At 40.9% G+C, this 144,179-nt stretch overlaps 2 protein-coding genes and 2 pseudogenes across 2 annotated transcripts; all 4 read left to right on the top strand.

Moving 5' to 3' along the window:
• Positions 1–39,302: 39,302 nt before the first annotated feature.
• LOC142452416 (small ribosomal subunit protein RACK1-like) lies at positions 39,303–55,195 on the top strand (annotated as a pseudogene).
• A 193-nt stretch (positions 55,196–55,388) lies between these two features.
• Positions 55,389–59,099, top strand: LOC142452415 (THO complex subunit 7 homolog pseudogene; annotated as a pseudogene).
• Positions 59,100–77,630: 18,531 nt separating this feature from the next.
• On the top strand, positions 77,631–99,644 carry SPACA1 (sperm acrosome associated 1). Its single transcript, XM_075553753.1, has 7 exons — positions 77,631–77,889; positions 84,304–84,360; positions 89,634–89,735; positions 90,540–90,646; positions 91,745–91,880; positions 98,797–98,917; positions 99,488–99,644. Exons 1-7 carry the CDS (start codon positions 77,631–77,633, stop codon positions 99,642–99,644), a joined length of 939 nt encoding a protein of 312 aa, XP_075409868.1.
• Positions 99,645–111,866: 12,222 nt separating this feature from the next.
• LOC142452833 (glyceraldehyde-3-phosphate dehydrogenase-like) lies at positions 111,867–112,930 on the top strand. Its single transcript, XM_075554026.1, has one exon. It carries the CDS (start codon positions 111,932–111,934, stop codon positions 112,928–112,930), a length of 999 nt encoding a protein of 332 aa, XP_075410141.1. The 5' UTR covers positions 111,867–111,931.
• The last annotated feature ends 31,249 nt before the right edge of the window (positions 112,931–144,179 follow it).

The raw sequence follows: 144,179 nt of genomic DNA, 5'->3' as shown, positions 1-144,179 counted from the left end.
GATTGATTGCCCAGTTCAGAAGACGTTCTGATGAAAACCTCATGCATAGCCTGAAAACATTGTTAGATAATGAAGGCCCAATGAATGGAAGCAGTACATTTTTGGAGATACTGCCAGAGGATGGGTCCCTGGATTAGGAAGGCACTCAAAATGTAACTGAGGCAGAGCTGCTTTCTCAGAGTGGAGTTGACCATGGTAACATGAGTCAGATACAGTCTGTGGAGTGGAGCTTGTGGCCTCTTCATTTGTTGATGGAGCACTACTTAAGGTTAGGAGAAACAGCTGCAAAAATCTGCTAGTGATCAGTAGTTAGAATATGTAGAGTATGAATCTTGGAAAATTGGAAGTAGTCAAAAATAAAATAGAACACATAAAGATCGATATTAATTAATATGCTGAAATGGACTGGTATTGGCAATTTTGAAGCACATAATCATATGATTTACTATACTGGGAATAACATACTCCAAAGGAATAGTGTGACATTCACTGTCAAAAGGGATATTTCAAAATAAAGCTTGAAATGCAGTGTTGTCTGTGACAGGATTATATCTATCACCCTTCAAGTAAATCCAATCAATATAATTATTATTAAAATTTACACAGCAACCACAAAAGCTAGTGATGAATAAATTGAAGAGTTCTACTAATGACTTTAGTCAGAAATTAATCAAACCTGTGATCAAGATGCATTGATAATGATTTGAGATTGGAATGCAAAAGTTGAAAACAAAGACGAAATAACAGTAGCTGAAGAAACAAAGTTGAAGTTCACATGATAGAATTTTGTGAGACCAAAGATTTGTTCAAAGCAAATACCCTTTTTCCCAGGATCATAAAATGTGACTAAACACATGGATTTTCTACAAGGAATCCACAAAAATCAATCAAATTGACTACATTCATGGAAATAGACCATAGAGAAACTTAATATCAGCAGCTAAAACCAGACTAGAGGTTTACTGTGGAACAGACTATTCATTGCTCATATGTAAGTTCAGGTTAAAGCTGAAGAATATGAAAATAAGTCCATGAGAGCCAAAAATACAACCTTAAGTGTAGCCCAGGTGAAGTCTGAGAACATATCAAGAGCAGATTTAACACATTGAACACTAATGACAGAAGATCTGAAGAGCTATGAGAGGATGTCAAGAACACCATTCATGAAGAAAGCAAAAGGTTACTAAGAAGAAGGAAAAAGATCAACGTGAATGGCAGAAGAGATTCTGAAATTGGCTCTAAATTGTAGAGTAGCTAATGCAAATGAAAGAAATGATGTAGTCAAAGAACTGAAGAGAAAATTCTAACGGCTAGTTCAAGAAGACAAATCAAATATAATACAGCAGTTCTCAACCTGTGGGTCGTGACCCATTTGGGGGTCGAAGGGCCCTTTCACAAGGGTCGACTGATTCATAACAGTAGAAAAATTACAGTTATAAAGTATCAACAAGAATAATTTTATGGTTGGAGGTCACCACAACAGGAGGGACTATATTAAAGGGTTGCGGCATTTGGAATGTTGAGAACCACTGTTATAATGAAATGTGCAGAGATCAGGAATTATAAAACCGAAAAGTAAGAACAAGTTTAGTATATCTGAAACTGAAAGAACTCAGGAACAAATTCGAGCCTCAAGTTGCCATATTGAAAGATTTTTAGGCAAAGTATTGAATGATTCAGGACTCATGAAAAGAAGATGGAAAGAATATACAGACACTGTAGGATAAAGAACTAGTCAACATTCTACCACTTCAAGAGATAGAGCATGCGCAACAACCAAGGGTACTGGGAGAGGAAGTTCAAACTGAAGGGATAGCACTTAGCAAAAACAAGGCTGTAGGAATTTTTAGAATTACAATTGCAGTGTTTCAATATACTGACGAAGCACTGGAAGCATTTATTTGTTTATGCTAGGAACTTTGGAAGACAGTTACCTGACCAACTGACTGGAATGCTCACATTATTTAACAATATCATTGATACTGCATGTAAGCAAACTTTTTCTAAAGAACATCTAACAATGGTTGCAGTAGTACATTGGCAGGGAGCTTCCAGAGGTTCAGGCTGAATTCAAAAGAGGACAGGGAACAAGTGACCCCCCACCATAAAATTATTCTGTTGGATCAAAGCAGAGCACACCAGATGGTGTTTACTTGTGTGTTTTGGGGTTTTTTTAATGCCAAGATAGTCAACTATTTGTATCCTAAAAAACTATGGATCACCTTGAGAAGCATGGGAATTCAAGAACACTTCCTTGTGCTCATTTGGAACTTGCACATGGGTCAAGTGCAAATTGTGTGAACAGAACAAGAGGGCATCAGGAAAGATGTGTCAGGGTTGTATCCTTTCTCTATACTACCTTAATCTGTATAGTAAGCAAATAATCAGAGAAACTGGATTATATGAAGAAGAGTGTGGCATCCAGAATGGAGGAAGATTTATTAACAACCTGTGATATACAGATGACATAACCTTGCTTGATGAAAGTGGGGTGGACTTGAGACACTTGCTGATGAAGATCAAAGATTGCAGCCTTTAATATGGATTACAACTCAGTGGAAAGAAGACCAAAATCCTCATACTGTACCAATAGGTAACATCATGATAAATGCAGAAAAAGTTGAAGATGGCAAGGAATTTTTCTTGCTTGGATCTACAACCAATGCTCATGAAAGCAACAGCCAAGATATCAAATGATACCTTGCATTAGGTAAATCTGCTGCACAAGACCTCTTTAGAGTATTGAAAAGCAAGGCTGTTACTTTGAGAACTAAGTTTCACCTGACCCAAAGCATAGTATTTCAATTGCCTTGTATGTGTGAAAGATGAACATTGAATAAGGAAGATACAAGAAGAATGAAATAATTTGAATTGTGAATGAAATAATTTGAATTTGAATTGAGAAGAATATTGAAAGTATCATGAACTGCTAAAAGGCCAACGATATTGGAAGAAGTAAGGACAGAGTGCTCCTTCAAGGCAAGGACGGCAAGTCTTTTATCTTATATACTTTGGACTTGTTGTCAGGAGAGACCTGTCTCTGGAGAAAGATATCATGTTGATTAAGTAGAGGGGCAGCAAAAAAGTAGAAGGCTCTTAAGGAAATGGATGGAAATCATTGGCAACAATGGACTCAAGCTTAGGAACAATTGTGAGAATGGTGCAGGACTGGGAAGTGTTTTGTTCTGTTGTGCATCTGGTCATTATGACATCTAACAGCAATAGTGCTAGAGAGAGCTAAGACAACAGCCTTACAGAACAGAATACAATGGCCTTACAGGGTTTGTGATGCCCTAAATCTTTACAGAAGGAGACCGCCATATTTCTCATTGAGTAGTTGGTAGATTTGAACCACTGAACTTCTGGTTAGTTGCTGGGTGCTTTAACCACTGCACTAGTGGTCCTTTCTGCCCACTATAGCTACTCCTTATTAATACAATTTCAACAAATATATGAGTCTCACTTTTTTTTTATTTACAAAATGGACTTAACAATTAACCACCCTACAGTTATGTTTTAAAGCTTCATGTTAATCCAGGTAGACTAGAGAAACAAATCCAGGGAGACTCACATATATTTAGGAAAGAACTTTATATCAAAGAGTAATTGTATATTGAGAAAACATCCCAGCTCAGTTCAGATCAAGTTCATAAGTCTGATATTAACCCATATGGCTGATACCAGCCTATAGATTCCTCTACGACCCACGCAAAACACACAATGATGCCAAATGCAGGTAGATCATAGGCTAGTGGGTGGAAAGTCTTGTGGACCCAGTGGCGGTGGAGGCATCTCAGCACTGGCGTGAGTCTCCAGTTGGCTCCTCCAGCTCCAGGTGATAAATTGAAGACTTCTGGCTTATGTAACTTTGAAGGATGACAAGCCAGGGAACAGGTAAACTATAGACTAGTGAATGCAAAGTTGAATCCAAGTTTGGCATTCTGCTGATGGCTCCTGGGATCGGCAGGCAATGTGGCAAGTGGTTAATGAATCAGATGCAGGATCCAGATCCAGCAGAAGTGAAACTTTCACCGGGTGGCTGCTTAAAAAAGGGGGGCCATGCCCCTGAGGAGTCTTTCTTCCAGTTTGATCAAGGCTGTGGCTTAATTAAAGAGATTCCATTCCACCACAGTTGGGAAGACACTAAAAAGCAAGGTAGTTAACTAAGATTTATTGAGTATTTACTTTTGTATTAGACCCTTATATATATTATTTTATTTAAGCTCATGGCAATTACATAATCTTTTGTCAACTTGAATGAAGGGGTGGAGTCTAGCCTGCCAATCAGATCATAGCCAATGAGGCTTTGGAATAGGAATGACCTTCTCCTGAGGATTCTGGGAACTCTTGTCTTCCTCCCTGGAGATAGGACACACACTCTCTCTGCTAGACTTTGAAAGCCAGATGGAGCCAGAACCCTGGAGCTGGAGGAGCCAACTGGAGACTCACGCCAGTGCTGAGATGCCTCCACAGCCACTGGGTACATCAGCATCAGAAAACTGATGGTGCCAGCTATTAAAAGATATAGCATCTGGTGTCTTAAAGGCTTGAAGTTAAACAAGTGGCCATCTAGCAGGGAAAACAAAGCGTATATGGAAGAAGCACACCAGCCTGTGTGATCATGAGGTGTTGACGGGATCAGGTATCAGATGATCAAAACCAAACAATTATATTGATGTGAAGCAGAAGGGTCATAGTGGAGACCCAAAGCCCATCTGTTGACATTTGGACATTCCCTCACAGAAGGGGCACACAGAGGGATGGTTCATCCAGGGTGTCTTTAGCACTGACGGGACACACACTATTCCTCTAGTCTTTTAATACTTTCTCCCCCCACTATCATGGTCCCAGTTCTACCTCACAAACCCTGATAGACCAGCTTATGTACATTGGTACATATAAGATCTTTAGACACAAGGAATCCAGGAGAGATAAATCCCTTAGAAACAGTAATGGGAGTAACGATTCCCTGACTGTATGGGAAGATGGGGAAATGAATAGCAAATGATGGATGCATAACCCCCCTCAAATGTAGTGAATTACAGAAATGTGGGTGAAGGAACACATCAAGCAGTATAAGATATTAAATAAACATAATATATTAAGTGTTCATGAAGTTGGAGGAGGAAGGGACTAAAGAGGAGCTGATATCAAAGGGCTCAAGTAGAAAGAAAATGTTTTGAAAATGACGATGGCAACATCTGTCCATGTTTGCTTGATGTAATTGATTTCTAAATTGTTATAATATCTGCGAGAGCCCCCAATACAATGATTAAAAATAAGAAAAGATTTAGGACCATTGTTGGCAGGCACGTGTTAGACTGTCCTGCCTGAAGCCTTCAAGGAAGAATGGGAGTTCCAAGTTCCCTACTGTTACCACCCCCGCTACACCTCCTCCTCACCTCCCGACTTCCCTAATTTTAGAAAAGCACAAAGACTCCAAGACTAATTCTTATTTTTGGTCAAATATATACATTATAGCACAAACTTCTACCACTTCATCAAAACTTTGTAAGACATGAGAACTGTATATAAAACGTTTTAAACTCAAAGGGGGAGGTGCGGGTGGGGAGAAATACCACAATATATGTGTGTATTCAGGGACATAATCATCAGAAAATTATTTTCTTTATCCTAATGGAAGATTAAATAGTCAATTGTGTCAGTTGTTGGGATTTTTAGACAAGTCTCTCTCACACACATCCTTATTCATATATTTAACATGTTATGGATGCTAAGTTTAACATTATCAAGAATGACCAGTCCCTGAAGATCGTGCTTGGTAGAGTAGAGTCAGCCACAAAGGAATCTTTATCTGAAAACTGGGCTGACACAATGATTGCAACAATGAAATCAAATGTAACAGTTGTGAGTATATGGTGCATGACCTGGCAGTGTTTCCTTATGATTATACATAGGGAGGCTATGAGCCAAAGCAAACTGGACAGCACCAAACAATAGCAACATCTGTTATAAAATTTTATTAAAATAGTGTGTGAATGCCATTATTACCTTTTAACTGTCAATCTTTGATTTCTCTCAAACACACACACACAGACTCACACTTTTCACATTCACACAAATCATACATATACACACAAAAATTGTACTTGAACGCAGTCTCTTCAGGAGGACGAATTTGTAATTCAGGGAATGAATAGCTACAGCCTCTCTCAGAGTGCATCCACCTTCATATGGCAACAGGAACTAGTGCTTCGGTATGACCTGGGAGTCTGGGAGCACTACAGTGTATTAGACAAAGCTTTTACAATAACCCTCATTTGCAAAGATGTTTCTGTCAGCCTAATAGTGAAATGTCCTCTGAACCACGAAAATGGGAGTAGCTGTGAGCTTGTCAATCTGGTCTTTCAAATGTGGCATTTCACAATTTTGTTATCTATTGCAGAGCCTGAGAGAGGCTCGAGTAGGACGAATATCTTTCAACTCCTATTAAGATCAAACTCAGCAGTCTGCACCTTGTCAACCATTATATCCACGAAGAGCAATAGATCACCTTTGAAACCATGGAGAATAAGGAAGATGGTGGTTAGATAAAGGTTACTGTGCAGCAGCTGAATATTTAATAGAATCTGCTGGGTAGATAGGCAATTTGAAATAATGTACCATTATAATATGTTCAACTTTTTTTTCTCCCGGAAATGTAGATTAACATTGAGAATATAGGTGTACATTTGTAATTACTACACTCGAAATTGATGTGCATATGAAAAGAAAATGAATGACAGGTGCGTGTGTGTGTGTGTTTCTTTTTCCCAATGAAGAGACCTTTCTTGGCCCATCCCTAAATATCAAACAGAAGAAACAAGGTTACTATTTGCTCAAACTGACTGCTATCCTTTTTCCAAGAAGAGTGACACATTAATTCAAACTATTAGAGACATTACAAGTGTTAGAGACAAAACTCTATTCAGCATTCCCAGTCTAGGTATCATTTCAATCAAAGAATATTTTTGAAAGGTAGATTGGTTAAAGTATGAATTTAAAAATCTAAACATATAAGTGGGATAGAAATCTAGTCGTATTGGTGGGACTTAAAATGGTTACTTCAAGAGTTAAAAGGGGAAAAATACATATTTAAAGTACTCCACAAGGACAAAATTCTTAAAGCTATTAAGTGAAGTGTTATTTATATGCACAGAAGAATATTATATAACCTTAAAGAGAAATGAAGTCCCAATACATGGTTTAGCATTATAATTAGTGAAGCAGTCAGTCAGTCACAAGAGACAAATACTATATGACATTTCTTTAATGAAATATACAGAATAAGGAAATACATAAAGCTGACAGTGTATTAGTAATGAACATGCACGATGTCCTTCTCCAGGGGCATGTCCACAGGACATGAGATGAAGTCTTGTCACCCTTGCCTCTAAGAAGCATTCTGGCTGTGCCTCTTTCAAGAAAGATTCGTTTGGTATTTTGGCAGTCCATGGTACTTTCAGTCTTCTTCACCATTGATTTTTCTTTGGCCTTCCTTGTTCAATGTCCAACTTGCATATGTACACGAGGCAATGGAAAATACCAAGGCTTAGGTCAAGCATACCTAAGTATTCAAAGTAACATCCTTGCTTTTCAAAACTTTAAAAGAGGTCTTGCGCAGTAGATTTACCTAATGCCATATGTCATTTGATCTTGACTGCTGATTCCATGAGCATTGGTTGTAGATCCAAGAAAGACATAATCCTTGGCACCTTCCATCTTTTCTCTGGTAAACATGGTTTTACCCATTGGTTCTGGGGTGAGGATTCAGGTTTTCTTTACATTAATCCATACCGAATGCTGTAATCCTTGCTCTTCATTAGCAAATGCTTCACGTCCTCACATTCACCAAGCAAGGTGATATCACCTGCACATTGCAGGTTATTAATAAGCCTTCCTCCAATCCTGATGCTGCATATACTACAGCTTATCTGATTGTTTGCTCAGCGTACAGACTGACTAAGTATGGTGAGAGGATGTACTCCTGATGCACCCTTTCCTGATTCTAAACCATGAAATATTCCCTATTCTCTTTGCACATCTGCCTCCTGATCCCTGTTCAGCTTCCATGTGAGCACAACAACGTGTTTTGGAGTTCACATTGCTCTCAAGACTAGTCATAGTTTGTTGTGATCAATACAGCTAACTACATTTTCATAGTTAATGAAACGCAAGTATTTCTGATATTCTCTTCTTTCAGCCAAGATTCATCTGATGTCAGCCAACAATATCCCTCATTCCATGTCCTCTTCAGAATCAGGCCAAAGGGAAGACTGCATGGTCTAAAACCAGGAAAGTCATGGGTCAGGGTAGAATCCTTTCATCATATTTATTCAATTTGTATGCTGAACAAATAACCTGAGAAAATGGATTAAATTAAAACAACAACAGCAACAACAACAACAAACCCCTGCAATCAGGATAGAAGGAATGCTTATTAACAACCTGCAATGTACAGATGATACAATTTGTTTGCAGAAAGTGAAGAAAACTGGAATTGCTTGCTGATGAAGATTAAGGACTACAGCCTTTGCTGTGGATAGCAATTCAATGTTAAGAAAACAAAAAAGCTCACAACTGGACCAAACACCATGATACATGGAGAAAAGATTACTATTGCCAAGTGTTTCATCTTTGGGGGACGTACAGTTAGTGCTTAAAGAAGCATCAGTCAAGAGCTAAAGGGAGGTTTTGCAAATCTGCTGCACGGGACCCTTTAAAATGTTGAAGAACGTGGATGTCACTTGAGAATTAAGGTGTGCCTGACCCAAGCCATGCTATTCTCATTCGCCTCATCTACATGTGAAAATTGGATATTGAATTGGGAAGCTCAAAGAATAATCAATCAATTTGAATTATGGTGCTGGTGAAGAATATTGGACGTGCCATGGACTGGCTGAACAAATAGATCTGTCTTCAAAGAAGTATAGCCAATATGTTCCTTATAAGTTCCTTATAAGCACTTGCCTCACATCCTGTAGCCATGTTACCAGGAGAGACCATTCCCTGGAAAAGGCACCATGATTGGTAAAGTGGAAAGCCACCTACAGAGAAAGAGGTCTCAGATTAAAATGGGTTGGCACAGTAGCTTCAACGGGCATCTGAAACATAACCACGATTGTGAGGATGGTGCCATGTTTTGCTGTGTTGTACACAGGTTGCTATGAATCAGAATCAACTTGCCAACACCTAACAAGTGTGAGAGCCTTGCCTTCATTTTTCACAAATGCAGAAATAATTTGAAAGGCAGTTCATTTGGTTACCAAATCAGCAACATGATTTATTTTAATTTTCTCCACCTGGGTATGCCTTTCTTCTGATGCCCCAGAGATTAATCGTTGCACTTTAGGTTGTTGCTCGCAAACCATTAAGTCCCCCGATGCTACATTAATAGCTGGGGCTTAGAACCATTTTTGGCCAATTGATTTAAATGACCCACAAAACCATGACCCTAGGTCTTTGAACCAAGGAAAGAAGCCACACGAGACATTTGTTTATATATAAACAGCATCCATAACTATTGTTCACGTGTACCAGCAGCCAGCACACTCCAAACATCTCAGATCGCATGCTATTAATTATCAATGCAAACACAGCAATGCCTATCTGGAAAAGCCCCGGATTCGGCCTTTGGAGACTAACAGGAAATCTAATGCTATTCTACTTGTGAAATCTTAGTTCAAACTTCAGATTCTTCGCTAGTTATGGTCCTTTAAACTTTGTGAAACATCTCATTTGAAAGTGACGATATCTACACCTATTTTCAGATGTGATTCTTTCCTTAAAGAACTCTAGGATTCATTCATAACAACCATTCACAATCGGGATTCTTGTCTTCTGAGCCCAATTCATTTTGTCAGCTAGAGAACTGGTCTCTTATTTTAAACGTACTAGTCTCTCTATCTGTGAAAGTATTTGAAAGTGGTCATTAGACTAAAATCCAAACACAAATAATTGAAAGACGTATTCCATGGAGACATCTTTTTTTTTGTTTGTTTGTTTATGGAGACATCTTTAAGCTGGAAGTTTTCGGTCTGTAATTTATTGCATAGGAAACCTAAGGTATGAAAGATCAAGAGACCCACAGAATCCCCAGTGATTTTCCAAACTATCTTTGGTGAGATAATACCAGACAGACAAAAATGAGCATGTCACGGGGCCAAACTGATTGTTCACGTAGTAAGTAACCGAGGGCGATCCTGACAAGTGTTTGGAGCTAGTGTTCCCCCCTTTCCCAAAAGATAGTGAACCAAACCTGCAAGTATAAGAAGCAAATCCCAGTAACAAAGCACAGCCTACAACAAAACATCAAGAGCTCCAGTGCAAAAAGAGTCAACTCAACTTCGAGGCTTTCTATAAGCCTTGAAAGAGCTGCTCAGAAGTCTTGGAGGTGAAGGTCCCAAACACCTTAGCTGATACCAAGGCTTGGGTCCTCAACATCTCAGGATCATTGGAGCTAATATACATTTGAGTTCCAACTCTAATACCAGGTATGTCAAAGAACACGGTTTCCAAACTCCGTTGGGAGTGAAAGAAAAGGCATTTAAGGAGGAAGAATAACATTTGCAACTGAGCAGCACACAGCTCGCTTACCAAGCGCTCCAAAGTGAGGTTCTTTCATACATGCGAATCAGCTTCGCCATGACCATCAATATTTCTAAAGTCACTCTTTATTGCACCCATTTCCCACTGATCAGCTCATCTCTTTTCTTTGTGGGATCAGCCTGACCTGTTGTTTTATGATTAACTTTCCTATCAGATGATTCCTGGGCACGAGATGCTTCCAAGGACAAGCCTGCTCCTCTTCTGCAAGCTCCCTTTGATTTCTCAGCGGGGAGGATCAGAGCTGGACAGAAGGTCTGTCCAAAACGCGTCTGGATTTTAGAGTCCACTAGTGTTGTAAATAATGTTCCCTTTTGTTCCTTAAGGCAAATTACTAGAGAGTGAAATTTCTGGAACAATAGGTTATGCAAATTGTAATGCTTTTGAAACATGCTGTCATATTGCCCTCTAGGAAGATTGTGCTAATTTGCACTCTTACCAGCAGCGTGTGACAGTGACTATTTTCCTCAATTTGTCACCATGGGATATTGCCATTTTAAAACATCATTGCCAATTTGTACTTTTTCCTACTTGATGATGATGATTGATGAGTGACAGAGAGGTAATAATGACTGCACTCATTGCCTTGAGGATCTGGGCCCCACCTTCCCATAGTGAGCTCTCTGTTCTGTTCAAACAACTGCCTCTTGACCAATGTACAGGTTCCTCATGAATACAATGGTGTATTCTTCACTATATTTCTCATAATTTGTTATGATTCACAGTCAGATGTCTTTGTTAGTCAATAAAACACAGGGAAACATCTTTTTGGTCTGCTAAGAGCCATGTGACATCAGCATTACTAGCCCTCATTCCACTTCTGAATTTCTGTCTGCATTTTTAAAACCAGGAATTTCTATGTCTTCCCCTAAACCACGGGCTTAGAGGAAATGTTTCTTGGACAGTTGTGCTCGCCACTGTAGCAGTGAAACCTGCGTTGTGCTTTGATTAAACTGCACTGCAAAACAAAAGCAGGCTTTGATGAGTAACAAATAAATTGGCCGGGATGGTGTTTTCCTTCCTATCTGTTCTCATCCATTAAAAAAATTTTTTTTAAGTAGCTTTAATTTGCTTCTAAATGGGGAGTGGGCAAAGCAAAACCCAAAAGATGTTTATGACAGTTTATCAGAAAACAGTTGTTATAGATGAAGTAGTAAATTTTAGTCTTAGCAGATTAAGGATAGGTTTAATTGTACACTTTTGACAACTTAACTTGAGCCTGTAGCAAGGGAAACATTCAAAAGAAACCGCAGTGAGTCAGCAAAGACTTTGAAAAGATTGTGTATATTTTCTAAAGCACATTTTAAAAAATCGTGTACAAGGGGAAAGTGTAGAACATGTACCCACAAGAGCTAAATTTAAAAAATGTGCATAGCAGTGAACACAAGCATAGCATATGGATGCAGCTGACGGAAGAGTTATTGGCCTCCATTCAAGACACCACTCACAGCAGATGCACCATCGTAAATTTGAGCTGCACAAGCCAAGTCCTCACCGGTCAGACTCCATCAGTTGTGTGTGAACCCAGTAGGGTTGTTGCCTCCTGGGTGTCTGATTGGAAAGAATAGGGGTTTGTATATGACAAAGCTGAAGTGCATATACCCCAGACAGCAGTTTCATTTGTTCTTTACCTCTCCCAAGATACTGGTAAGTAAAGTCCTTGAAAAACAACAACAACAAAGTCCTTGAAATGGGATTCCCGTCTCAGCTCTTCCTTCGAATAGATTTTGCTAGTGTTTTGTTATCTGAGTTCAAGAGTGCAGGAAGGATGGATAGCAGGCCTATGGCACTGATCTTCTCAAATTGCCTAGGATTAAATTGTACTTCTCAAGCAGATGAAAAGACCCCCAACACATAATCAGGGTAGGTGGCACAAATGGTTGACAGACTAGACTGCTAACTGAAAGGCTGGAGGTTCAAGTCCCCCCCCCCCCCTCTACACACACTCCAATCCGAGGTCCTTTAGAAGTAAGACCTGGCGATCTATCTCCAAACAAAAGACCAAGTGACCATTGAAAATCGAGTGGATTTTCTATTCTAGAGTTCTCTTTTGGAGCCACCTCGAGTCAGAGTTGTTCGAATGGCAGCTAGCTCGGAGCTGCTGGGTAGTGTAAGTGACCCAGACACTCACTGCTAACAGACAGGTTGGAGGCTGGAGTCCACCCAGAAGTGTCATGGGAAATGTCCTAGTCATTTACTTAAAAAATTTTTTTTTGAAATCCAGGGGGGAGGACAGTTGTACTCAGAGACCCATTGAGGCGTCATGAGTTGCAGTTGGCTTGATGGCAACTGGTTTTCAATCCTTAGTACTTTTTCTTTCATGGCTGCAAAACAAGCAAATAAGCAACAAGAGCGAGAATGGCTTTCATCAGTGGATAAGATTTGGAAGCATTCATTTAGAAACTTAGCACAGTGGCTGAACTACTTTTGCACAATCAAATCAAACCCATTGCCATTGTGTGTATTACAACCCATAGAGCCCTTGTAGAAGGTTTATGAGACTATTGAGCTGTATGGGAGCAGACAGTCTCATCTTTCCCCCACAGAACTATCTGCGACAGGGGCTGAACCACTGACGTAGTGATTAGCAATGCAACGTTTCTCCCACAGCACGACCGAGGATCGCAGAAGCTCCACATGGACCTACGAGGAGAATGGTTCACTAGAGTTCCTTCCTTGTAGAGCAGTGGTTCTCAACCTGTGGGTCGTGACCCCTTTGGGGGGTCAAATGAGCCTTTCACAGGGGTCCCCCAATTCATAACAGCAGCAACATTACAGTGATGAAGTAGCAATGAAAATAATTTTATGGTTGGGGAGCCATAAAATGAGGAAGGTTGAGAACCACTGTTATAGCGTGATTCTAATAATGGAAATCTTTCTTACCCTCCCTTTTAGAATTAAAAGGTGTGGTCTTGGGCAGGGTCAGCAGCTGGTTAAAATGTACTGCACAGCAAATCAAATAGATGGCCATCTTGGGCTCTTCACTGAGCCAGGGATCAGATGTTGAAAAGGTGGAGACTGCCTTGCAAAATCCTTTTGACAATAATTTGATAACTTTGGCAGAATCAAATCTGCTAATTTGATTCTTCGATTTCTAGGTGATGGAACTGTACCAGATGCCTCACCAAATATTAGAATCCATGTTTAACTGTTCCTCACCACATCCTGTTCACTCCTCTTTGGGAACCTCAAATTAAATTAGATGCAGCTGCTGAGTGAAGTATTTCTTTCATGTTCTTATTTTGTGAAAAAGCAGTAGCAAGAAATCATCATTGATTTCCCAACTTTTAGGAAGTCTTCCTTTGGTTTTGACAGTTTCGGGTAGGAGAGGGAGTGGTTTGATCAGGGTACAGTTTGTCGAGGCCATCTGTCTAAGAGGGGTCCGGAAACTTCCTGGACACTTAGTCACCGCCCTCACCCCTCCTGTAGAATGCCCTACACGGGTCAGAGGTGGGGCTTCTGGCATCTGTCATTTTTATTTCAAAAATTTCATGCAAGTATGTGACTTGATATAATTCTGACCATTTGAATGCATATTTTAATATATTGGATGCATTTTCCTGAATTGAACATTAATTCTATTTTGTTTCACTTAATTTCCACCGCTTGAGGAAAAGAGCCATCATTTGATGGTTACTAAGCATCAAAAGAGAAAACACTTAGAACACACAAAAAATGGAAGCTTTATTCCTAGTCTGTATCCCAGCTTCTGACATATTTTTAAATGCCAGCAAGTAGTTTCAGAGTAACAGCTGTTACAACGATCCTTGTTCCACACTCACAAAGGAGGGAAGAATTCCATCGAGAGTCCTATGTGCATACCTGCTCAGTGGCTCTCTGGCTGAGCGATTTCCCATGGCTAATCAGAGACGTGCAATTCTCCGTCCTCTTTTCTTTTGTCCTGATGTGGCAAGCTGCAAAAAAGTGCTGTTGTTCCGCTTCCGCAGTGTCATGGTGGGGAAGGAGGCGTGCTCCCTGTTGGTCTCCGAAGAATAGTCTACTTCAGAGTGACTCCTTGAGTCACCTTCCCTTCAGATACCAAGTGCTCTGGAGAGCAAACCTGGGAGGGGAAGCCTTGAAAGTGTCCTTATTTGGGGAGGGGAGGGAGCCTCTTAAGATCCCTGCAACCATTAATATTTTATCAACTACCTGAGGAAGAAGAAATGTCTGGGTTGGCTGGTTCTAGCAAAAAGGTTCCTTTTCCCTAGAGATCAGTCTCCGTGGAGCTGCCATTTCCTGCTGCCTCTGAAAGACAAGCCCGAGTGCCAGATTGTCGCTCATTTTAACTCCATGGAAATGAGGCATGGGAATCTGACCAGGAGGAAACCTTTGTATCCAGCAAAGGAACCCAGGGCAATCAGGGGAGAGTGCTGCTGGTCCTAGGAGGGCTGCTGGCTGCTAGGTTTTCCAAGATGTGTTCAGCTGGCAGAGAGGGGACTCTCCAGGAACACAAGTGCCAACACACTTAAGATTCATTTATTCAAGCTTTTGTTATGCTAGAATCGAAGCACTTTGTTTAAAAAGGTTACCCTGGAGATAAAGGCTGCTAGTTTTCACCACCAAGGAGCAGCGTTATCAGAAGAATTGACCCCAAGCCCCCAGAGGAGTGTTCATAACTTTTGTGGGACAGGTTTGGGGGAACTCAACTATCCCAATTGTTCTGTTCGCTCTGAGACACTCACACCCTTGTAGAGGTCTAAGCATTGCCATTTTCCTATGTATTAGTTTCTTAGGACCAATAACAAAATACTAAACTGTAAATGTCTTTAAAGAAGAGTTAGTTATTCTTACAGGCCTGGAGGCCCATAGTTCCCACGCAAGGGCTGAGTACAGCCATCCTCACTCCGAGTCTCCACAAGGAGCATCTCTTTTGTTTCTCCTTGCTTCTGCAGGGGTTCCTTGGCTTGCAGATCCACCATAACTCCATCATCACATCGCCATCCTCCTCCAGTCGCTCTCTCTGGGGCTCTTCTCTCATAAAACACCACTCGGGTTGCATGAGGGTCTACCCTACTCCAGTGCGTCTGCTTGCTCATTTCGCTGGTAATAGTTCCAAAACTCTATTTCAAAGCAAGATCATGCTCATTGGCATCAGGGACTAGGACTTCACAAATTGGGGGTTGCGGGGCACTTGGGTACAGCTCAATCCACGCATCTGGTATTGAATTGTCTTGTACAGGGCTCAGAGGGAAGAGGAATGAGCGTCAAAGCAAACGACTCTCTCCTTCCAGTGAATTCTTAAATTGCTTGTGTTAAGTAAAACCATTTTAAAAGCTCATTTGAAGAAATAAGAGCAACATTTTTTTCATTTGTGACGTACCATTTCAAGTCCATTATAAAAGCATTATTTGCATCTCAGTCTTGCAGATAGATTTAAAAGCCCCTTAGGCTCCCCCCCCCCAAGCATTTTTGTTGTCTTCTTCCATTTACTAATATATGTAAAATATTATAATATATGTAATTTACTAATAAATGTAATATATGTAACTGTGTGCGCCTGACAATTCTGTGCACCTAGGCCTGAGAGTGTATAATGTGGCTCTAATTTTGTGGGTTAGATGTTAAATTTCCCCAACTCTTCTTGCTCACGGTCCAATTTCTATTAAGCACCAATTTAATTTCTTTCAGGTGTCAGGCCTTTGGCTTCATGCTAATTTGTCAGGCTGCTGGCGCTGTATTGATTAAGTAGTTATATTCTTAAGGCCTTCTCGACTAATAACAAGCTTGTATTTATGAGTTAGCTGGACAGTATACGAATACCCAGCATGCTGTCTAAGGTTCCGTTTCGCACGTCATCTTGTAAACTCGCTCACTCTGCTATTTTTACACATGGTTTCTCACAGCAGTCCTGTGCGATCTGTTAAGGCGGTTGTCCGGAAGCTGTCGAGGTTTGAGAAAGTGCATAAGACGGGTCCTGAGGCAGCAGCGGGCCAAGATTAGAATGCGCCGTTCCTGGGCTCAGGCAGTCATGCCCTGTCACCCATCTGACGTGGCGGCTCCCTTCCTTTAATTATATTAAGTTTTGATACCACTGCAGAGTAGCAGATTGAGATAAAATAACACAGTCTAAATGGAAATGGGGTCCACGTCTGCGGTCAGGGGCCCGCATTCAGCAGTGGTTCCGAGAGCAGCACCGTTATCTATGGAAAGTAGCGCCGATGGCAGTTCATGGTAAACACTGAAGGAGCGCTCACAGCTGGCAACGGAAACCAGGATGGGGGACAGCACCTGCGCATCGGTGCTCCGCTCAAGTCACGTCCAGAGCGCACGCCACACTCACGTGCCCGAATTACACTTCTGCTCACAAGGAATGAGCCCCCGAAAGGCCCTCTCCACAATCAGACTACTTTGATGGGAGATTCTTTAGTTCGATTTCTTTGTTTTCACACAGGTGAGCCAGGTCTGGAGAAATGAAGAGATGAAATGAAGCAGTGCTTGAGGGCCCTTTGACACGGTATCTGGCTCAGGGCGGCCCCTCGGTGGTGCGAACAGTTAGTTAACATGCTCAGTGGTAACAGGAAGGTTTGAGGTTTGACTCTGCCCAGACGCACCTGGAAAGAAAGAGCCGGTGACCTACTTCTGCAGAATCAGCCTCTGGGAACTTGATGGAGCAGGGTCGCCAGAAGTCAGGGAGGACTCCGCCAGTTGCAGCAGGTTTGGGTTTTTTGGGTGGGGTGGGGGTTGCCAGTGTAAGAATCCATACTGCTTTGGCACTCTGCCTGCTCTACCTCTGGGTCTGACCTATCCCCTGGAGGCCACTTGAGGGGGGCGGGTGCACTGAGCAATTTCTATGAATATTGGCCTTCTCCATCACCAGGTGTGAGCGTTTATTCATTATGTTGACTAATGTTTTCCTATTTGAGAGCCTCTGTGTAACGTGTATAGAATATGGGGCACATATTCTAGGGTTTCTGACACGTTACTCATTCACATACAGCCATTACCACCTGCCATATCTGTTTTCTATAAATTAAATAGACTTTTTAATATAAATAAATACATGAAGAGCAAAAAATTCACAGAACCAGAAAAAATAGAAAACTAGCATTATTTGTTGTAATCAATTAAAAGAAATTTTAATTCTAAAAATTTAAAGGCTAACCTTTGCCCTCAGTATATTTTAGAGATCATCAGCAAGGTGCATTTTGTGCCTTGAGAAAGACTGATGTAAGTCACTAGTTATCAATATATTTTTAGGAGAAAGAGGAGCCTCAGAAATCTTATATAGGCTTAAAAAGTATTAAATACCCCATGTTTGAAGAGCTCTTGAATGTGCTTCAAATAATTTTATAAAAGTATTTATTGGTCATTTGGAAAACATTGTTTTACCAAGTTAGGTATATCTTCTACATGGTGGGTGGCATATTTCCTTATTTAATATTAAAATACACATTTGTTAATATCATCACCATTCTCATTGGAAAATGCTTAAATACTGGAATGCTGTTAAGCTCATGGTGGCAGATACAAGCGTTTCAAAATTCCACTTTTTGCCTAGTGACTCAAATTTTATCTTTTTTGCCAAATACTATCAGTTGTTTCCTTCAATTGATGTGCCTGCTTAGCTCATTTTCCAGGTGACACCATGTAACGCCCAACTCTGAGCAATTCAAGTTCATTTCTAACTCCAACTTGGCTAAATCAGTTTGTCAGTAATTTGGGTCTTATCAGTAAAACTGGTGCTCCTTACGGAAAAAAGAAAAAAGAAAGAAAGCAACTAAGTATGTTTGTGGTTCCATAGCAAATGTTTTTCCTTTAGATTAGCATCATTTTTCACATGCAAGAAAAGTCATTTGTGTGTGTATCTCCTTTCAACACAGAAAATAGAAAAAGCTGGTACATATCAAGGTTAGAATTTAATACATTCATGACTGACTTCTTCAACAAGGACATTCTAAAGTGAAAGTAGCAATACCTTTTACTACAAGTCAAGTGCAAGGAGGTGAAGGACACAATGACAAACAGTAAACTCTGGAGACACCAGCAATTTCATTCACGTGGCATTCAACCAGTGCTGCAAAAGTCAAAACTGAAACAAAGAAAGCATTATGGTTGAGATAGTTAAGACACAGTTAAGACATAGTTAAGACACAGTCGACCTGGCCGATAAACACATGTGGGATTAATTGAAGGGTAGAGAGATAAATGGCTTGTGAGCCTCACCTTTCTAGTTGGAGACCACTGCCAGTGCTGAGATGCTTACACATTCACTGATTTGCCTTTCCCCCTGCAGTGGCATCATTGTGTCTGTTTTGTGAAATGGTGGAGGACTTTGTGGATTGGTGTTGGACATATGAGCTAATGTTGGACTTGTGGGCTTGGGCAGCACTGAGTTGCGATGTTTCTTGATGTGCACTTACTCTTTATATAAAACTCTCTCTTATACATATGAGTTTCTGTGGATTTGTTTCTCTAATGTACCTAGACTAACACAATGGTTAAAATAGTTTTAATCTCACAAATGCCACACTTATCTGAGCCAACCTCTAATTTTTAAAATTAGGAGAAAGAGTAAAGGAGCTCATATTTATTAAGTAAATTGTAAAACATTGCTATTCATCACCATGAAAACATCTAAGTACACATTTTCACTCTCACGTTATGGAATAGCAGGTAGAAGCTCAGAAAGTTTGGGTAATGTGTCCCCAAAAGAGCCAAAATTTATACCCAGATGTGATAGCAAACTCATTAGTCCAATGAGTAAATGAACTGGTCTTGGATCTTGGGTCCCAGTGCTTTGTCTATGGCATTAGATGGGCTTGTGCTTGCTTATCTTGGTGTCTCTAAAGCTCTTTGTAACCCTGAAGTGACTAGGTTCAGTGCAGGAGTCTCAGGGTGGCACAGAGAGTTAACTGTTCGCCTACTAACCACTAAGTTGGCATTCAGAGGTACCACAGGACACAGGCTTTGAAACCTCTAGAAGCAGTTCTTCTCTGAACACAGTCCTCATGAGTTCTCACTCTCTTTGTCTAATTAGCGACAACCAACAACAAGGTTTAGGACGTACCCTACATTGCTAATAGCCTTAATATTGCAACTAGAAAAACCCTATTCTCAAGTAGAATTGCATCCGCAGATTAGATATATGTTGGAAGGGAAAAAATAAACCCATAATAGATTATAATAAACAGGATGTCTAAACTAGAATAAGTAATTTCAATTAGTAGTATACATTGAAATATTGCTCAAATCAATAATTTCACCTTTCTTTTTCTCTGTTCTTTTTTTTTATGAGAGAGAGTTTTATTTTTTTTTATTTTTTATATATATATTTATTTAGTTATTTATTTATTTTTTTAACATTTTATTGGGGGTGATACAATTCTTTTCACAGTTCATACATATACATACATCAATTGTATAAAGCACATCTGTACAGTCTTTGCCCTAATCATTTTTTTTCTCTTTTCTTCTTTTACATTTTATTAGGGACTCAAACAACTCTTACCACAATCCATACATATACATACATCAATTGTATAAAGCACATACATACATTCCCTGCCCCAATCATTCTCAAGGCATTTGCTCTCCACTTAAGCCCCTTGCATCGGGTCCTCTTTTTTTTTTTTTCCCCCTCCCTCCCCTTCCCCCCCTCCCTCCCCTTCCCCCCCTCCCTCATATGCCCTTGGTAATTTATACCTCGTTATTTTGTCATATCTTGCCCTACCCGGGGTCTCCCTTCCCCCCTTCTCTGCTGTCCCTCTCCCAGGGAAGAGGTCACATGTGGATCTTTGTAATCAGTTCCCCCTTTCCAACCCACTCACCCTCCACTCTCCCAGCATCGTCCCTCACACCCTTGGTCCTGAAGGTATCATCCACCCTGGATTCCCTGTACCTCCAACCCTCATATGTACCAGTGTACAGCCTCTGTCCTATCCAGCCCTGCAAGGTAGAATTCGGATCATGGTAGTTGCGGGGAGGAAGCATCCAGGATCTGGGGGAAAGCTGTGTTCTTCATCGATACTACCTCACACCCTAATTAACCCATCTCCTCTCCTAAGCCCCTCTATGAGGGGATCTCCATAGGAGGTTGGGGAAATAGATCTTTGTGTCTATATTTATAAGTCAAGTATTAAGGTGGCGGAAGGACCTTGGGCCTCTACTCAAACACTCCCTCTATGCATGAATACCTTCTTTTATTAAATTGGAACTCTATGATGCTCACTCTCCCGACACAACAGCTGGAGCCAAAATGGGTGAACAAGTAAATGTGGTGAAGAAAGCTGATGGTGCCCGGCTATCAAAAGAGATAGTGACTGGGGTCTTAAAGGCTTGAAGATAAACAAGCAGCCATCTAGCTCAGAAGCAACAAAGTCCACATGGAAGAACACACCAGCCTGTGTGATCGAGTGGTCCCAAAGGGATCAGTTACCAGGCATCAAAGAACAAAAAATCATATCATTGACTGCACACCTCCATGATAGGATCGCTGAAGACAAATGGGTGCATAAGCAAATGTGGTGAAGAAAGCTGATGGTGCCCGGCTATCAAAAGAGATAGTGTCTGGGGTCTTAAAGGCTTGAAGGTGAACAAGCGGCCATCTAGCTCAGAAGCAAATAAGCCCACATGGAAGAAGCACACCGGCCAGTGCGATCACGAGGTGCCCAAGGGACCAGATATAAGGCATCATGCAAAAAAAAAAAAAAGATATAAGTGTGTGTATGTATGTGTATATATGTGTATATGTATATATGTATGTGTATATATGTATATTATATTAAATGAAGGGGGAAGTGCAGAGTGGAGACCCAAGACCCAAGTGTCTTTTTCTCTGTTCTATACAGCTTGCCAGACACAGACAGAATTTTACAACCGAGGACTGTAAAACCATCCTCTCCCTACTTCTTCTAGTAAACATGTTTGGAGGAGATCACACTAGCAACATAAAGAAAGAAAAAATGAAATGACACCCCCTCTTTAAATCCTCTACCTGACTGTGCAATGTGCTATTGGTTGGCACTGGCTCAGCAACCTGCTGTCCAGGGGAGAATGACTTTTTCCTCCAGCTGGCGTCTCTGTTGACCCCTTAGGATGTGTGGCTGAAATTTAAGTATCAAATAGTGCTTCACACCTAGACTTCATCCTGACTCTCCCTCAAGTCCAACAATAATAAAGTAATTCAAGCCCTGCCATAATAATTCTGAATCAAAATAAAACCATAGCTCCTTTCCTCCCAGTAAGAAAATTATACAAGAGATACCAAGATCCTTGTGATCTTTTGGTGCAATGCTTACATCTAAAGGATGGAGACTTAGCCCCTTGGCCAAGAGCAACTTTAAAGGCTTTCTATGTGTAGTTTTTATTTGCATTTGAATATATATGTAAATGTATATACACACACAGGGTTACAAAAAGTTACAGAGGAAATTGGTTTTCTATTAAACAATTTATACACATTTCGTTTCATGGCATTGATAGCAATTCCCTGAAGGTAACAGCACTCTTTCTGGTCTCTTTCTGAGTTTCCCATATCTACTTCTTCATCTTTTCTGCCTCTTCCTGACTTTGAATTTTTGTTTTTGGGTGAATTCTATTCTTTTGCTCCCTTAAAATTGATGGTTTTGAGCAGTGTGTTACTCATGGGTGTTATTGTTTACAGGCCTGTCCATTGTTTGGCTGAAGTGTGAGCCCTAGGGAAGGGGGCTTGGGTAGGTTCAGTTCTAGGTTTGAATGTGTCTAAGGAATTTACACCAGTCAATCAAATCAGTAAGTCTAGTCTTTTTTATAAATCTGGATTTACTCTACCTTCTTCTGTCATTCTGTCTAAATCCTTCTATTGTGCTCTCTTTTAGAAAGGGCGCTCCTGGTAGCTGGGAACCATTAGAATTTAGATAGCCAAAGATTTTAAGCTTCGTTGGCAAATTTCTAATCCTTTCAATGTGCCTGCTTTGGTTAGAGAATTATTTTTTATGCTCTTAGAAACAATTTAACAACTGCTTTTTAAAAAAGTTAGAAAGCTACTAAATGCAAGCATAGCATTGGACTTCAGGCATTTTAGGATAAACAAGACATGGCTTTTTGCTCTCAAAAATTTTTTGTTACCTTCTTTTATTTCTTTGAACTCAAAATCCCATTGCATTGCCTCACATCGTGTTTGGTAAAGTGGAGGGGAAGCAGAAAAAGAGGACAGCCTGTAAGGGGTGGGTCGACACGGTGGCTGCGACAATGGACTGACGCATGGAAGCAATTGTGAGACTGGCGGGTCAGAACTTCCTCAGCAGCATCTGACAATGGCAAACATCTATACATTTCAGGTAAGGTCTTATTTAGTATCAACAGGCTGTTGTCCGCTTCCTCAGTCATAATGCAGCTCTAGCCAGGCATGAATCTTCTTTGCTTGGCTCACCACCAGAGTGTCAGAGCTAGGTTCATGCTTGGCATATTATAAACATCCATGAAGAATGAATAGTCCACTGTAATAAATCCACTGCTAACACAGTGCATGAATACGTGTGAGTAGTTAGGGGACATGTTTTTTTCCTCCCGTAGGACACTCCCTTAGTGACAGAGTTCAGAAGGAAGGATGCTTGTACCCCGCATACTTGCAGTTTCCTAGAAGAGATTTGGGGACATTTGGTAAAGCTCATCTGAAGCTCAGTGTTCTAATGGTGGGAGTGGTTCCACAAATTCTCAGAGGAGGAAAATGTTTTCCCAAGAATCACTTTGCAAACATTTTTCATGTGGATAAGTCATAACTCAGTTTCCAAAACCACCGGCGGCCCTCTTACCTGGATTACAGAGTGGAATTTGAAAAACGTGTGAAACAATGCTTGGTGAAAACCGCTGTCCGGAGTATATCATTTTATAATTTTCTATGGTCAGCATCTACTTCCACCTTACCTGTGGCTTCTGTGGCCACAATCCTGCCTTCTAAGGCATCTTCCCTGATTCGCTGAGGAAGATTATTTGGCACTGAAGTAAGAAAAACATCTTGTGCTGAGTGATGCCATGATGTATTCCTGGACCTATATTTTATAATCTTGACTTTATTTGCAGAATGCGCATGCTTACACAAGTGTGACTCACACTGGTGTGACTATAGGTGTGTGTAGCTTTGATCCACTGCAGAATGAAACAATAGTTGCAGTAGATCTTGCCTGTCTTCGACTGATCTAGATGCTAAGAAAACTCTGCATCTGTGCTGCCTTTGACTCCTAAGAATGTGTGGTGAAGGTTCATTAACTATGTCCTTGTCTTAAACTATTAATGTGTCAGATTTGGTGTAGTTAAGAGGTACTCTTAGAAAGTGTTGTTTTCAGGTCTCTGCATATAAATTGCTTGCTTGCATAGCATGTCATTTGAAAAATTTCCCAAGTTTCTGAGTTGACAGATGGTACCACTCTGCTATATAAGCAGCAACGTCCTCTGGAGACTATTGATTTTGCTTGTGAAATATAAATCCCTAAACAGTGACTGATGGGCTGGTGAAAATGCTTCGTTAATAATTCAATTATTTCATTAAATGATTTTATCCTAAGAAAATTTGAAGCAGGGAGAGACCTGAGGCGGGCTACATTTACATTTCATATAAAAACAGGACCTTAGTCCACTTTAGTCATGCTTATCGACTGGTTAGCATCTGATGATGAATTCCAAGAAATTGGGAAAATTACATCAGATTCTTCAATGTGTTCCATAAAAGCCATTTTAAGCTCAGTTTGCCCAAATTCAAGGCCATGTCTTGGTTCATTTGCTTATCAAGAGGAATGGATGTTGGTTTATTCTGCCTGCTATTTAGCTTTCTTTTTCCTTAGCAGACTCTTATCAACAGCAAGGGAAAATGGACTGTTGGTAGGGAATGAGCCAAGATGGTACCAACACAGAACTTTATCACAGCTGAGAATGACATCTTAGCCAAAGCCTGCTTAATCGAATGTACTAGAAGCAACTGCCATAAAAAAACTCTTAGAAACAAATAAATAAACCAAAACAAAATCACAGAAACTCCTGGAATCACACTAGCATTAGCCGGGTGGTGTGTCTTCTGTCATTGGTGTTTATTGTGCATGCAAGGCATAGTCCTATAGAATCGAATTGATTTATTTAAATCTTGATTAGCTCAGAAACAATTAAGCCATCAGGAAATCCATATATCACAATTTTACAAATGCATTGCAAAGCTAATGTCTTGTATATTAATTTTTATGTTAATTAGGATCCCCTGGACTATCAAAGAGATGTTAAAGTGATACAATTAAGAATCATAGATGAAACACGTTGTCCTGTTTATTTTTTGTCAGGGCTGTGAAAATACAATTTTCATATACTAATAAACCCTATGAAGAGGTAGCTATTGATTCAATAACAAACAAAGAGTGACGTTTACTAGCTATATAGAAGAATAGTAAATAATTTATAATGTTTGACAATGGCATACATGGTTGCATTTGGTTTTGCAGATTATTTTTGTCAGCTATACAAAATAAATGAAAATCAAATCAAAACTTACTTGATAAATCTCCACAGTGCTGTGCTAAGCATTTGGAATAAAACAAAAAGTTGATTCAGCTCCCCAGGAAAAGTTTATTTTGCAGTTTAGCTGAGTGAGGCAAGGCAAAAGTAAATTGAAAATAAAATGATTCTACCTATCACCCCAAAGAGGAAGACTGTCGCGAAGACACGCTGGCACAGTGGCTGCAACGGGAGCTCAGGCAGGAAGGGGGCTGCCGAGTGGTCTAGGCAGGCGTGCACTCTGTCGTGCACAGGATCGCGGCAAGTCAGAGACGGCTCGAGAGCCCTGACAACACCTACCAATATATTAGAAATGTTTTAAGGCATTTCATGATCAATTCTTTATAATTTTTATCATTGTGACCCAGAGGGGAAGAACTTGAACTTCAAGTACAGGTTAAGAAAACACTGCCAGCAATCACTTCTGACTCATATCGACCCAATATAGGGTTTCTAAGGCTGTACATCTCTGTGGGAACAGAAAGCCTCATCTTTGTCCTATGGAACTGCAGGCGGGTTTAAACTCCTGACCTTGCAGATTGCAACCCAACTCTTTTTTTTTAAATTTTAACAATTTATTAGGGGCTCATACAGTTCTTATCACAGTTCATACATATACATACATCAATTGTATAAAGCACATCTGTACAGTCTTTGCCCTAATCATTTTTTTCTCCTCTTTTCTTTTTTTACATTTTATTAGGGACTCATACAACTCTTATTACCATCCATACATATACATACATCAATTGTATAAAGCACATCCATACATTCCCTGCCCCAATCATTCTCAAGGCATTTGCTCTCCACTTAAGCCCCTTGCATCAGGTCCTCTTTTTTTTTCCCCTCCCTCCTCTTTCCCCCCTCCCTCATGTGCCCTTGGTAATTTATACCTTGTTATTTTGTCATATCTTGCCCTATCCGGAGTCTCCCTTCCCCCCTTCTCTGCTGTCCCTCTCCCAGGGAAGAGGTCACATGCGGATCCTTGCAATTAGTTCCCCCCCCCTCCAACCCACTCACCCTCCACCCTCCCAGCATCGTCCCTCATACCCTTGGTCCTGAAGGTATCATCCACCCTGGATTCCCTGTACCTCCAGCCCTCATATGTACCAGTGTACAGCCTCTGTCCTATCCAGGGCAACCCAACTCTTATCTGACAGCACCACCAAGGCTCCTTTGAAGTATAATTAGGACACGGGTAAACAGGAGGTGGACATGATGACTCAGGTGGATACCATGGTTGGAACCAGAATCGTAGTGGAGTGTTGAGATGAGGAAACGTGTGTGACAGAGGAAGATTTATATAATGGGCAGGAGATTGTGCGGATTCTGAAGGTTGAGGACTTTACAGTTACCTTTGCTACAGTGAGTGACAGACCTAAGTGGTCTTAGGAAGATGGATCAGGTTTAGAAGTGTTGGTCACATAGACCTGCGGCAGGCAGTGGGACTCTAGGTAATGTGGTAGTTACATCATTTCATGTCAGCTTGATAAATAAGTGTAGCGGTGGAGTCTAGCCTGTCAGTCAGGCCACAGCCTGATAATGCCTCCTTGTGGGTGTGGCCTTCTTGGTGGATTCTGGGAAATTCCTCTTTCTCCCCTTCTGGATTCACTTTCCTGTTGACAAGCCATGCGGAGACTTGCAAAGACCTGTGAGAATCCCCCTATCTGTTTCCACCTTCCTATTGACCACGTGCAGCCCTGCCAGAGCCCTGGAGATGCTTCCACCATCACTGGAGCCACAAGACTTTATGCCTGCCAGCTTGTGATCTTTCTGCATTTTGCATAATTGCAAGTGCTGTGTGAGACTGAAGAGGGATTTATGGACTGGTACCAGACTTATTGACTTGGACTGGACTGGGACATTTTCTTAATCTACAATTGCTCTTTGACACAAAGCTCATTCTTCTACATATATGAGTGTCTCGGGATTTGTTTCTGTCATCAACCAGGCCTAACACAAGTAGCAAGATGGCATGGGAGGATGGGTTGAAGAGACAAGATACGAGCACACATTCCTAAATCCAATCCCAGGAAAGGATCATGCCATGCTTTTGGTTGATGGTTTTCCCTGCACATCTAGCCCACGATGTATAATGCAATACAGTAATCTTTTATAGGACTACTGACTTATGAGACTACTCAAAGACTGGTGCTCCCCTTTACCACACTGCATTTGGCCTCGTGAAACCAGAATATCTCATTAATAAAACAAGTTAGAGAAATTTATGGAGATTGTGGCTGAGGTCAACCTATGGTGAAGTGATAAATTTTGTGATTGATATCCAGGCCGGGTCAAAAGCAATCATTATTGAATTACCTGGTGATAACAACTGGAGGCAAACAAAAGACTCAGTCTCAGCACAATGCAAGTGCAAATTACCAGCTTCTTGGAGATCTGATAAAATAAAATGGAGGTTTTAATTAAACTGTGGCCAAATTAATGGAAAGTTACTGTATTACGTGATCATTGTTAACTTGGAAAGTATTTAGTTTAGTGCAGCACACTGATGATCTCTTGTTCCTTTTCTGAAAATGTGCAAGTTGGGTTAGTCTTTTAGTTTCAGTCCTAGTTAAGAGAACATTTTTGCAGAAAGTATTAAACATTAATATAAAGAAGCACAATCATGGAAACTTGATTTTTTTTCTCTTTCCTAAACTATATTTCCACTTTCAGGCTAAGTTTTGCGGTGGCACATCTATTTCTATTTTCACAAGCTATTTATAAAATGTGGTAATAATAGCAACTACTAATGCTAACAATAGTAGTGATGGCTGTCATTTTCCTCTGTCTCCTCAGGATCATTTTGTGCTGGGTGTTTGCAACTGAGTCATAACTGTCTGTGGTAAAGGATTGTTCCTAGATTTTATTTATCTTGTTGAGCAAATAGAGACACTTTTTAATTCAATTGGCTTCTTGGCGGATTTGTCTCTCAGTGTGATTAATCAATGGAGTCTTAAGTTTTCACTGAAGTCAATAGAAACATTGAACATGGTTGCGGTTGTTTAGAAGGGGACACAATGGGGTAACTGACTTGAAAATCATTTTTTCTTGTTTTGTCCCATGGCGGTCTTTCCCCCAGCAGGCTCTCTGGTAACCGACTCTCTTGGTAGAGAAGCCTATAAGTAACAAGGGTCGGTAGCAATTTCTCTTCAGTCGACACTTCCCATTAATGTTGTTATTTTTCATCAGCAACTGATGTATACCCAAAGGGGATCTAAATGTAGGTACGTGATTGGTGATTTGTTTCACTTGCCATCTAATACTTCCACCTCCCTGTCCCCCAAGCCGCCCCATCCCCCACATTTTGTAAGCAATCTCTAATAGAAATTTAATAGAAATCTAAAGCTGGAAGGATTTGCGGGGTCTACGCCATTCCGCACCAGCTTTCCTCCTCCCGTCCACAATTAAGTCATACTACTGCGCTGCTTCGAGGTGTCCAGGCAAGAAGATTCTCCAACAGCCTCTAGGAAATCCATTTCGATGTTAATGTCCCTTATGGGCAAGAGAAACGGAATGAGGTTCATCTATAACCTGCTTCCTCCTCTTTTGTGTCGAAGCCCTGAATGACCCGGTATCTTTCCTTAGCAGGGATGAAGGCTTTCTGTCAACATGCTGTGACGGAGTGTGCACGTGGTGACCTTCGACGACTTTGTGCAAGGTCAGGAGAGAATGAAAGGGTGGCGAAGGGGCAGAGGCACAGGGGGGGTGTCACAACCCCCGTGCCAGCCCAGGATGAAGGCACCGAGAAAGGCTTCCTCTCCTTCCCTGGCACAAGGCCCCTCCTTCCAGGGAAGGATCAGCAGACACGTGGGAAGTGGGAGTAATACTGTTCTTTCGCTGGTAGCGAGGGACTATATTACTCACTTTGAAAGCTTAGCAGAAGGAGAAACTATTGAAGGAAAGTTGTAGAATCTCCCCCCTGGGCCCAAGAGTTGCCATTTGCAGGACTCTGGTTGTGTTAACAAGGGAAAATGGACCTCATTCTTGTACCTCCTCTAGAGCACTTTGTCTGACATGAGCCATGCTACCAAGCAGAGTGCAGTTAGTGTGAAATACTTGTGTGTGCAATGTTATGTGATTGGTGCCCTCCCCCACATTGGCAGCTGAAAAAAGTGCTCAGCGCATTTAAAGGGACTTCGTAAGAAGCTGTGACACAAAAGCAAGGGTTCGCTCACATGGCAACTGCACAGGTAAAGAGAACACCTCTTCACTGTTAAGGATCCGTGTTTATCACTGCCTCCCTTTGGAACAAAGGGACTGCTAATAATCTAGAGGTAACCTCAAATTATCCACAGAGGGGGATGGTTTGAACAACCATTCTGTGGCCAGAGCCCAATATGGATTAGAAACATATTTATTTGCCAGAAAATACCTCCATCACGACATGAAATTACACGTTTTAAGTATTAAGTGTCTGAATTCTGTGATGTGTGCTGTCCGACATTAGTCTTGTTGCCTGTGAGTCAGGCCTGTGAGGGGAGCACCGTGTGTGAGGAGTCCTTGGTCCCCATCTGGGTTGAAAGTCAGAGCAAGCCAGTCTTTCCAACCCCCCAGTGCCTGGCCTTACACGTGAGTAGGCACTGGCTAAGCAATGCTTGAATATATGAACAAACATGAAAATGGACTTCTTTCCTGTGGGTTTAGCCAGAACCATTAGTTAAGGCTTTTTAAAATGAGTTTTCTTCTGATGTCTTCTGGGGGGTGGGGGGGAAGAGAGGGGAGAGGTGTAAGTTTCAAAACTATTTCTGATGAAAACCATAGTAACTTATGAATTGAGGAGAAAGACAAGGAGTAAGGTGTCCTGGGAAATGGTAAAAACCAGAACCACACGGGTGGGGTGGGGGCGGGGGTGGGGGCGGGGAGGGGATGTTACTTGGCGTCGAAACAGTAGAATCTGTCTCCTACTAAGACCGATTTTGTGTAAAATGCAGGAGGGTGAAGATAGGGCCTACAGAGTCAGACCAAGGGTAACTTCCTGCCATGACGCCGATTCTGACCCGATCAACCCTGCAGACAGAGCACCAGTGCCCGCGTGGGCTTGCTGTGTAGCTCGTTGTGGTGGGGAGCCCTCCCCTCTCTCCCTTGCAGGGTTGGACCCACTGGCTGGTGGGGAGCTGCTCAGTGGGGCTCCATCAGGCTCCTGTGGGGGGGGAACCGCCCATACAAACGATCTTTCTTTACACCTACTCCATAGCCCAACCTTTTTCTGGTCAGCTTAGACTTCTGGCAATTTTTTAAAACTCTAAACCAAGAAGCCTTTTATTTTGGTTCAAGTCACACACCACTGGAAGCAATTGTCTTCTTACCAACTGCGAACCATCTGTTCTTTCTAAACAATGGCACTTCGGTGCTCTCTCCCCACCTCCTGCTTCTTTCCGGTTTCTCCTATATGTTTATTCATATGCATTCTCTTCTCTGTAAATAGGAGACAGTAAGTGCCTGAGGAATTTTCTCTTCGGATAAACTTTTTCAGGCATTGGAAATTTAAATAGTTTTGCTCCTATTCAGAGTTTTAGTCATCTGTATGTAAAATAATATGTTTATCTGTAACATTGGCCAAAGGACATATCTTCTGGATCCAAAACACCTCTATGTTGCTTAGAAAAACCATGACACGCCTTTGAATCGCCGACTATTTAATGTCTCTTGTTCATAAAAATCATGCAGAAAATTAAAATAATTTTCAAAGAAAATGACAGGTAACAGATAAAGAAATTGCAGCTATTTTGATGTAAACTGACTCCTATTCTGACCTGAGAGTGTAGCTGTGATGGCCTGAAAGCACTTTAATCTAAAACCACTCACGCAGAGCAGCAAGCACGTGCTACTGGTGTTGACGCTGAGTCTGTGGCTCTAAACCCATGTTCGCATTTCACTTTGCATGTATTTGTCAGATGGTTTAGGGAAGAGTCCGGCAGAATTGTAAGTTGTGGGTGCTAATACAAAAACGTTGTTAAGTGCTGACTCGTAGCAACCCTGTTTACCACAGAATGAAACACTGCGGGGTCCTCCGTCCTCACAATAGTTGTTATGCTCGATCCCATAGATGCAGCCACTGTATGGAACCATAGTGTCGAGTCTCTGTTTCACTGCCCCTCCACTTTACCAAGTATGATGCTGTTCCCCAGGAACTGAATTCCTCTTCTTCAAAGGGACTGGCCTTGCCTGAGAACATGTCCAAAGTACCCGAGATGAATCTCCCCAAACTTGCCTCCAAGGAACGATCTAGCTGTACTTCTTGCAAGGCAGATTTATTAGTTCTTTTGGCTGTACGAGGTACTCTCAATATTCTTTCTCAGCACCATAATTGGAATGCACTGATTTGCCTTTGGATTTTCTTATTCAATGTCTAATGTTCACACACAGAAGAGGCGACGGGAAATTCTATGGCTAGGTCAGGCTCACGTTAGTCCTCAAAATAGCATCCTTGCTTGTAAGCATTTTGAAGTGTCTTTGTGCAGCAGATTTACTCAATGCCATGCATCTTTTGATCTCCTGACTATTAATGCCATGGACATGCATTGTGGATACAAGCAGGACAAAATTCCTGACGACGTCAATCTTTTCTCCAGTGACGTTACCTATTGGTCCAGGGGTGGGGATGTTGGTCTTGCTGACACTGAGCTGTAGTCCATACTGCAGGCTGCAATCTTTGATCTTCATCAGCAAGTCCTTCAAGTCCTCCTCACTTGAAACAAGCAAGGTTATGTCATCTGCATATCACAGGTGGTTGAGGAGCCTGCCGATGCCCCTGTATTCCTCATATAATACAGCTTCTCTGATGATTTGCTCAGCATTCAGATTGAAAATGTGTGGTGAAGGCTTGCATTCCTGATACACAACGTTCCTGATTTAAATTTTAGTATTCCCTTGCTCTGTTCAGATAACTGTCTCTTGATCCAGGGCCTGGTTCCACATGAATACAATGAAGTGTTCTGGAATCCCCATCTTCAAGCCTACCCATAGTTTGTTATGGTATGCATGGTTGAATAACTCGGCACAGTCAATAAGACACAAGTAGACATCGCTCTGGTATTCTCTGTTTTCTGCCAAGATCCATTTGACATCAGCAATGATATGCCTTGTCTTCATCCTCTTCTGAATCTGTCCTGACTCTCGGGCATGACCTTCAGCAAAACTTTACTTGCATGTGATATGAATGATGTCATTCTGTAACTTGAGCATTCTGTTTGATCACCTTTCTTTCAGAGAGTATAAATATAGATCATTTCTAGTCAATTGGCCACATAACTATCTTCTAAATTTCCTGGCATACTCCATGGCTAGGTATAAATCTCTGAATTTGGATGACCTCGTGCAAGGAAGATGGACAGAAAACCCTTCAAATCAGCTGCAGCTCCATTAACATTGGCTGAATTTGAACCTGATATTACTAAGGTGAGCAGTGAGATAATAATCAGGATAATTCATCCTTGCTTCAGTTATTCGGATTCTTTGCATAAAGAGAAAGACTCGAGGATTCAATTCTTTGCAAAATCAATTTGGCTCTACAAGTTCTAAGCTAACTTATAATTGAATGGACAATCATTTTTTCATAAATAATTACTTTCAGAGGAAGTAGGGTTAAGATATTGCTCATGTCAATTTGTCCAAAGGTTTCTCCTTCTTCTTCTTTTGATGACATTATTACAAGATGTAGGATCTAATGCAAAATGCCAACCCTACATCCAAACAAACCTATTATTATCCAAAATTTACTGGGTTTATTAGGATGTTATGAATTTAGTTAAAAGGATTTCCATCACCTCTCATTGTATTTGTAGTGACTAACACATAAAACTGCTGTTAAAACCACCTATTACTCAATTTGCCCTTCCGTTTCTCCATAATTGAGTTTACCAGAAGGAGCAGTATATTAACTTTAGCCCTTTTTTTAATTCAGTAAAACGCTTTCCTATTGCTAGCCGAGGCCATTCATACCCTTTTGCATTATGCATATTCATGCTTATACTGTTAATCATTATAATAATTGAACTTTAATTAGGCATCTCTATCCCAGATTCTTTTAAGTCTTTATGTTCCTAATAATTCTTGGAGTCATCTAAGGCCCTATTTAATCTTTTAATTGAAAAGTTTAAATTATATAAATGTACCATTCATTTATTAATGACACAAAGTTGAATTATAAAATATCTACATATTATAACATCCATCATCCATAACATTTTATCAATCTTGCCTGTCTTCAAATAAGTTCCCCTTTGACCTAATTTGTTTACTTCATCAGGTTGAGGTATCAAAATGCATCAAAATTAAATCATTTTGGTGGAAATCAGTAAAATACTATAGCATTTCTGTCAGGTGTTATTTTGAAGTGGCATATTTTATATGTAGGCGCTGTCAAGTCAGTTCTGACTCAACAGAAGGAAACAGCCCATCCTGCACCATCTTCACAGTTGCTTTCTTTAAGCCCATAGTTGCAGTCAATCCATCTTGTCAAGAGTCTTCCTCTTTGTCACTGCCCTTTTATTTTACCAAGCATGATATCCTTTTCCAGAGACTGATCTCTCCTGAAAACATGTTTAAAATATATGAGACAACGTCTCCTTGTCACTAAGGAGCATTCTGGCTGTACTTCTTCCAATACAGATCTGTGTATTCTTCTGCCAATTCATGATATTTTCTATGTTCCTCACCAGCGCCTTAAGTCAAATGCATCAATTCTTCTTCAGTCTCCCTTATTTCATGTCCAACTTTCACATGCATATGAGGTGAGTGAAAACGCCCTTGCTTGGGCCTTCGTAGAAAATAAGTGAGGCAACTGAGAAAGTGTTCATCAAGTAACTTTAAAAAACAAAAAAAGATGTTGACAGGAAAAAGGAAACCAAAAGGATGAAGGGATGCATTCCAGCGCTGGCCACGGTGTGAGCCGTGACCACTTTAGGCTGTTAGGAGAGAGAGCCATAATTGGTACTGGAAGAGAGTAGCTGTAACTATGAGAAAGAATTGGTCAAGAGTCGGTTTGGCATCCTTGGGGAGACAGAGCCAGTTCAAAGTGAACTTGTAAAGGGAATGCGATGGGGGCTAAAGAGCTCGAGCTTATTTTCTTCTTGCCCTTCCAAGACAAAACTCAGCAAATGGCTGTACAGGAGACCCAAGAGTCTTCTGCCAGCATCCAAGAATCGTTATCAGACCCCCTTGCTAGTGTTCAGGTAGGGTAGGATCTCAGGCCCTTCATAGTTCATCCTGGTTTTTGATGAGAGTATAAGATGTTGGCAGAGATATGGCTTTCTGGGAAAGGAAGGATAAAGACCATGTGTTCCAAGTTCAGAAATATGAAAGGACTTTGGAAGTGCCCATATCCAAACTGGTATAGTGGTTACAAGTGGGGCTGCGACCTGCATGGTCTGCGATTTGGAACCAGCAGCAGCTCCACAGGAGAAAGGCTGGACTTTCAACTCCTATAAACCGTCCATCTTGGAAAGCCACCAGGGTTGCTATGAGGCAGCATTGACTTGATGGCAGTGAGTGGGATGAGTAAAGGTGCCCATGGCCCTAACTGCTGAGAGACACTGAGAGGTTAAGTGAACAGAGGTCAGAATAAAAACATCCTGTGGAGTGGTGCATTGTTGGTTGATCACTCTCTTCCAGGTAAGAAGCAATGTTACAATGACAGCAAGCCCCAGAGCCCCAGCAAAGGCTAATTTACAGATGGTTTGGCAACACTGAAATCCAATGGTGCCCACCAATCTGTTCGGCTCTGTAGAAACAACATGATGTGGTTGGTCCTCTCAGTGAGTAAAACGTTAACCCTTCTCATAGCTGTGGCCAATAATCCTTTTGATGGACATACTAATTTTCTTTTTAACAAAACAAACTTTTTCATGTGAGTTAGATGAAGTTTTATGGAGCAGACGATCAGGTTTACAATAATTTATATACAGTTTGTTTCAATCCGTCCTTTGAGGTTCTCACAGTGTGCCATCCTTTAACCCACATCCTCTGTGTTTCCTGCTTCCATCCCTCCTTCTTTTTACTTTATTTTTTAAATCATTTTATTGGGGGCTCATACAACTAAACACAATCCATATATACAACCATTGTGTCAAGTACATTTGTACATTTATTGCCATCATCATTCTCAAAACATTTTCTTTCAACTTAAGTCCTTGGCATCAGCTCCTCATTTTTCCCTCCCTCCCTGCACCTCCCCTCACGAACCCTTGAGAATTTATAAATTATTCTTATTTGTCAGGTCTTACACTGTCCATTATCTCCCTTCATCCACTTTTCTGTTGTCCACCCCCCAAGGAGGAGGTTATATGTAGATTCTTGTAATCGGTTCCCCCTTTCCACCCCACCCTCCCTCCACCCTCCCAGTATCGCCACTCTCATCGCGACTCTCATCGTGACTCTCACTACTGATCCTGAGGGATTATCTGTCCTGGATTTCCTGTGTTTCAGTTCCTATCTGTACCAATGTACATCCTCCGGTCCAGCCAGATTTGTAAGGTAGAATTAGGATCATGATAGTGCAGGGAGGAAGCATTAAAGAACTAGAGGAAAGTTGTATCCTTCATTGTTGCTACACTGCACCCTGACTGGCTAGTCTTCTCCCTGTGACCCTTCTGTAAGGGGCTGTCCAGTTGCCTACTGATGGGCTTTGGGTTCCCACTCCCCACTCCCCCTCATTCACAATGATATGATTTTTGTTCTTTGATGCCTGACACCTGATCCCATTGACACCTCATGATCACACAGACTGGTGTGCTTCTTCGATGTGGGCTTTGTTGCTTCTCAGATAGATGGCTTCTTGTTTACCTTCAAGCCTTTAAGACCCCAGACGCTATATCTTTTGATAGCTAGGCACCATCAATTTCTTCACTTGATAATCTTTTTAATGACTCTTTGGGTGTTGCCAATGGTTTTTTTTTATTTGCCATTTGGAAAACTACAGACTGATAGATTAAAGAAATCCCCTCTTAGACCCATAAACAGTGACGACGAAACAGTCTGGCTCACTCATGTAGGTGACTATGATAAGGATTCATTCCTTAATGAAATATGCTAGAATCAAACTGCTGATTAAGTCTGCACAACCCAGACTGTCCCCATATCTGCTGGATCCAGCATCAAGTCAGATGTGGAAGCGTCTGCCATCATAGCCTAGGCACACAGGACCCAATAGTGCGTGCCAGATGTCTTACTCCTCCTATAAATGACCCATTTCTCTTGTGGGAAATGTCACATGACACAGACATAGCTATTGCTCATTTCTGACTCATGGATCACATTGGATATTTGATCCACTTCTGAAAGCTAAAAGGGATACCTCACCATTGTTGACATTCCCTTCCAATTCCAGTGTTACTGTTCTAGGCTAATCAGCTGAGTCCAATCACACCATCATGGTCCTGGAAATGAATATGTGTAATGTATTTGGCCTTTTGGACCATTCTTAGTCTGACAATGGTATGTTTTTCATGACAAAAGCCACTCAATGATGGATCAATAGTCAAGTCAATCCACACTAATCTAACACCCAAAGCATCTGGTATTATTAAACAGCCTCCTCAAAAATTAACTCAATACGATTTTTTAATATACCTGTTACTTCTTCTTGGTCTATACCCCTTTATACAGCAATTGATCTCTGAATGTAACTATTCTACAAAACGGATCATCTCTTGCCTACTTCCTGGGTAATGGTCATAATAAAAGAGATGAGAAGCCCTATTTTTGAAAAACATTTTATTAGGGGTTCATACAACTCTTATCACAATCCATACTTACATCAATTGTGTAAAGCACATTTGTACATTAATTGCCCTCATCATTCTCAAAGCATTTGCTCTCCACCTAAGCCCCTGGCATTCGCTCCTAATTTTTATACTTCCCTCCCCTTGATAATTTATACATTATTATTGTGTCATATCTCATACTTTCTGGTGTCTCCATTCACCTTCTTTTCTGTTGTCCATCCCCCAGAGAGGAGGTTATATGTAGACTCTTGTAATCGGTTCCCCCTTTCCAACCCACCCTCCCTCCACCCTCCCAATAACGCCACTCACACCCCTGGTCCTGAAGGGATCATCCATCCTGGATTCCCTGTGTTTCCAGTTCCCATATGTACCAGTGTAAATCCTCTGGTCTAGTCAGATTTGTAAGGTAGCATTGTGATCATGATAGTGGGGGGCGGGGGCAGGAAGCATTTAGGAACTAGAGGAAAGTTGTATGTTTCATTGTTGCTACATCACACCCCGACTGGCTCTTCTCCTCCCTGAGACCTTTCTGTAAGGGGATGTCCAATTGCCTACAGATGGGTTTGGGTCTCCACTCCACACTTCCCCCCATTCACAATGATATGATTTTTGTTCTGATGATGTCTGATACCTGATTCCTTAGGGACCTCATGATTGCACTGGCTGGTGTGCTTCTTCCATGTGGGCTTTGTTGCTTCTGAGCTAGATTTCTGCTTGTTTACCTCCAAGCCTTTAAGACCCCACACACTGTATCTTTTGATAGCCGGACACCATCAGCTTTCTTCACCAGATTTGCTTATGCACCTGCTTTGTCTTCTGCGATTGTGTCGCGAAGGTGAGCATCATAGAATGCCAGCTTAATAGAAGAAAGTGCTCCTGCATTGAGGGAGGACTTTAGTGGAGGCTCAATGTCCACTTGCTACCTTAATACTAAACCTATAAATATATGCACGTACATCTATTTCCCCATCCTCATACATAAATATATTTGCATATGTACATGCCTTTATTCAGACCTCTCTATATGCCCTTTGCCTCCTAGCTCTTTCCTCTATTTCCTTTGACTTTCCTCTTGTCCCACTATCATGTTCAGTCTTCATTTGGGTTTCAGTAATTCCTCTTGGTTACATTACCCTTGATCACACCCTTCCAGGCCTCCTACACTCTCCTCACCACCGATTTGGATCAGTTTTTGTTCCCTTGTCCTTGGGTTTATTAACACCACTTCCTTTCCCCCCACCTGCCTCTCTCCTATGCCCCCACCCCACCCCCAGAACTGTAGGTCACGTTGTTTTCTCCCCTAGAGCATTCATCCAACTTGTCTTATTTAGACAGACCTGCGGAGATAATAACATGCCCAAAACCAAGACAGAGCAAAACCAAGCAACAGTATGCAACAAAACAACAACAATCCAATGACAAAAAAATCAAAACAAAACACAACAACAAGAAAAAAAAAGCATATAGTTAGCTCAAGGACTATTTGTTGGCTTTTAGGAGTGTTTTCCAGTCCAGTCTGTTGGGGCACCACACCCTGGCCGCAAAGTATCCCTTCGGCATTCCCTGGAGACCTCGCCGCTCTGTTCCCTTGCTGCTCTGTTGCATCCCCTTAGTGCTTTGCCTCAATGTGGCAGGATCAGATCGGGAGCAATTTCCACACTCTGCCTCCAGTGTTGTCCCCTGTAGGACTATGGGTCAGTGAGGGACGTCGTGTCTCTTAGTGGGGTCGGCCAATGTGGTCCTCTCTGTGGACTGGCTGCTCTGAGTGGGAACATTGTCCCCAAGGCCTGGTGGGCCAGGATGTGCTCCACTCTCCAATCCCCTTCATCTGCTCCCGTGTGCTCTGATCAGAAATGTCCCTCTCCTGGAGCTGAAGATTCAGTGCCATCCTCTGAGATAAATTCTTCTGGAGGGAAGGGCAGGTGAACAAGTAGTTGGTATTGGGGCCAGCCGCCCCAGACCTCTCCACTGGTTCCCTACTCCACACTGGCATGTTGCATTCACATCTTGGAGCACTGGGTGGAAGTCTGGTCCCTTTTTTCCTGTGGAGATATAAAAAATACCTTCCCTTTGGGTGGGTTAGTGCCCTGTGCCCCCGCTACCCATTTCTTTTTTTCCCCTTTTCCCCACCTCCCTTTTAGTTGGCTACCATATGTATCCCTGGATTTGTTCTGGTCCCTGCCATACTACCTGGTCCTTACTCCAGGAATGCTTGTATACAGTAGCTTTTGTCCTATGCCCCTTTTGCATTTTTTTTAAAGCTTACCTCAGTGGACTCATGTTGTGCTTGTCCTTTTGTGCTTGGCTTACTTCACTTAGCACGAGAAGCCCTATTTTAAAACCTTGGGTGCTGCTCTAGTTATTCCTGGGTATAATGTTTCTTTCTTTCCCCTTATAGTAATAACTCCAGGATAGCCTGGTTAGTGTATCCTCATGGGTGGCTGACTCACCAAAATGTGGTTAGGAAATTCAAACTTCATTCTGGTTCAGCCACCTGGATTCCCTTATTGGATCGACATGGCCGTAGATCACAAAGATACTGGCCAGTTGGCTGAGTATGTAGCTTGACGAGTCTCCCTACATGCCTTAGAGTAGAAAACATAATGAATATCTGCGTTTTACAAAAGTGGTCACTTTTCTCTTGCATGTGACATCTGCTTGGTAAAAGACCTGGCTATGAATGAGTAGGGGGTGATTGGGGAGAAAACATGGAACTATTGAAATGGGGCACAATGGTTTTGTGAAAATGGAGGGAGGGCAAAAACCCATTCACTTGGTGAGTAAACACTTTAAACCCTTGGAGGGGTGGACAAGGGGTTACTAATAATTTTTGTATTTCAGAATCACCCTTGAAGTATTCTCCATGAAGGAAAACACTGGTGTATTTCTGTCAACTGTTGCAGGCAGCCCCCTTAAAACTGGCTCCAACCACCATTCCTCTCGACCTTATTGATAAGTCTCTTAGAAACAGCAGGGTATGAAACCAGGTCTTTGTATCTTAGACCATATCTTAGGCTATTGGACTCACTTCTCATAGCTATTACCTTAAAATCAGAATGAAAATGAATGATTTGAATCAGGAGGACAATTTGGAGGCAGTTAACCTATGCTCCTGACTGATTTATGAAGTCAGGCATGACCATCTCTCTCCTGAAAACTCAGAGACTTAGACCTTAGAGTCATAAAAGATCTTCCAGCACTTAAGAAAACACTACCTGAGTACTGGAAGGCATTAAAATCAGCCACAGCTCACTGGTTAGTAATATTAAGAATGATAAACTGAATTTAAGACAGGTCCCTTTCTCCCTTTCCTGTGGAGATATAAACAATACCCTTCTCTTGGGTGGGTGAGTGCCCTGTTACCCCTGCTACCAATGTCTTTTCTTCTTATTATTATTATTCTAATTCTTCCAATTTTAATTCTTCTTTCTTTCTCTCTCTTTCTTTCTTTCTTTCTTTCTTTCTTTCTTTCTTTCTTTCTTTCTTTCTTTTTTTCTTTCTTTCTTTCTCCCTTTTTGTTGGCTGCCATATGTATCCCAGGACTGGGTCTGACCTCTGCCATGGTACCTGGACCTCACCCCAGGAACATATGTATACAGTAGCTTTTCCCCTAAGCCCCATTTGCTTTTTAAGCTTACCTCAGTGGACTCATGTTGTACTTGGCCTTTGGGGCTTGGCTTACTTTGCTTAGCATAATTTCCTCCACTTCTTCCCATGTGGTGGAAAGAAGTGCTTCATGCATCCATCACTGGTTTTTAGGGATATGTTTGTATGTCCCACAGTTTTTGAATACATTAGTTAATGGATAGAAATTTGGGTTTCTTTTCCAACTCCTTGCAATTGTGAACTGTGCCCTGATGAACATTGGAGCACAGATGCCTGGACGTGGTTTGTTTCTTGCCTCTTCTGGGTATATGCCCAGTAGGGGGATTGCTGGATTGTATGGTAGCTCAATTTCCACCTGTTTTAGAGATAATCAAATTGATTTCCATAATGGCTGTGCATACCTACAGGTCCACCCACAGTGGGCAAGAGTTACTATCTTACCACAGCCCCTCCAACGCTTGTTGCTTTCTGATTTTTTGAATTGGGCTATCTTTGAGGGTGTTAGGTAGTATATCAAAGTTGTTTTAATTTGCATTTCTCTCATGGCTAATGATCAGGAACATTTTCTCATATGTTTATTGGCGATTCCGATTTCTGCCCTTGTGAAACTTCTGTTCAGGCCCACCTGAGGTGTTGCCCACCTCTTCAGTCGACAATTCATATTTTTTATTTTTGTAAACTAGCAGAGTACTGTAGATTTTAGTAATAAGACCTTTGTCTGATGTGTCACTGCTAAGGATGCTTTCCCAGTCTGTGGACTCTCTTATTATTCTCTCGAACAACAGAAAAGTGGGTGAAAGGAGCTAATGGTTGGTGTAAGACAAGAAAAAAAATTATACATTATCAAGGGTTCATGAGGGCAGCATGGTGGGGTGGTGGCGACAGGGAATGGGCTGATGCAAAGGGTTAAGTAGAAAAAAAATGTTTTGAAAATGATGATGGCAACACATGTCCAAATGTGCTTGACACAATGGATGAATGTATGGGTTGTGATAAGACCTGTAGGAGCTTCCAATAAAATGATTTAAAAATAAAAACAAAACAAAAATCAAAAAAACAAGAATGTGTTGACTTAGTTTAGACTTTCCCCCTATAGGCTACTGCAGAATCTGTGTAATTGCTAAAATAAGCTGGTATGCCTAGATTAATACCTCAGGATAATAGGCTATAGAAATGTAAGGAGAACGTGATCTGGTTTTCTACGGCAGACAGTGATTGTTTAGAGGACTTTTTCAACTGGCTAGACCCAGGCTGCAGGAGGTGGGCACGGGCGTAAAGCTAGTTTAAAATGTAAGCCTCAAGCTCGTGCATGTACTTTGGAAGGTGGTGCTTTCATCTCCCTAACTCTTCCCTGAAGAATCCTGTGCATCTTGGTTTACACCTAATCAAAGTGGCCATTTCAGCATCTTGATGAACTCAAATCACGGTCCTTTTCACTGCTCTTAGGGTTTGGGGAACAAAGGGAAGTCTGAAGGGACAAGATCCTAGGTATAGGGTGTGGGGTAAGGTTTTCTGCACATATTCTCATAGGATAGCCCTTACTACCCTCAAAGAATGAATAGATACATTGTATGATGGAAAAAATTGCTTGGCATAATTTTTGTTGCTGTTATTAATTTTTAAATACTTTTATTGGGGGCTATTACATCTCTTATCACACAATTCTTGGCATCATTTTGTTGATCTTTTTTCGCCAATGCAGTTTTTAATTTTCTTAAAACTTCTTCCTAATAAATCCAATGATAGTCCAGTGTCCTTCAAGAAAATATATCAAAATTACCCACTTGGAATTCTAAAAATCAATCATTATGAATTTCTGAGTGGATTTGTCTGTTTTGAATTGAACTAGACTGATGGCTTCCCTTTGGGAGCCAGTATTTTGAGGGAATATATTATTTGAAGGCACCATAGCCAGACTAAAACAGGTGCAGCATTGAGAGAACTTGTCTGCAGTCTTTCACTGATCACAGATACATATTGAAACACATTTTGTTTGGAATAAACCCATGCATGTGTGAACTAGAACTCTAATAGCAGTACATTGTCCTTACCCTCATGTGTCTCTATTATCACACACAAAAACACATATGTAGATGCGTGTATAGACAGGTAGGTAGGTAGATAAGTGGATACATATTTCAAGAAAATGGATCACATAGTTTTAGAAGATGGAAAATTCCAAATCCATGGATCAGGCTTCATACTGGAGCTTTCTCCTGCAACTCATGTGATGGCAAGGTTCAACTATTGAACCTAAAGGCAATAGTTCAAAGAGTAGATTGCTGTCTCACGGAGAGAACTGATTAATCCTCAAATCAGAATGTCAGATGTCAAGCTGCTAGCTTGGGAACTACAGGGCAGAAGATGATTAATTGAATTAGGGTAGAGAGAGGTATAGATAGAAAACCCATCTATGTTGGATGTAGGCCACATTACCAAGAAAACTCCAATTTCTACTGATTGGCTGCCCCCATCAGTTCACAAAATGAAGGATAATTACATAATATCTGGAAAACTACTGAGAATCATGGCCTAGTCAAGTTGACATAGAACCTTAACCATAACAATGAGACAAATCAAATAGTAAAAGATCCCAGAATCTATTGATTAGATTAGAGTGGTTTGTGGAGTAGTCTACTCATGGGAAAATCAATCAGAAGCCAAAATAATGTAGAATTAACATCTAAATATACAATTATTGTTGCAAGGTGATTTTTCATGGTCCTCTCAAATACCCACATGTCCCTTGCATGCAAAAGCACTACCCATTCTTTGCTGTTGCTCCTGGCCACCCCCTAGAATTCAGAACGGCCCCATAGGATTTTCAGGTCTGTAAGTTTTATGCAAGTAGACAGCTACATCTTTCCCTGCAGAGTGACAGGCAGGTTTGCATGGAAGGCCTTTCAGTTGGCAATTGAACATTTAAACACTGCCCCTTGCTTTTTGCACTTTTATCGACTGTTTTGTAAACAGCCTCGGTAGATAAAGATAGTGTCCACCTCTGAAACAGTGGGTAGGTTTTGCTCTCTGCCCAGCATAAAAGATCCAGGTTGCTTACACGTGGGGTTTCTCAGCTATGAAATATTCCACTGTGTGTATATGCGCTATCTACCTGAGTTTCACTGTTCACCCCTGAGACTCATGCAGCAAGATTTAAACATGAAGCCATACAGCGTGCTTGCTGTGCTGTGAGTAATGGCAGGTCGTGAATGACCTGAAATTGAATAGTGCTACTACAGGATTCAGTTTCACTTTGATGTAGGCTATGCCTTAAACTTCCATTCTAATCTCTTTTATGTATCTTCTCAGGCACTTGACTTTAAATGCTTTTAATAATCTGCTGTTCCATGGCTCTGACTTTCCATGGCCTCCCACACATCTGTTTGGATTGATATTCTGCTGTTCGTCATGCAAGCACGATTTTACTTTGGAAATGATTTTCTTTTGATGGATGCTCTAGTTGTTCAGGCGAGCATGGTGTTGTGTTCTTAATGTTCTCTTTAGCTGGCTTTGGCCGACCAGCAGCCATCCCTCAGGGTCTTAGTCATTCACTCACACTAGCTCCACACTTCTTCATAATTAAGCGCCAAAAAATCTGTATTCCTTGGATTAATTTGTATCTGGGGTTGGCAAACTTTAGTTGGTTGGCCAAATCCAGCCATAGCTTGTTTTTGCATGGCCTGAGAGTTAGTGTGTGTGTGTGTGTGTGTGTGTGCATACACATTTTAAACTCTTGTAAGAAACAAGAGCAAAGAAGTAAGATGAATATGCAATAAAGAGTATATACAGCTGCCAAGTAAAAAACATTTTCTATTTGATTCTTTAGAGAAAGGATACGGACCTCTGACTTATGCTAATAAAATTAAGATTCTGGTTCCTAGTATATCATATAAAACAATATGCTGTATGTCTTTCCAATTTAGAGACTCTTTGTTGAGACTTGCTTTACTTTAAATATAAGGCTACGTGGAATACAGGGAATGTATTTTAGGGAGATTCCAAGGACTGTATCAAGAGATAGATGATGCTCCCCAAAAGCAGCTGAAACAGACTCAGCGAGATAGTGTTTTTGATTGAGCGAGACCTACCAGTCAAACAATGGTTGCAACCATGAGCCCTAAATTGAAAATCACAAGAACCAATGCTCCACGGTGTATGAAACTTGAACTGTTTCTCATTTGATGGACTTTGTAAAAAGCTCCAGGGTGAGTAGCACCAAGGATTTATTTGTGTGATGACAGGCAATAATTTGCCCAAGAAAACTCAGGAGAGGTTAGCTAGTATTAAATAACCCTTTCACCCATTCATACCATTCATTATTCATACTGCTCATTATACAGCAGAAAGGGACACACTTTGCTTGCAAGCGTTATGCATTGTGACATTTGCAGTCAACGTGAACACAGCATTAGCTATTTATATCGTGAAAATATCTGACCATATTCAACCTCTAAACTACCACTTCAGCTAGCCTTTCTCCCTACTCCTCTTCCTTCAGGACTCCTCACCTTATGCTACGTCTTCCTGCTGCACTTTGCTCGGCTAGGCCTCCCTTAGAACAGCCTTCCCTCGACTCTATGTATTAAAATCTTATTATCCAAGCCTCCTGTCAAATATGCTGCCTTTGCCAGGAAACCCTCCTAGAACCCCTCAACTGCAATTTTTTCCCTCTGGCTCTTGAGTTTAATGGTCCTGGGCCAATTCTTAGGTCAGTTTCTTGGCCAAGAGAGTCTGTGGGTGGGGGAAATGATTAATGTGATAAGCTACCAACCAGAAGGTCTAAGTACATTTGGAGTTCCCCAAAGAAAAAGTCCCGGTGATCTCTTTCCAAAACTCAGCTAGTGAAGTCTGCCGAGTGCAGTGCTACTCTGAGGTACATTTTCTAGGTCCTAGGCATCCCCCACAGTCAGACAGTCGAAATTCAATCCACACCTTCAAATATATCATAACAGCAGGCTTTTTAAAATTTCTCACTGATTACTCTTTTCTAATCCAAGGTCTGAGGTTAGTAACTTCCTCATGGTTTGCTGGGAGGTCGTGGTTCCTGGCCCCTTACCCTGCAGGAGCCAGTGCTTCAAAGCCTCGACTTTCTTGGCCAAGGCCGGAATAAGTTCCATTCTCATTGTGAAGACCAGGCTCAGCCTGCTGTTTCCAAGGTGACAACCTCCAGAGCCATCCTTGGACCTCCATCTCATTCAATGCCTATGGGTGATGGCTGTGCCACACCACCCTACACACTGCCCTGGCTTTAATGCCTGTCTTTGTTCTCACCTCCAGCATTTTTACCTTTGTCTTTGTTGATGTATTGAATTGCACTGTGGTGTTGTCCCAGTTTATGCGACATTTCTATGTTTGGGAGTTGGCATCTTGTTAATGTCAGCTCATTCTGCCATATTGCCACCTGCCAAAGATTCTGTACGGGAGTTGCCATAATCATTCACTTAATTTACAAAGCTCTTGGCCCTGCTTCTGCTACAATAGGATTACTCCTGTAGCCCTCTAGGCATCAAGGGATCTTATACAAAATTGCTTCTGAATTTTTCCAAATGAAGAAATAGGAATTGGGGCAAAAAGGTCGCATGTCAGAGATGATTGGGAGAAAAGAAAAGGAAAGGGAGGGGGACTGAACAAGGGAAATTTCAAACTAATGAAAATGGGTCAATTTTCGGTCACGTGGGTAGAGGGCACAGTTCCACTGCAAACAACCAGGAATTCTCTGAGTGACACAGCCGCCCTATGCCAAAAACTGTCAATTAAATTACAATCTATCATGTTGAGACCAGAATCTCATATAACTCTTCATATAACTAAGGTGATCATTTTCACCATAAATAGTTGGCTTATTTTGTAAAGAGGTATGCACTTTAAAGGGAGAATCTTATTTTACAGGTCAATAGTCAAACTTCATGCAATTTCAATCAAGGTGACAATGAGGAGCTAACATAAGACCAACGGACAGAAGCCAGGGATACTGGGGTGTTATTTTACATTTCGATATGAATCTTTAGAAAACTAAGGCAGTGTGACCAGTTACTTGGGAAAGTCCACCTTTCAAATATCAAGCTAAATCTATATCTATATATCTATATACACACACATTTAAAATATGAAACCAGTATCTTATGCAAAGGTATAAGAACTCAGAAAGGACCCATGAATTCTTTCTTATAGTATGCACGATGGGGGAATACTGAGCTAAATCCTTTTGACAGGCAGAGCATGTTTACTGCCAGTTCTCCAGGTGAACAGATACTGAGTACTGCACATGCCAGCAAGGAATAAAAAGCAAAGCAAAACCGCGGAAAAGACCAAAGGCTGAAGGATACTCCTATTTTCGTCTGCTTTGTGGAGGCAGAGGGTCGCTCCGACAGTATAGCCTTTTTCATTTGTTTGTGAACACATGGGACCAGGAGGCTCAGGCAGGTGAAATGACTTGCTCAGGGTCACCCGGACCAGGAGGCTCAGGGCAGGTGAAATGACTTGCTCAGGGTCACCCGGACCAGGAGGCTCAGGGCAGGTGAAATGACTTGCTCAGGGTCACCCAGACCAGGAGGCTCAGGCAGGTGAAATGACTTGCTCAGGGTCACCCGGACCAGAAGGCTCAGGGCAGGTGAAATGACTTGCTCAGGGTCACCTGGCTGCGAGCAGGTCTGCCTTGGACCCAGACATCTTCCTACCCGGCTTGTCAAACGCACATTCATTATTGAGATAATTTGAGGAGTTTTGTGTAGTAGCACTTGGAGATAATGGGCTCTTTTAGAATAAATGTCTACATCTTGGCATAATAAGCTCTGCCTGTGTATTTGTAGCTTTGTTATCGAGGGAAGCAGACAAATAATTGGCACATATATTTTTCCTTCTAGCTCTCAAATCCAAGCTTCAAAATGTGGATGAACACTTTAAAATGTAAAGAATTGCAACTCATGTCTCATTGTTGTGCGTGTTTACGTGTGTGCTGCCGAGATACATTGTTCATGTGGGCAGGCTGGGAATGGAGATGGGAAACTGTAGATGACTTAGACAGTGATGAGACACATTTATTTTTAACATTTGATATAAATTTTGAAATGCAATATGGCAAAAATCAGCATGGGCATTTGTTTTAAAGAGCAGCTGGCTCCCAGCCCCTGGTGCATCCAGCATCGCTTTTGTTTTTCCAATTTGGCAAAAACCTAGGCTCTGCCTCGGACATGCTTTCTGTTGTTTAGCACCGAGTAGGGGTCTTCTGGTTGAGAAACATTTGTTGGTTGGTTAACTGATTCTTCGCATCACGGAACTGTCCAGGAGGAAGAAGTTGCTCAAATCTCCATTTCACAGTTGAGCAAACACCACCTCCACCATGGTGGTGGGGGCTGGGGAGGGGTGTTGTGCAGAATATCTGACATACTTTTTGCAGTTCTAATATTGATCTAGAAGTGTTCTTAAAACATTATTATGGCAACAATCCCTATTCAGTGGGGAGAAAGCAATGCATTCTCCATGCAAAGGAGGAAGTGAGAGAAGAGTACTTTAGCCGCTGCCTTTTTTACCCTCTGACCACCCAGTATCGTATTTTTGCTGAGAACAGTGTCTGGAAAACAAGATTTGTTGAGTTACTCACCAACTACGGAAGATATCATCAATTCAAACACTATGTCATAGGAAAACAGCATCTCACTGACTTAAGATTTTCCACAAAAATGAATATTTTCATCATACTTGAAGTCGATCAGGTTATCATTTGAGAACACCATAACAAAAAGATATTTTCAGCCAGTAGCTGTACATTACTGCTTGGAATTCATCACAAAGACATGGTTGTAGGGGTGGACGAATTTGTTCGTGTGGCATTTGCTGAACAAATATTTACCGAGCATGGCCAGTGAGAAAGGAGAATACTAGCTGTCAGTTCCATCAGCAACAGTTACTGGAGTTTATTGATACGCTTTGAACATTTGTGAGAGTTTCCTTTTATCACTGAGCAATTCAAGCATCTGCTACATATAATATAAACAACACTTCGTTTCTTCTTTTTTAAAACACAAAGTCCAAGGGCATTAGGTAACTTTAAAAAGCCACTGCCATGGAGTCGATGCTGACTCTGAGTGAGCCCTTGTGGGTTTCTGAGACTCACTCTTTACAGGAGTAGAAAGCCCAGTCTTTCTCCTGCGGAGCTGCTTGCAGTTTCGAACTGCTGACCATTAGGATCGCTGCCCAACCCGTAACCACTACCTACTATTTATTATCTTTGTATCAATAACAATAAACCTAAGGAAATTAGTCTGTCACTGTAGACTAAATTGTACTATAAATGACATAATGTCCAGCACGTTACCTGGATTGACTAGATAAGTAAATTGTGCAAATACGATATGATTTGTTACTTTTAGTGCATTAGCATTCACCTGGCAATTTGTTAAAAAAAATGAAATGCACCCCAGTCTAGATCCAAACAAAGTCTGCCTTTTAATAAGATCCCCCGGGTGATTAACATGCAATTAAAGTTTGAGAATCATTGCTGAAAGAGATTTTAACTAGCAAAGTGAGTGGAGCACTGAGATCATCATTGAAGGGAAAAATCCCTGTTTCAATTATCTGTATGTTTTTTTAAAGTTACTATTTGAAGGATGGAAGAGGCGATTGTCAGATGCCACATTTCCTGATCAAACACACCGATTTCCAGATTTTCTTGTCAGTGTTGGCCCGGCGGGGAGTAAGACTGTTCAAGGAAAATAAATCAAGCTTCTTATCTCCCTGATGAATTGGGAGAATGTTAGTATTGCTCATCATTTAAGCATAATTTATTCCACAAACAGTGGCAACTTATTTAATTTTTAAATCATTTTATTGGGGGCTCTTATCACAATCCATACATTCGTCTATTGCATCAAGCACATTTGTTCATTTGTTGCCATCGTTTTCAAGACATTTTCTTTCTATTTGAGCCCTCGGTATCAGTTCCTCATTCCCACCCACTTCCTTCACCCTCCCTCACTCAAGAACCCTTGATAATTTATTAATTTATTTCATGTCTTACACTGACCGATGTCTCCCTTCATCCCCTTTCCTGTTGTCCGTGCCCCTGGGAAGGGGTTATATGTAGATCATTGTGATTGGTTCCCCCTTTCTCTTCCCACCTTCCCCCTACCTTCCTGGTATCACTTCTCTCATTATTGGTCCCGAGGGGTTTATCTGTCCTGGATTCCCTGTGTTTCCAATTCTTATCTATACCCATGTACATGCTCTGATCTAGGCAGATTTGTAAGTTACAATTTGGGGTCATGATAGTTGTATGGGGGGAAGCACTAAAGAACCATAGGAAAGTTGTATGTTTCATTAGCTTGTCTCTTCCTTGTGACCCTTCTGTGAGGGGATGTCCAATTGTCTACAAATGAGCTTTGGGTCTCCACTCCACACATACCCCTCATTCACAATGATATGATTTTTTGTTCTGGGTATTTGAGGCCTAATACCTGATCCCATCAACACCTCATGATCACACAGGGTGGTGTCCTTCTTCCATGTGGGCTTTGTTGCTTCTGAGCTAGATGGCTGCTTGTTTATCTTTAAGCCTTTAAGATCCCAGATGCTATATCTTTTGATAGCCAGGCACCATCAGCTTTCTTCACCACATTTACTTATGCACAAACTTTGTCTTCAGTGATCATATCGGGAAGGTGAGCATCATGGAATGCCAGGTTATTAGAACAAAGTGTTCTTGCATTGGGGGAGTACTTGAGTAGAGGTCCAATGTCTGTATGCTACCTTAATACTTAACATATAAATATATGTACATAGATCTATGTCCCTATTATTATATATAAATATATTTACCTATGTACATGCCTATATTTAGACCTGTATAAATTCCCTTTACCTCCTAGATTTTTCCTCTGTTTCCTTTAACTTTCCTCTTGTCCCACTATCATGTTCAGACTTCATTTGGGTTTCAGTAATTCCTTTTAGTTACATTGCCCTTGATCAAAGCCCTAGCAGGCATCCTATACCCAACTAGCCATCAACTTTAGATCACTTGTTGTTCCTTTGTCCCTGGGTTAAACAGTGGCAATTTATTATTATTTATTTATTTAAATCATTTTATTAGGGGCTCATACAACTCTTATCACAATCCATACATACATCAATTGTGTAAAGCACATTTGTACAATCATTGCCCTCATCATTCTCAAAACATTTGCTCTCGACCTAAGCCCCTGGCATCAGCTCCTCATTTTACCCCTCCCTCATATTCCTCCCTCCTTTATGAGCCCTTGATAATTTATAAATTATTATTTTGTCATGTCTTGAACTGTCCTTCACCCATTTTTCTGTTGTCCATCCCCCAGGGAGGAGGTCAGTGAGGAATGTCATGACCAGCCATGTGGTCTTCTCTCTGGATTGGCTGCTCTGAGTGGGGATATCTTCCTCAAGGGTTGGTGGGCTAAGATGTGCTCCGTTCTCTTTTCCTCCCCCTTCATTCGCTTCCTTGTGCTCTGATCAGGCATGTCGTTCTCCCAGAGCTGCAGATTCAGTGCTGTGCTCTGAAATGAATTCTTCTTGGGGGAAAACAGTGACAATTTAAGTATGAACAAAAACCCCACCTACATCTCATGATGTGGCTTTGACAATTTCATTGCCCTGTACATCTCTTTATGTTTACAAATGATATTCATGTAGTGTTATTTTTATACTTACTCATTTATTCCAGGAGGCATTTATTACAGGGTAAACAATGAAGCAGTCAAAGCTGCACTGAAGACATTGACAAAAATCAAAATCACAACCAAACTCACTGCCATCAAGTTGAGTTGCGTCTGACTCAGAGAACAGGGCTGAACTGTCCTTTTGGGTTTCCAAGGTTTAAACTTTTCACAGGACTAGAAAGCCTCGTCTTTCTCCCCTGGAGTGGCTGGTGGTTTTGAGCTACTGACCTTGTAGTGCCCAATGCATAACTCACTATATCATCAGGGGTCCCTGGCAAAAGTCAAGGCTCCATGACTGTTGGAATAGCAATTGAGGTGTTACAACAAACAAATGCAACACTGGAACCACTCACTGGCCAATTGACTGAAAGAGATCTTTATTTGTGCCCATGCCAAGGAAAGGTTATTAATAGGATATGGAAATTATTGAGCAATAAAATGAACATCATATGCAAGCAAAATCTTGCCAAAAATAAGTGTTTTTAAAGTTGCAGCACTACATTGAGAGGGAACTGCCAAAAATCCAAGCCATATTCAGAAGAGGGCATGGGATGTGGTTATCATTGCTGGTGTCACATGTGCTATGACTAAAAGGAGTGAATAACAGTAAGATGTGTACTTGTGTTTTATCGGCTACGCAAAAAATATCAATTGGGTGCATCACAACAAACTATAGATAACTTTGTGATGAAGAAGCATTCCAGAACAAATAATTGTGCATAGACCAAGAAGCAGTTGTACAAACAGAACAAGCTGATGTTGCATGGTTTAAAATCAGGAAAGGTATGTGTCGGGTTGAATCCTTTCACCATGCTTATTCAATTTGCATGCTGAACAGATAATCTGGGAAGCTGTAATATACCAAGAAGAATGTGGCATCATGGTTGAAGGAAGGCTCTTGATCAGCCTTCAATATTTGTAAGTGGCACATTTTTTGCTTCCTGAGAGTGAAGAGGACTTGAGACACTTAACGACAAAGATAAAAGACTGCAGCCTTCAGTATGGATTAAAATTCAATGTAAACGAAGCCCAAATCCTCATAACTAAACCAATAAACACCATCATGATAACAAAAGATTTAAATTACTAAAGGTTTCATTTTATTTGATCCACAACCAATACTATGGAAGCATCAATGAAGAAATCAAATAACATAATGCATTGGGCAAATCTGCTGCACAGGGCCTCTTGAAAGTGTTAAAGAGCAAATATGTCATTTTGAGGACTAAGATGAGCCTAACCCAAGCTGTGGTATTTTCAATCAGCTTCTATACATGTGAAATCTGGACAGTAAATAAGAAAGACTGAAGATTATAGAGGCATTTGAATAATGATATTTGCTTAGAATATTGAAAGTGTAAGAGACAGCCAGAACAAACACATGTCTTAGAAGTGTGGCCAGACATTTCTTATCAGTGAGGATGGCAAGATTCACTTACTTTGGTTCTGTTATTAGGAGGGGCCAGTCCCTGAAAAAGGTTCACCACGAGTCAGCAGTGCCTCTATTGGAGTCAGTTTGGTTTTCTTCATATGTCCATGCACATTGTTTACCCATTCGTGTTTGGTCAAGCCCCTGAACAAGAGAAAGACTTTCAACAAGAAGGTTTGGCACCGTGACCGCAACAATGGGCTCAAACAGCCACAAATAGGAGGCTGATGCGGGTCAGGCAGTGCTTGTTCCTGGTGCGCAGAGTCCCTATGAGTTGGGTCCATCTCGGCAGCTCTGACAGTAACAAAGAATAAGCATGCGCAGAGCTGTGGAGGAGGTTACATGAAAAGAATGGGATGTTTCAAGATGTTATATTCATTCATTTTTTTATAATGCCAGATTGGGCTAATTGCAATCATAATTATTAAGAACAATCCCAACGATAATTAGACTTCCAAATCATAATTTGAATTAGCTGTATCACATTCCATTGAATGGATGTGCAGAGATTATTTAATCATTCTCTTATTATATGGATATTCAGATCTCTTTCATGGTTTGCTCTTTTAAATAATGCAGCCATAAACTTTGTCTAATAGTTTAACCTATTAAATTATAGCACAAATTATAAATAATGGAGTTAGTGGATGCAAGAATATATTCTTTATGGGATTTTGAAAATTTATGAATAAATTGTTTTGGGAAAGAGCTATAACAATTTATGTTGAAATCAGCATTGTTAGAGTATTCTAGTTTCACTGTATCTTTCTGGCAATAAACATAATTACTTGCTAATTAATCAGTATACAACTCTTAATTTTTTACACAATGAAAAATAAAACTATAATTAAAACTTCCTTTTCTTACAGCAGAATTTCCCAACAGGTGTCCTGCCGCTCAAACCGGAAATGGGTTCGAGGCATGTTCTGAAAAACTCTGCGTGAGGTCAGAGACGGCTGGAGCCTGCCTCCCTGATGGTCACTCGTGGCACACACAGGTAGAGAAAAATTAGGTCAGAACAGCATTATGCTCACTGTCTTTCTTTCCCTTCTTCAAATATCTGTCTTGCTTAACATATTTTAACAGCTTTATTGAGATATAAATTACATATCATAAATTCACACCTTAAAACGTACAATTCAATTTTTAGAATATTGATAGCTGCATTTACCTCTTATCGCCATCGGTTATAGAACACTGTATCACCTCAGAAAGCAACCCTGGGTTCTTCTGCTATCACTCCCACATTCCTCCGTTCCTCTTCCTTTCCATCTTCAACCCAGCTCTAAGCGACCATGACTTTAATTCACTCCCATTAGATGAGCCTGTTCTGGACATTTAGTACAAATGCAATCAGTCGATTGTGATCTTCTGTGACTGGCTTCTTTCACGTTGTATGTTTTCAAAGTTAATCCAGGTTGTGGCATGCATCAGGATTTAATTTCTTTTGGTTACACATCGGGTTGCTGTCTGCATGGTTGGCAGTTCAAAACCAGCAGCAGTTCAGGGAGAAAGACTGGGCTTTCTAGTCCTGTAAACAGTTACAGTTTGGGAAACCCACAGCGGTGCGCTATGAGTCAGTTGGTTTTTTTTTATATGGCTATAACACATTGTTTATCCATTTATGCTGATGAGCATTTGGGTTGTTTCTACTTTTCACTATTAGGAATAAAGTTTTCCTTTGGCTATAGATTTTCATTTCTCTCCTAGGCAGATAGAAATTGCTGGGTCATATGGCAACCCCATCTTTACCCTTTTGAAGAACAGTCAGATAATTTTACAAAGTGCACCATTCTATAAACCCACCAGCAGCACTGGCAGGTTCTGATTTCTCCACATCCTCACCAGTCATTGCTATCATCTGACATCTTGAGTCTAGCCACTGACATCAGCAGAAGTGGAATTTCAGCTGTGCTGCTGGGTGCTTCTGAGCTGTCCAATGCCATCCTCATCACTGTAGCCACCCCCCAAAACCTGCTGCTGCAAACACTGAGCAAATGACCCTTCAAGGTAACCTCACCACCCGGGGGGACCACAATAACTGGGTAACCAAGATCATAACCACTCTGAAGTTCCTGGACATAATACTGTCCACTCATGATACAAGACCATCGTCATGTGGAAGCACACCAGGGATGACCCCAACTATGGCATTGGCCAACATCTCTTTGTGGTCACTCTCACTTTGTTAGTGATGCAGTCATTTCCTCTGATGGCCGGTTTTCCCTCTCAGGCTCCTGGGATGGAATACCGTGCCTCTGAGATCTCACAATGGGCACCATGCGTGCCAATCTGTAGGCCACACCAAGGATGTACTGAGCGTGTCCTCCTCTGACACTGGCAGATTGCCGTTGGCTCTGGGAAGACATCCTTCAAGCTGCAATGCTCTGGTTGTCGGTACACTGTCCAGGATGACAGCCACTCAGGAATGCCTGGAGTTCAGTTTTCCCAACAGCAGCAATCCCGTGATTGGTTCCTGGGACTCGGACAATTTGGTGCGTTTGGTGAGGAACTTGGCAAACTGGAAGCTGAAAACCAGCCACACAGGCCAACTGAACATTGTGACCGTCTTTCCAGATGGATCCCTCTGTGCTTTTGCAGACAAGGATGGCCAAGCCATGCTGTGCAACCTCAACAAAGGTAAGCATCTTTATACATTTACACAGGGGGTATCATCTCTATACATTTTATAGCGGGGATATCACCAACATGCTGTGCTTCCGTTCTGTGCCACACCACCACTGGTTCTGTGCCACGCCACCACTGGTTCTGTGCCATGCCAACACTGGCTCTGTGCCATGCCAACACTGGTTCTGTGCCATGCCAACACTGGTTCTGTGCCATGCCTCCACTGGTTCTGTGCCATGCCACCACTGTTTCGGTGCCATGCCACCATTGGTTCTGTGCCATGCCACCACTGGTTCTGGGCCATGCCACCAATGCTGCAGCATCAAGATCTGGGATCTGGAAGGCAAGATCATCATAGATGAGCTGAAACAAGAATTTACCAAGCCTGATCTGCTGATGGCCATACTGCTGGCAACAGAGACAACCTGGTGTGAGTGTGGCTGGTGACCATTGGCATTCGACAGAAACTTATGGCACAGAAAACAACTGGTGTTCTGGAAATTTAAAAAGAAATGGTATTTCATTGTAATTCTGATTAGCATTTCCTTGATGACTAATGATGCCAAACATCTTTTAATATGCTCACTCCATTTGTGTATATTCACAGGAGAAAGGTCTATTTTGATCCTTCGCCCGTTTTAAAATTGGGTGATTTATCATGTTATGAGCACTAATAGTAAAAGTTTTTGTTTTGTTGTGTTTTTATATATTCTGTATATAAGTACCTATCAGACACATGATTTATAAATATTTTCTCTCATTCTGTGCATCTTCTTTCACTGACTTAATTATGTATTTTGAAGTGAAAACATTTTAAATATTTATAAAGCCAGATTCACCTCTTTTTTTGGGTTCCATTTGTGTTATTGGTGTCATATCTAAAAATCCATTGCCAAACCTAAGGTACTGAATATTTACCCGTTTTCTTTCAAGATTTTAACCATTTTAGATCTTTCTTTTCAATCTGAATGTCTTTTATATAATTTTTCCTGGCTAATTACCCTTGTCAGAACTTTCAGTACAATGTTGGATAAGAAATGGTAAGAGTGAACTTCCCTTCCTTGTTTCTGATCTTGAGAGGACATCATCCAGTCTGATTGAGGATGTTCCCTTCTGAATGTGCTGAATGTTTCTGATCACGAAAGGGAATTGGTTTAGTCAAGTCACTTAAAAACATGTATTGAAACAATTAGATGGCTTTTTTTATGATATCGATGTGCTCTTTTGCATGAATTGATTTTCACACCCTGCGCCCCAGCTTTGGTGCCCTTATTCTCCTGGGCAATGGAGTGGTGAGCTTGCTGCCTTCATCCCAGGCCGGTCTGTTCGCCTGGCTCACCAGAACATCAACGCCACCCACAGAACTAAGATGAATTTGTGCTATGAGCTCCAGGTGGCCACCTATTTCCACCCCATGACCGCCTTACTAATCTCTGATCTGGTCCTGCAATCAGTGCCTCCTTTTGGGGAAGGAAACAGATATTTAAAGGCACACAATTTCATTGGCCCCTGCCCAGGAGACAGATGTTGTTAGGTGTCATTGAGTTGCCTATCCACCCCATAGTGACTATGTTAGTCTGGGTTGACTAGAGAAACAAATTCATGGACACACATATGTGTATAAGAAAGAGCTTTATATACAAGAGCAATTGAACATTGAGAAAGTATTCCAACCCCGTCCAGACCAAGTCCATAAGTCCAATATTAGTCCATATGTCCAATTCCAATCTATAAAGTCCTCTTCAGATTCATGAAACACATGCAGTGATGCTGAATGTAGAAGATCACAGGCCAGTGGGTAGAAAGTCTTTGGATCCAGTGTCATTGGAAACATCTCAGCGCTGGCAGGGGCCTTTGCATTGGGATGGGTCCATGTATCTTCTCCTCAGCGATGTCTCACAGGAAGTCAGCCTTGTCAGTAGAGAGTCTCCAAGGGAATGAACCGAGAGAGATAGTGTCTCTTGCCTCCAAGAAGGAATACCAGATTTCCCAGAATTCTCAGGAGTAGGCCATGTGCACACAGAAGTCTCATTGGCTGTATCCAGATTGACCACCTAGACTCCACCCCTACACTCTTAATCCTTAAATTGACACCAGGTTAGGTGACCACCACAGCAACCCATGTGCAACGAAACTAAATATTGCCCATCATCCTCATGCTCCTCATGCTGGAGCTCCATATTGCAGCTACGTTGGCAATCAATGCAGCTCATTGAGTGCCTTCCTCTTTTTCACGGCCCCTCTCCTTTACCGAGCATGATGTCCTTCTCAAGGGACTTGTCTCTCCTGCAACAAGTCAAAGTACGTAAGACTACGTCTCACCATCCTTGCCTCCAAGGAGAATTTTGACTGTACTTCTTCCGAGTAGAGCTGTTGGTTCTGCTGTCAGTCGATGGTGTTTTCGAAATTCTTCCCCAGCACCACAGTTCAAACGCATCACTTCTTCCTCAGTCTTCCTCATTCAGTGTGCGACATCCACATGCATATGAGGCAGTTGAAAATAATATGGCTTGGGCCAGGCTCATGTTAGTCCTCAAAGTAACATCATTTCTTTTCAATACTCTAAAGCAGTCTTGTGTGTCAGGTTTACCCAATGCCAGGCGTCTTTGATCTCTTGACTGCGGCTTCCATGAATATTGCTTGTACAGCCAAACACGACAAAATCAATTCAATCTGTTCTCCTATGATCATAATGTTACATGCGTGTCCAATTGTGAAGATTTCGGGGTCTTACACATTCAGTTGTAATCTATAATGAAGTCTAGACCCATGATCTTCATCAGCAAGTGCTACCCGTCCTCCTCACTTTCAGCAAGCGAGGTTGTGTCGTGTGCCTTTTGCAGGTTGTTAATAAACCTTCCTCAAATGCTGATGCCACATTCTTTTTTCCATAAACCAGCTTCTCCAATTATTTGCTCAGCATACGGATCGAGCAAGTACGGCGAGAGGTCATGACTCTGACACACACTTTTCCTGATTTAGAACAGCTTTAGGTGCACCCCTGCCACCGCCACACAGCCTGTAGAGTCCATGACTGATTCTGTAGTGAGCATTGATTAGAATGAGGAAGAAACCCCAAATGACCAATAGTCTCATCACAGAAATAACTAATGCTGACCCCTACCCCCCTGCCCCCCCCCCAAAGAAAGCATGTCACAAAACTGAGAAAGAAAAGCACAAAACAAAAAGTGAAAACATTGGTTTCTCATCTTTCACTGGGAATCCTCCTCCCCAGGGGCAATCCCTACATACTGTGTGTGCTTGTGTGTGCTCCCAGCCTTCCAGATAAACTTTCAAATGCCCATTAGCAGTTACGGAGACCATCTTTGGGGCCAGACTCCCTGTTAGATGAGGAAGTCATCAGGAAGCGTCTCCTCACAGAGGAGATGGCGCTGGAGATGATGGAAGAATTAATCTGCTAGGGATAAGCTTCATTAAATGCTGCGACTCTGGAGGAGGATGTAGCCAGTACCAACATATGCTGAGCACACTGCCACAATGTGAATTTTCAATGGGCAAAACCTAGCTGATGTATGATATGAATCTCAGAGAAACGGAATATTATTTTTAAAATTTACAAAGAAATAGAATGTAGTGTCACTGGAACCCACGAAAAATTTTCTGAGCAAAGAGCAAATTCTTCAATTAAAATGGAAAAAATAAAAAAATTGCCAAGAGGATGATGCTTTAGCAAAAGTCACCCAGTATCACCCAAAATGGCATGAAACAGTAAAGGAAATAGAGGCTCCGGGAGAAAAATTAGAGCATCTTTCACATGTTAAAGAAAGAGTTGAAGAGAAACTGGGCTTGAAGTGGGAGCAGTTTCACATTCTTCTTAGTACCATCCATGAACACCAGCAAATACTGGCAAATTATGAAAAACTCTCAGAAGGAGAACTTCGAGAAACAACCATGGAAACAGATGTAAGCCATAGACAAGCTAATCTCACACCATCCCAAGAATATTGAACTAGCTACAAGATCTTGTGTTTAGAAATATTTGTGTTCTTTGAGGTACCTAAAATTTCTTTAGTGGAATACTGTGCTTTTAAAATTGGTGTACATTGTATTTGTATTTCTACACACAGCAGAAAATGACTTTTGCACAGACTTGCTTTTATCCAAATTCGTTTTCAGTCCAATAATGTTTAATAAAGTATTTTCAAGCAGGAAAAAAAAGCATGTTTAAAGTCCTTTTGTAAAAAACCTTTATTCTGTTCCCATAATTGTCCCTTGATCCATGTACAAGTTCTACATAAGCACAGTTAAGCATTCTGGAATGTCCATTCTTCTGAAGGATATCCATTGTTTGTTATGGTCCACAGATTCAAATGCCTTGGCATAGTCAATAAAAGGTAAGTAAACATCTTTCTGGTATTCTCTGCTTTCATCCCGGATTCATTTAACATCAGCAATAATATGCCTTGTTCTAAGGACTCTTCTGAGTCTAACCTGAACTTCTGGAAGCTCCTTGTCAATGTTCTGCTATAAATTTTGTTGGATCATCTTCAGCAAAATTTTACTTGCATGAGTGATATTTCAGCATTCTTTGGAATGAGGACAAATGTGGATCTCTTCCACATAGCTAGCCAAATAGCTGTCTTCCAAATTGTCTGTAATAGATAAGTAAATGCTTCCAGGACTTCACAAGCTGGTTGGAACAGTAAAATTAGTCTTCCTTCAATTCCTGGAACCTTGTTTGGGGGTAATGCTTTCAAATGGAAATTGGCCTTCTTCCTTCTGTACCATTGATTCTTGCTCATATTCCACTTCCTGAAATGGTTGACAATAAATTAGATCTTTTAGAGACAGTTACTGTGCATTTTTTTCCATCTTCTTTTGATGCTTTATCCATCATTCAGTATTTTTCCTATTGAATATTTCAAAATTGTTGGCCACCATCCTCCACAACTGAATGTGCCCTGGGGGGTGGTTGTGTAATTGAAGGGTAAATGAAAGACACATCAGACACGGCATGCAAGGGCTCACCTCTTCTATGGAGACTGGAACCAGAGAAAGAGAGTGTAATGTATTCTCTTAACAGGCTTATATAATCTTGGGCTAGCAAGCCACGTATTACACATATGTAACAATAAGGGATTGTATTGCAGTTGCATACATGCAACAGGAAGGGGACAAGCTAGAGGTATACACATGACTGGAAAGTACAACCTAGACTGGGAAGCGTGCATGTGGACACATTCTCTACTCTCATATTTAAAGAATCTGGGAGGCAGACTCTGGGGGAGAAAGGCCTTTACTCTCATTAGTTGGAGATGCAGCCCAGTCACAGTCTCTTAAGTAAAAGCTGTTCTGCATGGTATCGCCCCCTCCCCCTACTGTAATAATGCCAATCTTAAGGTGCCACTTGCAAGCACATGGTTGCTACTATATATGCTTGAAAGGTATCTGTGTGACAGCTACCTGCCTTAGGGTACTCTGACATTGAGAGTAATTAGACCCTTAGTATCTCTCCTACCCTAAGAAGGGCCCACACCCTTCTTTTAAAAAAAAAATCATTTTATTGGGGGCTCATACAACTCTTATCACAATCCATACATCCATTGTGTCAAGCATATTTGTACATTTGTTCCCATCATAATTTTCAAAATATTTTCTTTCTACTTGAGCCCTTGGTGTCAGCTCCTCATTTTGCCTTCTACCTCCTCCACCCTTCCTCCCTTCCACACCCTTGATAATTTATAAATTATTTTTCATGTCTTACCCTGACTGATTTCCCCTTCAGCCACTTTTCTGTTGTCTGTCCTCCTGGGAGGAAGTTATATGTGGATCATTGTGATTGATTCCCCTTTCTCCTCCCACCTTCCCCTTCCCCTCCTGGTATGGCTAATCTCAATATTGGTCCTGAGGGGTCTATCTGTCCTGGATTCCCTGTATTTCTAGCTCTTATCTGTCCTTGTGTACATGATCTGGTCTAGACAGATTTTTAAGGTAGAATTGGAGTCATGATAGTGGGGGTGGGAGAGGATTAAAGAACTAGAGGGAAAGTTGTATGTTTCATCAGTGCTATACTGCACTCTGACTGGCTCCTCTCCCCACTGCGACCCTTCTGTGAGGGGATGCCTACAGATGAGCTTTGGGTCTCCACTCTGCACTCATCCTCATTTACAATGATATGATTCTTTTGTTCTTTGATGCCTGATACCTGGTCCCTTTGATACCTCGTGGTCACATAGGCTGGTGTTCTTCCATGTTTTGTTTCTGTTGAGTTAGATGGCTGCTTGTTTAACTGCAAGTCTTTAAGACTCCAGATGCTATATCTTTTGATAACTGGGCACCATCAGCTTTCTTCACCACATTTGCTTATGCACACATTTGTCTTCAGTGATCATGTCGGGAAGGTGTGCATCATGGAATTCCAATTTAATGGAACAAAGCATTCTTGCATTGAGGAAGTACTTGAGTGGAGGTTCAATGTCCATCTGCTATCTTAATACTAAATCTATAAATATTTGCACGTGGATCTATTTCCCCACCATCCTATATAAATATATTTACATATGTACATGCATGTTTTTAGACCTGTATAAATACCCTTTGCCTCCTAGTTCTTTCCTCTATTTCCTTTTACTTTCCTTTCATCCCACTATCATGCTCAGCCTTCATTTGGGTTTCAGTAATTTCTCTCAGTTACATTGCCCTTGATCAATCTCTACCAGCCTCTCACACACTCCTTGCCACTAATTTTGGATCACTTGTTTCTCCCTTGTCCCTGGGTTAGTCAGCACCACCTCCTTTCCCCCGGCTCCCCCTCTCCCATGTTCCCCTGGAACCATCGGTCCCATTGTTTTCTCCTCCAGACTGTTCATCCAGCCTATCTTGTCTAAATAGATCTGCAGAGATAATAATATGCACCAAAAAAACAAGGCATAGCAAGACAGAGTGACAAAAGAGAACACAACGATGACAACAAAAAAGAAAACCAATGACCCAGAGAAGAATAAATTAATTGTAAAAAAAAAGAAAAAGAAAAAAATTTAAAAATTAAAAATAAAGAAAAACCTGTAAACAGATCAAGGTCTAATTTTTGATGTCTAGGCATTTCCTCCAGTCAAGTCCAATGGGGTGCCATGCTCTCGCCCCAAATCTATCCTTTGCACTACCTTGGGAGCTCCCTGCTCTGCATCCCCTGTTGCTCTGCAGCAAGCCTTTAGCGTTTTGCCTCCAGGTCGCGGGGTCAGATCGACCCAGTGTTGTCCCCTGTAGGGTTATGGGTCAGCAAGGGATGTCGTGTCTCATAGTGGGATCAGCCATGTGGTCCACTCTGCTTTGGCTGTTCAGAGCAGGGATATCGTCCTCCAGGCCTGGTGGGCCAGGATGTGCTCCACTCTCTCTTCCTCCCACTTCATTTGCTCCCGTAGGCTCTGATCAGACATGGCCCTCTCCCCTAGCTGCAGTTTCAGTGCCGTCATCTAAAGTAAATTCTTCTTGGGGGAGGGGAAGTTGTCCACGTAGCTGGTATGGGGGCTGAGTTTAAGGCCCCTCCATTGGCTCCACTCTCCATGTTGGTATGCTGCATTCACATCCTGGAACACCAGCATTTAAGTCCGTCCCTCTTTCCCTGTGGAGACACAAACAATACCCTCTATCCCCCATCACATATCTTTTTTTTTTCTTTCCCCTTTCCTCCCTCCACCCCTGTTTTAGTTGGCCACCACATGTACCCCTGGATTGGGTCTGGCCCCTGCTATACTACCTGGACCTCACCCCTGGAGGGTTTGTATACAGTAGCTTTTGCCCTGTGTTCCTTTTGCATTTTTCTTTTCTCTACATTTTTCTTTCTTTCTTTTTTTTTTTTTATAAACTTACCTCAGCGGATTCATGTTGTACTTGTCCTTTTGTGCTTGACTTACTTCACTTAGCATGATTTCCTCCAGTTCTTCCCATGTGGCGATATGCTTCATGCATTCATCACTGCTTTTTAGCGATGCGTAGTACTCCATTGTATGTATGTACCACTATTTTTCAATCCATTCGTCTGTTGATGGGAATTTGGGTTGTTTCCAACTCCTTGCAATTGTGAACTGTCCTGCAATGAACAGTGGAGCCCAGATGTCTGGCAGTGGTTTGTTTCTTGCCTCTTCTGGGTATATGCCCAGTAAGGGGATTGCTGGGTATGGTAGCTCAATTTTCATCTGTTTGAGAAATCGCCAAATTGATTTCCATAGTGGCTGTACATACCTGCAGGTCTACCAATAGTGGATGAGAGTTCCTATCTCACCAAAGCCTCTCCAACATTTGTTGCTTTCTGATTTTTTGAATTGGGCTATTTTTAAGGGTGTTAGGTGTTATCTCATAGTTGTTTTATTTGCATTTCTCTTGTGGCTAATGATCAGGAACATTTTCTCATATGTTTATTGGCCATTCGGATTTCAGATGCTGTGAAACTTCTGTTTAGGTCCTTTGGCCACCTCCTCAGTGGGCAGTTAGTTTTTCTCTTATTACAAGCTTGCAAAGTATTGTAGATTTTAGTAATAAGGTTTTTGTCTGATGTGTCATTGCTAAAGATGTTAATTCTTTCAATGTACACAGGTGACATCTTCACTATAACTGTATGTGAACCCTTCCCTGTTTCCAATAGCCTATGTATTCCCTGTGCCAAGGGTCTCAGGTTTTCCCCAGTTCCCTCATTAATGGCTCTAATTGTTTGGGGTTTTATCTCAAGGTCTGTGATCCACCTTGAATTTGGAGTGAAGTAAGGGTCTTGCCTCATTTTCCTGCAGGTAGATTTCCATTTTTCCACCACCATTTATTGAAGATGGCAACTGCTTCCCATTTGATATTTTTGAGCCTTTATCAAAGCTCAGCTGCCTGTATGCTGATGTTTTTATTTCTGGGTCTTCAGCTCTTTCCCATTGGTCTGAATAGACTAGATCATTTCTTTCATTTACCTTTGCTACTCTATGAATAAGAGTAAGTTTCAGACTCTCTCCTAACATGCACTCTGATCTTTTCTTCCTTTCCTGTCTTTTTAATGAGCTTTTCTTTCTTCCTGAATGATGTTCTTTTCAAAAAAACCCATTTTCTAAGAGCTAATCCAGGCCTCACAGCATTCCATAGTTAAACCCTAGAAAGCAGTGCTGTTCAAGTGCTCTCAAAATCCATTTTAAAATGTTCTCTTCCTTCTTGAACTCCTTGACCTCAGCACTCCCATACCCCCCCATCTCCTACAGTACACCCCGGAAACCCTAACGCCAGGTGCTGTCGCTATAGATTTCATTTACCAAAATATATCGAAAAACACACAACAAACAGTCAACTAGGCTAGCAACGATGACACAAAACAACAGATAAGCTCCGATATGAGAAACAACAGAAAATAGTAAAAAACCAGATCAAGCCCAAAGTGTATGGGAAGGGAGCTCGAGTGACAAGCTTTTAACCATTCTCATCTGATTCATCCTTGACTGTTGTTCTTGATGTCCTCCCAGAGCTCATCAGATCATCTTCATTGGCGTTCAGTGTAACATGTCTCTTCTTGAGATATCCTCGAAACGTAGGTGGGATAGACTCAAGGTTGTATTTTGGCTCTTATGGACTTATTTTAATTTTCTTCGGCTTCATCCTGAGCTTGCATAAGAGTAATTGATGGTTTCTTCCACATTCAGCCCCTGGCCTGGGCTTAACTGCTGATATTGAGCTTATCCTTCATCTCGTCTCACAGATGTAGTCAATTTGATTTCTGTGTATTCCATCTGGAAAAGTTCATGTGTACGTTTGCTGTTAGTGCTGTTGAAAAGGGAAGCAGATAGTTTTATTTAATTTCTTTCCTTCTCTTTTCCTTTTGGATTAAGCTGCAAGAAATTTTGCTGATTGACTAAATCCATCCGTCAAAGGCCTAATCCCTTTAACAAATGGTTACATAGCCACGTCCTGGACAGTCTTTCTAGGGGATACTCTCTCCATTCTTACAATAGCTTCTCAAAATCTTAAACACTGGTTTCTTTTTGTGTAGTTCATCTCTCAAGCTCAGTCTTTCTTCCTCAATTTATAACCGGCAAGAAGAAATCACACCATATATTCAAAATTTCACTTAAAATCTCCTTATACAAATATCCAAAGCTACCATTTGCAAGTTCTGTGCTCTACAAAATATGTGCCTATAATTCCCACAAGTTCTTTGTTACTTTATTACAAGGACTATCTTTTTTTTCCTGGTGTCCAATAGCATGTTCATCTCTTCCTTTTCAGATGTCAGCAAAACCATATTTAATGTCCACATTTGTAGCAACATTCTGTTTATTATGATAGAAGGCATTCCCATATCAGTTTTTTCTCATTAGAATCACCCTTAATGTCCGTAAGTGGACTAACGGTCTCTTCAGGGAACTCAGCTTTTACTATGCAGTGCATTCAAAATCTGACAGTAAGTGCTTTGGGCTGCGTTTGTGTGGAGTGAAGCTGCTTACTTGCTGAGTTGGGAGGCAGGAGATGGAAGGAGTGGACCTAGGTTAACATACTATAGACTTTCACTGTTCTTGTGAATAGCATTTCTGAATACATGCTTCATTTGCTCTTTGAAGGTGAAAGTATACATGCAAGACATGCAACGAAATACCAGCAAACCGACTTCAACAACATATGAATGAGAGTGCGCAACACAACTAACCTGGATTTATGCCAGGAAGCAAGGGTAATTCAACATTAGAAAATCAGTGATTATAGAATAAAGAAAAATAACAGATGATTATCTCAATATACACAGAAAAGGCATCTGGTAAAACCTAACGATTTCACAAATTAAAAAGAAAGGAATTCAACAAAGTAGGCAGAGAAGGTATATTGCTTAATATGAAAAAGAGCATTCATGAAAAACTCTCATAGAAGGCATTATATTCAATGACGATTAAGATCTTTCCCCATAAATCAGGAAAAAGGCAAGATCTTTCCCCATAAATTAGGAAAAGGGCAAGGAAATATCTTGCTCTTACCACTGCTGTTGTACTGGGAGTAGTAGCTAGAGCAATTAATCAAGTAAAGAAATAAAATATTTCCAAATCTGGAATAAAGATGTGAAATGATCTCATTTAATATATGATGTGATATTTAGTTTTAAACAGTTTTACTGGTGTGTAATTCATATCCCCTCCATTAAAATAGCTTAAATATACTAGAAAGAGTTGTGCAACAGAAGGCATGATTTATATACAGAGAATTCACAAGAAAACTGCTAAGGCTAATAAATAGAATTTTCAAAGTTTCAGGGTACAAGGTCAACACACAAAACTCAGTTGACTTTCTACACACTGGCAATGAGCAATATGAAAAAGAAAGTAAGAAAGCAATTCAATTTACAATAGCATCTGAAATAATAAAATACCCAGAAACAAATTTAATCAGGGAGTTGAAAACCTGGCACACTGAAAACTATAAATCACTGCTTAAAGGAATCAAGGAACACTTTAACAATTAGAAATATATTTCATCTTCATAGATTGGAAGATTTAATATTGTTAAGATGGCAATACTACCCAAAGCAAACTATAGATTCAACGTAATGCCTATCAAAATTGTAACAGTCTTCATTGTACCCACTGCCTTTGAATTAATTCCAAGAGGATGCTCAAAGTTATTAGGAAATGTGATTCAAAATGAAAGTGAGATACCATTTTACTTCTACTAGGATGGCTAACATTAAAAAAAAGAAAATACATAAAAACATAAAATAAACATTGGGGAGGATATGGGGAAATTTGTATCCTAATCTGTTGTTGGCAAAATAGAAAATAGTGCAGCTGTTTTGGTAGTTCCTCAAAAAACTAAAAATAGAGCTACCATATGGCCTTCCAATTGTACTTTTAGGTATAAACTCCAGAGACCTGAAAGTAGACACTCAAAAAGAGAACAGAATACCAATGTTTACTGCAAAATTATTTGGAAAATAAAAAAGTGGAAACAATTGAAATTTCCATCAATAGGTGAATGGACAAACAAAAGGTGGAACACACATACAATGAAACACTACTCAGCCAATAGGAGAAGTGCTACAGTATGGATGGACCTTGAAGACATTAAGCAAAATAAGTCAACAACAAAAGGGCAAATGTTGTATGACTTCAATTAAATGATAAGAAGAGGCAAGTATATAGAAACCAACATTTATTAATGGTTACCAGGGGTGGGAGGGAATGAAAAAGGGAGTTATGATGGAATAATTACATTAAGAGTAGAGTTGTACAACTATTTATTGCATTTGCCGCCAATAAATTATAAACTTCTCTTCATGAGACATACAGTTAATTGGCCTAATAATATGGTTAGTGCTTCTGTTCCACTTCCTAGTTAGTCATATAATAGTTCCTGGGGTCTGAAGAGTTCATAAATGGAAATCCAAGGTTATTTACCTTCAGCAACAGTGGAGCAAACTAAGGGAAGGAGAGAGAAAGAAAGAGTGGAATGCACCCTGGCCCATCAAGCCCCGAGGACAATATTCCTGCCCAGGGCCAGCCTCACCACGAGACATAATGTCCCCTCACTGACCCACAGTGCTATGGGGACAACAGTACAGACACAGTGCAGGAATAGTGCCCAATCTGACCCCATCACACCGGGGAGAAACACAAAGGGTGTGCAACAGAACAGGAAGGAGAGCAAAGCAATGAAATCCCTGAGGAAACAAAAACATGGACTTCGGGGGCAGGGCATGGCACCTCATCAGACTTGACTGGAGAACACTCATAAAGGTCAACAGACAGACTTGGAAACTATTTATAGGCTTTTCTTTGTTGTTGTTTGTTTAGTTTTTGCTTTTGCATGTCTATCTAGATAAGATAGGCAGGATAAATAATCCTGAGGAGAAAACAGTGGGACTGATGATTCCTGGGGGAACAGGGGAGAAGGGGAGGTGTGGGACAGGAAAGGGGGTGGGGGAACAACAAACCCAGGGACAAGAGCACAACAAGTGACCTAAAATTGACGGTGAGGAGAGTGTAGGATGCCTGGTGGGGCTTGATCAAATGCAATGTAGCCCAGAGGAGTTAATGAAAGCCGAATGAAGGTCTAACATGATAGTGGGACAAGAGGAAAATAAAAGGAAATGGAGGAAAGAACTAGAAGGCAAAGGACACTTATAGAGGTATAAAAACAGGCACATACATATGTAAATATATTTATATAAAACAACAGGGACATAGATCTATATATATATGTTAAATATTAAGGTAGCAGGCAGACATTGGACCTCTACTCAAGTCCTCCCTCAACGCAAGAAGACTTTGTTCTAATAACCTGGTATTCTGTGATACTCATCTTCCTTGAAACGATCACTGAAGACAAAATGGGTGCATAAGAAAATGTGGTGAATAGTGCCCAGCTATCAAAAGATATAGCACCTGGGGTCTTAAAGGCTTGAAGATAAACAAGTGGCCATCTAGCTGAGAAGCAACAAAGCACACATGGAAGAAGCACAACTGCCCATGGATCATGAGGTGTTGATGGGATCAGGCATCAGGCATCAGAAGACCCAGAATGAACAATCATATTGATGCAAAAGAGGGGGCGTGGGGTGGGTGGAGTTGAGACCCAAAGTCCATCTGTAGATAATTGGACATCCCCTCACAGAAGGGTCACCAGGAAGGGACAAGTTAGCCATGGTGCAGTATAGCACTGAAGAAACATATAACATTCTAATTTCACCTTACAATTTTGGCTAGAGCAGAGCATATACACTGGTACAGATAAAAGTTCTCGATATAGGAAATCCAGGAGATATAAACCCCTCAGGACCAAAAATGAGAGTAGCAATACCATGAGGGTAGGGGGAAGATGGGGTAGAAAGGGGGAATCAATCACAATAAGCAACGTATAGCTGCGCCCCCTACTCCAAAGAGGAAGAACAACATAAATGTGGTTGAAAGGGGACAATGGTCAGTATAAGATGTGAAAACAGTAATTTATAAATTATCAAGGGTCATGAGGGAGGGAGAGTGGAGGAGGGAGGAATAAAAAGTGAGGAGATGATACCAAGGGTTCAAGTAAAAAGAAAATGTTTTGAAAGGATGATGGCAGCATATGTACAAATGTGCTCGGCACAATGGATCGATGGATTGTTATAAGAGCTCCCAGTAAAATGATTAAATTTTAAAAAGTTCTATAAAGCAATCACATTCAAAAAGGGGAAAGTTTAGACAAGAATTCCAAATTTTCATGAACTCTACTTTCTAGATATGTGGGGGATGATGGATCTCTGAAACTTTTGCTCTGAGATAATCTTTAACCTAAACAATAATATCCCCTGGAAGTCATATTTTAGTAGGTTGTGGTAGAAATATAATTTCATATCAACTTGAAGATATATAAAAATGTTAGGGTGGTATTCAACCTGTCAATCAGGTCATCGCCTGATGGCACCTCCTTGTGGGTGTGGCTTCTCATAAGGACTGCTCTGGGAACTCCCCTTCTCTGTCGGTCTTGGGCTTCCTGCTGGTGGGACTCTGAGACCTGGTGCTTCCATTGCTATTGGATCCACACAACTCTGCGTCCGCCAACCTGGGATCTTCCTGCAGTCAGCATTCAGCATCATTGCATGTGGCTGCATGAATCTGAAGAGGGCCTTATGAATTAGTATCAGAGTTATGGACTTAAGTTGGCCTGGGCTAGGATGTTGTTTCAATATATAATTACTTCTGAATGTAAAGCTCACTCTTACACATATATGAATGTCATTGGATTTGTTTCTCTAGTAAACCCGGTCTAACACAGGTCAACAGCAACATTGTTTTTAATGGAAAAGAAAAAAGTCAACCCTAAATTTCTATGGATATAAAGGGCCTGAAATAACTAAAGCAATATTTATAAAGAACAAAGTACAATCTTTATAAATCACAATTCCTGATTTCAAACCATATTTGAAGTTTATAGTAATCAAAATCGTCTGGCACACAGACCAATGAAACAGTATAAAGCAAAGAAATAAGCCCAGGTATCCTTAGCCAATCAAATTTAGACTAGGGTGCTAAGTCCATCCACTGGAGATAGCATGCCTTTGAGTGTCTGAGATTCAATTTCAACTCATAACGACCCTAATGTCCAATGGAACAAAAGCCTGCCTGGCTCTGCACCATCCCTCCAATTGTTTTGTGTGAATTCGTTTTCACGGCCACCTTTCCTTGTGGGTTTTCCTCCTTTCCCCTGACCCTCCAACAGGCATCATATCCTTCTCAAGAGAAAGATCTCTGCTGATAAGACCTCCAAAGGACGTGAAAGGAACTCTCACCATCCTTGCTTATAAGGAGCATTCTAACTATACTTTTTTCTAGGAAAATTTACGTGTTCTTCTGGCAGGACACGGTAAATTCAGTAGTCTTCACAAGTACTATTATTCAAATTCTTCAGCTTTCACAGGCATCTGAGGCAGTTTAAAATATCATGACTTTGGTCATGTATACCTGAGTCCTCAAATGAATCATTTTTGACACTTTAAAGAGATTTTGTGCAGCAGATTTGCCCAATGCAAATCCACTGCTTTTTCTCCACTGTTGCTTTTTTTTTTTACCATTAAAAATCAATTTATCGGGGGCTCTTACAGCTCTTATAATATTCCATATATTAATTGTATCAAGCATAATTATACATGAGTTATCATCATTTTCTTTTCCACTGTTGCTTTCATCAGCGTTGATTGTGGAGTTAAGTAAAATGAAACCCTTGACAACTTATTTGCTCTGTTTACTATGATGATGTCTATTTGTCCAGTTGCGAGCATTTTTTCCTTTACATTGAGTTGCAATCCATACTGAAGGGTTCAGTCTTTGGTTTTCATCAGCAAACATTTCAAATCCTCCCTGCTTTTGCAAGTGAGCCTCCTATCACAGGTTTCAGTGAAGTCCTTAGGGATATCGTGGTTCATTAAGGGAATGGGTAATGAAAATGAAGAAGGTCCTTGATGGGATGGATTGACACAGTGGCTGCAACAAATAGGCTCAGGCAATAGCGAGGATGGCACAGGACCGCACAGTATTTCATTCTGTTGTGCATAGGGTCACGATGGGTTGGAACCAATTCAATGAGACCTAAGGGCAACATCATCCTCAATCCCACTTCTTTGTAGTCCAGTTTCTCCGATTACATACTCAACAGAAAGAGTGAAGAAGTATGGTGAAAGGGAAAAATCTGACACACATCTTTTCTGGCTTGTTCTTTTCCAATTATTGCTGCCTGTGCATAGGTTCTGTGTATAGGTTCCACACGCACACAACAAATTATTCTAGAATCCCATTCTTTGTAATAGTATCCATAATTGGTTACAATCCACACAATGATGTTTTTGCAATCAAAGTAAACATCTTTGTGGTATTCTCTGCTTTCAGCCAAGATTTATCTGAGGTCATCAGAGCTATTCGCCTTCTGCATCTCCTCTTCTGCATCTTCTTGATCAAACATGTAAACAAGATGCATTGATAATCATTGGCTATTGGAATGTAAAAGGTGGAAACCAAGAAGAAGGAATGGTAGCTGGACAATAGACTTGGTGAAAGAAACAAACTTGGGGATCTCATGACAGAATTTTGCAAGACCAAGAGTCATTCATAGCAGATACCTTTTTCAGCAACACAAAAGATGACTATACACATGGACTTCTGCAGCTAGAATACACAGAAATCAAATTGACTGCATCTGTGGGAAAAGATGTTGGCTTAGTATCAGCAGCTAAAATCAGACCAGGGGCTGACTGTGGGACAGATGATCAGTTGTTCACATGTAAGTTCAATATAAAACTGAAGAACATTAAAACATGTCCACAAGAACCAAAATATGACCTTGAGTCTATGCCTTCTTAAGTTTGAGAACATCTCAAGAACACATTTGCTGCATTGAACACTACTGAGAGAAGACCTGGTGAGCTATGAGAGGGCATCAAGAACATCAAGAAATCAAAGGGTCATTGAGAAGACAGGAAAGAAGAAAAAGATCAAAGTGCATGTCAGAAGAGACTCTGGAACGTGCTCCTTATCCTACAGTAGCTAAGGCAAATAAAAGAAATAATGAAGTCAAAGTGATGAAGAGAAAATTCCAGAAACATAGGTGCAGGAATGGTGTGAAATATAAAAATAATTTATAAATTATCAAGGGCTCATGAAGGTGGAAGGGTGGGGGAGGATGGAGCAAAAGGAGGAGCTGATACTAAGAGCTCAAGTAGAAAGAAAATCTTTTGGAAATGATGATGGCAACATGTCCAAATGTGGTTGATACAATCGATGTATGGATTGTTTTAAGAGGATTTATAAAATAGATTTTAAAAGCAAAGAAACAAAAAATAGATTAGGGCAAAGACTGTACAGATGTGCTTTATACAATTGATGTATGTATATGTATGAACTGTGAAAAGAATTGTATGAGCCCCAATAAATTGTTAAAATAAATAAATAAATAAAATAATTCTAAAAAAAATAAAATTACAAAGGTCATCTCAAGAAAACAAAGCCAAATATTATAATAAAATGTGCAAAGATCTAGAGGTAGAAAACCCAAAGGCAAGAACATACTCAGCCTACGTTAAACTGAAAGAACTCAAGAAAAAATCGAAAGATTCTGTGGGCAAAATACTGAGTGATGCAGGAAGCATCAAGATAAGATGGAAAGAATACACAGAGTCACTGTACCAAACAACGAGTAAATATGCCACCATTTTAGGAAGTAGCATGTGAGCAATAGTGCTGGTGGAAGAAGTTCAAGCTGCACTGAAGGCACTAGGCAAAAAGCAAGGCTCCAGGAATTGATGGAATAACAACGAAATGTTTCAACAAACTGATGAAACTCTGGAAGCACTTACTCATCTAAGCCAGGAAATTTGGAAGACAGCTACTTGGCCGACTGACCAGAAGAAATTTGTATCTGTACCATTCCAAAGAAAGGTGACCCAACAGAACACTCAAATTATAGAATAATATCATTCATATCACACGCAAGGAAAATTTTGCTGAAGGTTGTCCAATGCTGAGGACAAATGGTGGCATAAGCAAGTGTGGTGAAGAAAGCTGATGGTGCCCAGCTATCAAAAGGTATAGCATCCAGTGTCCTAAAGGCTTGAGAGTAAACAAGCAGCCATCTAGCACAGAAATATCAAAGCCCATATGGAAGAGGCACACCAGCCTGTGCGATAACGAAGTGTCGAAGGGATCAAGTATCAAGTATCAAGGAACAAAAATCACATCATCGTGAATGAGGGAGAGCGCAAATGGGGACCCAAAGGCCATTTGTGGGCAACTGGACATCCCCTTACAGAAGGGCCATAGGGAGGAGACGAGCTGGTCAGGGGACAGGATAGCAACGATGAAACATACAACTTTCCTCTGGTTCTTAAATGCTTCCTCCCCCCACTATCATGATCTCAATTCTACCTTACAAATCCAGCTGGACTGGAGGATGTACACTGGTACAGATGGGAACTGGAAACACAGGGAATACAGGACAGACGATCCCTTCAGGACCAGTGGTGAGAGAGGTGATACGGAGAGGGTGGAGGGAAGGTGGGGTGAAAAGGGGGAACCGATTATAAGGATCTATACATAACCTCCTCTCTGGAGGTTAGTCAACAGGAAAGTGGGTGAAAGGAGACCTTGGACAGGGCAAGATATGACAAAATAATAATGACTTTAAAATTATCAAGGGTTCATGAGGAGGTGGGGATGGGGAGGGGAAAATGAGGAGCTGATGCCTGGGGCTCAAATGGAAAGAGATGTTTTGAGAATGATGATGGCAACAAATGTGCAAATGTGACACAATGGATGTGTGTATGGATTGTGATAAGCATTGTATGAGCCCCCAATAAAATGACTTCAAAAAAAAAAAGAGCAGTACATTGACAGGTTGCTGTCAAAAGTTCAGGCGGGATTCTGAAAAGTACTTGCAACAAGGGATATCATTGGTGATGGCAGATGGATCATAACTGAAAGCGAAGGATACCAGCGAGATGCTTACTTGTGTTTTATTGACTCTGCCGAGGCATTCCACTGAGTGGATCATAGCAAACTATGGATAACCCTGAGAAGAATGGGAATTCCAAAGCACTTAAGGGTGTTCGCGTGACACTTGTATGTGATCAGGAGGAAGTTGTGCAAATGGAACAAGAAACTACTGGAACAAGGAAAGGGATGTGCCGGAGTTCTACCTTCTCACCATATTTATTCAATCTGTATGCTGATCAAATCATCAGAGAAACAATTCTATGAAGAAGAATGTGGCATCAGGATTATTAACAACCTGCGAAATGCAGATGACACCACCTTGCTTGCTGAAAACAAGGAAAATTGCATCACTTGCTAATGCAGATAAAGGATTTCAGACTTCATTATTGATTACAACTCACAACTGAAGTAGAAGATAATATCATGATAAAAGGAGAGGAGGTTGAAGTTGTCAAGGATTTTGTCTTACTTGGATCCACAATCAATGCTCATGGGAGCAGTAGTCAAGAGATAAAAAGAGACATATTTTACTAGGAAAATCATCACACAAGACCTCTAGAGTATTGAAGAACAAGGATGTTACTTTGAGGACTGGGGTGCCCCTGACCCAAGCCATGGTATTCTCCTTCACATCCTATACATGTGAATGTTGGCCATTGAATAAGGAAGACAGTAAAAGAATTGATGCACTTGAATTGTGTTCTTGTTGACAAATACTGCAAGTACCATGGGCTGCTAAAAGGACAAACTGATCTGTATTGGAAGAAGTAAGAACAGAGTGCTACTTAGAGGCACAGAGGCAAGACTCTGTCTTACATACTTTGGACATATTGCCAGGAGAGACCAGTCCTTGGAGAAGACCATCATGTTTGGTAAAGTGGAGGGGGAGTGAAAAAAAAAAAAAAGGAAGTCCCTTAACTAGATGCATCGACACAGTGGTTGCATCAGTGGGCTCAAGAATAGGAGCAATTGTTAAAAAAAAAAAAAAGAATAGGAAAAATTGTGAGGATGGTGCACAGCCATGTAGTGTTTCGTTCTCTTGTGCATAGGGTCACGGTGGGTCGAGACAATTTGATGGCACCTAAAAACAATAACAGATGTATATTTTACTATCTTATAATTGATGTAAAATGATCCCAGCAACTCCTTTACGATATAAATTTAAACTTTTATACTGACCATTTTAGCAGTTTTACCTTCTTCATTCTTAAAACCAGAAGCCTCTGTGTAAGACATATTCCCATAAAATTCTATTTTTCTTACAAATAATTAAGTGGCTCTGGATACTTTCCTAAGATATTTCTCAGTGTTATTATCTCTTTACCTGTTAGTCTGCTGAGGAAGAATATCCAAAAACTCCAAACACTATTGCTCATGTCTCAGGTTCACTTGTGATACGCGACTCTTCATTTTACCTTCCATGGGAATGATAACTCAAAAAGTATGGGATACACCTAGTTAGTTGAGCTTTGTTTCCAGTTCATTGACCCATCATGATTCATTGTAAAATTACTGAACCATCCCTTCATAAATATTCTTTCTTGTACACCCTATGAAGCGTTACGAACAAAGCAACACAAACACATTCTAATAAATAGACTGAGACAAACTTGAAATAACAAGATAAAAAAATGACAACCCCAATTTGTGTTCAGTGTTTGAACTCTTGACACCCAATAGCCCCACCAAATGCTTCTTCATTTTTAACTGTTCATTATGTGAATCACCGAGTGCTGTGTGAGCATCCCGTAGCTCTGGCTGTGAGGCCCAGCTTTGCAAATGCTTTGCTGGATGACCTGGGAGGAGATAGCGGGGGGGGGGGGGGGGGCCCACACTTGGCTCTAGGATTTTCTACTGATTCAAAGGGGAATGTGGTTAGGTGTGGACAAGAGATAAAGCTCATGACACACGGAACCCAGAAACAGGGATGGGAATAGCCATACCCAAAGGGTAGGGGAAAGCGGGGGAGGGGAGGAAGTGGGTACGATCACAATGAATGGCACTTAACTACACACCCCCCTCCAGGGGGAAGAACAACAGAAACCAGAGGGGAAGGGAGACAGTGATTGGTCTGAAATATAAATAATAACAGTCTATAATCTATCGAGGGGCCATGAAGGGCTCAATAGAAAGTAAATGTCTAGAAAAGAATAATGGTAATATATGTACAAATGTCTGATACAATTGATAAATGGATTATAACAAGAGTAAGAGCCCCCAATAAAATGACCTTTAAAAAAGGGGGCGGATATGGAGAAACTTTTTGCTTTTAGTCTGATTCAACTTTCATAAAAAATAGCTCCTTTTGGATGAAAGGATAGATTCTTAGATTAAATCAATGTGTAGCTTAATGTATCACTGTCAGAATGTGACCTCATGGGGACCTATCCCTGGCGCATGCCTTTTAAACATTCTTGTCTGAAGGAGACAAATGACATATTTCCCAAATCATAGCTGGGAGCGTTATCTAATGTGGTAGGGAAAAGATCAAGAAACAAAATAATCTCAAAATAATCTCAAATGGCTAATAGCGAAAATAACAACAAAAATAGGCCATGAGCAAAAGGATGGAAGTGAACAGGGATCAAGATTAAGTACAACAGTGGATTCCAAAAGCATCAGCTGTCCAACCGCCTGAGGACGGTTTCCTTCTCCCCACCCCATTCCCAGCTAATCCATCGCAGTCACGTTGATGAACCAAGTTTCACACAGAACCAATGATGTGGCACAACATCGTCACACCTCAATGCACGCCTGAACTGCCTTAGCAGGTGTTCAGACCCCCGCGAGAACCTGCTCCCCTAAATCTGGTACAAATGAAAGGGGCGCCAGACTTCGTAAGGCTATCACGCTGCTTGAAACATTGCGAACTGGAGATTCCGGATACAGAATTTCGAAACCAAGGCACCAGAAGAGTGCTAAAGGCTATGTGGCTTCTAGTCCGGGGATTTGTATGTGGAGTAAGCATATGGACAACTGAAAAGTGGGTGAAGGGAGACGTCGAACGGGGAAAGATATGACAAAATAATAATTTATAAATCATCAAGGGCTCCTGAGAAAGGGGGGAGCTGGGAGGGAGGGTGGGGCAAAAAGAGGACCTGATGCCAGGGGCTTAAGTGGAGAGCAAGTGTTTTGAGAATGATGAGGGCAATGAAAGTACAAATGTGCTTGACACAATGGATGTATGTATGGCTTGTGATAAGAGTTGTATGAGCCCCCAATAAAACGATTTTAAAAAGAAGAAGAAGAGTAAGCGTAGAAAGGATGAAACAACTCTTCAAAGCAGAACCCTCGGCTGCTCCAGGAACTGAAGGCAGGAGAGTAGGCCTTCGCCGCCCCGAGGGCGTTGGGCAGGAGCAGGCGGCCCCGGAAGGTGTCGCCCCCCCCCCCCCCCCCGGGTGGCCCGGGCCGGCGGGCTGAGCCCGCGTTCCAAAGCGGCCCGAGGGCGGGGGCGCGGTGACGCCTCAATGGTTGCCCGGGCGCCGGCAGGGTTCGGGCGCGGTAGACCGGCGCTGCCTCTTTGGACGCGCGTCCTGACTGCGCCTGGCGGGCGGGCGGCCGAGGGCGGAGAAGCATGAGCCCCGGGGGCGCGGGCGGGCCCCCCGGGCTGCTGCTGGCCGTGGGCTGGCTGCTGCTGGCGGGCCTGCAGGCCGCGGGCGGGAAGAACTCCAGCTACCTGCAGGACCCCGCCGTGGCCCGCGAGGCCCAGAGCGACGAGGGCGAGGCCGACGAGGAGGCCGAGGCGGAGGCGGAGGCAGAGGCCGAGGCGGAGGCCGAGGCGGAGACCGAGGCTGAGGCGGAGACTGAAGCGGCCAGTGAGCCGGAGGATGAGGGTGAGGGCTGAAGACCCCGGGCTGCCCTTCCCCCGGGCTGCCCTCGCCAGACTTGCCCGAGCCTGCTCCTGGTCTGCAAACCCCACAGTTAGATGGGCGAACACGCGCACACGCAGAAACTGCTGCAGAAAGACTGCTAAACGCAAGTTCCCTGGACATGGAGAAAGAGACAGCCTTTGATTATTTGTTAAGGTGGGGGGTTGGGGGGGGGCAAGGGTAGCTCCCCTCACCATCCCTAATCATGTTGACTGCCCTTGAAGTGGTTTGGCATGGTGTAGAAAGGCCCAGATGACTGAAGGGCCTCTTCCCTGTGGGATGGAACCAAAGGCCACTGTGACACACCTGGACAGAACAAACATCTGCCTAAGCCGCCCAGGGGCGTGCTGTCCCGTTGCCACCTCTGTGCAGCTTGGCCCTGGGTCGTGGTGCTTCGTTTGTATGCTCCCCGCAGAACCATGGGGGAAGGGTGGCAGTAGAAAACAGCCATCAAGGTTACGCAGTTTTGGGCTCTGGGAGAAGATAGGTGTTAACCAAGGGCACATCAATTTACCTCATTCTGCTGGTTCATTAAGCAATAAGACCCGACAAGCCGCCCTGCACAGTGTCACACTGATTAGAAACTCCAATGCTGCTGGGTAAGGAGGGCCAGCTGTCGGTTTGCAGCCTGCAGTCCCCTTCCCCCATTCATGCCCCACGCAGCTGAGGTTCCTGGCATTCCCACGTCTCCTCATTCTATCCATCTAGAATGTATGCTGCATTTGTCAGCTTTTCTCTAATTCCCTCATGACAGAGAGTGACCCTCCCTGACAGAAAGCAATTGGCTATCTGAGGTTAATTGTGGGGTCAAGGTTTGTACTGCCTTGATAACATTCCACTTCCCAGAGCTTGGATTTGTCCCCAGCTATGGAAATGCAAAAAAAAAAAAAAAAAAAGATGAGGAAGGAAGCAAAGAACACGTGCCACAACAGGGGGGGCTAGTTAGTCCCTCTGCGTTTTAAAGTACTTGAATCAATCACTGTAATTGTAAACTGGTCAAGGGAGAGTTGTAGCTGTAATGGAGTTTAGACCATTCCCCCTCCTCGCGCCCCTGCCCCCCTGTAGTAAGATAAGACTGCCTTGGATTCAAATTCAAATGTAGGGAAGTTTCTTTCTCTTTTTGTTCATATGCTTCAGTGTTCTCCTCTATGAAACGGGCAAGGATGAACTTCAGGGAGCCCATGAACCTTCTGGAATTTTATATATAAAGTGTCAGAATCCAGAATGGCCTGAAAATGGAAAATTCTTGAAATATCTTTAAAATGTAGGAAAGTAACCCTTAGTGCTTGGTGTACCAGGGACAATCATCATCACTGTTCAATGGACCCTTGTTTATTTCACATTTCTAAATAGTATATCATTTACAAGGGTAAGCATCAAAGGATTAATTAGAACATTTATTAAGGACATAAACATGGAAAACACTAAGCCGTATTTTCGGATTTTGACAGTTTAGAACCCCCAAATTGACAAAGTTCCTTAAATACAACTTCCTGTTCATTAACTGAAATCAATCAATCTCTTGATGGATTCTAACTGACCACTACTGCCGGGTCTTGTTGCACTCCCATTGACAAGGCAATTCTTTTAAGAACTTAGAAGGCTTGCAATTTTGTTAAGCCTTCATGATTGCGAAATATGCTCATCGACAGGTTATGAACACCAAGTAGAATGGCCAGGTTAAGTTTTATTTCCTACATTACTTCCTTCTAATCACCTTTGTAGACACACCTGCCAACATCGTTTATTCGTTTACAAGTCAAGGAAGTGCGGTAAAATTTGTGCATGGATATCACAAAAAGAATACATATTTCCCACACTCTTTTAACAAAATGGCACGGCCCAGATCCTTGAGACAAACGATTTCAATATACAAAATCTTTGCTATTGTCAAGACTATTGGATGAGAATATTATATAGACTTTTCATCCTCAGAAACATAATATTCATTCATTGATTTTTGAGTTAGATATAATCCATCTAGGAAATTAATCTAAAACACCATTAACTCTTACTAAGATTTTTGCTTTTACAATCAGTTTCACCATCCTCATTTACACCAAAGTTTCTTCGATTCATGCACTAATTGTGAATATCTCTTTCTGTTGTTTTTTTTTCCTTGTCATTGCGAGCAAAAATCTCAACCATGTTCAATGAAAGCCAAACGAAAAGGGCACCTCTAGGCTTATTTGATAGCATCTTGAAAGATGCTGCAATAATTTGATCAAAGCAATAAGAATACAACAGATGGTGTGTGCTTGCTTGTGAGCGTGTGCATTTTATGGAATTATTTTATAAAAGAGTCCAATTGACCTAAAGGACAATAAGAGGGTAAAATACATACACTAGAATGTAATTGTATTTTCATTTTCTGCTTGGATAATTTCTAATAAAATAAAAAATAAATAAAGGTAATGAAATACCAGGCTTACAAATCAACCTTCAAAAAACACTCCCCAAATAAAAGTTGAACGCAGTGGTAGAGGAAGAGTTGAAGTGTGCTGCCTCAACCTGGAAAGGACCCTGGGCCATCTGACCAGAGCAAAACAGCAAAGGGTTATTATCTGCTTCATTGCGGTGCCAACTTTTATCCCCGTAATGTAAAACACAATAGCTTTTTAGGAAGACATTACTCTCTTGACTCACTGTGAACTATACGTCTTTTACCTGGTCTTCATACCAAACTGTCAACCCATATAGTATTTTTGGACAATTGGCTGTTCCACCCTACACGTAGGACTTGCTATTTCTTTTTCTTATGTTTCATTATATTAAATTTATCCATTATTCCAAGCTGCTATTTTTATATCAGAGTTATTGTTAGCATATTTGATCTTCTTCCTAGGATCATAGAATCCATGAATTCAGTCATCATGATTTACATGTTCTTGCCAAGGTCATCAATAAGAATCTTGAACAGAATAGAGCCCCGTGAAACATCACTCTTTTCACAGCTACACCAAACCAATTAATTAGGCTCTGTGGATTTGAACTGCTTAACCACTTTTTTGCCCCTTTACTCATAGGTGTCGAGTAGGAGCTTCTGAGAAATTCTGCATTCAATCAAACTGTCTCTCTCATATATATACATAGAGTTTCTCCGAGCTATCAATTTACCATTGTGGAATTTCTACTAAAGAAAATGATTGGATAATCTGTCTGACACTCAATTTATCATAGAACATTAAAGCAGAAAAAGACTTTACAGAGCATATAATGAAATTGCCTAATTTTCTTTCTATGAGGAAACTAAAGGAAAAATACATTAAGAAATTTTCCCCTAGTAATATAGATAGTTAATAGCAGAGCTGATTGACTGTTGAATTGTTTTTTTAAAGATATAGAAATAGAACATAGCATTCATTCTCTTACCAATATGTAGTTCGGAATGCATTCTCTTCCTCCATTTTCTATGCTCATGAAAACATAGCTTTTTATTTAGATCTCATCATGTGTCAGCAGACAGTATCCAAGTAATTCAAGTATAGAAATGTCAATTCAAAATTAATAGTCAATATTCATGACATTCAAAACCATTTATTTAACAAAATCAATCATTAATTTACTCAAGATATGCACACCAAGCACCTGCTATGTAGTCGCAGCATTGTATCTGGTACTTGTAAATGCAGAAGAAAGTGTTTATTAAAATGTTGGGGGTTTATAGTAATCAAAATGGGAAAACATGTTATGTTAAATGAAGTCAATAAACAGGTTGCGTGTGCTTTAGATATCTGTAAGGTCTTGAGCATTTGTATGTCCTGGGTGGTATCAATGGTTGGCACCTTCAGCTGTTAGCAGAGAGGCTGGAGTTTTGTGTCTACGCAGAGGAACCTCTAAATAAAAGCTTGGTGATATATTTCTGTAAGATTGTCTGGTTGTGGCTAGGTGCGATTCCCTGCTTTTAACTCATAGTAACCCCATGTTACAAAGTAGAACCTCCCCACAGGGATCTCTAGGTTGAAATCTCTATCGGAAGCAGTTCTCCAGGTCTTTCTGCACTATGCCACTGGGTACAGTCCTGCTATCAACTTTTTGCCGAATGGTCAAGACCTTAACGGTGGCATCACCAGAGCTCCTGTTAAGATTGTAGCCATTTAAAAAGCTGTGTGGATGAGAGAGCAGCAGAGCAGAACTTCAAGTCTTAAAGAAATCAGAGTTAGTGGATCAATTGAGACCAGAGGACTCCCTGACAATCCCCTGAGCTCTGGAAACTTTGAACCAAAATGATATCAGGCCACCTTTTTGCAAAATAATACATTAGTACAAATATTAATAATAAAGGATATTATCTGTGAGTATGGTGCCCCATTAAAAAACCATCTCTGTGAGACCAAAAAGTTAATAACTACTTTAAACGAACAATGAGACAATAGAGGGTAGGGAGAATATGGACCATTTATGTAGAAACTGTCATATAGGAATCTAATTTGCTATGTAAATTTTCACCAAAAGCACAGTAAAGCATCATTAAAAACAACAAAAATCCTATGGAACACAGCTCCACTCTAATACACGTGGGGTCGCCTTGAGTTGAAATGGGCATGATGGCAATTGTCCTTTTAAGTGATGTTGATGGTGCCATAGTTTAGAGGGGCAGCAGACAGCTAGGGTGACCGTAAAGTGGAGTGACACAATGGCACTGGCTGGTTTTGCTTATTTTTTTATATTGCCTGACAATTAATCGAATGCTTTAACATACGGTATCTTACTTAATTCTTATAATTATCAAATGAGATAGGTTCTCCTTTCCAAATTTGACACAAAGGCTAACTGGACCCAAGAGAACTGAAATAATTCGTTCAACTTCAACAACTCATTAGAGGCAGACACAGATCTGTAGACGCAAAGCCTTATCCACTTTCTCCTGTAATATACTTGACCCTCAGTTAATGTGATAATTGCAGTAGAACCCAGGGGGTCGAGTGGGTTAACCATGAGGTTAGCAGTTCAAACCCACCATCTGCCCCATAGGGGAAAGATGAGGCTTTCTACACCTGTAAAGAGTGGCAGTCTCAGAAACCCCTGGGGGGCAGTTATCCCCTCTCCTGCAGGATTGTTATGAGTCAGAATTGACTTCATGACAACGAGTTTAGTTTGGTGGGTAGTATTAAGTGCCCAAGTACTAGCCCAAATTTTGGGTGTTCAAACCCACCCAGAGACAGCTAGAAGACAGTCCTGGTCATCTGCTTTTCAAAAGTCACAGCCTCAAAACGAGATGCAGCAGTTATATCCTGTGTGCTTGGGGACACCATAAGCTGCAGTCAGCTAACTGCACAGCAACAAATAATAACAAATGTCAACATAGCTTTGGCAAACTGCTTTGTAAAAAAATATCCCTTAAATGTCATTTTATAATGTTTCTCTACTGAGATTAATCTTAATCTGAGCTATGAAGGCATATATCACTATTTTCATTAGTTACTATTGAGCCAATTCTGGCCCACAGTGACCCATGTGTGCATTAAAAACGTAACAACAACAAAATAACCTCCTACCACCCAGGTGGTTCTGACTCATCAGGACCCTACGAGACAGGGTAGAACTGCCCCTGAGGACTTCTAAGCCTGTCATGGCTCTCCCCTGCAGAGCGTGGTGGTGCCAAACAGCTCACCTGGTAGTTAGCTGCCCAGTGCGGAACCTCTACACCACCGGGGCTCCTTTTTCACCATGGGGGCATAGAGAGTGGAATTCATTCCAAACTGCCTAAATGTTAGGAGAAAATGAAATATTTTATTTAGAATCAGTAATATTAAATTTCTCAATTTTAGCATACGCTTAGCTTACCCTGAAAACTCTGGTGTTGACATAAAATTTTAGACCTTTTTGAAATTTCAATCTTAATGTGGAAAATGAGTAGAACTCACCCATTTTATTATAATTTTTATAAATATGTGGTATGAGGCAATGAGTTCCTTTTGGAAGGAAATTAAATGTTCAATTTGTTTTTTGGAAAATAGGGAATATAAAATAGTAGACCTTAATCTTGGAAGATCTATTTGTGCTTTTTCTGATTTTCTATAGAGCTTTAACTGATGGAAAAAAAATTAACTTTCAATTCTACAAAAACCCAAACTAAACTCATTACCATTGAGTCTATTCTGACTCATAGCAACTTTAAATATGAATGTTGTTTACATGTTACTTGTGAACTTAATTAATCTTCTAAAGGACTGAGTCTCCTGAACTTAAACATTATCAAATCATGTATTAGGAAAAATAATTATTTTATGACTTATACAGAAATCTTAAAAGAAATTTCTATTGCCCATATGATTATGTTTTGATAAGCATATGTGATCTCCATACCTAATTAAGTTTTTCACTTAGAAAAGTTTTTACATGATTAAATGATGCATCTTTGTACTTTATGTTTAGTTTCAAATACGACAATAACCAAAGAAGTAGAATTTGGAATGTGCACTGTTACGTGTGGTAAGTAGCATATAGCAGATGAATAAACCGTATTGGTAATTTTGGTGGGAGGGAAGGTTAAAGCAATGTGGTAATTTTCTATTTTCAACTTATATGCTCTCGCTTATCTCTCATGATTTTGATTTCTACTAATGTTAACTGACACATGCAGCTCAAACTGATTCTCTTTTCAAAGGTAAGATATTTTTAGTTCCTAACCTCTAAGTTTATTTTAAGCCAGCTTATTATATATACATATGTGAAGGGAGTTTGTGTGTGTATACATATTCACATATGTTTATATACATATGCACATATATAATCATACAAACTGCCTTCACCAAAGTAAAAATTCTTCTATCTCACGGATGTTCAGAAATGAAAGATCTTCCACTGTATCTCAACAGATGAATCCCACATACTGTGTTGGCAAATCTATCAGGAAATTTGCTTATTTATAATAGTCTATTCTAAATTCTACATTTATCCGGTTCGATATCATGTCTTAGAGAAAAGAGGTGTTGGTTTTGTGGGAGATATGATGCTCAAAGATGGTGACTTATTTTGAGTGTTCCGTGTATTGAACATAAAAATCTCTTGTATGGGTGTGGGATTCAGGTTACAAATGCTATAATACTTTAATAGACCGATGTTTTCCAACTTTCAATGTGCATTTTAAAGTTCCTGGAGGCTTGTTAAAACTAATTGCTGGCCCCAACCAAGATGAGTGATATATACCAGTTCTTCAAATTTAGCCCTGGTGGTGTAGTGGTTATGTGTTGGGCTGCTAACTTCAGGTTCAGCAGTTCAAAGCAACCAGCTGCCTGGAGGGAGAAAGATAGGGCTTTCTACTCCCATAAGGAGTTACAGCCTCAGAAATTCTACCCTGTCCTATAGGGTCTCTCTGAATCGCCACTGACTCCATGGCAGTGAGTTTGTTTTGTTTGGGTTTGGGGTTCGGGTTGCCTTTTTGGTACTGGGGGTTAAACATTGGGCTGCTTGCCACAAAGTTGGCAGTGCAAACCCACCAGCTTCTCTGAAGTAGAAAGCTGAGGCGGTCTCCATTTTTAAAGACTGTGAGTGGAATTGAGCAGGCGGCAGTGGGGGTGTGGGAAGGTTCCTATCAGTCAGTCAAGTCTGCCATGACGGTCTTGGTTTGGTCTGGCTGGAGAAGGACCTAAGAAGTTGCATTTCTAAGGAATCCACATTCAGAGCTGAGGCTTCAGGTCAGGGAGCTGCCCTTAGGCAAGCACTGCTGTAGAGGAGGATGGAGCGCGCTGGCAGAACCATAGAGACCCTTCCCAATGAAGTTTCTCCACAATAGAGCCTGGCCTCCTGGCAGCAGGTTACTTGCTGCACATTTTGGCAAATGGAAAAAGGACAGGAGCGGGAACGAAAGGAGGCTGTGGTCGGAGGGAAGGAAGAGAGAACACATGCAGACCTTAGATCAGAATGAAGTTTTTTGATGTCAGTAAAAATTGTTTCTGAGTTCTTTTTATTTGTGATAGTTTTAAACCCTTCCACCTGCTTTTGCCCTAACTTCTCAGTGGGTTAAAGTCACAACATTGGGACAAGTACATGTGGTAAACTGGTGGTTCTTCATTTGCTATTTGTGTCTTCCTGGGGTTGTTGGCTTGTGAAAATCTTAGTAGGTAGAGAATGACTATTTTTATGACGTTCTCTTCATTGATATTATATGACTATAATTTGAAAGAAAGCGTTTTATAAATTTTATGTTTGTTTATTTAACAAGTGATGTTTGCTTTTCTTTTTGAATGCGCGCTCTGTGCTGGGTGGTAATGGCTGGTGCAGGCAGTAGAGACCCTTCAGGGAAACAAAGTAGATGAAACTGACTGCCATTCTGACTCACAGGACAGAACAGACAGGGTTGAACCCCTGGGACAGAGCAGAACGGCCCCTGTGGGTTTTCAAAGCTGTAAATATTTATGAGAGCAGAAGGCCTCATCTTTTTCTTGCGGAGTCACTGGTGGTTTTGAACTGCTGACCTTGAGGTTAACAGCCCAACTTGAACCCATTTCACCACCAGGACCCTTTTACCAGCAAGGAACACGTATCTTAAGACTGAACAGAGAAATAATATGAAAAGTATAATATGTCAGGTGGTGATAAACTCTAAGGAGAAAAATAAGTCAGAAAGGCAATGTTTCATATCTAAAATATAAAAAACTTCCAAGTTTATGACATTATCTGCCAACTTGAAAGAGAAAACTGTGCTAGGGAAACTTCTATTTATTTAACTCCCCAAATAGTATTTAGCAGACAGAAAGTTTTCTTTTCCTAGAATACCCAAGCATATTTTTAGGTGTTACTTGGACTGACAGAAAATTTCACACCTACCCACATTATCTCAATGAACTTAAATTGGCTAAATAAACAAATACATAAAATACCTGCTTGGAAAATATTTATACATTTCAGAATAAAACTGTGTTTCTAGACAGAAACTTCTTAATCCTTTTATTGGGAGCTCATATAACTCTTATCACAATCCATATATACATACATTGTGTCAAGCACTTTTGTACATTTGTTTCCCTCATCATTCTCAAAACATTTGCTTTCTACTTGAACCCTTGGTATCAGCTCCTCATTTTTCCCCTCCCTGTCCGCTCCCCCTCCCCCATGAACCCTTGATAATTTATAAATTATTATTATTTATATTATTATCATATCTTACACCATCCGATGTCTCCCTTCACCCACTTCTCCACCGTCCGTCCCCCAGGGAGGAGGTTATATGTAAATCCTTCCCCCTTTATCCCTCACCTTCCCTTCACCCTCCCGGTACTGCCACTCTCATCACTGGTCCTGACGGGTTCATCTGTCCTGGATTCCCTGTGTTTCCAGTTGCTATCTGTACCAGTGTACATCCTCCGGTTCAGCCGGATTTGTAAGGTAGAATTGGGATCATGATAGTGGGGGGGGGGAGGAAGCATTCAAAAACTGGAGGAAAATTGTATGCATCATCATTGCTACTCTGCTACTCATCTCCTCCTCACGGCCCTTCTGCAGGGGGATGTCCAATTTCCCACAGGTGGGCCTTGGGTCCCCACTCTCCACTCCCCCTCATTCACAATGCTATGGTTTTGTTTTGGGTTTTTTTTAGTCTTGATGCCCAACACCTGATCCCCTTTGACACCTTGTGATCTCACAGGCTGGTGTGTTTCTTCCCGATGGGCTTTGTTGTTTCTCAGTTAGATGGCCACTTGTTTATCTTCCAGCCTATATCTCTTTTGATAGCCCGGGGTCATCAGCTTTCTTCACCACATTTGCTTATGCACCCGCGTTGTCTTCAGTGATCATGTCAGGATAGACTGGTGTGCTTCTTCCATGCAGGCTTTTTTGTTTCTAAGCTAGATGGCCACCTGTTTATCTTCAAGCCTTTAAGACCCCAGATGTGACATCTTTTGATAGCCGGGCACCCTCAGCTTTCTTCACCACATTCGCTATGCACCCGCTTTGCCTAGACAGGAACATTTTATATATCCCACTGGAGCCATACTATAACGATTCTCGGCCATCTCTTCTAATCTTTCCTTTTACCCTTTAATCTCCAATGGAGTCCTCTTTCTTGCCTCTGAATGTGTGGCCCACTGAGCAGCAGCAGCAGCCTGGGCACTTGTTAGAAATGCAGAGTCCCAGGACCTAGTCAAGACATTGATGGTGCAGATGATTAACTGGCTCGGCTGCCAGCTGCATGAGAGATGGCTTGATTCTACGGAGAGTTGGAAAAACAGCTGCTGAAAACTCTACAGAGCACACCATTCTGCTCTGAGACAGGCAGGGATCATTGTGAGTCAGAATGGGCTTGCTGACAATTCTGGTTTCCTTTCTTTTTTAAAACCCCAGCCTACTATCAGAATTTGCATTTTGGTAAGAACCTTAGGTAGTTTGTAAGCACTTGGGGGTTTGAGAAATGTTCCTGAAAGCTCCCTCTAGCCTTCAACTTCCTGCTGCCTTTGAGAATGGGATCTCTGATTAACACCTGATGGGGAATGAAAAATGAAATCTGGTAGACAAGGAAAGCAAAATGGGCTCTTCTTTAGTTTGTCTCTGTCTTGCTACCGGTCATTTTACTGCAAGACTTCATTCAGCATAATGCTGTCCCAGCCTTTTAATCATCTTTCTCCATTCTGATAGCTCAGTTGAGCTCTGGGATCAGTTGGTAATGACTTGCTCTCTTGTTACCCCCCAAAAAAAAGGACATTTCTAAAAAATATTTTGTTGGAAATGGATCTTTGGCTATTCATAGACTGTCTTGTCTATTTATTCCCATCTAATTTTAAGCATTATTTATGGTAAAATATGGTTTTGGGATTTAATCCAGAGGCTTCACATCTCTCCTTGCCAAAAAATCTGGGAGATCCTGTATACTATTTTGTTTCATCAAATCTAAGAGTCTTTGTTTTAAGAAACACATTTTGTGTACCTCTAAGAAGGAAAATTCCTGTCAGTTAGCTTATGACATGCTATCAATAATATTGCTCATTCTAATTTCAGTGATGTTAAAATTTAAAACTTTTGCATCCTAGATCAATGAAAATTTAAAGACTTTGGCACATTAATTTACTAGCCTAATAAAATGGTTCCAAAAGGCTGGTAGTAAAGAGTTCTCTTTAGTTTTATTTACCATAAAACGTGTCTTATGTTGGAGTCCTAACATCTGTGAGAGGAGTCTGGTGGCTCAGTGGGTTGTGCGTTGGTCTGCTAACTGCAAGTCAGCAGTTTGAATCCACAAGCTGCTCTGAGAAAGAAACAGGAGGCCATCTACTTCCATAAAGATTGACATCTGTGGGATCCCGGTGTAGCAGCTCTGCTCTGGCCTCTCAGGTTGCCAGGAGTCAGAATGAATTCAATGACAGTTCAATATGGGGTAATGTGTATGAATGATATTCAGGGAATTTTTTTTTCTTGTGGTAGCAGCCACAGCCTTAGCTCACTTTGAGAAAAGCTTTTTCAAGAAGTGAGTCACAATGAGGGACCTAAAAACATTCTAAATAATATCATCCCGCTGTTGTTGTTAGGTGCCAGAGTCAGTTCTGACCCAGAGTGGCCCTTTGTACAACAGAAGGAAACTCTGCTGGGTCCTTGGAGCCCAGTGTTGCAGCCAACAGTCTCAATACATCTTGAGAGCCATCCTCTTTTTCTTGAGTTTGAGAATTAAATTTCTGGAATAATGAATGAATTTTCACACACAAAAAAAGTTTAGATGGAAAATTAAACCCCTCTGGAATTAGGTTTTCTTAACATTTTGCTGATTTCTTTTACTAAAGGTGTTGGTATTAGAGAAATTATATTAACCAATGGATGTCCTGGAGGTGAATCCAAATGTCTTGTGCGGGTGGAAGAATGCCGTGGACCCGTGGATTGTGGCTGTGAGTTGCACTCTGTCGTGGAGGTGGCCAAGGAAAGGGTTTACTCTGGGGAACCGGGCATACCTGCACAATGCCCATGAGTGGGAGAAGATAATTGGTTATCATCCTGAAAGAAAATCGTAGTGAAATTAAAAATTCTGCTTCGACTCAACAGTTAAAGCTGCAGGAAGTTTACTGCTTTTGCTTAACAACAACAGCAGCAACAACAACAAGAATTTATTGTAGCTGTTTTTTCTTTTATATGATTTAGTGCTATCTAAAATAGAATATTTATTCTGTAGCAAGATTGAGGCTGTCCTGTAGTGAAATGACTTGGGCACTCTGGCGATAACCAGAGTGAACCGTAACTTGGGAACTTCAAGAGCTGTTCTCTATCAAAATTGCCATGCTGAGATTTCAGAATCTCACAAGCTCCTCCACCCAGTAAATTGGAAGCCACCTGTACATCCTAGGAGTCCTTACGGTGTGAACGGTTGAGCACTTACCTACGAGCCAAAAGATTGTGGTCAGCACACACCCAGAGGAAACCCTTTTGAAGAAATGCTGGCAATGTCCTGAGAAAATCACCCTTGAAAACCCTGGGAAGAGCAGCCCTCTCTTCATCGTGTCTCCTCCTGGGCTGCTTTTGTGACTGTACCTCGCAGCTATCACTTCTGTTTCCTCTGCTCCTGACAGGGAGGTTGCCTTCTGGCCTGGAGGTGATCTTTAGAATTGAAAGAGGTCTTTAAAAGTCGTATTTTGTATACAGGAATTTATAATGCTCCGGATTTTCGTTTTTATATTTAATCTCTTTCTTTCTTTTAGGGGGCAAACCAATTTCAGAAACTCTTAACAGCGTTAGGCTGGCATGCATTCATATATCTCCTGTAAATCGTTTCAAATACATGTGGAGGCTTCTGAGGCCAGATCAAGTGAGTAATGAATGTGTACAAATACATGCCTTTTAGTGAGTGGTAAAATTTACTGTATCTCAGTTCTGGTGAGTCTCAGAAAATGTTCTCTTTAGAAACCGTTTTTAAAACTGACATAAAAATATTACCATCTTCTCAATAGGATTTTAAATTTTCAAGTGGGACTCAGACTTTACCTATGTTTTAGGGTCAACTATAACAAGAATTTTAAAACATCTATTTCCTATAAAGTGCTCTTTTTATGAAGCAAGGTTTTCATTGGCTTATAAAGGATGTGTACCAAGGGATTTTAAAAAGTTTGTGGAAATTTTGGATTATCTTTAATTCTATTTTTCCACAAACTTATTGACGCCCCCTTGGATGACAAGCAAAAAGCAAACAAATAAAACCTATACTCAAGGAGTTATGTTTTAAACTACTAACCACATGACCAGTAGTGCAAACCTACCAGCCACTCCACGGGAGAAAGATAAGCTTTCAGCTGCCATGAGGACTTATAGCCTTAGGAACTCAGAGACAGTGCTACTCCGTCCTATAGGGTCAATATGAGTCAGATAACCCCCACAGCTAACATTCCTTGAGGGCTTTTTAAGTGTCAGGTGTAGGTCAAATACTATATACAGTTTCTTTGAATCCTATAACAATCCTGTGCAATAGTTCCTATAATTATACCCATTTTACAGTTAATAACTGAGGTGTAGAGGGCAAGTGGCCTTTCGTTCACACTGGCAAGAAATGGCAGCATTGAGATTCAAAGTCTGCTTTGTCTGAGTCCTGGTGGCATACTGGTTAACAATTTGGGCTGCTAACTACAAGGTCAGCAGTTCAAAACCGCCACCCACTCTGGCTCTCTGGAGACACATGGGGCTTTCTCCCCCATGAATTGAATTGTCACTGACACCATGGCACAGTGATGAGTTTGGCCTTTTTGTTTGTTTGTTTGTTTAGTCTGACTCTAAAATCCACGTGTGCCATTGATTACTATACTAGACAGAGAGTCACTCTTTTGTTAAGGGAAACCAATTTTTCTTAGCTTAATAATATATAAAACACATTGCTACTTTGCTATTGTCTTTTCTTTCTTTTCTTTTCAAATAGCAAGCTATCATACTTGGAAATGATTCAGCCATCTTGGAAGTACATAGGGATAGCCATCCGATAGCTTTAGAATGTAACACCTTGGATAACAACGAAATCATTGCATCCGTTAGATTCACAGTCTACACCGCAGGTGGTAAGTACCCCACATGTTTGAATGTGCTTGCATTGTGAATTTCAAAGAGCATCAAGGTGTCCTGGAGAACATGTGAAAACACAGAGCACTGGCCCCACACCCAAGGATTCTGATTTTGAAGGCTTAGGTTAAGGGTAGTAGTGGTGATTCTGTAGTAAAATTCTCCTTCCCCTTGTGGGACACCTGGATTGATTCCCAGCCAGTCACTTCATGCTACCTGTCTGTCAGTGGAGGCTCATGAGTTTCTATGATACTGAGCAGGTTTTGGTGGAGTTTTCAGAATAAGACAGACCAAGAAGAAAGGCCTGGAAATAAACTTCCCAAACCAGTCAAAGAAAACCTACGAATCACAATGGTCTAATCCTCAACCCATCATGAAGTTGGTGCAGGTCTAGGCGACATCTCATTTAGACCATTTTTTACAAGGTAGCACTTAATTTCCTTTTCGCACAAATTAGATGTGCCTTACTTCAGGAAAATGATGTATTCCTGGTGTATCTTCAAACAATAATCCTATAACTTGATTTAAATCTTGCTTTTACTTCCACCATAAAATTGGAAATGGACAAATGGACTTAACATGGATGCTTGTAAAAATATACGTACAGGGAAATATATCAATTTAAGAAATACCAGAGCATGTATTTTTAAAAATAACTTATCTGAAGAAAATATTTTTGATACCGCAATAGTGCAGCCCTTGATATTTGTCACAAGAGGGAAAATTTATGCTGAACACAATTTTATATGTAATTAGGTGCTGTGGAGCCAGCACCTCTGTATAACAACAGAACGAAACACTGCCCTGTCCTGCGACAGCCTCACGGTCACTGCCCTGTCCTGCGACAGCCTCACAGTCACTGCCCTGTCCTGCGACAGCCTCACGGTCACTGCCCTGTCCTGCAACAGCCTCACGGTCACTGCCCTGTCCTGCGACAGCCTCACGGTCACTGTCCTGTCCTGCAACAGCCTCACGGTCACTGCCCTGTCCTGCGACAGCCTCACGGTACTTGTCATATTTGACCCTGTTTCTGCAGCCACGATGTCAATTGATCTTGCTGAGAGCCTTCCTTTATTTATTTGTTTGTTTATTTTGCTGCCCTTCTACTTTACCAAGCATGATGTCCTTCTCCAGGGACTAGTCTCTCCTGATCATACGTCAAAAATATGTGAGACAAAGTCTTGCCATCCTCACCTGTACGTAGCAGTCTAGCCATGCTTTTTCCAAAATAGGTGTGTTGGTTCTTTTGGCAGCCATGGTACTTTCGGTATTCTTCTCCAGCACCATCATTCAAATGCGTTGATTCTTTTGGGGTCTTCCTTATTCACTGTTCAACGTTGATATGTATATAAGACCATTGAAAATATCATGGCCTGGGGTGGATGCCCTTTAGTCCTCAAAAGAATTTGCTTGCTTTTCAGCACTTTAAAGAGGTCTTATGCAGCCGATTTACCCAACGCAATTCATAATTTGATCTTTTGACTACTGCTTCCGTGTGCATTGGGTGTGGATCTAAGCAAGATAGCTGGATAGCTCTAATCTTTTCTCCATCTAGCTTGATGCTACCTATTGGTCCAGTGGGGAGGATTTTAGTTTTCTTTACATTACGTTGTACCATCCGCAAGGTCTTCAAGTTCAGACTTCTCACTTTTAACACACAAGATTGTGTTATCTGCATATTGGAAGTTGTTAATAAGTTGTCTTCCAATCCTGATGCTGCCCTTTTCTTCATGTAGACCAGCTTCTCTGATTATTTGTTTAGCATACAGATTGAAAAATATGTAAGAGGATACAACCCTGAGCACACCTTTCTTCATTTTACACCGCAGTAATCTCTGGTTCTGTTTGCAAAATTGCCTCTTGATCCATGTACAAGTTCTGTATGTGCACAATTAAGTGTTCTGGGATTCCTATTCTTCTCCAGGCTCTCCATCGTTTGTTATGATCCCCACACTAGAATGCCTCTGCAATGAAGCACATGGAGGCTTTGCTCCGTCCGCATCACCATGGTTGACTCTGCTTTGAGATGGTAGCTCTTCCTCAGTTACATGCTGTGTGCCTTAGGACCTGTGGGGCTGATCTTCCAATAAAGCTCTCTTGCTGTTCATGAGGTGGTCAGTATCTGATGCCATTTTACCTCCATAACGTGTCCAGTGGCGAATTCTCATAAGTGGACAGTCTGCTCCATCTTTGTATCCCTCTTAGTCTGGAAGGTCAGCTAAACCTGTTCCCTTTGGGTGACCCTGTTGGTATTTGGAACGCCAGTGACATAGCTTCCAGCAGCACACAAGCCACCACAATGTGACAAACTGACAGACAAAAGTGGTGGGATTTTACACAATAGAAACACAATAGATATTTCCCTTAGGAGATTGATTCCTCTGCACATTCTTTCAGTTTAACCTGTGATGTCTCATATATCGTGTTTATCTTGTTGGGTTTAGTTGATCGTAATAATTTTAAGATCAACTTGGTTGCCATCTTTGAGGTTGGAGTGATGAGGGCTTTGGCCACAAGTTCCTATGAGGAACCAACCTCACCTCTGCAGCCTCCTCTTGGAAGGATGCCTGAATATACATGCTGAACTTTACCGTAATAATGAGGCTGTACTTGGATTTCTTGAAGTTGTTTCTAAAGTTTCCATAAGGAACTTCTGATGTCATCAAGAGATTTCTCACAAAATAATACCCTTGATTGAAACAAAAGCAAAAGTAAAACTTAAATTTGGGGCAGTGATTTAAAAATGAGCTATGTACTACTTTAACTTTCTTTTATGTGTTTATTGTCTTCTTAAAGTTTCCAGATGAAAGTTAGTAATCCTGCTCCTTGTCAGATGATCAGTTATCCTTAAAAGAGCAATTTCAATAAGATGCTCTAAAAATCGCCATAAGAACAATATCATCCAGTTCCCAAAACTGTTTCTAGTCCATGATCTTAAAGGTGTCTCGGACCATCCCCAGTCGTGGTCGTCTCTACCTGTCCCCTGTCCAGACTGCCCTGGTAAATGTTGAGTGGTCAGCTCCTCTCCAGGATTAACGGGCCCTTTGCACTCACTGGATGTAAAGTAAAGGCTGAACTGGTTTAAATGAGATGATGTTGACGACTTCTTGTAGCAGTCCGGGGTAGCTCTACCATCTCAACACACACACTGGTCAAATAATAAAGGACTTTCAGAAGAATGCCTTTCAGTATCCCTTGGTTTCCTTTAAACATAAATATTGTATACAGCACAGTTGTCTAGAATGTTTTGTCTAGAAATATCCAAGGATAGGTTATAGTTACTTGAAACAAATATTTTTATTTGTTGAAACATTTCTTTCATTTTTAAACAGTTTTATTGTCACCATCCATACATCAGACAATTCAATAGTTTGATCATATCACAGAGTTGTACAACCATTACCAAAATTAATTTTAGAACATTTTTTCTTCCTTATATTCATTGTTATATGTAATTATATTTTTTTTTAATTGTGGCAAAAATATACACCACAACACATTCTCCACCTCAACGACTTCTACATGCATGGTTCAGTGCCATTGACTATACTCTTTATGATGTGTAATCATTATTGATATAGTTTTCCAAATTATTCCACCACCATTAACATAAACTCAATGTTCCCTAAAAAAAATTCTTCCTCCTTCACCCATGGTAGCCATTGATCAACTTTGGCTTCTTTTCTTTTTAGTAGTTTTTCTTTTTTTATTGGCACATCATTTACATATCAATATTTTAATCGTTCCGTCATATCAAAGGGATTTGTTCAACCACCACCACATCAGTCTTAGAGCATCCCTCTCCACCCCCCTCACCCCCATGGTTAAATGAATTTAATTCGCCTTTAAAATGAGTTGTGCAGTCACAGTCAGTTCTAGGGGTCCCTTCCCCCTTCATTATTTACTCCCAAGATCCCCTTTCCCTCCCTATTCCCCAGAACCCCTTGAGTCAGTTATTATCATTGTGCATCCGTGCTTGCTGGGCCTCACAACTGGGAGACCCAACAGAAAACAATAAAAAACAAATTACATTAAAGTGCTAAGGATAAGATTATATTAGTATAAAGACAAAAAGGAAAATACCCCATATATTTATATCAGAATTTTCATTCCCACATAGGTACTTTTCATAATTAGGCATGAATTTCATTTCTCTAAAAAGTGGGGTATCAAAACTCAGTTTATTTTTTCACTAGGGAATCACAAAAGTAAATCCATCCTGTTTAAAATTCAATCTAAAGTAATTTAATTGATCTTTATAAGAAAATAACTGTTGAAATCAACTAAAATGTTCATGAGCTTCATTTTCTACCTCCTTTTGCCTACTGTTGCCAGGTAGTTGAGAGATGACAAAGAATTAACTGAATTTCTTCTTCTCCTTCTCAGGTTTTAGTCCCAAAGGTTATTTTTTACTTAAACTATAAAAATTCCCATGACTCTGGAAAAGCTAAAGGCATTCCAAAGAATGCTTGAAATCCTTCATTGTTGGACTAGAAGTATAGATCTAATTTCTCCACCATATTTGGATCTGATTACCTTTCCAGCATCAGTGCACTGAGCCAGGGCCTTACAATTAGTATTAAACAACTGGAGAGCTACTTGTATATCGTGAGCTGCGTGCTGTTTTCAGGTGTCGTCGAGTCCACTCTGACTGATGTCCAGCAGAATGAAATAGTGCCCGGTCCAGCACAGCTGTGGATTGTGGCTAGGCTGGAGTCCACTGCTGCGGCCACTGAGTGTTTTGAGAGCCTTTTAGCCCCGGGGGGTTCATTTTCTAGCTTTATGTCAGAAAAAGTGCTGCTGTGATTTGTAGAGTTTTCATGTGCATTTCAAGAGGAAGATTGCAAAGCCTGCCTTCTTGGTCTGCCTTAGTCTGGGAGCTTCACTGACACCCTGCCAGCACGAGTGACCCCACCGATGTGGGAAATGCCAGTGGCACAGTTTCTAGCATCTTAATAACATTGTAACCATCACAGCATCACAAACGATGGGCAGGTGGTGGGCCAGGGTGTTTAATGAGTAGGGAAGACGTTTAGAAAACTTAGTCACTGAGCTTGTCCAGAAAGGAGACTACTCCTAGTCGTGTAGTGCTTGCCAAAATGAAAATACTGTAAACTCCACTTGTATAAACCACCAAACCTCCTGTAGCTTCATTTACTTTATCTATATAATGTACTAAGTGAGCCAGATGATCTCTCTGATCCTTTTTCACATGACTCTTTTATGATCCTCATCAATTGGGGACCAATACGACTTACAAGAAATTTTTATAATTCTCAAAGTAAGTAACATTTGATGCAAATTGGTTTCTTACCAGTTTACACTGAAGCAATGTCATAGCATATGGTAGACTGGCCCTGTCTCCTTAAAATCCTTATTTGCAGAAAGCATAAAAATGTGAGAGTGCATGAGACATTTAAAAACAATGACCTTTAATCTCCCCATCTTCTACCACATGCAAAAATTAATTTGAGATGAATCATTGTCCTAAATATCAAAACTAAGACCATAAAAACTTTTTAAAGAAGCTTGGTGTAACTTCATGATTTGGGAGGAGGAAAAGATTTCTTGGGCATGACTCAGAAGGCAATCAGCACAAAAAGGAACATTGGAAACTGGACTTCACCAAGATTTTCAACGTTAGCTTATTATAAACCTGGGGTGGGGGGTGGACGTTCATGAAACATACGAGGTACATCAAGCATAGCCAGTTTGGGAAAAGGTCTGGCAATTTCTTGATAAGATTCTTGAGTGAATAAAGCAATTGGTGCTTTCTTTATCACCCAAGCGTTGTCAGTTTGAAGGCACCCAGGTCGGACTCCTTGAAAGCAAGGCCTGGTGATCTGCTTCGTAAAGATTACAGGCAAGAACACTCCATAGAACAGTTCTGGTCTGTAGCTCATGGGGTCACCTTGAATTGGTATCAACTTGATCACAATGAGTTTGACTTTTTAAACTTATGTACCAGCAATTTCACTCCTAATTATTCATCCAAGAGACAGAAAAATAAATATTCACACAATGACCTGCAGGAGACTGTTTACAACATTTTAAAAATAATAGCCAGAAGCTGCAGCATCTTAGATGTTCAATAGAAAAATTTATTTTTTTAAAATAAGTAACAAAGGAAAGCCTACTAACACTGCATACAGTGGCGAGGATGAATCTCTAAAACACTACTCTGAATTATACCAAGAAAGCCTTACACAAAAGAATACATAGCATACCTTTCCAGTCACAGGGCATTCTAGAGAAGGAAGCATTAATCTATCGTCAGAAAAAATTGGAGTAGTTGCCTCCGAAGGATGGTGACGATGGATTAGCTGAGAAGGGGATGGAGGGACCTCTATGGAATATAGTAATGCTCTGTTTCTTGAAAGGGATTTCTATGATTACAGAGGTGTGTGTGCATTTTCCAAAACTAACCAAAGGTACATTTAAAATTTTAGTGTAACTAATTGCATGTAAATTTTACTTGCAAAGGATGGTCAAAAAACCCCATAACCCATAGCCCAAAAAATCCAAAACCCATAAAAAATATTGAGCTCTAATTAATAGTATATTGACTGGAGTATTTTGGAGAAAGTATACAGATGTCAACTATTTATATTGAAAATCATGTTTTTCAATAAAAGGATTAATAGAGGGATGAATCATAAAATTCAGAGGTGGTATCTAGGGCATGGAAAGAGGAGGTGTTCACTGTAAAATTCCCTTTTCTACTTGTTGGAAAAAGGCATTTTAGTCATATGAAGCACATTCATTAATAACTTCCTTTCCCCTGATTCTGTCCATACTTTAAGTTGATTTCGTTTCTTAGCTGATTGTAGAAGTAGGTTAACATTTCCACTCAGTAACCTATCATTTCCTCTTTCCCGTCCCAGTGGTAATAACCATGAAGTGTTTTTCATCTAGAATTGCAGATGAGAAGATATTCCAGACCAGACACTGACGCAGTCCTGGTGTTTGTGCTGACCATAGGGGTCATTATCTGTATATTTGTGATCTTTGTATTGATCTTCATAATTATAAACTGGTAGGTGAACAATTAACCCACTAGGTCACCCTTGGTTGATGGTCCTCCTCATCTTTCCCCCCTCATCTCAAGAAGAGTCAAGTCCTATCCAGGATGTCCCCCAAACGGGTTTGAGGTCGCACTCCCTTCATTCCTCCTAGGATTACCTGGGTTCAGGCTACCCTACCTCTTATGCAGATTTTAAATATATATCAAACCCTCCTTTCCCAACTATGAAAGAACCTTTTAATGGAGCTTTTTCCCCACTTTTAGCTAGTCATTGTTTTGTTTTTTTTTAATTATTGGCTGAGTACTTTTGTTGTCTGATTGTATTTTCATAATTTGGAAACTGGGTTACTTTAGTCTACTATTCTATTTATTTCTCACACTATGTATACTGACTACTTGAATATTACACCCTGAATAAGCCGAGGGTCCAACTACTACTGCATTGAAGCTGGTGCATAACAAATCAAAATTGTATCATGAACAAAAGACACCCCTATGTATACAACAAGCAAGTCTAAATCTAAATGGCTTAGGTTTGGCTTTACCTGAAGTTTCTTGGTGGTTTCCTTTTCCCTCTTCCAGGGCAGCAGTCAAAGCCTTATGGGGGACAAAAGCCTCAACAACTGAGTTACAGTCTGAGATGAGTTCTATGAGATACAAAGATTCTGCTTCTATTGATCAGACACCACAAGAAGTACCTGTTCATGAAGAAGATAATTTAAGTGAATGGAATGAATGATATATGACAGAACACAGGAGATTAGAGAATATCAGATTCATTATTATAAAAATAAAATTTATACTTACCTACATTCATGCTTTTGCGAGTTGATTTATCACAGTCTGAAGGCAGCATATTGTGAGAATGGGATTGTTTTCATTAGTGCACCTTTTTGGTAGAATTATAAAAAAATACTTTTAAATGGTCCTCAGTATTTACCACTTCATATAATGGACATTTGTCTACATGTAAACACAAAAAATTTTAAAACACATTTTGGTCACTTTCTACGTTGATTTGCCTGTTCTATATTTGAAGTTAAAATATAGTTGATTTCATAAACTTTCCTATGGTAACACTGAATTAATTTGTTAAAGCAAATACACTTTAGATTCTCTATAAGGCATACTACTATGAGTTCTTTTTTTAACTCTTTTGGTAAAACCTTTTGATTCACACAGCGTCTAATTTCTTAGGAGGTCCTACTCATCTAGTCTGTATTCTCTCATTTTTTGTATTTCTCATATATTTGATAGGGGCTTTATGCCATATACTAGGGCCCCCTAAATTAGTTCCTATTTTGTAATGGATGAACTTTATAATTCTATATGTTTCATTTAGGTCTTTGATCCACCTTGGGTTGGTTTTGTACTTGGAATGTGTAGTAATTAAGGTTTTGTGTCAACTTGACTGTGCCAAGGTTTCTCAGTGCTTTGGCAGCGGGCACCTACTAACCCCCCATGACTTGTCCTAACGCCATGTAACCATAGCTTACTGATAATGGGATAAGATTAGGATAGAATGCAACATGGTTGCTCAGATCACAGTCCTGACAAAAGGAAGTTTCCTTAGATGTTGACTTCCTTCCACTATAAGGATGCTGTGGAAAATAGCATTTTGCTGTTGGTTAAATTTGGTTTTTCTTTTTAGTAGTTTTCATTCACATATCATGCACTTGCATGGTTAAATCCATTTTATTTTTTATTCATCTATTAGGGGTCATACAACTCATCACAATCCAGACATACATCAATTGTGTAAAGCACATTTGTACATTCATTTCCCTCATCATTCTCAAAACATTTTCTCTTCACTTAAGCTCCTGGCATCAGGTCCTCATTTTTCCCCTCCCTCCCCACTCCCCCCTACCTCATGAACCCTTAATAATTTATAAATTATTATTTTGTCATATCTTGCTCTGTCCGATGTCTCCCTTCACCCACTTTTCTGTGTCCATCCCCCAGGGAGGAGGTCATATATAGATCCTGTAATCAGTTTCCCCTTTCCAACCCATCCTAACTCTACGCTCCCAGTATCACCACTCACACCACTGATCCTGAAGGTATTATGCACCCTGGATTCCCTGTGTTCCCAGTTCCTATCTGTACCAGTGTACATCCTCTGGTCTAGCCAGACTTGCAAGGTAGAAATGGGATTATGATAGTTGGGGGGAGGGGGGGAAGAATTTAGGAACTAGAGGAAAGTTGTATTTTTCATTGTTGTTATATCGCACCCTGATTGGCTTATCTCCTCCCTGAAACCCTTCTGTAAGGAGATGTCCAGTGGCCTACAAATGGGTTTTGGGTCTTCACTCCACACTACCCCCTTCATTCACTATGGTAAGATTTTTTGTTCTGATGATGCCTGATATCTGATCACTTCAACACCTTGTGATCACACTGGTTCGTGTGCATCTTCCATGTGGACTTTGTTGCTTCTAAGCTAGATGGCTGCTTGTTTACCTTCAAGCCTTTAAGACCCCAGACGCTATATCTTATGATAGCTGGGCACCATCAGCTTTCTTCACCACATTTGCTTATGCACCCATTTGTCTTCAGTGATCATGTCATGAAGGTAAGCACACAATGATATGATTTTTTTGTTCTTTGATGCCTGATAACTGATCCCTTTGGCACCTCATGACCACACAGGCTGGTGTGCTTCTTCCATGTGGGCTTTGTTGCTTCTGAGCTAGATGGCCGCTTGTTTACCTTCAAGCCTTTAAGACTCCAGACGCTATATCTTTTGATATCCGGGCACCATAAGCTTTCTTCACCACCTTTTCTTATTCACCCACTTTTTCTTCGTTTGTATTGAGAAGGTGAGCATCATAGAATGCCAATTTAATAGAAGAACGTGTTTTTGCATTGAGGGAGTACTTGAGTGGAGGCCCAATGTCCTTCTGCTACCTTAATACTAAACCTATAAATATATGCACATAGATCTATTTCCCCATCCTCATATGTAAATATATTTGCTATGTACATCTTTTTCTAGACCTTTATGAATGCCCTTTGCCTCCCAGCTCTTTCCTCTATTTCCTTTGACTTCCCTCCTGTCTCACTATCATGCTCAGTCCCCACCAGGGTTTCAGCCATTCCTCTTGGTTACATTACCCTTAATCGTGCCCTACCAGGCCTCCCACACCCTCCTCACCACCGATTTGGATCACTTGTTCCCTTGTCCCTGGGTTTGTTAACACCACTACCTTTGCCCCCACCTCCCATGTCCCCCCAGAACTCTCAGTCCCGTTGTTGTCTCCTCCAGATTGTTCATCCAGCCTATCTTATTTAGACAGACCTGCAGAGATAATAACTTTCTCGTGTCTCTTGTCCCCCCCAATTCCCACTCCCTCCTCCAGGGTCCGCGTTGAAGTTCCCATGCGTCGGGACAAATAACACGCACAAAATCAAGACAGAATAACACCAAGAGACAATATACAACAAAACAACAACACACCAATGACAAAAACAAAACAAAACACAAGAAAGAAAAGCTTGTAGTTCAAGGATTGTTTGTTGGCCTTTAGGAGTGTTTTCCAGTCCAGTCTGTTGGGGCACCAAGCCCTGACCTCAAAGTCCACCTTCAGCATTCCCTGGGGACCTCGCCCCTCCATTCCCTTGCTCTTCTTTTGCACCTCCTTAGTGTTTTGTCTCAGTGTGGCAGGATCAGATCGGGTGCAGTTACCACACTGTGTCTTCGGTGTTGCCCCTTGTAGGGCAATGGGTCAGTGAGGGGCATCATGTCACATAGTGGGGTCAGCCATGTGGTCCTCTCTGTGGACTGGCTGCTCTAATTAGGGTCATCGTCCTCAAGGTCGGGTGGGCCAGGATGTTCTCCACTCTTTCCTCCTCCCCCTTCATCAGCTCCCATGTGCTCTGATCAGATATGTCCCTCTTCCAGAGATGCAGATTCAATGCCTTCCTTTGAAATAAATTCTTCTGGGGGGAGGGGAAGGTGTCCACTTAGTAGTTGGGTTTGGGGCCAGCCCCCAGACCTCTCCACTGGTTCCCTACTCCAAGCCGGCATGTTGCATTCACATCTTGGAGCACTGTGTTAAAATCTGGTCCCTCTTTCCCTGTGGAGATATAAACAATACCCTCCCGTTGGGTGATTAATGCCCTGCGCCCCTGCTACCCATTTCTTTTTTATTTGTATTATGTTTCCTGTCCCCACCTCCATTTTAGTTGTCTACCAGGTGTATCCCTGTATTTGGTCTGGTCCCTGCCATAGTACCTGGTCCTCACCCCAGGAATGTTTGTCTACAGTTGCTTTTTCTCATACAACTTTTGCATTTTTTTAAAGCTTACCTCAGCATACTCGTGTTGTACTTGTCCTTTTGTGCTTGACTTATTTTGCTTAGCATGATTTCCTCCAGTTCTTCCCATGCAGCAATGTGCTTCATATGTTCATCACTGCTTTTTAGCGATGGGTAGTACTCCATTGTATGTATATACCACAGCTTTTTAATCCACTCATCCATTGATGGAAATTTAGATTGTTTCCAACTCCTTGCAATTGTCAACTGTGCTGCAGTGAACACTGGAGTACAGATTTCTGGCCTTGATTTGTTTGTTGCCTCTTCTGGGTATATGCCCAATAGGGGACTTGCTGGGTCATATGGTAGCTCAATTTCCATCTGTTTTAGATATCACCAGATTGATTTCCATAATGGCTGTACATACAGGTCCACCAGCAGTGGATGAGAATTCCTGTCTCCCCACAGCCCCTCCAACACTTGTTGCTTTCTGATTTTTTGAATTGGGCTACTTTAAGGGTGTTAGGTGGTACCTCACGGTTGTTTTAATTTGCATTTCTCTTATGGCTAAAGATCAGGAACATTTTCTCATATGTTTGTTGGCCATTCAGATTTCTGCCCCTGTGAAACTTCTGTTCAGGTCCTTTGCCCACCTCTCAAGTAGTCAATTCATTTTTTTCTTTTTTTGGAAGCTGGCAGAGTATTATAGATTTGAGTAATAAGGCCTTTGTCTGATGTGTCATTGCTAAAGATGTTTTCCTAGTCCGTGGACTCTCTTATTACTCTCTTGGTGAATTATTTGGATGTACACAGGTGTGTTATCTTCAGTGTATCCCATTTGTCAATTTGTGCCTCCTCAGTGTGTGTGTGTCCTTCCCTATTTCTGATAGCCTGTGTATTCCCTGTGTCAAAGTTCTCAAGTTGGTCCCAATTCCCTCATTGATGGCCCTAATAGTTTGGGGGTTAACCTCAAGGTCTGTGATCCACCTTGAGTTTATTCTTGTGCATGGAGTGAGATAAGGGTCTTGCTTCATTTTTCTGCAGGTAAATACCCATTGTTTCCAGCACCACTTCTTAAAAAAGGCATCTGCTTCCCATGGGTATTTTTTGGGCCCTTATCAAAGATCAGTTGTCTGTATGCTGATGATTTTATTTCTGGCATTTCAGTTCTTTTCCATTGGTCTGCATATCTGTCATTGTACCAATACCATGTGATTTTGACAACTGTGGCTGTATAGTATGTGCTAAAGTCAGGTAAAGCAAACCCTCCCACTGTGTCCTACTTTCTGAGGAGTTCTTTGCTAATTCTGGGCTTCTTCCCTCTCCATATGAAGTTGATAATCAGTCTTATCATTTCTTTGAAGAAAGATGAAGGTAATTGTTTCAGGATCGCATTAAACATATATATTGCCTTTGGCAGAACGGACATCTTGACTATATTGAGTCTTACAATCCACAAGCATAGAATATTCTTCAATTTGTTGAATATAATAGTGTTCCATAGTTTTCCCCACACACAGATCTTTTGTTCTTTAAGTCAGGTATATCCCTAGATATTTCAATTTGTGCTTGGCTATTGTGAAGGGTACCACCTTTTTTTATCTCCTCTGCTGTGGTCTTATCTGATGTGTATAACAGTCCAATGGACTTCTGTTTGTTAATCTTCTATCCTGCCACTCTGCCAAACTCCTCTATTGCTTCCAGTACTCCCCTTATGGAGTTTTTGCTATTTTCCATATATAAAATCATATCATCTGCAAATAACAATAGTTTCATCTCTTCCTTTCCCAAACAAATACCTTTGATGTATTTTCTTTGCCTCATGCTATTAGCTAAAACCTCCAGCACGATATTAAATAAGAGTGGGGACAAGGGGTATCCTAGTCTGGTCCCCTTTTTCAGTGGGATTGTGTTACTCTTTTCTCCACTGACTACCACGTTGGCTGTTGGTTTTTCATATATAGCTTGTATTGTCTTGAAGAATTTTCCTTTCATTTCTATCTTCTCAATGTCTCAAACAGGAATTGGTGTTGGATGATGTCAAATGCTTTTTCTACATCTGTCGATATTATCGTGTGGTTCTTATAGTTTTTCATGTCAATATGATGAATAATACTCATGGTCTTTCGTATGTTGAGCCATCCCTACATCCCTGGTATGAATCCCACTTGGTCATGGCGAATTATTTGTTTTATATACTTTTGTATTCTGTTGGCTAGCATTTTGTTAAGGATTTTTGCATCAACGTTCATTAGGGATATTGGTCTGCAGTACTCAATTCTTGTGGGATCCTTGCCCAGTTTTGGTATCAGAGTTATACTAGCTTCATAGAATGTGTTCAGGGGTTTGCCGTCTTTTTCTATGTTCTGGGAGAGTTTGGTTAGGATTGGTGTTAGTTCTTCCCTAAATGCTTGGTAGAATTCTCCAGTGAAATCATCTGGTTCAGGTGTTTTTTTTGGTTGGTAATCCCTTGATAACCTTGTCTGTTTCTATTGCTATGGGTCTGTTGAGATTCTTGACGTCCACGAGGATAGTCTAGGGAGGTATTGTTTGTCTAAGAATTTGTCCGTCTTCCAAATTTTTGAACTTATTGGAGTACAATTCTTCCTAGTACTGTATAATTATCCTTTTGATTTCATTAGGGTCTGTTGTAATGTCCCCTTTTTCATCCCTTATTCTTGCTATTGAAATTTGTTCCCTCCTTTATTTGGTTAGGTTTGCCAGCTCAGTTTATCCTTTCAAAGAACCAACTTTTAGCAGCATTTTTTCCACAGTTTTCTTATTTCCCCTCTCTTGAATCTCAGCCCTGATTTTTATAGTTTCTTTTCTTTTGCTATTAGTAGGATTGTCCTGCTGACTCTGTTCTAGTTGTTGTAAATTTTGTGCCAGCTTATCAATCATGAGTCTCTCTTCCTTTCTCAGGCTGCATGTATTGCTATGAGATTTCCTCTGACAACTGCCTTTGATGTGTCCCATAAGTTTTGGTACGTTGTGTGCTCTATCTAATTGGTTTCTAGAAACTTCCTAATTTCATCTTTGATCTGTGCCAGTACGCACTCCTTTTGCAGTAGAGAGTTATTCATCCTCCAATTGTTGCTCTTATTTTCTTCGCCTTCCTTTTGTTGATTTCCAACCTTATGGCACAGTGGTCAGAGAGAGAGGTCTGTATGATATCAATGTGCTTAAATTGGTTAAATCTATTTTAAAATGAGTTGTATATACATCATCACAATCACTACTAGTGTTCACCTTCTCCATTAATTCATTATTTAGTTAACAAATTTTGTGTACGTTTAATATTTTAATACAATTTTAACAGTGAAAAAAGTTGTGCAGTCATCACCACAATTTTAGAATATTTTCTTCGTTCTTGTACTCATTTTATTAGCTCCATTTTTCTCCCCAACCTCAGCTGCCATAACCTTAAGAGAGTATTAATCCAGTTACTGTTTCTATAGATTTACCTATCTTGGATTGCACATATGAAGAAAATTTTATACCTCCCCACAACAATAAAACTCTCTTATCCATTAGCTTCTGTGGATTTGGTTCTCAAAAGTACCCAGACTAACACACATGCCATCGACTTTGAATCAAGCCTTTATCAACCCTCCCCTTCCCTCTACTCTACCCAACTCTCGCCTCCTCGGATTTCTAGTCTCCTTCTTGCAATCCTCCATTCTCCCTTCCACCCAAGTCAACACCTATCAACCCTTTAGTTTGTTCCTTCATCTTCTCACCCTTGCCCTCCACACCTTGGTAACCTCCAAAGTCTCTTGTCTTTGTCTTGGATTTTATCCTTATAATTGCGGTCTCATACAATATTTGTCCTTTTCTGATTGACTAACCATTCAACATAATAATCTCCAGATCCATTCATGTTATGAGGTGTTTTGTGGTTTCTTCGTTGTTTTATAGAGATACATAGTGTTCCATTCTGTGAATGCACCAAAGCTATCCACTCATTCTTCTACTGATGGGCATTTGGGGTGTTTCCAACATCTTGCTATTGTGAAAAGTACTGTGATGAACATGAAAGTGCATATGTCTAGTGGTGCTATGCCTTACTTCTTTAGAACATAAATGCAGTAGAGGCATTGTTGGATTGTATAGAATCTCTGTTCCACGTTGTTTGAGATAGTGTCCTATCACTTTCCACAATGGTTGTATGTATTTATAGGCCAGCGGCAGTGTATGAGGGTTCCAATCTTGCCACAGTCACTCCAACATTTGTCGTTACTAGTATGATACAATTAAAGAATGCTCAGGTGGTGGCTACTGTGATACCTGTAATTCCACAGGGATGATCACATGGCACAGAACCTCCGCAGTTGACCAATGAGGGACAAGCAGCACGAGTGAGAAATAGACATTGTTATTTGAAGATTTAAAGATTGTTACTAAGACTATTTCAATTGAATGTGTGTGTTTTGTGAAGGAGGAAAGGGAAAGGTTTTATTTTCAGATGAATTGAAAAACCTCTTATAAAGAATTTTTCAAAGTCTTCAATAATCTGTCCTTGTTGTGACTTTTAAAGAGTGGGTAGAGTTGTAATATTTCCTCTTTCCCAAGCAGAAGTGGCAATATGAATTTTGGGGCAAATGTCTTGCTGACTTGCCTTCCTTTTATTTATTGTTTATTTACTGTTTATCCCTAGTTGACTTTCAAAAGTCAGCTAGCCAGGATACTTCAGGAAGCCTGTATGTAAATCCTGTCCCTCTTTCCTCCTGTTTCCCCTCACAGCATGCTTCCAGGAAAAGCATTCATTCTGGCTGGCCCTCAAAATATCCATAGGATAAGCTGTTAAATAACTCAAATTTTATGAGTAGCAAAATAATGTCTTCCCATTGTCTTGTATCTGTTAAAACATGATTTTGTAAATGCCAACCAATCAGAATTTTCTTCTTTTAAGTTTCTGGATCTTCTGTATTTAAGTTCTGTGAAATTTTCCCTTTGCTGCCATATTTTAGTGAATCATTAGAAGATATGGTCTGATCCTGTATCATTGTGGTTTTTCTTTATATTTATGTATTATTATCAGTGTGGTTTTTCAATGAACTATTCATTTTCACATAAGCTCCAGTTTTATTCTTGATATACCCCAAACAGGCATTATGATTAAATACAACTAAGATATACTGAAGAAAACCTACAAGTTAGTATGAAACTGTAGTAAGGGGATGTCATTTAAAGGAGACATAAAACTTGAATAGCAGTTCGTCTGGTTAAAGGCAAGGAATTCCCAGGCAGAGGGAGGAGCAGGTGTCAATCCTCTGAGTCAGTAATGAACATACCAGGTCTTAAAAGAAGCTGAGTGGAGCTGGAATATAGAAAGAATGAAAAAAAATGTAGGAGATGAGAGTGGAAGATGTAGGCAGGGATAGGTAATCATGCAATATCTTAAAAATCATATGCTCATAAAGTATCAACTTCAAAGGGATGGCACTAACTGTTAGCAAGCAAAGGTGTGAAGTGATCGGGTTCACATTTTAGCTGTGTGTGGAATGTGGATTGGAAAGGTGCAAGACTACTAGATGCAGGTAGACCATGCTATGTGCTATTGCTGTAGTTGGGTGTGGAGGGTTAGGATTGACTACAGAAGTGGCAAGGGCAGTAGGGAGAAGTGGAACTATTCAGGTGTAGAGAGCAAGACTGAGTCAAGTGTGATGAAGCGTTCCCTAGCTGCAGGGGTGAAAGGGCATCAATTTTGTAAGATCAGATGGACATGTTTATGAAGCATCCCATTGGAGATGTGGCAAGCGCTCTGAGACTTAGCAGAGAGGTCTGGATTAGTGATACAGAATTGAAGGGTACAGTGCAGGCAAATAAGATGATATTTGAAGATAAAGAATCTAAATGCAAAAAGCTGAAACGAGAGTGCTTCTCCCTTAATCACATGCAATGCTGTCCACATTCAAATTAATGATTTGTCCTGGACTCTTCAGAGAACGAGGTTGCACCGAAACCTGGAAAGAGACAGATGCCTGAAGGAAGAAACATAACCCAAACATTCGCTTGCCTGGGGCAGGCCTAGGACGCCAAGGGAGCCGGTGAGAAGACTCAGCTAGAAAGTTTTAATGAATTGCTAAGGGCCTGATCTGGGCTGGCTCATCCCCTCTTGCAGACTTTCCCGGCCAGAAAGCCCAGCAGGTGGGGAAGATCAAGGAGAAGTCTAAGGAGACTTCACCTGTGGTGCTGGCTGGGGAAGGAAACAGTAAGCAGAGCTGAAACTCCTCACTCACAGATATTCCCTCAAACTCGTGGTCATGCGGTCAATTCTGATGCATGGAGACCCTATAAGACAGAGTAGAACTGCCCCTTGGGTTACTGAAACTTTGAATCTTTCCAGGTGCAATCAGCTTCATCTTTCTCCCACGGAGTGGCTGCCTGGTGGGCTAGAACGCGCTGACCTTCTCATTAGCAGCCCAATGCATAGCCTGCCACACCACCTGGCTGCCTCCTGATATCCTGTAGATCCCCACAAACAGAACCATAATCTACCTGTGGGAGAAAACACAACAGAAACAGTGGCCAGAGGGTGCTGATGAAATACACTACAATTGTGGAGAGAAACAAGAACAAAAAAAGCTCTAATTTTGAATTGAAGTCAGGGGACTACAAGAAACAACCCAAAAGGAATACTTGCACTAAAAAAATACAGTAGCAGAAATGAAAAGGGCTTTTGACAGACTCATCACTAGACTTGGCAAAGCTAAGGGAAGAGTGAACATGACCACGGGTCAATGGAAATCACTCAAATAAATGTCAAGAAAAAAATGGATAAGTATCCAGAACTGATCATTCAAAAGCTGTCGAACATTATCACATGGTCTCATGTAAGGATGACTGAAATTCTGGAAGAATAAGTGAAAGAATGATGCAAATGAACTGGTTAAAGGCAATGAAAGCAATTGCCTCTCGAGAAAGGAAGTATGAGACGAGAAGAGGACCTCACACCATGGCTGGAAGAATTTCACTGTTCATGGTTTGATAGACTTGGGGATGTTCCCAAAGGTGGGTGCTGGTTCTCAAAGGTAGGTCAAACCAAACCAGTCGACTCACTGCCATCAAATCAATTCTGACTCGTAGTGACCCTATAGGCCAGGGTAGACCTGCCCCTGTGCATTTTGGAGAATGCACCTCTCTATGGGAGTTAGAAAGCCCCATCTTTCTCCTGAGCAAAGGTAAGCAGAGGGGTAAAAATAAGCCTAGAAGAGTTCAACATCAGGACAATGAGCAAGGAGGCCAAAATGTTTTGTTTTTAAAGATGTAGTTCACCCTCTTAAAAGTGGGAAAATGCCAGGTAAGATGAGGACTGAAAATACACCATTGGGTTTAGTGAAGAAAGGAGACTTCAGAAAGGTATCTTTCATGAAGTGGTCAGAAGCCAGACTAGTTCATGGGTGGGAAGAAAGCAAATTCAGAGCGGTTTCTAGAATAATGTGTTAGTCTGGGAACATTAGAGAAACAAATCCACAGAAACTCACATGCATAAGAGAGAGTTTTATATAAAAGGTAAGTGCACATCAAGAAAACATCCCAACCCAGTGCTGCCAAAGCCCACAAGTCCAACATTAACCCAGATGTCTGACACCAATTCACAAAGTCCTCCTCCATCTCACAAAACACACGCAATGATGCCGACTGCAGGAGGAAAGCTGAATCAATGAATGTAAGCATCTCAGTTCTGGCAGGGGTCTCCATACAGGTGCTCCAGCACCCAGGGCTATATCGGCATAGGTCCATGTGGCTTCTCCTCAGGGATGTCTTACAGGAAATGAGCCTTGCCAGCTGAAGCAGGGAACTGGCTAAGGGGAATGGTCCCACCATCAGAAAGCAAGAGACCCAAGAACTTGAAAAGGCGAGGCTCACTGAGCCATTTATCTCTCCGCCCTTCAACTAACCCCACATGTGTTTATCGGCCAGGTGGGCACAATAAACTTTGACTATCTCAAATAATCATCTCAGAAAGTTGACTGAGCAGGGAGAGGGAAAGCAGTAAGTGAAGGGAGATAGAGTGGTGGGGAGAAGTTGATCGTGTTTTCCTATTTTGGGATGGATCTGACTCAAACGATAAACAACCCTGGTGGTTGTAGAAGACAATGATGTTTTCTATTATTTCTGTAAAGTTTCAGAGTCTTGGAAGCCTACTGGGGCAGTCTTACTTTGTCGTCCAGGATCAAGATGAGTCACGATTGACTGGATTGCAGTGAGTGAGGCAGAACCGTGGGTTAAGCATTGCGCTACTAACCACAAGGTTAATCATTCAAACCTAACAGCTGCTTTGTTGGAGCAAAACAAAGCTGTCCACTCCTATAAAGGTTTGTGGTCTTGGAAATCCAATGGAGCCGTTCTATGCTGTTCTGTGCGTCGGAATCAACTTTATGGCAGTGAGTTAGGAGGACACGATGAGCACTTCAGCAATCAGAGAGGAGGAAGGAAAGGCTGCGAGGCCATCTGCGTGGCAGCACGAACATGTCGGAAGGCATTGCTTTCAGGCACCAAAAGGAATACTTCTCATAATAGAATAGACTCAGGAGGCACAGGTTAAAGTTCTGGTTGATTTAACACAAGACAAATAGAAAAATCTGAGACCAATCTCCTTTCAACGATACACTTTGATCAAAAAATGAAAGCCTCAGGCTTCATTAGTCTAACTGTGTTGGCTTACATTAAAAAATCTTTAAAGGGTTCTCTGCTCCTCCTCGTGCGACAGACAGCCGCCTCTCCCGTTCCCGTGCAGTCCCAGCCGCATCCCCGAGACTCGATGGTGAAGGTCGGAGTGAACGGATTCGGCCGCATTGGGCGCCTGGTCACCAGGGCTTCTTTCACTTCTGGCAAAGTGGAGATTGTTGCCATCAATGACCCCTTCATTGATCTGAACTGCATGGTCTACATGTTCCAGTATGATTCCACCCACGGCAAGTTCAACGGCGCCGTCAAGGCTGAGAATGGGAAGCTTGTCGTCAATGGGAAGGCCATCTCCATCTTCCAGGAGCGAGATCCCAACATCAAGAGGGGCGAGGCCGGTGCCGAGTATGTCGTGGAGTCCACCGGTGTCTTCACCACCATGGAGAAGGCCGGGGCTCACTTGAAGGGCGGAGCCAAGAGGGTGATCATCTCTGCCCCTTCTGCCGATGCCCCCATGTTTGTGATGGGCGTGAACCACGAGAAGTACGACAACTCCCTCAAGATTGTCAGCAATGCCTCCTGCACCACCAACTGCTTAGCCCCCCTGGCCAAGGTCATCCATGACAATTTTGGCATCGTGGAAGGACTCATGACCACAGTCCACGCCATCACTGCCACCCAAAAGACCGTGGACGGCCCCTCTGGGAAACTCTGGCGCGATGGCCATGGGGCTGCCCAGAACATCATCCCCGCATCTACTGGCGCTGCCAAGGCTGTGGGCAAGGTTATCCCGGAGCTGAATGGGAAACTGACTGGCATGACCTTCCGTGTCCCCACCCCCGATGTGTCCGTCGTGGATCTCACCTGCCGTCTGGAGAAAGCTGCCAAGTACGATGACATCAAGGAGGTGGTGAAGCAGGCGTCCGATAGTCCCCTAAAGGGCATCCTGGGCTACACCGAGGACCAGGTTGTCTCCAGTGACTTCAACAGTGACCCCCACTCTTCCACCTTTGATGCTGGGGCTGGCATTGCCCTCAACGACCACTTTGTCAAGCTCATTTCCAGGTATGACAATGAATTTGGCTACAGCAACAGGGTGGTGGACCTCATGGTCCACATGGACTCCAAGGAGTAAGAGCCCCCCTGGACCAGCAGCCCCAGCAACAGCACTAGAGGAAGAGAGGCTCTCAGGTGCTGGGGAGACTTTGCCCCCAATGCAATCCCTTAACATACTGAGAATATAACATCGGAACCCCCTGAAGGCGGGAGGGGCTTAGAGAGCCCGACCTTGTTATGCACCATCAATAAAGTACACTGTACCTAGAAAAAAAAATCTTTAAAGAACCAACTATGAAAAGCGTCTTAAGTCAATGCATACCTCAACTGTGAGCTCCTTGAGTGTAAAAACTGCCCTATTCAGCTTGTCCTTGTCACTATTTATAGTCTCACTCTCGTGCATGCATTCAAATTTAGGGGAACAAATTAAAATTCGAATGAATGGAAACTACCAATCCAGGAATAATATCACCACCCCAAAGCAAGCAAACAAATTTCTTCCAAGGTGATGTCATCTCTATCTTGTATGAAGCAATCACGATGTGTTAAACAGTTCTATTTAGCAGCCCTGGTGGTTAGGGACAAGACATGGTTGTACTCAGTCTATAATGAGTGATACCTGGGTGCACAGATATCCAGAGCAATTTGGCTAAAAGACCCAAGAATACACATCATTTATTTCTACTCTAACACATTTGTTCAATAAGTTTGTTTCTTACATGAACTTTACATAAATCCTAACTCTTGACTGTTACCTAGATAGGGTAGTCTGTGCTTTAGTCTGAGTTCCTTTGAGGCCTAGAAATCCTGAGCATGCAAAACCTAAGTAAACTTCAGTTCACTTCCATTAGAATTCCTAATCCACTTCCTCCTAATACAGTATTGAGTTAGATAAGGGAGATTACTATTCTGAACACCAATTGAGGTTTGTGGGCATATCTCTAGGCTAGCAGAAGTGAGACAATAGTAGATAGACAAGGTAAACTGTCTTTTTCTACTAGGGTGAAATGTGGAATAAAGTCTGTGACATCACTTTTTTTTTTTTAAATGACTTCCAATTTCTGCTTGTTAATATAAGCATGTTTCAATTTAAAAAAATGGCGTTCTTCCCATTGTGGTTCTAATATAGCCTGTATGCTCTCTCCATCTTCCTGATCTTTTAAAAATTGATGTGAGCCTTCTATTTTGGTTCTATATTGTATTTTAAATATGTTTCTCCAGTCACTTTTTTGTTATATTCTGGAGGACAATCTTTTTGGAAATCATAACCTATCACTGTTGTGATCCACCATCTGTCTCAAAAAACATAGAATCCATTTACATGGTTATTTAGGCTTTAAAATTTGCTTAATTTTATTATCCATGATCAAGTAGTTCGTATGATGGAAAACAGTTTGTCTTTGACAGTTCTCTGATTCTCATTGAAAATGAAACTTGGATGATGAATATCAGGTTTTCTTCAACATTTAAAAGAAACAAAATGCCAAGAAAGGAACAAATCCTGTTTTGATATTTAACTGCTAAATTTGCGAAATCATAGAGCACATTTAAATAAATGATAGGTGTTCAAGTCTTTTCTTTTTTCCTTGTTGAGAAGAAAACTTAAGATTATATAATTATCTTTTAAATCACACCGTTAGGGACAGCTATACTAGTTTCTTTATTAGTCTTTATTACTTATCTGTATATTTATAAATATTGCTTACTTGAGATTTAATACTTTTTGATCTGTAGTAGTTTTTCCTCACCAAAAATTTAATATATTAATATATGCAGCAAAACTGGCCTGAGCCAAGGTTCAGAGGTGGCGAAACAAATTGGTGCTTTATATGATGATGGTAGAATATGCCCTTGAAGAATGTCCCACGTCTGGAGAAGAGTTCATGCTGGGCTACCTGTAATGCCTACTGAACTGAATTTCTTATTTGAGTCTATTTTCTTCTTCTAAGCATTATTTGGTGACAACAATAAAAACATCCCAGCTACTTTTCTGTGCATTAATATTCTCCTTTTTCTTGACAGATAAGGTTTTTTCCAGGCCTTACGGAGACAAAAGTCAAGGCGTTTTTGGACAAGCTGGTTGGGTGTAAGCTCTCTCCTCAGAAAGGCATTGTGAGATTCATATTACTTATGCAGTACCCCAAGGTAACACCAATAAGTGCTTACAAGCAACAGAAATCATCTGACAGTAATGAAATCTTGTTCTTCCAGAACAGACAATACAAGGCCCTAGAGGAAATAGGAACAAGAAAGAGTACAGTACAAGCAATACTCTTTTGTATACTCTGGGGGATTGGAGCCAGAAAGCTCCATAAAGGAAGTGAAGATGCTGAGTTTCTTTGCAGCAAGAATGGGAGTTACCTTGATGTGCACACATTGGGAGGTCTGCAGAGCAGGATGTGGGGCGTTGACCTGAGTCTGTGGGGCCTCTGAGTCTGTGAGTAAAGATGCCAGAGGAGATGACAGGGCCAAAGGAAGAAGGTGGGAGTGGGGTTCAGGATAGAGGCTGTAGGAAGAAGGAGGAAGAGTTGTAAGCAGGTACAGAGTCGTGGGGAGACTAGGAGGCGAAGGGAGCCAGAGCAGAGTGGGAGAAGCATAGTTTGAACAGCAGGAAAGGCAAATGACTTGGCAGTAACATTTGGCAAGCACTGGGGTAGCGAGCTGATGAGAAAGAGGCCAGTGAGAAGGAGTTTGTGTAAATCAAGGCAGGATGTGATGAATGTCTTGGCAACAGAAAGAAATCAAAAAGAACAGATTTTAGAGAAAAAAAGATTTTAAGAAATGCTAAAGATGTGAATATACTGATGAAAAAAATATGAACCCCTAGCCAAATTTAATCTCTCTCTGTAATTCTCCTCCCTCCCATCTATTCTCATATCCAGCAGCTCCTATTTTGTCAAAAATCTTCCCTTGACCTTCAGTAACACGGTTTTCCTAGACTTTTCTGTCATCCCTTTTCTAATGGCTCCACTTTTCTTTTGAGAGAGGGTAATTCTGCACTTCTTCTGGAGGGATTTTCTTTAAGAATGCTCTGTCATTATTTCAGAGAATCAGAAATGGAAGTGTCCTTTACATAAAAAAAAACTAAACAAAAAACCAAGTCTCTTCTCTGTGGTATCACTGTGCTCACACTCATCCAAGCTCATTCTCACATCGCCAAACAGTGACCAAACCCCACACGTGTGTCTCTGGAGTTGTGCGTTTTGGCCCATACTTAGAGTAACAGCCAAATCTACACTCCCATTTCCTTTACCCTCCTAGGTGGGATCTCTGCCAATGTTACCTGGTACCTCACTGCCCTTTACACAAGTTAATTTATACAAACCTCTTCCCCATTTCCTACGTGAAGAATTTTACTTTACTTAGCCTTTTAATCAAGGGCTTCTACCATCTGGCCCAAACCCAATCTGAACTTCTTCCCCCCTCCCCCAAGCCCCCTCCCCAATATGTTTAACTTCAGCTTCAACAACAGAATTGATTCATCAGCTTCCCTCAAGCATGCCGTATGCTATATTCATATCTCTGCTCATATATTTTTCTTCTGGTAGGAATTCTCACTTTCCTTCTCTTTTTAACTCTCACTTTCCAGTTCCCATTGACTCTAGAGTTCTGGCTACCCTTCAGTGCACTTCATCCTGAAGCTTCTCTTTGACACTGTACTCTCTTAAATTGTCCCTTCAATCGGCCAAGCATTCAGTACCTTCAGCTGGAGATGCCCTTTCCTGTCCTGCGTCAGGCAGCTGGTTTACAATGGGCAGGCAGCTCTTGTCCAGGAACTCTCCTGGGATCTTCCACCTCGCTGCTCTAGTCCTTCTTGAGGTGGGAGTCTCCATGAAGACAAAAGGCACAGGCCCACCTTCCAGCCCACAGTAAATACAAAAGAGGAAGCTGAGAAAAAAGCACACCACTTACCCCTCACATTTCATCAGACAGACTGCAGTCACATGACGACACCTGACTGCAAGGGAGTCTGGAAATATAGTCTACCTAGGAGTTTGATCCCAAACTAAAACTTAGAGATTTTTATCACTAAAAGAGAAAGAGGAAATACTGGGAAGGTAGAGAGAGATTGAAGTGTGTTAAGAACCATTTTATACAATCACCAAACCCACAAAGGTCTCTAGTCTTTAATCTTTTAAATTGATCTGCTTGCACTAAATTTATGGTCTTTTGCTTTGCTGTTTCTTCTTTCATATTTGTCTTACATCTCTACCCCAAATATAAATTCTTTGATGGCTTTAACTGCAAGATATAATCTTTGTATTTTAAACATCTAGCACAGGGTAAATGTGTAAAAAAAACACACATTATTCACAAGAATAAATATGCTACTTTTTGGATCATACCAGGACTAGAAATTGTGGCACAAGCTGAGATATAATAATAATAATAATAATAATAATAATAATAATAATAATAATCTATTCTAAACAATGCATTAAGATTTGCTGGTGAGAAGAACCTTATATAAATTACAAGAGCATTAGAGTGAGTGTGTGCCTTCTTATCTAGAGGTGACTCATATCATAGAATGAGCCTTTCAAGGGGAAGTAGTGGACCCAGTTCTCTATGTGTTTCCTTGTATTCATGGGAGACGTTTTCCTACACATTTAGAAAGTGCAGGCAGCAAGCCATTTTCCCTGGCTGTCATCTCTAGTCCAAGTGCTGCCTCGGTGGTCTGCTCAATAGCTGACTTCACCAAAGATGGAACCCCACAAAATCAGGCAGCCGGTGTATTCACACCTGGTTAGAAACCAAGGTAGAAAGTAACCCTTTTAATGCAAATAGAGCAAGTGCTTCAGAAGACCAGAACTCGTGGCTCTAAATGCTATATTGCGTCCACAAATGACAGGCCAATATGTTGACTCTGTCAGCTGTCTGAAAAGCTAAAATGAGCAGTGACCATGGGAGCAGGGTATGTGTGGATGGGAAGATTGTAGAGTCACATACACAAAGAAGGGATTAAACGTGAATAGCCAGGGGCTGTGACTCTAATGGTAAAGGACAGGATTAGGATGCAAAACCTACTGAGAAATGCAGGGAGTATGTGAAAGGAGTTGTTTCAATACAAGGAAATGACCTTCACAAGAAGGGAAATAGAATCTAGGAGCATGAGAAAATAACCTATTACAGAGGGCCAAGAACTATTTTACATCATTAATAAACGGTGCCACGTTGAATGAAAATGGCAAAGCCTAGCTCCAAGTTTATTTCATAAAGTGAAATAAATGTGATGCACAGATAATTGCTTAATAATTGAAGGACTTCTGGCAAAATGGGGGGCTACTGAACCTGGGTTACAAAAGCAGTTTTTGAGGAGGCAATTTTTTAAACAGGCTCATGGCTCCCAGTGGTGCTAATTTCAATGGAGCAGTTGGGCCACATCCTTCTCCTGTGTCCGTGGGAGCATGCAGTCTTTCACGGCATGACTTAGAATAGTTTAATCCCAGAGTTTTCACTGGGGGGGGGGGGAGGAGAGGGAGCGATACTTTATGCTATTGAATTGTTTATTAATATATTGATGTGAGTCTACAATAATGTCAGAAACCTGACATTATTCTACTCTAGGAATGTTCCATAAGATTTTCTTTGCAGAGAGGAAAATATTAAGTAAAGTACAGCCACCAATATTCTTTGGAAATTTTGGCCGGCAAGAAATCTTAGTTATTTTAGTGCCGCTGCAATAGAAATACCACAGATGAGTGACTTTAGCAAACAACTTTATTGTTTCAAAGTTTAGAAGGTTGGAAGTTTGAATTCCTTGTGTTGGCTCTAGGGAAAGAGACTGGTTTAAAACAAATACTGCAACCAAAGGATCCAAAACAAACAATTATATGGATGTGAAAGAGGGGGTTGGAATGGAGACCCAAAGCCCATCTGTAGACGTTTGGACATCCCCCCACAGAGGGGTTACAAGGAAGGGACGATTCAACCAGGGTGCAGTCTAGCACCGACAAAACACAACATTCTTTTAATTCTGAACAATATTCAATTCAGAACAAAGCCTTACTTACTTAAAATCTTCACCCCTCCATCTTTAACTATGTATTCTTTTTCTTTTATAACTTTTTTATTCTTAAGAAAGTCAACAAAAAAACACCTTTGTTATTGTTAAAGAAGTTTTATAACTTTTATCACATTGACATATCTTACTGGAATTATTATTGAAAGAAAAATCTCTAAAGTGAATACAATTATTTCTACCTGACAGGAAGTTTATTTATTACCTATAAGTGACTTTAAGATTCATTTGCTTTTATTATTTTTAAAGATTAGTAATTTCATCCATATATAATTGGTGAAATTGGTTTTTCTTTGTTTTTTTGGTTTTCTGTGTTAAAGTTTTCCTTTCAATCTGCGGATTCAATTCTATCGGTGACTCCAGACAAGTTTGATCCCACTGTATTCTTGAATAAATTTTCTCTTTCATTTGTTCTGTTTTTCAGGAAGTCCACTGATGTGTATATTGACTCTCCATGTCATGCATCTTATCAACCTCCTTCAAATCATTTTATCTGTATTTTTCTGTGACCCTCCCAGTTGGCTCCTACATAGATAAAATTTGGTTCTACTCACAATATCCTTAAATGACCCATTTTCAGATCATCTGTATCTTGCCTGACATCTGAGGACATATGTGCTATTATTCCTCAATGTCTTTTTTATTTGCTTTATTTTTTCAATATTTGACAGATACTTTTATAGTATATAAGTTGTGTTTGTTGCCCATTCTTTTGTTCTTCACCCTCTGTGAATTCTGTAAATATTGGTTAAAGAATTTTCATCTTTAGCCAGTAATATCAGAGAGAGCTATTTCAAAATTTTTAAAATCATTTTATTATAGATATGATAACATTCCATAGTTTTACATCAAGTAGTGTTGTACAATGGCTACTACAATCAAGATCAAAACATTTTTTTCTTCTTAAACTCTTTGATATCAGCTCCCTTTTATCCTCTCCTTCCCCCACCTTACCTGTCCCAACCCCTCCTCCTCCCCCTCCCTCCAGGAACCCTTATTTATTTGTTTTTCCCCCTATAATAGATTTTTTCTTCTATATCTTATATAATTGAAGATGGCCATTCACATTAATTCTGTTTTTTGACCCCATCAAGTTGGGTTATACAGTCATCAATGCTATCGGCTCCCTGTCCCCCTCTCCCTCCATCCTCTTCCAGTACCCTCAGGGAACCATTACTCCTGTTACTGTTTCTGAAGGGTTATCTCTCTTGGCTTTCATGTACCAACAAAAAGAGAGTTCCTTTAAGTAATTTGCCAGATAACGCTGGTACCATGATGATGACAGGGAAATTACAGGTTTTGCCCTTGCTATTGATAAGTGCCCGAGGGAATGTCCTCAGTGTCAACACGGAGTCATGTTCACCTCAGCCAGCTCTCTCTTCTTGACTAGTAAGATTCAGGAACTGAGACCTAAGTCAGATAAGACGCAGTATATCCCTGAGTATGCAGTTTTAGGTCAGTTTTTTTTGTGAGATGAAGTCTCCAGAGTTTCTCAGAAATATTTCCTTCATAGTAAGAGTGACCACCACAAAGAAGAGACTTCTGGTTCCTTTTTCAGTGTCTTCTATGGCTGTGACACCCAGATGGGATGCAGTCACTTTGCTGCCATGTTACGAATGAAGCAATGTAAGACATAATCAGAAACAAGAAAAACAAAGGACAAAGAAACTAGATCCACTGCACTGTGCTAATCCTCCAGTTGTTCTGTTTTTGGACTTCTGGTTTTTCCAGCCAGTACCTACCAAACCTAAAACCCAAAGTCACTTTCATCACATCAGTGCTGACTCACAGTGATCCCCTGTTGGCTTTGGAGACTGTAACTATATAGAAGAGTGGAAAGCCCAGTCTTTCTCTTGCCCAGCTGTTGGTGGTTTCCAACTGCCGACCATGAGGATTGCAGGCCAACATGTAACCACTACATACACCAGCAGGGCTTACAAGCTAATACCTGCACACCCCTTCATTGCTTAAATGGGTTGAGTTTCCTGGGACTTCCTTCATAAAAGTAACTCAATTGAAAAACTATGACAATACAATTTCTGTCCTGCCTCATCTGACTGCACAGAGTGCTCTACCTCAGTGGTAAATTTACCTAGAAGTATACCAAAGCCATTCAGAGCACAGTGATAACAAATTCCAAGCTCAGGTTGGATACCTTGAATCACGGTTGTTGTTATTGTTCTTAATTGCTGTGTGTGGCAGTTACATAATTTACTATCAACTTGAGGAAGGGGTGGATTCTAGCTTGTCAATCAGGTCACCATTTGTGACATCATTTGGAGGTGCAACAGAGATAAATAACTCCATGGAGGCCAGACACACTGTCTCTGTTACACATTCCTGATAACAAGCCAGATGGAGCTATGCTGATGGTGTCAGAGCCCTGGAGCTAGAGGAGCTATGTGGAGACCCACACCAGCAATGAGATGCTTCCACCGCCACTGGCCTGTGATCTTCCTGCATTTGGCTTCATTGCATATGTGTGTGAGTCTGAAGAGGAATTTATAGACAGGTATTGGCATAATATTGGCCTTATGGACTTGATCTGGACTGGGCTAGGATGTTTTGTTAATATACAATTACTCTTTTATTTAAGGCTCTTTCTTATACACATTTGAGTGTCTATGGATTTGTTTCTCTAGTCAACCCTGAATAACACACTGTGGAATCAATTCCGTCTCGTGGTGACCCCGTGTGTGTAGACATGAACTACTTCATAGGGCTTTCAAGGTGCCAACCTTTCCGAAGCAGATCAGTTGGCCTATATTCTGAGGTGACACAGGGTGGAGTTGAACCTCCTTCCTTCCAACCATTAAAACAGCTGTCTAAACATGAAATGATGTATTGTCTTGGGCACATCTTCTGCAAAAGACTTCTTAGAATTTTACAAAACAAAGCTGTCACTTTGAGGACTAAGTTGCACTTGACCCAAGCCATGGTAGTTTAAAGACCTCACGTGCATACTGAAGCAGAACAATGAACAAGGAAAATCAAAGAGGAATTGATGCAATTGACTTATGATGTTAGCAAAGGATATCGAATATATGATGGACTGCCACAAAAACAATCAATTCTATGTTGGAAGAAGTACAAACAGAATGTTCCTTAGAAGTGAAGATGAGTGAGACCTGTCTCATGTACCTTGAAACTCTGTTTTTGGAGAAGGATATTATGATAGGTTTTTTGTCAATTTGGCTGGGGCAGGATTATCTCTTGATATGACTTTACGTAGGGTGGTCAACTCCATGATGGGATCTTCTGTGAAGCAGCCAAAGAGCTGTGGGAAGAAGAGGTAAAGTAAGTACCTCCTTAATTTGGCCCCATATTGATGGCCATTCCCCAGAGCTATCAGTGGACTACCAACCTTGGATTCATTCAGCCTGGACCTGCCAGGCTGTGGCCTTCCTGCTTTATCTTCCTGCTTCCTATTCATCATCCTCTGCAACTACACCAGTCAGGAAAAGCCTTTAGCTAACTTCTGACCCACGGATTTGAACTGGACCAGACTTGCTCACTTTTACAACTATGTAAGCCATTAAAAAATATATAAATCTCTTTCTATACACATACATATACATATGTCGCTGGTCTTGCTTTTCTAGAGAACCCAGCCTAACACAGAGATCACGCTAGAGCAAGTAGACAGAAACCAAACACTAGGGAAATCCTCCACCAAATGCACTGACAGTGGCTGCAGCATGGGGCTCAAGCAGAGCAATAATCACCAGATGGCACAGGTCCAGTCAGCGTTACGTCCTGTTGTGCACAGTGTCACTCTGAGTAGAAACTGGTGGGGTGGCTCCTAACATCAACTTCTGGGGTGGTAGTCAAGGACTTAACTATTGGCGCCACCCAGGAGACTGACTGGGTATATGAGACCCCAGTGAAAATGTGCATGTTTCTTTTTCTTGTTAATCATTGTAAGCAAAGTTGTCATTGGCCTTACCTCTATGGTTTTTGTAATAGCTGAAATTATCCTGGCTAAGAAAAGTGATCCTTTTAGAAGTAAGGCCTCAGAATTAAAGTATAAAGGAACTTCATAAAGATGACTCTTGCCTTTCTACTGGAAATGACTAATGGGAGTAATGGCATACAAGAGGGATATTTGGGAAGTGTAGAATAATCGAAGGGTTATTGGATGAACATTCTGTGATTGGAACAGGACTTTTACAAAATTTCCCTGGTCATTCAATCCATCTTCCATTAGAGTTTTCCATTTTGGTGGTGATCATTTTATTTAAAATAAAATAATTTTTAAAAGTTTATTTTTCCATTATTAAAAAAGAAAAATATATACTCTTGTAGCTCCACTTTTGAATTTATGAATAATCTAGTTCATATAGTCATTATTGTGTTCAATAGTCATCTATTGAGCACCTTGCTTATCATTTTGTCAGGTTAAGAGGATCAAGGGGGACGTGGGGACAGGAGGACAGAGAGATGGATAAAAAATAATCCTCATCATTGAGAAGGTCATGATCCCTGCAGACACAGTCACAAAGAAAATCCCTTACAAAGCAGTAAGGGCAGCAATATAGCTAAGGACATAAATCTATGCAAATTCAAAAGCGCATGACTTCTCGAAAGCCATATTTTTAGCACTAAGCAAAGATGAACAGTGAAGAAGAGTTCTGTAGGAAATAATCCCCAAGTAAAAAGAGGCAGAGATTGTTTCCCTATCCACGTATTCTAGACTGAACCATTAAATGTACTTTTATCAAGCAGAAAGAACCATGTATTTGAATTGCTACTCTATTGACACACTATCAACCAACCTGGGTTTTCTTAATGCAAAAATGTTTCTCTTCTGTTAGATACATATGGAGACTGCATTTATTTTTTAAGTCATTCAAGTGCAAGTCAGTAAATGATGGCTGCTATGTTATATTCAAGCACCAGGGACCTAAAAGTATTAATGCTGCTTCAGCCTGACTTGTATTCAGGAAGTGGCTTAGAGGATCCCGTTCATATTTATGCATGTGGTTTGGAATGCTCTTTGACAGGTTAGAATGTGTCTTCAGATTCTATTATCGTGAACACAAGTGACGGTTGGAATGAAATTTACAGGATGAGGATTATTATATGTCTGGCTTTTGGATTATTTTTATCATAGAAACTAGCACAGCTTTCCCTCCCACGATTAGCAATGGACATAAAGCAATATTTTCTGGAGAGGAATTAGCATATCTTTTGGTAACATCTTGTAATGGTAACTGGCATTCAGGGCAATTGATTCATCAATAAGCGATTTGTCAGAATTTTACCCTGGAGAAGCAGGCCCGCCACTCACATTGTGACTCACACGTCACAATGCCAAGTCTATTAGATGGTGATTGTATGTTGTTTCACATTTTTCAATCCTAGCCTCAGATTTTTCTCTGGAAACTGAGAAGCAGCAGAAGGAATGTGAAATCAAAGCGCAGGGCAGCCCCTGAATGCCTTTGGGGGCGTGCTGAGACCTGCCTCCTTCCTACAGAGCTCACAGGCTTGCATCAGCCCCTGCAGCTGGGAAATTAGGTGTAAGGGGAGCCAAGGGGAGGCCTTGATTTGGGGGATTAAGGCAGCTGTCTGTTGCCTGTTTTTCCGACTCATGTAGGATTTTCAGGCTTTAAGAATTGCTGGGCTCCTCTGGAACTGGCTCCAATCACAAAACCACAGGAGATGCTATTCAATGGCCTTTCCAACATAGAGACCTGGTGTAACTCTCCCTAAACTGATAGTAGGTGTCAAAGGGTTGCTAATGAAGGTGGTTGAGTAACTAGGTGCTGCACAAACCCGGTTATCTAACCCCAGACCACTTGCCTTGCTCCAGTCCGGATAATCTCAAAGGACACAGCACCCAGGGACAGTTTACATCCCTTCAGCACTTCAGGTCAGGCCATCCCCGGGGGGTTACCTTGTGCTGAGGAAATTTGACCACCTTTGTCCCTTGGACATCTTTCACTAAAAGATTCCTATCTCTCATCAACCTTCTGAAATAGAGACCTGAGAAAACCTAAAATTGGTCTGCAAGATGGTAGAATATAAATGAAACCCTTCCACTCCACTAGCTAGATGGTACATGTGCACAGTACAACACCTGCCTCTTTTACTTGGCATAGAAAGCCTTTCAGCCTGATTTTAGAATTCAGCAAGGGCTTAGGAATAATAAGGGGCATCTCCTATAGATCTAGAAGGGCCGCAGTTGCCCGATGGCTCTCGCAAACTAGAAGAACAACTTTCTAAAGCCAGGTGACTCAAGATAGATATAGACCTCCTAGTCTATAGTAACACATTTCCATATGCCTCCTATGGCTTGGACCAGCACTCTCAGACTTTTGAAGATTTCTGAATACATACTTGAGTGTACATCTTTGCTTCAGGAAGTTCACCATTTCCCTGCTTTTGAAGAGTGAAATTACACTCAGTACTGATATTACATTCTCTTTGATGAAGGCTCCTCTCTTGCACAGAGACAAACTATTCTTTTCTTTGTGCAACCTGTGGTATATTTTTATCAAAGGCTCCTATGCAAATGATTTTTATCAGTACCCCTTCATTTTCTATAAAGTTTTGGTGGATAAGATTATCCACTGAATCCCTCCTCGCTTCCCAGAGATTGTCCATGTACAGAATTTCTCTTGGTTAGATAAGAGGCAAAAGTTTGTATCTTATGAAAATCTGGTTTGCTTCCTCCTCCAAATGATCATACTTCTGTCTTTGCTTTTGTTCCTGGAAGACTTGAAACTACTCTATGCTGCTCCTCTGTAATGGCAGGGGCCTCATTTGAAGATCTGTTTCGCTATTCATACTCTGTCATTCTCTGTTTTCATTTCCATTTGGTTAAGTTGTGTATTTATCATTTTTTATTGTAGATCAAATTATCCTTAGAAATAGATAGGACATAAACAAAGAAAAGGTCAAAGTCTTACATTAGCACGAGTCTCAGAGCATGCAGTTATCTGAATGAACATAGGAATTTGGGGCTACATGGTCAGTCTCCTCAGGAACGAACCTAAGCTCACTGATAAAACTTTGAATGCTTATGAAAGAGAAGGGTTATCTCTCAAACTATTTCTCTTACACAATTGTTCTCTTAACCAGGTTTCAGATAAACATTAGACATCAAAACATTTTTATTTAGATATTGAAGACTAAAGAGCTGAGAACAAACACTGGATCTGGTTCTGTTAAGTGGGGCAAAGAAGTGGGAAGAAGGAACCAGGTGAAACTGCAGAAGCCGAGTGATTGGGTAAGAGTGACAGCACCCGAAAGCACCCCTGGATTAACATAGATTGTGGGGAAAATAGTTCAGCTTTAAAATTTTAGTTGCTTTAAATTCAGCACAGCAGTCAATTCCTAGTTGGTTGGGAGCCAAGGGGTAGGGTAGAACTGGGAGAGGAAAGAGCTCAGAGGCTTCCACTCTGGAGAGCTGGGACCAATATAGGCAAGAGAAGCAAGCTTGGGGTTGATGAGTACTCTTTATTGCATTTCTATTGACCAAAAGTTACTTTCAGTTCACTCTAGTCGCCATTCAGATTTGCCCCGGTGTCACCAACTTCTAGTTGGGGTTGTCCCTCTGTCTGAAGCAAGCTGGAATCAGGTAGACGGCAGGGTTCAAGTATATCCCACTCTCCTGACGCAGCGCCAGGAAACTGGCAACAGTTCTCACATCACCTCGAAAACCCTAGGTGAGGCTGTGCTGAATCAGAATCTTCTCCATGGTGATGGGTTTTCAGTTCTCTTACCACTACTTTCATTCTACCACAGTGACAGCAACTGACAACTTCCTCGTCCCTCCTTCTTCCTTTACAGGTTCGGGGGCCAACAGAATTCTGACACTCACATTCTGCTCATTTTTAATTCGGCCGGGAGCTCCCCGGGAGACTAGCCTCTAGAGGACGATTGTTGCATCCAGAAGGTAACCATCATTCCCGGAACCATCGCATTGCTGCCTTGTCTATCATGCCTTCTGCCTGTTTGTCAGAGTCTAAGGTTACACATTTGGCTGCTAATTACAAAGTCAGCAGTTCAAATTCACCAGCTACACCAAAGGAGAAGGAAACAAGGCTTTCTGTCTCTGTAAGGATTTCCAGCCTCAGAAACCCAAAGGGACAGTTCTATTCTACCCCATAGGTTCACCCTGTGTCAGACGGACTCAGTGACAGTGAGTTTGTTTCGGTTTGGACACCTTTACCACGAACTCTATCCCCTCTTCCATCCTCATCATCTCATTGCCCAAACTTGCTGGGCTTCTCATCCAAGGCCAGCAAGTCTTCTTCATGTAGCACAGAAGACACCCGAACATCTCTTCCTCTTTTCTGTCCCTTTCACTTCCTCAAGAGCCCTCATTAACATTTCACTGAGTTATTTCCAGAAAAGTCCTATGAAGCATTTATCATCTCCATAACAGTTCAGAGGCCAACTTTTTAATCATTAACTCGCCATGGATTGCTATTTTTGTTTTGTTGTTTAAAAGTCTCCTGATATTATAAATAAATCCAGACAGAAAAAAAAATTAAGAGCCCAGTTCTTTAAATTGACTTTGGAGAGACGTTGACTTTGAATAGAAGAAAACAGAGGGTACGTTGGAAATGAATCCTACACCTAATTGGATACCCAGAAATCAAGCCCTCTGTTCTCACCCCTCTCGCACTCAGCCACAGCAAGGGACTTACAGTGAAAAGACGGCCCAAGAGAAGGAACAAGTCCTCATTCTACAAAAGGCAGACTGGAGGTCACCTGCAAATTGGAAATTGCCAACATTTTCTTCGCTACTGTGGCATTTTTCTGCATTGCAGCTTGACCGTTTTGTCCACTACAAATGCAAATGGCAATGAGATATCCACCGAGCAATGCTCAAAAAGGTCCCTGTGGTTGGATGTGAATATGCTGGTTATCCCTATTTCCAGGTCCATATTTGTGAATTCATCGACTCACCATAATGAATTTTTAACCCCCGAGTCAATATTTACAGAGCTGTTTCAGTTATCCATAACCATGCACAAAGCAGCAGGACAGTTTGAGTTGAGTTAAGCACAAGTTCACAGCTAAGTTCACACAAGGTGACACTCTGCTTTTTAATTCCAGTTCTACCTGACTGCTGTGGCTGAGCAGCCGCCTCCGACTCATGGTGCCCTTATATATAATGAAACCATAGCTACTCAGCGCTGACTCACTCTTTCCTTGGTCATTTTAGTGTCATATTTAAAAATATATTTGTGCTTTTAGCTAGTGACTGGACAGTTTCAAATGACCCCCAAGTGTAGTAGCAAAATGCTGTCTAATGATCCAGAGCCAGGCTGAGAGATGCGTTACAGATTAATGGCATATGTTGCATACATTTCAATCAAGCATGAACTAGTATGAGTTCATTGTTAAAGACGAACAATACCTGTTTAAATAAGGTTCCTTTAAACAGAAACACACATCAAAAAAAGGTTATATATGTATTGATTGATGAGATTGTGGCCAGAGGCTCCCAGGAACGTGACCCTATATTTCCTCCAGGAGCAGTGGTTCAATATTCGCTAATTATTTGTTGGAGCAACTTTACAAAAGATAACTACTGTGCATAACAGGAATAACCAAGACATACTGAAAGGATATAAACAACAGTTTCGTTTATTCTTTGAATAGATTCCAGTGGCGTCTCCGGGGCGTCCTCCCTTCATCTATTTGTCTGTTTCTTTCTGAGACTACCAAGGAAGTACAATAGAGCTCAATGATGAGAAATTACTCTGGTTTAGCATATTGACTTCAATGAAGTTCACTCTAGATAGTATATAAAATTGAAGGATGAAAAGACTTCAGTATTTATTTGCACAGTATGACTCTGGCAATGTGATGGATGGTTAGACTAGCTTGATATTTTCCCCTCGAATATTGAAAAACATTGACTTTAGCCACTCATATGGTTTTGCTCTTTTCCATAAAGCTTCTCTACATTCATAGCATATAAAACGGCAATAAAATACATTAAAAGACATTTTTGTGGACCTTGAACTTGAAATCTACTCCCATCAAATTGTCTCACTGAGCATGACCACTTATTTTTGCAGCCAGCCTGCCTTTATATACATGAAGTTCATTTACCAGATGTTCAGTCTTGATTTAGTTCCGCCTAGTTTTTGTTTTCCCTTCTAGGTTTAAAGCCCTTATGAGAATGTCCCTTGAAGGGTCTACCCAAGACTCAATGTGTTAGAGGAAATCAGGAATTTGGGGGGGGGTCTAGATTTGTTTTGGTATATTATTTAGAGCAGGTTTGAAATATTTTAATTAACTAAAGGAATAACTTCTTAGTTTTTTCCCTTTCTTGTAAACAGAAGAGATTGTATTGAACGGCTAATCATATGAGGTTGTTCAACCCTATTGAATAATAAGGCATCATCTGGCCATTCACATTCTTGATTTGTGTATGAAATGAGAAGGAGTTTTCCAACTGCAACAAGTATGAGGAAGAGAGATGAAATCTTGCCTTATATGAGCATGTGGGTATTCTTTGTTCTATGTTCTACTCTTACTAATGTCTAGTGAAGAGCATGCATATAAAATCGATGACTTGGTATAATGAGTGGGTCTATGTATTTTGCTAAGAATACAAATACATATATAGTCAAAATATATGATCCCTCAATTCTAAGATGTCATTCCTTTGAATTGTTTTCTTATAAAATGTTTAAAATGGCACAGTAACTGGATATATGGATCTTAATGTGTATCCTTATATCGGAAATGTTAAAATGTGGAAAGCGTTTTTAGAATCCAAACAATATGATATTATAAATACAGTATCTGCCATTGTGATACATGCGATGAGGATATAAGAAATACAAAACCTATCTTGAAGAGTTAAGGCAGGAACTATGAATTCAGTTTAAAAACTAAGATTCATCTGGCTGTTGTACCAAAAATCGGGCTCAAAAATGTCAGGCCTCTGAAAATGGATTTTCTACAGGCTGTATCATTGACACTCTGTGATTACAGAAGAAATTAACAACAACAACAATATTGAACAGGGACTAAAGAAAACACAGGTGAGGGAAGAGATATTTTATGCACAGAAATGCACATCAAGAAAACTGACCAGTGAGCCCTCTACCATGTGGTTTTGTGGAAGACATCCTCTTAATCTCTATTAACTATCAGGAGAAAACTAATTAAGATGACTTGTAAAAGAATTTTGCTCCCAGACAGTCATTATGGCCTAAAAACAAGATTTAAAGGGGATATGAAGAGGAGTCCTGGCGGCACAAACATTAAACACTGTTAACCAAAAAGTGGCTGAGCTGAACCCACCCAGTGGCTACTCTGAAGAAGGAGGTGATCTGGCTCCTTGAACAAGAAAATAAAGGAAAAGGAAAAACTCAATGGGGCAGTTCTAGTCTGGGAATTGACTTGCGAGCACCCGACGACAGTAACATTGAATAATTTTAGACGTCTTAAACATGCTTCGTGCAAATTGATTAATTTTAGGACTGTCTGATGGTTCATAATAAGCATACATCTACATATGGTCCCTTGAGATCAGGCCATCTGGGGAAATCACATGTTTCTGGGATACCGTATCTCAACTACAGTCCAAAGAATTTAGATGTTTCTGTAACCTACATTTTAAAGTGATAATTGCAAAACTATTCAGCACATTGCCTAATGATTTTGAAAATACACTTGGCAAGGCAACCAGGTAGCTGGGAGAGGTTGTATGCAATAACAGTGCCCAATTAACTCCGTGTAAGCTTTAAAACAGAAGAATAAAAGAAAAACCAGAGGCAGTGAAATTTCTGAGTTTAGTATTAAAAGATACCTTTGAATTCTTCTAATTTAGTTCAACAGAATTAGAACAAGTAACAAACCTCGGAAGGAGCATTTTGGTTATTGGTAGAACTGCCTAGATGATTTTAAAGGGCAGCCAGACTAGATAACTGATCTAGTTCCGTCTTCTTCCTGGTACATGAATTCCTTCCTGATAAATGATCTTTCATTCTTTTGTTGTATTGTTTTTCTTTTAGTCAGCTTTATTGAAATACAATTTTCACTTAAAAATGACCAATTTTGAGTGCATTATTTGATGAGTTATGTTTCCACCATCAAAGTCATACCTTTGTCGCCCTCAGGTTAGCTCCAAAGCAAACGTATACATAACAAAATTAAACTCCATTTGCCATCTTCTAGATTGTTACTATGTTTGAACCCATTGTTACCACACTGTGTCAATCCATCGTTTGAGGACCTTTCTCTTTTTCTGCGACCCTCTAGGAAGCACATTGACCTTAACCAGGGACACGTCTTTTCAGAGAGCATGTCTAAAGCACTTGAGATAAAGTCTCACCATTCTCGTCCTTAAGGACTGTTCTGATTGTACTTCTTCTAAGACAGATTTGTTTGTTCTTCTGGAATTTCAGTCAATTTACTATCTTTCACCAACGCCATATTTCAAGGTATCGATTCGTTTTGGGTCTTCTTCAGTCACTGTCCGGTTTTTGCCTGCATATCAGCTGATTGACAATGCCACGGCTTAGGTCAGGTGCACCCTAGTCCTCACAGAGACCTCTTTGCTCTTGACACTGTAACAAGGTTTTGTGTGGCAGGTTTGCTAAATTCAGTGTGTCATTTGACTTTGTAACTGTTGCTTCTATGAGAATTGGTTGTGACACAAGTGAAATGAAATCCTTGACAGCCTCAATGTTCCTCCATTTATTATCATGCTACTTATTGGCCCAGATGTGAATATTTCTGTTTTCTTTATGTTGAAGTGTAATCCATACTGATCCTGACCAGTAAGTGCTTCAAGTCCTCTCCAACCCTGACGCTGCGTACTTCTTCGTCTCGTCTTGCTTCTTGGACTATTTACTCAACGTACAAATTGAATACACAAGGTGAAAGGGTGTAATCCTAACTCACCCCTTGGCTCATTTTATACCAGGCAATATCACTTTGTTTTGCTCCAATGGCTGCTTCTTGTTCTATGTACAGTTTCTGCATGCGCCCAGTGAAATGTTCTCTACGTTATGCAGGATTTCCTATGTTCTACATGGTAACATACCGTTGCAGAGTCAGTAAAACATGGATCAACATCTTTTCGGTTTCTCTGCTTTCAGTCCAGATCCACTTGATATCAGCAATGATGGCTCTCATTCCATGTCGTTCCATGTCCTTGTGAATCTGCTTTGACTTTCTGACAGGTTCCTATTGTACCACTACAACCGCTTTGAATTATCTTCTGCAAAGCTTTATTTGTGTATGATGGTAATCATATTCGTTGGTAATTTCCATATTCCGTTGGATCACCTTTCTTTGGAATGGGCACAGTGAATCTCTTTTATAACCCCCTCCCCCCATACTTCCACTTATAGTATATTCTCTAGTTTTTCTGAGCTCCTAGCAACCGCTGATCTACTCTCCACAGCTAGAGCTTTGTCTTTTTTAGATTTTCATATAAATTGAATTTTATAGCATGTACCCTTTAATGTCTGGTTTCTTTCACTTAGCAATATGGTTACTTGTATTAATCCGTGGTCCTTTTTGTTGTTGAGAATTATTCCATTTTATAGAAATACTTTATTTATCCATTCACCATTTGATAGACACATGAGGGTTGGTTTTGTTTTGCTTACCAATGGACAGTAGCTAGTGTGGGTATTTCTGATAACTGCTGGGAAAAGCTTGGGTTGGAGATATGTTTTACGTTCTCTTTGGTTTTTATCTAGGAATAGGAATGATGGTTGAGTGGTAAAGAGTATGTTTAACTTTAGAATAAATTGTTTTCCATGTAGCTACATATTTTGCTTTGCCAGTAGAAACCTATGAAGTTTCCAGTTGCTTCAATATCCAAAAGTTGCTATTGTCAGTCTTTTAGTTTTACCTATTCCAGTGGGTGTAGAACAGTATCCCATTGATAGATTTCCCTGATGACTAAAGACGTTGGACATACTTTCATTTTCTTCTCATTCACATATGTATTTGGTGAAATAACTATTTAAATTTTTATCCACAATGGATTGCTTGTCACTTTATTATTGAGCTGTAAGAATTCTTTATATATTTAGGATTAAGTGCTTTATTAGATAGTTTGCAAATACTTTCTCTCTGTTTGAAAACTGCATTTGTACTTTCATATCAGTATCGATTGAAGAATAAACATTTTTAGTATTGACATAATCTAAATTATCATTACTGTCTCTTATGATTCATACTTCCTAACATCTTTCTAGGAACTACTTGACTCCATAAGATCACAAATATTTTATTCCAGTTTCTATAGTTGAAGCTACTACATTTAAGTGTGTGAATCATTTTGAGTTAATTTTCATAGATGGCATAAAGTATGGATCAAATTTTATGTTTTTGCATTTGGATATTTAGTTGTTTCAGCACCATCTGTTGAACTAGCCTTTCCTTGTTGCATAACCTTGGGGTATTTGTTAAAAATCAACCATATATGTTTGGATAGATCTATTCTGGGTTTTATATTCTGTCCCATTTATGATTTTGTTTATCATATTTCCAAGACTACACTATAGCTTTAAAGTTATTTTGGGTCTTAAAGGCTTGAAGATAAACAAGCGGTCATCTAGCAGAGAAAAAAGGTCCACATGGAAGAAGCACACCAGCCTGTGTGATCATGAAGTATCGATGAGATCAGGTATTAGGCATCAAAGACCCAGAGCAAAAAATCATAATGTGAATGAGGGGGGAAGTACTGAGGGGAGGCCCAAAGCCAATCTGTAAGCAATTGGACATCCCCTCACAGAGGGGTTGCGGGGATAAGACCGACCAATAAAGGTGCAGTGTAGCACTGATGAAACATACAGCTTTCCTCTGGTTCTTTAATGTTTCCTCCCCCCACCGCCCCTCCCCCTGCCACTATCATGACCCTAATTCTAACTTACAAATCTGGCTTGACCAGAGCATGTACATGGGTACAGATAAGAGCTGGAGACACAGGGAATGCAGGACAGATAAACTCCTCGGGACCAATATTGAGAGTAGCCCTACATATAACCCCCTCCCAGGGGGATGGACAACAGACAAGGGGGTGGGGAGAGACATTGGACAGTGCAAGACATGAAAAATAATAATTTGTGAATTATTAAGGGTTCATGAGGGATGGAGGGAGAGGGATGGAGGGGGAAAATGAGGAGCTGATACCAAGGGCTCAAGTAGAAAGAAAATGCTTTGAAAACGATGATGGTAACATATGTACAAATGTGCTTGAGACAATGGATGGATGGATGGATGGATGGATGGATGGATGGATGGATGGATGGATGGACTGTACATTTAAGAGTTGTATGAGCCCCCATTAAAAATGATTTTTAAAAAGTTATTCCTAAATCCAACAGTGTAATTCTTGCATCGTTTGTTTGTTTTTTCTAAGTAGTTCTGGCTATTTTTGATGATTTGCATTTCCATATGAATTTTAGCATTGGCTAAACCACTATTATGAGTATCTATTATGTGTAGCTAGCTGAACCTTAATCTACTGTATATGATCTCTTTGTTAACCCACACTAGATCTAGGATAGCAATTTCTAAGTAAACTTCCACAAAGAAGCCTGGTAGGATTTTGATTGGGATTACATTTCATTTAAAGTTCTGATTGTGGAGAATTGGCATCTTTTCTATATTTTGCCTTCTAATTGATGGATATCATATATCCCCGATGACTAAAGACAATGGCCATATTTTCATTATCTTATTTCTCCACTTACTTAGGCTTTTAAAAATTTCCCTCAGCAATGTTTTCAGTTGAGAAAATGATAAATTGTATTGATTGGTTTTGTGGATGTTAAACCAACCTTGCATTATTTGAACAAGCCCAAGTTTTCATGCTGTATTATCCTTGTGATATATTGCTGGATTTCATCTACTAATAGTAAGCTTTTCTGCATTTATGTTCATGTAGTTTTCATATAGTTCCATGTCATTTTCTTTTATATGTTTCTTGTTTTATGGTCACAATAATGCTTGGAAAAGAGTTTGGAGTATTCTCTCTCCTTTGGTTTTTTTTTTTTAGAAGAATTGGGCAGAAATGCTATTATTAATTTTTTAAATATTTCATAGAATTAGCCAAGAAAACGATCTGGACCTCCAGTGTTCTTTGTAAGAAAGTGATAAATTATTAATTCAAGTTAGTTAATAGATGAAAGACATTCTGGTTATCTATTTCTTCTTAAATCAGCTTTGGTAGTTTGTGACATTCAAGGAATTCATTTTATTCCATTTCAGTTTTGAAAAAAATATGGGAATGAAGTTTGTTTGTTTGGTTAACTCATGGCATAAAGATTTCTTTTTCTAATTCATGCGCATAAAGTTGTTCTTCTAATGTCTATGTAATCATTGGTAGTTGTCCCTGGTATTCTTGACTATGTATATTTTTCTCCTAAATAATCCTGACTAGAGCTTTAGCAATTTAATTGACCTCAAATCCCTCAAGCTCAGGTCTATCCCTGTTATTTGTCATCAAGCACAACGAATAGCTCAAACGATTGCAACATTCTTTCAATATCTATTAACCTAGAAGATCCGGGAGGTCCAGGACTACTCTGTTTATTTTCTTAAATCCCCAGAGCCGCTTAGAGTGACAGCAGGATATTATGTTCACTAAAAGAGAATTTTTTGTTTGTTTGCTGACTTTGAAAGTTGAGTTATTCAAAGCATGAGAAAATATCATTTAGAGCAGTTAAACTTTTTCCTCTCTCCATGTCTGTTTGCTTATTTTGAGATGCACTCCTCTCATATCAATGTTAATTTTGCCCTTTCCCATCCAACTGGCATTTCTTCTTGACAGTGCAGACAGAAGCAAATCGGAGTTGAGACATTTCCTCTACCGTTCACGGAATTTCACGCTACTCATCCAAATCAATGAAGTAACGTCTTACTTTGTCTCTTTGCTCCAAGTGTAACTTTCAAAAGCCTCTTAGGTTGTTTTAAACAACAGCAAGATTCAACTCATTCACTAGCCTTTTCAAACTAGTTTCTTTTGGAAAAATCAACAAAATCTGGTCCCAATGAGGTAGAGGTTAAGGACATCCCAGATGCCAAAATTTTCCAAGATGTTATACCACCCCATCATCTATGATACCAACCATCACTCCTCCCTTCAGTCCTTCTTTTCCATGTGCCAGGGCTCTATAGTTGGTGGCAACATTTCACAGAGCTCATGAACCATCAAGGAACTGGCTCACAGGGCTGTGGAATCGAGACTCCTATATTTATAGTTGAGAATTCAGCTATCAGTCTGGAAGAGTGTCCAAGCAAAGTATAGCATTTGGAGCCATGATATTAACAAGGCTCCCTGAGTCCTGGGCAGAGGGTCTTTTTAGAATACTAACTGGAATATGATTGTGATTCCTTAGGATAATTCAGCACGAGTCTTCTGAGCATTTTCGGACAGGAAGGTGGTAAGTCAAAGGAGATATCTTTGAAGTCCCCTTGGTGGAGCATACCACGCCACAACAGAGGACAATACTGGGGATACATGGCAGGCAGGGAGTTCAGTCTGACCACTCCCACAGTGGGGTGAACAAAGAAGGGAAGATAACAGATCAGCAATGGGAGCAAAGCCAAGCCACAAAGCCAAAGCAAAGCAAAGCTTGAGGAGCTCCCCAGATAAATTTCAGGTTAGGAGGGGCAGTTCCCAGAATCCACAGGACCGGGGGGGATAGTCATAAAGGTCAGTGGACAGACCTAGAACGAGGTATGCTTTTTTAGGGGTTTTGCTAGTTAATGTTTTTTTCTCTTTTTATTCCATCTTTTGTTTTCTTTTTGTCTTGTCTCCATTATTGTTGGTTTGCCTACCTATATAAGATAGGCAAGGGAAGCAACAGGATCAACAGTTCCAGAAGGATCTGGGGGAGGAAGATGAGGGGAAAGGAAGGGTGAGGGAACAATGCTACAGACAGGGGAGCAATTAGGGAATTAAAAACAGTGAGGAGGACATAGAGACCTGGGGGGATTGGAGCAACAGCAGTCCAGCTGAGACGAATTACTAAGAGGCAGATGAAGGGTGAGTGTAATGGTTCTAATAACCTGGTATTCTGTGACATCCAGCACAATCAAAGGAGACAAAATGGGCGCACAGCAAATGTGGTGAAGAAAATGGATGGTGCCTGGTTATCAAAAGATATAGTGTCTGGGACTTAAAAGCTTGAAGTTAAACAAGTGGCCATCTAGCAGAGAAGCAACAAACCCACATGGAAGAAGCACACCAGCCTGTGCGATCATGAGGTGTCAATGGAAGCAGGTAACAGGCACCAGAAGACCCAAAACAAACCAAAAAAAATCATATTGTTGAAAATGAGGGGTTTTGGAGCAGAGACACCAAATCCATCTGTAGACAATAGAACATCCCCTCACAGAAGGGTCCCAAGGAGGGATGAGTCAACCAGAACAAAGTATAGCACCAATGAAACACCCAATATTCCTCTGGTTCCTTGAGGCTTCCTCACCCACCACTATCATGACCCCAGTCCTGCCTTTCACTGTGGGTTAGACTGGAACATGTGCACCGGTACACATAAGAGCTCACAACCCATGAAATCCAAGTCAGCTAAAGTCCTCAGGACTAGAAAAGGGAATAGTAATGCCAGGAGGGTAAGGGGAGAGTTGGGAAAATAAGGGGAGGAAGGGGGAACTTATCTCAACTATCAAACACATAACCACACAATTTCCCCACCTCCAGGGGGACAAACAACAGAAACTGTGGGTGACAAGAGACAGCAGTCAGTGTAAGATATGAAAATAATAATAATAATTTCTAATTTATCAAGGGTTCACAAGGGGGGTGGTAGTGAGGGTACAGTGCAAAAAATAAGGATGTGTCTTGTTCACATCTGGGCATAGAAGAAAATATGGTTTTTGCCTTTTGATGTTAAAAAGTCAGACAGAAGACACATAGATCACTTCTGTGTGAGTTAGGTGGGCCAAGTTTTCTGTGATCCCAACCTCCTGCATTCTTAAATTAAAGGAACAACTTAAATCACAGAAATCAAAGATGGCAGCTTATCTACAGATTACCCAGCCCCGTCCCCAAGGAAACTAAGGGTTGCGACTTCAGTTACACCCTCTAGTATTCTGGGGACGCAAGATATACCCCACCTTAGTCCTGCATCATTAACATAGCAGATGACAGTCTTCAAAATGGAGCTATAGCCAGAGGTTTAGATGCTAAAACTTATATACCTTACAAAGTGGCGGACTATGACCAGAAGGGCCATATTTAAGTAATTAACTTAATTACAGCCATCACTGATTACAAACTCATTGAAAATGACTGGTGATTGCAATGCAAATATTGTAAACAAAGAGGAAGGACTGGTAAATAGAAAATATGGCTGGCTTTGGTGATAGAAATTACTCTAGAGACCAAATGGTAGGATTTTGCAATACCAATGACTTGTTAATTGTATGTATTTTTTTCCAACAACACAAGTTGTGAATATGCATGTGGATCCCATCAAATGGACTACACAAGAATAAAATTGACTACATCTGTGGAAAGAGATAATGAAGAAGCCAAATATTATCAGCTTAAAAATAATTTGTTGGGGGCTCTGGTAGCTGTTATAACATTCCATACATCATTTGTATCAAGCATATTTGTACATATGTTGGCATCATCATTTTCTAAACACTTTCTATTTGAGCTCTTGGCATCAGTTCCTCTTTTTCCATCCTTCCTCCCTCCTGCCCTCATGACCCCTTGATAAATTATAAATTATTACTATTTTCATATCTTACATGACTGGTGTCTCTCTTTACACATGATTTTGTTGCTCATCTCCCTGAGAGAAGGTTAGGTGTTGATCATTTTGCTTGGTTCCCCCTTTCTCATTTCCTTCCCCCACATTGCCCCTACCTTCCTGGTATCACTATTCCCATTTAGCTGACTGGAGTCCATGTGTTGTGAGCTCTTATCTACACCCGTTCACATGCTCTGGTCTAGCCCAAAGTGAAAGGCAAGACTGGGGTCATGATAGTGGTGGGTGAGGAAGCCTCAAGGAACCAGAGGAATATTGGGTGTTTCATTGGTGCTATACTTTGTTCTGGTTGACTCATCCCTCCTTGGGACCCTTCTGTGAGGGGATGTTCTATTGTCTACAGATGGATTTGGGGGTTTCTGCTCTGAAACCCCTCATTATCGATAATATGGTTTGTTGTTGTTGTTTGTTTGGGTCTTCTGGTGCCTGTTACCTGCTTCCATCGACACCTCATGATCGCATAGGCTGGTGTGCTTCTTCCATGTGGGTTTGTTGCTTCTCTGCTAGATGGCCGCTTGTTTGACTTCAAGCCTCTAAGTCCCCAGACACTATATCTTTTGATAACCAGGCACCATCCACTTTCTTCACCACATTTGCTTGTGCGCCCATTTTGTCTCCTTTGATCGTGCAGGGAGGGTGAATGTCACAGAATACCAGGTTATTAGAGCCTGGTATCCTTGCTTTGAGGGAGGACTTGAGCAGAGGCCCAAAGTCTGTCCAGTACCTCAGTGTGTTGCCATATAAATATATGTACCTATGCCCAATACCTCTACTTTTATGAATTCATGTATTTACATGAGTGCACACCGATGTTTATACTTATATCCATATCTCTGCTTCCTAGACCTTTCCTCTGTTTCCTTTTACCTTCCTCCTGCCCCACCATCACACTCACCCGTCTTCTGCCCCTTAGTAATTCATCTCAGCTAGATTGCTTTTGCTCAAACACCACCAGCATCTCTACGTCCTCCTCATTGTTGGTTTTAATTACATAGTTGTTCCCATGTCTATGGTGTTGTTCGCTCACTGCACCTTTCCCCTGCCCCCTCCGTCCCCCGAGTCCCTCTGGAGCTATCCATCCTGTTGCCTTCTCCTCAGGCTCGCTGCCCATGCCCAGCTTATACAGGGAGCAAACCAATAGTAACAGAGATGAAAAAGACAACAAGAGATTGAATGCAAAGAGATCAAAGGAGACAAAAACTAAAAGCAAAATAAAAAAGAATACATGATTCCAGGTCTGTTTAGTGACCTTTATGACTAGCTCCATGTCAGTCATGGGGTGGGGGTGGCGGGTTTCCGGGAACTGGCCCCTAGCCTGAAGTCTATTTTGGGGCTCCTCCTGGCTTTTGTGGCTTTTCTTTGCTTGCCTTGCTGATCTGTTATGCTCCTTTCTTGGTTCACCCCACTGTGGTGTGTGTGTGTGTGTGTGTGTGTGTGTGTGTGTACTTATTCCTTGCTGTGTGTCCCCAGTATTGTCTTCTGTTGTGATGTGCTCCAGTGAGGGGACATCATGTCTCATTGGCCCTAAGGTCCCCTCTGTGCCTTAGCAGCCCCATGCAGGGACCTCATGCAGGGACCTCATCTTCAGGGCTCGGTGTGCCAATATGGAGGCTAGTGCCCTGCTCTCTCTGTTTCCTTCTTGGTTTGCTTCTGTGTGGGTGTGGGAGACCAGCCCTTCTCCCCAACCTGTAGGTTTAGGGTCCTCGATAGCACAGACTTCTAGGCCAGCAATCGGGGCGGGAGCATGGGGTGTCAGCTTGGCTCTGATTTGGGCTGAACCTGTCCACCTCTCTGGTCATGAATTTCTCTGTGTGGTTATGTTGCCCTCAAGACTTTGCATGAGGTTTCATCAATTTTTATTTGGCAAAACAATATCCGGGCTCACTGTAGAACACAGCATCAATTCCCCACATTCAAATTCAGGCTGAAATTAAAATTAAAACATGTCCACGGGAGTCAAAATACAACATAGAATATAAGGGGAACCCACCCACCCCCCCAAAAAATCACCCTGGAATTGCGCTGGGTGGAGCAGAGCTTTCACAGTACGCATTTTCCCCACTAGCAAGCATCCAGCAATTCATTCTGAGTTAGTGCACCCAGTTGGCCTCACCCGGGATAGATTTCTCTAGTCACAGAGAATTTTTTCATAAAAGCAGTTTCACTCAAAATTTGTTTTTGTGATGGCTGATTTAAGAGAACAGCGTGTGGCTGTGAAATTGTGTTTCCAGCTCAGGAAAAATGCCACATAAACTGTTGTAATGTTGAGCACAGCGTTCAAGGACAGCGCTATGGGAAAACTCAAGTGTACACGTGGTTTTCTCATTTCAAAAGAGGTAAAATATCTATTGACGACAAATCTAATTCTGGGTGTCTGTCAACTTCCTGAACAAATGAAAATGTCAACTCCTAGTGCATTTGGAGTTCGTTCCACCAGGTCAGACTGTGAACCAAGCTTTCTGTTTAGAGGTTCTGTTAAGATAGTGTAAGAGTTTGTGACCAAAAAAAGGCCCGTTTATTAAAAAACAAACAATAAAAAAGCATTGTTGAGAGCGAGGGGGATTGGAACAGAGACTCCAAACCCAATAGGACATTCCCTCACAGAAGGGTCACAAGGAAGGGATGAATCAAGCAGGGCGCAGTATAGCACGGATGAAACACACGATACTTCTCTGTTTCTTTGAGGCGTCCTCACCCCACCATCATGACCCCAGGCCTGCTTTTCAGTTCTGGCTAGACCAGAGCATGTACACTGGTACAGATAAGAGCAGCTGACACGCGGATTCCAATTCTTCAAACCCCCCGAGGAACAGACATGGGAGTAGTGGTAACAAGAAAGTAGGGGGGATGTGGAGGGTGGGGAGGGGGGAAGGAAGAGGGAACCAAGGAAAATGATCAGCACATAACCCCTCCCCAGGGCATGAACAACAGAAACATGTATAAAGGGAGACACTAGTCGGTGTCAGATATGAAAACAATAATAATTTAAAATTTATCAAGGTGTCACAAAGGTAGGAGGGGGGGAGGGAGGGAAAAAGAGGAGCTGATGCCAAGGGCTCAAATAGAAAGTAAAAGAAATCATCATTTAGAAAATGATGATGGCAACATATGTAAAAATATACTTGATGCAATTGACGTATGGCATGTTACAAAAATTGTAAGAACCCTCAATAAAATGATGGGTAAAAAAGATATGTTGGCGGTGGGGAGGCTGATGTGTGGCACATGGGGGACTGGTTTTGCCACCACAGCAATGCGCCTGCTCATGCAAACATCTCTGTGCGCCATTTTCAGCAAAAACTAGCATGCCTCTGTTGCCTCACACATGTTCCTCACCTGATCTCACTCCCTGAGACAATTATTTTTGTTTCTGCAAATGAAGAGGGATGTGAAAGGACAGCGAGTTGATGACTTAGCAGAGGTGAAGAAAAACACGAGGGAGGTGCTGTCAGCCATCCAAACAGATGAGTTTGAAAAATGTTTTCAAGAATAGAATCACAGATTTGACATGTATTGAATGTAATGGAGTGTGCTTTAAAGGTGATGAGGTTTTGTAAAATTAATTAAATACATAACTTTGAAAAAAATCCATTTTTTGGGGGGGTACCCCCTTGTATATCCCACCCAAATTTAGAGACCACTTGCAGAATAGACTTGGAACCTTGAACACTAATGGCAGGAGACCCAATGAATGCCCATAGACAGTTCCTGAATTGTTTCTGGGGAAAATATATCTTAAATGCTCCAGGACAAAGCTTCTTCTCTGGCTTCTTCAATGTTGATATGTGTCGATGACCTCTCACGTATTATTTGTACTTTTGTCTTTTTACCATTGTGGTCTTACCCTTACTACCTTAATGGGATTTGTTTTCATTGCTCTCTGCGGAGTTTCCTAGCTGTGAAGGGCAGGAGGAGTGGATGTACAGTGACGATAACTGATATGAGGTATTGCAGGGATTGTAGGGGTAGGGGTGGTTGATAGGGAGGGAAAGGGGAGTTTGGGAGTAAAAAGGAAGGCAGGAGTGGGAGGGAGCACTAGAGCTGATTGTGATTGCACAACTTAGTTTGGGGACAAATCAACCATGGCGGGAGGGAATGCTCTAGGACAAATGTGGTGGTGATTGTACAATTCCCCCTTAAGGTGTTTGAATGATGGAACTGTTCAATTCTATGATATGTGGATTGTATGCTAATAACACTGTTGAAAACACACACACACACACACATATGCACAAAGAGCATCATACATGAAGAAAACAAAAATTGTTGAAAAGAGAGGAAAGAAAAAAAGACCAATGTAGATGTCAGAACACACTCTAAAACTAGCTCTTGAATTTACTGATGCTAAAGTAACTGGAAGTAATAATAAAGTAATAGAGCTAATCAGAAAATTTTAAACAACAGCTTGAGAAGACAAAATCTTACCTGGGCTAATACCTGGAGTTAGATAGCCAAAAGGGAAGAATACACTCAATGTATCTCCATCTAAAAAACTGAAGAAAATTCAAAGTCCAGGATTGTAATATGGATGGATTCTATGAAAAAATAAGATTGGTCGACATTCAACCATTTCAAGAACCAGTGATATTGAAAGAAGAAATTCAGGCTGCACTGAAAACACTGGTGAAAAATAAAGCTCTAGGGATTGACAGAATACCAACTGAAATATTTCAATAAAGATGCAATGCGATGGTGCCCGGCTATCAAATAATATAGCGTCTGGGGTCTTAAAGGCTTGAAGGTAAACAAGCGGCCATCTAGCTCAGCAGCAACAAAGCCCACATGGAAGAAGCACACCAGCCTGTGTGATCACAAAATGTCAAAGGGATGAACTATCAAGCATCAAAGAACAAAAAAATCATATCATTGTGAATGAGGAGGAGTATGGAGTGAAGACCCAAAACCCATCTGTAGGCACTTGGACATCCCCTTACAGAAGGGTCGTGGGTAGGAGATGAACCAATCAGGGTGCAGTGTAGCAACGATGAAACATACAACTTTCCTCTAGTTCCTAAATACTTCTTCTCTCCCCATCCCCCACTATCATGATCCCAATTCTACCATACAAATCTGACTAGACCAGAGGATGTACACTGGTACAGATAGGAACCAGAAACAGAGGAAATCCAGGATGGATGATCCCTTCAGGACCAGTGGTGAGATTGGTGATACCAGGAGGGTGTGATAGAAAGGGGGAATGGACTACAGGGTTCTACATATAATCTCCTCCCTGGGGGACAGACAACAGAAAAGTGGGTGAAGGGAGAGGCCAGACAGTGCAAGATATGACGACATAATAATTTATAAATTATCAAGGGTTCAAACAGGAGGGGGGAGTGGGGAGGGAGGGGGAAAATGAGGAGCTGATGCAGGGGCTTAAGTGGAGAGCAAATGTTTTGAGAATGATGAGGGTAACGAATGTACAAATGTACTTTATACAATTGATGCATGTATGGATTGTGATAAGAGTTGTATGAGCCCCCAATAAAATGACTTTAAAAAAGAATATGTATGCACCATTATAGTTTCCAAAATGGAAATGAATAATAGTCATTTAAAACTCA

This window comes from Tenrec ecaudatus, chromosome 7 (assembly GCF_050624435.1).
Source record: "Tenrec ecaudatus isolate mTenEca1 chromosome 7, mTenEca1.hap1, whole genome shotgun sequence".
NCBI classification, from domain to species: Eukaryota; Metazoa; Chordata; class Mammalia; order Afrosoricida; family Tenrecidae; genus Tenrec; species Tenrec ecaudatus.
Note: the sequence above shows the minus strand (reverse complement) of the source record. Positions and strands in the feature narration are given on the sequence as shown.

Coding starts and splice junctions, on each gene's coding strand:
- SPACA1 (XM_075553753.1), top strand. CDS start 77,631: ATGAGCCCCGGGGGCGCGGGCGGGCCCCCCGGGCTGCTGCTGGCCGTG. Junction 77,890..84,303: donor CAGTGAGCCGGAGGATGAGG/GTGAGGGCTGAA, acceptor CTTTATGTTTAG/TTTCAAATACGACAATAACC. Junction 98,918..99,487: donor ATCTTCATAATTATAAACTG/GTAGGTGAACAA, acceptor TCCCTCTTCCAG/GGCAGCAGTCAAAGCCTTAT.
- LOC142452833 (XM_075554026.1), top strand. CDS start 111,932: ATGGTGAAGGTCGGAGTGAACGGATTCGGCCGCATTGGGCGCCTGGTC.